The sequence below is a fragment of the Nomascus leucogenys genome, chromosome 6 (genome assembly GCF_006542625.1).
Source record: "Nomascus leucogenys isolate Asia chromosome 6, Asia_NLE_v1, whole genome shotgun sequence".
NCBI classification, from domain to species: domain Eukaryota; kingdom Metazoa; phylum Chordata; class Mammalia; order Primates; family Hylobatidae; genus Nomascus; species Nomascus leucogenys.
In genome coordinates, this window is record NC_044386.1 from 44,556,837 (window position 1) to 44,701,015 (window position 144,179).

Below are 144,179 nucleotides of genomic sequence, written 5' to 3' on the forward strand. Positions count from 1 at the left end.
CCAATCAGTCCAGTGACGATCAGTGTGTTGATGCAATTTTTAAGAAACCCAGAGTCCTTCTATATAATGTTGCTGCCATCCCCCAGCTTCTCAGAGTTTTCTGTATCTAGCTGACTGGTGTGTGAAAAACAAATAGGAACTATAAATTACTGGAAGTTTTAAGGTCAGGCTTGCATGGGAGGGTCACTGCTTCTGTTTACATTCCACCGTCCATAATTAGTTACACAGCCCAATATAAAAGGTAAGGAAGCTGGGAAATATAGGTTTCCTGGGTGCAAAGAGGAAAATAAAATGGTGAATATGTATCATTATCTCTGTCACACTTAACAATGATTTCAGTTGCAGGTAACAGAAAATTCAACTCAAATTGGCCTTGTGGGGGAGGAAAAACTTTTCTTCTACTTTTTGAGGTTCTATAATTGGGGGCCTGTGAATTAAACTGACAAAGGACAAGAGAAGACAGAAGTGTTGACTCCAGAGGGTGGTTAGAATTTGGGGCTTATAGACTGATATACTTCCCTGAAGGGGAGGGGGAGAAAAGCACTTATGGGAAAACAAATGACTTCTTAGAAGGGGAAGGAGCAGAAAGGACACTTATGGAAATGACTTTTGGGAAAGATAAATGGGCCCTTTGGAGAATAGATGGGAGGTATCATAGTTGTTTTGACAATGTCTGTTTAGATGTGGTGACATTCTCACAGTCTCTGACAGTGACTCAATCTTCCTTGGTTGCTCCCTGGAGGGAATTTATAACAATTGAGTTCTTTTGGGTTCTTTTGAAAGGCTCTGCTTTTAGGTAGGTAAGGGATTTCAGGAACATAAACATATTCAGCTCAAAATAATTTTTATGCCACCATGGCTTATTCTGGATCCCTTCAGCTTAAACAACAAAGGGAATTCATTAGCTCATAAACCAGAGAAGTCTAGAGGTAGTATGGGTTCCGGTGATGTTTTATTTGAAGGTTTATGATTCTCTCAGGGATTGGCTTCCTTTCCCTATGATTGATTCTCCCAGCCATTCCTCCTCCACGTGTTGGCTTTATTTTCAGTTGGCTCTACTTAGTAGCAAAGAAAAAAAAAAAAGAGGGAGAATCTAGCTCTTGCAGTATTTACATTTGAATGCTATACTATTCAGAGGAAAAAAAGAACTGCTCTATTCTCTGCAATAAAACAAAAATCCTAGGCTTCCCTCTGATTGGCCTCTGAAACAAAAACTAGTTCAAAGGGTGAGGGTAACTCTGATAACTTTTGGCCAGTTGGACAATTCTTGGACCTGCTGTGGGGTGTATTACGTCTGTCCAAATTGCATGGATGAACACAAAGTAATTGTGGATTGAAAGCTGGGAGATCACCCATATTCACTGCAATAATTCAGGTAAGGATGTGGAGCATAATCTCATTTAAGGAGAATGAGTACTGTGAGGATATCTATAGCAAGTGCGTAACATGTAAAACAGGCTGAGAATGTAAGTCAGAGAAGCTCGTAAAAAATGATGGGAAGGTTCAGACAGTAAGTCAGGAGAACCAAAAGAACGGCATTCTAGAGGCCAAGGGCGTATGATGTCAGAAGTTTAAAGGACGATGTCAAAATCATCCAAATAACTTCCTGTGTGCTGATTCTATTCTCATGAGTCATCTTTTGTAATTTGGCCTCTCATGTAAATGTTCCTTTGAATGAAAATATGTTAACCAGCTCTCTGGTCTCCATGGCTGTTGTGTTTTTCATGAACAATAACAAAAAATGATTTCAATTTTGGTTTACACATCAGTCTCAGTAAGTTTGGTTGGTATGAATCATCCTGCAGGATTCAAATTAGTTCTGGAGACTGGCAACATTGAGCTTTTGTCTCTACAAAGTGAGGACTAGACTCTAGAATACAGAGTGCAACCTTCTCTTTCATCCTGTTATAAATAAAAATAATAGGATGCCATCATTTTATTATTTTTACTTTTTCATAGGTTTTTGGGGAACAGGTAGTGTCTGGTTACATGAATACGTTCTTTAGTGGTGATTTCTGAGATTATGGTGCACCCATCACCCGAGCAGTATACACTCTACCCAATGCATAGTCTTTTATTCCTCACTCCCCTCCCATGTTCTCCCGAGTCCCCAAAGTCCACTGTATCATTACTATGTCTTTGCATCCTTACAACATAGTTCCCACTTATGAGAACACACAATGTTTGGTTTTCCATTCCTGAGTTACTTCACTTAGAACAATGGCCTCCAATTCCATCGAGGTTGCTGCGACTGCGATTATTTCATTCCTTTTTACGAGGATGCCATTATTTTGGACCAAACTCCTGCACTAAGCCCCAACAGACTAGACTAAAAATCAACATGGAGTTACCCAGGCTCACAAAACTGAAACTGAGTTGTTATGTGGCCTTCTGAGAAATCAGGAGAGAGATAACAGCCTAATTTCCCAAACAGGCCAGTTTAAACCTTCAATCCCCATGACAATGAAGTTCCCTGTTTTAAGTCGTTTTTGTTTGTTTTTGAGACAAGGTCTTGATCTGTTGCTCAGGCTGGACTGCAGTGGCAGGATCATGGCTCATTGCAGCCTTGAACTCCTGGACTGAAGGAATCCTCTTGCCTCAGCCTCCTCAGTAGCTGGGACTACAGGTACACACCACCACACCTGGCTGCTGTTGGTCTTACAATAGTAATCTGGAGTAACCTGGTATTAACCAATCAGTTTTCTTTCTATTATTCTGTCTCACTGCCCCACCTTACAAGGAAAGTAACTTTGAAATGACCAACTTGTTTTTTGTTGTTTCTTCTTTCTTCAGCCAATTTTCTGTCTATAAAGCCAACCACACCTGCTCCATTCATGGGAACACCTATTCTGTTTTATGGAATGAAGTGGTGCCTGAATCTAAAATTGCAATAAAGCCAACTGAGATCTTTAAATTTGTTGTAATTTCGCCTGACACTGTAGCATGCTTTGCTAACCTTTAGGGACATTTGAAAAACGATGTCTTAAGAATGTTCCAAGATTTTGGAATTTTTAAACTTTCCGTGTTTGCTGTTTTGACTATTTTCTGTCTTTCCCTGTAAAGTTTATTTTCAGGGCCAGCAGGAAAGGGAAAGCTGGGTAGATGATCCCAGGCCCATTTGGGAGTAGGATAGGTCATGGTTACCTCCAAGTACACAAGAGCTGTAGGAGTGATCCAGGTGGTCCTTGGGGAAGATTAATTTGGGGGCAGTAATCAATATGGAGACAAGAGTAATGATAAACACTTGAGAAAAACTGGGGAAAGCCGGATGAGAGAGAAGAAACTGAATTCAAATAGGAAGATGAATTAGCAGGATTCAGTGTTTGAACAGGGTGTCTGTTAAGGATCCCACCAGGCAAGATTTCAAGTCTTGGTCACTCACAAGCTGCACCAGTAATGCCATTGCTCTTGAGAAGACAATCAGTTTAGGAAACTTTACTTACAGATCAGAATACAACCTTTAGCAAGTAGTATCTTGGCAAGTGTTCTTGTAAATTCAAACTTTTAAAAATGCTATTACAGGTTAATACCCAGATGGCAGAGTTAGGAAATAGAGTGTGAAAGTTAATCATTCGAATTGGGTCACTCTTGTCATAGCCAACTAAAAGAGTGGAGAAGCCAGTGGTGGGGGAAGCCCTCAAGGCACATAACATTGCTCTAAAAATGGAATTCTCAGCAAGCCTGGCTGCTGAAACTGCCTGCTGTAACCTGAAACAGGTTTTATCTTCAGGTTTCAGCTTCTGAAAGAACCTGCTGCAGCTGTAGGGCAAGCTTTACCAACCCCCTTCCCTCACCAATCAGAACTAACCAGCTGCCCAAAACTTTACTAAATGTCAACGAACTTTCTAGAAAAATGGTAACTTTTTTTTAAATAAAACCCCCTAACTCCTCTTTGTTCTTGTGACATACCGAAGACCACCCTGTATGTGTAAATAACCTGAACTTGCAATTCCTGTGTCCCAAATAAAACGCTAAATGTACAGATTCGTCTCGGTATTTGACTTCGACAGGGGACGCAAGCAACACCACACATTTAAAACAGACTTGGTAAAATCAGCTCGTTATTTAAAGAAACGGACGATTCCTTTTTCTCTTCTGGTTTAGTCTTCGACCCGCAGGCCCAGCGCTTCTTTCGAACGGCGGCTCTATCCCGTGACCTTTTCACTTTCCAAGCCAACGAATTGGGGGTCGTTACACACGCGGAGGGTCCGGAACGCACGGCTCCTCGCCTGCAAATTCCGAGCACTCCGCATTGTCGGGCTTCCGCCCGGCCACACCAGCCAACAGCCCGCACCCACATGGGGGCAGGGCCCTGGCCCTCGCCCCCGACCGGCGCGTGGCGGGGCGCTTGGGTCTTCGAGGGCCCGCGACGCGGCGCACATGCTGGCGCCCGCCTCCCGCGTCGGCGAGAAGACAGGGAGCTCGGACACGGGGAGGCTGACCCGGAGCCTACCCATGAGGCAGCGCGCTGGCTGCACGAGAGCCCCCCCTTTCCACGGCTCGGCTGCCAGCTCCGCAATGGGAGCCGCCGCCGTCGCCGCAGTGTAGTTTCTCGTGCTCCTCCTTTTCCTCCTCCTCTTTCTCCTCCTCCTCAGGGCTCCAGTCAGGCCGATCCGCTCCGCTCACGGTAAGCGCCCCCCGCCCCCGCCCGCCCTGCGCTGCAGCAGGCAGAGGCCCTCCCGCGCGGCCTGCGCCGCCTCACTCCGGGGGCGCTGGACTGGGGGTCCTGAGGCCGGCGCGGGTCGTCGGGAGCGCCCAGAGCGCGGGGGAGGAGACCGGCTGCGCGGCGGCGGCCGGACCGCCATCTTGCGTCGGCCCAGGCGGGGGAGGAGGGATCCCGGCGCGACGCGGCGGCCGCCTCGGCTGCTGCAGGCCTGGGCCGCGCAGGCCGCCGCCTTCTGCTCCTCCGCCACCTCCCCTCCCAGGCCTGTGCGCCTGTTTGTCTCCAGCCTGGTGTTGGCTTTACTCTCTGGAGGCGACTCCCTTTGGTACATTTTGTGCCGATGTTTGGCCGAGACCCATGCTCTTCACACCACAGCCCACCCCCGTGTCTCTTCAGTCGTAGGAAAGGAGACCAAAGGGGATTCGGAAATGCAGGCACAGGGCCCCTCATTTTCCCCAGATGACCGGTCGTTCCACGTTTGCACCCTCATTTTTGTCAAAGACCTCCCCTGCTCTGCCATAGAATTCCCGTTACTGTCTACAGAAGAAGGGCCCTGAGGAGAAACGTGGAGTTGGAGACAGAATTTTCTGAGCTTTGCAAGGTTCACTTAGACGGAAAGAATGATCTCACTCTGAGGTTTTAGCTCCAGCGATGGAAGGAGTTCTTCCCAACTTATCTCAAGTTTTAACGCTTTTAAGGAGAAATCTGCCGGAGAGGAAAAACGTCAAGGTGAACCCGCTTCTGCAAGCGCGGGAGACCTTTGGCCAAAGGCCTTTGTTTGCGAAGATTTGTTTAAAAAAAAAAAAAATCTGTCATCTTAAATATTTGGCTTTATTGTTTTCAGGTTTGGACAGAATTTGTCTTTTTTAGTGCCATGAAACATAAAATGGAACGCTAGAAGGAGAGTTTTAAAGCACAAAAGCTGTCTCTTAGCATCTGTAAGGTGTCCTGCTTTGGGGGACTACTGTGCCAACTCCAGCTGTCTCCCCGCAGAAACTTAACCAGGGAAGGCACTGGTTTGCTTATACCATTGTTAGGGCTGTGTGCCTCTGATGTTTTAACATCACTACAAATACCGTTGTAATTGTGTCTTTCATTGGTAACCCCTGATTTGTATCTCTTAGCCCCTTTTGAAGTGGTCTGGGTTGCTGGAATCATTTTGCAGGCGAGGAAACAGAGCCTCAGGGAGAGGACTTTAATGAGGTCACTAACTAGGAAGAGCCAAGGCCAATTATATTAATAGAACCTTAGATCTTCTGACTCTTTCTCCGGTGCTCAACGCTAGTATATACCATTTTTGTGGGAATGAGGTAGATGAGAATAGGCAAGGAGGCTCACCTAAAGATTTTAAGAAATATTACTCAATTGCCCTTTCGTTGATATTTTTATATTTTACTTTTGAAATGCGGGTGTTATGTTGCCCAGGCTGGTCTCAGACTCCTGGGCTGAAGCTGACCTCTCACCTCAGCCTCCATAGCTGGGATTACAGGTGTGCACCATCTAGCCTGGCTTGTATATTTTTATTTTCTAGTTAATTTCTTAACTTTGCAACTTGTTATGTTATTTTTTTCGAAAATATTGGAAAGTTAAATAGCCGATTTGAACACCATACCTACCACCTAGTTTTAACGCTACCTTTTTGCCATATTTGCATTTTTCCACTTATCTCACATTCTGTTTTCTGAACATTTCAAAGTGCGTTACGGATATGACAGTTCAGCCCTAAATGCTGTATGTGTGTCAGTACGTATTTTGTGAGAGATCAAGGCCATTTTTCTGTGTAACAATACCGCAATCACACTTAAGAAAGTGAGGAATATTCCTTAAAATCTAACATGTGTAGTATGTATTCACATTTCCCCCCATTTCTTCAAAATTCCTTTTCAGTCTTTTTTTTTTTTTTTTTTTTTTTTTGAGATAGGTACTTGCTCTGTGTCCCAGGATGGAGTGCTGTGGAGCAGTCTTGGCTCACTGCATCCTTGACCTCCTTCCTGGGCTCAAGCCATCCTCCCACCTCAGCCTCCTGAGTAGCTGGGAATCAGGAGCACGCCACCACACTCAGCTAATTTTTGTATTTTTTGTAGAGATGGGGTTTTGCAGTGTTATCTAGGCTGGTCTCAAACTCCTGGGTTCAAGTGATCCACCTGCCTCGGCCTCCCAAAGTGCTGGGATTACAGATGTGAGCCACAGCACTGGGTCACATTGACTTTTGAAGAGACCAGGTCTGTAGTCTTACAGAATAACCCATATTCCATGTTTTAGTGATAGTTCCTCCTCATAGTGTTTAAATTTGTTCCCCCATCCTCTCTGTTTTCTCTAAACTTGGAATTGGGTCTAAAGGCTTGAATATATTCAGGTATAATATTTTTTTGACAGGAATACTTCATAAGCCATGCAGTATACTTCATTGCATACAGCATCCAAAGGCACATAAAGTAGGCTTGTCTTATTAATAATCCTAAATTTGATCTCTTTAGATAAGGTGGTGACAAGCTATCTTTCCATTGTAAGCATTTCTTTCTGCAATTAGCAAGTCATTTGTGATGTGATGTTTTGGCATTAGTAGTTGGTAGGAATGTACCTGCTGTAATCTGATAAACACAGTTGGGAGCAGTTGTTTGGGTATGGCTTTGGAAGTTAGGAAGGAGAAGTGGAGACAATTCTGGAGGAAATACTAACCCATCTACTTTAGGGAACTTGGAATGCTTCTGTGTGTTGGCATCAGAGCCTAGGGAGACTAGGAGAGAGGAGGCAGAAAGTAGATGTCAGAAAGACTTTGCCTTTGAAAGTTTGCTTAGGACCATTTTAGCCGTAGTAAGCTATGGTAAATAGAAAAGTTCTGAAGTAGTTTGATGTTGGAGGATTGCAAGTGCTTCAACTAGAACATCTGTCCAGTTAGGCTACTAATCCAGTCCTTTTTCTTTCCAGTGTTTTATTAATCAGCATTGGATCACTGAAATGGCAGTTTTCACAAATGAAAAGTCAACTGTAGTTTTAGGTGATAGGAAATTGGATATTTCTATTGACAACATATTTTGTTATTCCAAAAGCAAGTTTTGGAAGATGAAGAATACTTACGACATATTCACTAATTAAATATATAAATCCTGAATAGTTTTTTTCTTGCTTTAGAAAGGAATTAAAAACTGTTTGAATTTTCAGATTGCTTAAAATAGTGATTTAAATAATGACTTGATTTACTCAGTGCCTTGTATCAAAAATTGTATGTTTAGAATTTTGATTCATTTCTCCAAAGCAATTTTAAGGATTCTCTTAACCCTCAGTATACGAGGAAAAGTATACAATTATCACTATCGTCTGGGTCAAAAGGGACTGTTTTTTTTTTTGCATTTTAAGTTATTATGTATAATTTATAGGAGTAAAAATAAAGCATAATGTAAAACAACTTATTGGAGCTTTTAATAAGAATTTAAATATAGCAGATATCTTTGTATATACTTAGAAAAATAAAAAACAAAAAATCGATTTCATGCATTTAATTACATAACACCCCTACAACAAATATACATCACATTTGAACGCTTTGTGTAAACATTCTCATTATAACACACATTTTTTTCTTTTTGAATTTTTGTATCTATACAAAGATCTTCCTTTCTTCCCATTTTCAGATCTGTGCAGAAATCATTGTGGTTAGAGGGTAAGACAACATTCCCTTCCTATTTTCTGCAAGTTATTTTCCTAGTTGCATGAGGAATTTCTTCTTGGTAACTTAGAGTTTTGTAACTGAAGCTTTTCCCATACAGTGAAAGTATACTCTGAACTAAATCAGTCATAAGCCATCTTCAAGTCATTCTCTTCCAAGTATTGTTTCTGACCCACTTTTTCAGTGTATCACTCTTGTAGTCTTTTTGTAATACAGATCACTTCAGATTAATTTATACAAGGATTTTAAAATTCATTGATGGTTGAGAATGCATTGAACTGAGAAGAGTAGGTATAGTTTTCCTTAGGAAAATAAGAATCATGAAGTATATTTGAAATCCAGATTTTGTGCAGTTGACTTCTTTTGCTTTTCCATTTGTGAAAATTCACAGAAGTTCAATGCTGTTCTTCCTAACAGTGCCAACTAAGGAGAGTTTGATGCTGTATAATATTCAGCCAAGTCTAAATTTGTAAAAAATTTGTCACAAGTTATATGTCTGACAGAATTTTGAAATTTTTCTGTCATCTCGTATATATCAATCTTGATTCTACTTTCATGTCTTTTCCAAATCTCTGTGTAGATCTACATTGTCCAAGCTTATCATATTTCATTGTTACCTGTTGCTCAGATTTTCATTTCACATTTTTCACCTTTTGAAGGTATTTCCACCCGAAATGGGCAACATCATCTGAATGGAATTAACTATAGATTCTCCTTGAATTACGATAGGTTACATCCTTGATAAACCCACCATTAGTTGAAAGTATCATGAGTTGAAAATGCATTTAATACACCTAACATACTGAACATCATAGCTTGGCTTAGCCTACCTCAAATATGCACAGAACATTTACATTAGTCTACGGTTGGGCAACACCATCTAACTCAAATCTTATTTTTTAATAATAAAGTTGAATATCTCATGTAATTTATTGAGTACTGTACTGAAAGTGAAAAACAGAATGGTTGTATGAGTACTTGAAGTAATAAATGCACTTTCACACCATTATAAAGTTGAAAAATTGTTGTAAGTTGAACCATCTTAAGTTGGAGACTGTCTGTACTTGGCAACTTTCATATATGACCCTGGAACTATTTGTCTTATAAATACTGATTCTAAATTTCAAATGCTTCCCTAAAAGGTTCTTGCTTGTCATTCCTTCTGGGTTGTCTTTTTGCATGTACATCATCAAAATGCAATACTGGAAGAATTTTTGAAACCTTTGATGGTTCATAATTTTGTTGAACACAGGACAGCCATCTTCTTTGCTCCACAATTGCAAGATATTTTCAGTTTCAGATTTATAAACAACTAATTAGAATGATCCAATGAATTTTTTAAAATGTCTGTATTTTTTGTTTCCTTCCAGTCACCTTTGCATACACCTGCATTCAATACTTGTGCACTTAAGCGTTGTATCAAGGCCGGGTGTGGTGGCTTATGCCTATAATCCCAGCACTTTGGGAGGCCAAGGCAGGATTGCTTGAGCCTAGGAGTTTGAGACCAGCCTGGGCGACATAAGAAGACCTTGTCTCTACAAAAGATAAAAAATTAGCTGGGTGTAGTGGCGTGTGTCTGTGGTCCCAGATACTTGGGAGGCTGAGGTGGGAGGATCACTTGAGGTCTGGGTTGCAGTGAGCTGCGATTGTGTCACTGCACTCCTGCCTGGGTGACAGAGGGAGACCCTGTCTCTTAAAAAAAAATGTATGAAGTAAAATTTTAGCACGCACTTGTAAGGGATGAAAGACTGTCACGTTTTCTTTGAGCAGAACAGCATCGTCCATATTCTTAATGTAAAAATATTGTGTGATGAAGTTCTTCCCGCTGGATAAGAATGCCGTATTTCCTTTTTGTTTTTAGAAATACGTTGTTCTCTCATTGATTAAGTTTCAGGGAATTTATGTAAAGTAACTCATCCGAGGACTCAGTCTGAGATTTCCCTTATAAAGTCATTTTCACTCCCATCATTAAGAGTCTAAAGTGCTGCTGTCTATCTTTGTGTTAATCTTCTGGTTCATCTAATAGTTGTGAAATGTCTTCCTCTGTTAATTTTCTTCTCTTCCATTTTGGGCAGAAAATAAAGTCTGAGTTCTTAACTGTATTCGGTGAAAACTAAAAACAGATGAAGGGGATCAGAATATGCCACTTAAGCATGAGGATTATTTTGAGTTGAAGGCAATTGAGAGTCAATAGATGCTGGAAGAGTTCTGTGCCCTCCCCTTATTTGCCTAGTAGTAGCAGGGCATTAATTTCTTTTTTCTTTTTTCTTTTTTTTTTTTTTTTTTGAGACGGTGTCTTGCTCTTGTTGTCCAGGCTAGAGTGCAATGGCGTGATCTCGGGTCACTACAACCTCCACTTCCTGGGTTCAAGTGATTCTCCTGCCTCAGCCTCCCGAGTAGCTGGAACTACAGGCATGCGCCACCATGCCTGGCTAATTTTGTATTTTTAGTAGAGACGGGGTTTTGCCATGTTGGCCAGGCTGGTCTCCAACTAGGCTCGTCTCGAACTCCTGACCTCAGGTGACCCACCCACCTCGGCCTCCCAAAGTGCTGGGATTATAGGCATGAGCCACCACACCCAGCCAATTTCCTTCTTATAACAGGGAGGGAAGAGCAACTCTTTTCCCTTGAGATGGAGAGTCAAGGCAGAGATGAGTTTGTATAAACAAATTTTACTAAAATAACCGTTATTTTCCATTAGTTCTCCCATTTTTTCTAGTCACTTTCCCATGGTTTATTGTCCCTGAAATTCCAAGTTCCCTTTTTTGAGGGGGTTAAAATAGTATAAAAGCCTCTACGTCTAACCACTTGTTTGAGTTTCACTTCTTTTCTGTGAACTCCCGTGCATGTAAATATTAATAAAAATTGTATACTTCTTCTCTTGTGAATCTGTCTTTTCATAGCTTAATTCACAGGACATGAGATACTGAACCAAAGGTGATAGAGGAATTGTTTTGCCTCCCTGACATAGACTACAAAAATGTCTTCAGTTTTCCATACGTCTTTGAAAGTTGATGCAATATTTTTGCAAAACTATAAGAAAACTGGAAAATAAATGAGAAAAATTAAGGCTAATGCATTAGTCATGATTTATTTCACTGTTGTATTATTCTTTTAGGCAGTCCTATCTTCTTTTTTTTTTTTAGCATAGTTGGGATTAATTGATGAACAATGGTGAAATAATACCTAGAATGATGGAGTTAGCAAAATATTTCAAGATGTAGGAAAAATAAAGCCACTAACATCCCATAATGTATTTTAGATTGATAAAAGGATTCTGTTATAGACCCACATAATAATTATAAGATATGATGAGTTTTAATCTATTTTAAAGTAGTAAGTAAATTTTCCTTTTGTTTAAAGATCTCTGGGAAACAATGTGAATGATAAAATGTCAGTCTTTCTAAAAAGAACTGCTCAAGAAAGAAAGTAAAAAACGAAAATAGTTTCCTTTGGACTCTGATAGTATACTGGACTTTTAATGGTTAATTTGGACAGTTAGAGTTCCACCCCTCTCCAATACACAGATTAAACCTACCTGCCTCTTCTACTTCCATAATAGATTTTTTTTAGCCTGTTGTACTTTAATACATCTCTAATGAATACAGGCAGTACCTAGAAAGTTGTTCCTTGAGGTTTCTGTTCTAAAGTTTTTTTGTTGTTACCAGTTTTTTTTTTTTTTTTTAAACCTTTCTTCCAAGCTTTACCTTCAGAGACCTTTCATAATAAAAAATTGTTAATTGGAACCCTGGCACATCAGGTGTTGTATTTAGGCTTTTTGGTTAAATGGATTACACCAAAAAAGTATTTCATTTCAGTCATTTTCATTGCAAACATTCCTGTTTTTCTGGTTTTGTATAACAGGATGAAGATAAAGTAATTTTTGGGATGATGTATGCTTTGCTTCTTTGTGTTTGTAAACACAATACCTTAAACATAATTAATGTTCGATAAATACTTTTTCTTAGTTTTTTTTTTAATCTCCTGAATATTCCCCAACAGTTTAAAATTATTGCTTTACTTTTTGGATTGGTATGTAACTTACAAATTTTTGACCAGCTAGTATAGTAATTTAGCTTTCTTTTTTAAAAAGGGCTTTGACTTGTGTTTATCTAGTACAGTAGTTCTCTAAATGTGGTCTTGGGCTTGAGACACTTTGAAGGATTCTACTAGGTCCTCCCTTTACCACATACTTTTCCTGTGAAGCTGTATTTTCTTCAACAGAAGAGTGTAGTGCAACAGGTTGAATGCAGAAGGTCGTAAGAGAATCCAGCTGTCTTCATTAAGACGTATTAATGAGGTATGCAAAAATGTAGCAAAAATGTAAAACAATACCACTCTTCTCTAAATTTTTTGTTTTGAGAAATACACTTTTTTTGTAAAAATATATGTAATGCTTTCATTATTATCATCTTTAAGTAAATCAATACATACTGAAAAAAATTTCTCAGGTTTGGGGTTTGTGGACTCCCAGCCAAAGATTCCATCCTTAAAGGTTAGTCAACCACACATCTTTTTTTGATCAGGTTTGGGATATTTTTTTTTTTTTTTTTTTTTTTTTTTGAGATGGAGTCTCACTTTTTCACCCAGGCTGGAGTGCAGTGGCGCAATCTCTGCTCACTGCAAGCTCCGCCTCGCGGATTCACGCCATTCTCCTGCCTCAGCCTCTCCGAGTAGCTGGGACTACAGGCGCCCGCCATCACGCCCTGCTAATTTTTTGTATTTTTAGTAGAGACGGGGTTTCACTGTGGTCTCGATCTCCTGACCTCGTGATCCGCCCGCCTCGGCCTCCCAAAGTGCTGGGATTACAAGCGTGAGCCACCGCACCCGGCCGGGATTTTTTTTTTAACATTATTAACTGAATGCCTTTCAGTTGATATGCATTTTGACTAGGGCTAGTAACCAAAGCAAAGATGATCAGTCTATGAACTAATTTGCCCCTTGCTTGTAGGCTTCACTTCCGTGCGTTCCTTATTTTGTGGGTTACCTTGGGCAAATCTAAGAAGCTAAGCCTGGAGGGGCTTGAGAGAGGCCTGGGGTTTTTAGATATAATCCTAATCTCTGTTGTATCTCTTGCTTTGTTTTTTTACTTGCTCTGCTTTTCCTATTCAAGGTTTAAGATTATCTGACTCTCAACTATACAGGATTGCTGACTGCTGCTAGAAAGGCCCTCATAACCAAAATGTAGCATGGAAATAGCTTTCTTACGTTCCATGAGAAAAAATATAGATCTGACAACTTTATTGAATAGAAAAAGGTAAATAAGAAAATTGGCACTACTTAGGTGACACTACATTGTAGTGTCTGTTCATTTGAGAAGTTATATACAAGAGATGTCTTTCTATTCTTTGATTTCTTTTATTGTAGTGTTTTAGAGAGTATAAAGTATGTTCACAATTACCGTATTCCATCATCAGAACAAATACTTCTTTGCAAAAGGTGGTGTTATCATCCATCCTTTACAGATGAGGAAATCAAGTCTTAGAAAAAGTTCATTTTATTCATTGGAATAACACTGGGTGCCATATACTGTGTATTTATTTTATAAGATACGATGCCTTGGTTTTCCCTCACTTCACCGTCAGCCTTTTTATCTCAGAATTACGTTTCTCTTCCATTTGGGGTATACAATGCAGGTGAGCCTTACAGGCTGGCAGTGACAACAACTGTTAGAAGTGCTGGCTCCTTAGAGCATTTGACCTATTCTGCACCTCACTGCACCTGGAAGCTTTTAGCACTAAGATAACCTAACCCAGCTCTGCATAGGTTGATGGGAAGTTATTAAAGAATTTGGAATTGGTAAATGACAGAATGAAAGCATTATTTTAGTAAATTGTTAATTTGGGGGCTTCTTATTGAAGAGATGAAAGCAAAAATCCAGATGCTGAGAGACCAAGTACAGACAGTCCCCAGCTTAAGATGGTTCAACTTAAGTTTTTTTGACTTTATTGTGTGACAGCGATATACATTTAGTAGAAACTATACTTCACGTTTTGAATTTTGATCTTTTTCTGCGCTAATGATATGTGGTATGATACGATATTGTGATACTAGGCAGCAACAGCAAGCTGCAGCTACCAGTCAGCCACATCATCATGAGGGTAAACAACTGATAGCATACAGTATACTGTGTTGTCAGATGATTTTGCCCAACCGCAGGCTAATGTAAGGGTTCTGAGCACATTTAAGGTAAGTTTGACTAAGCTGTGATATTCGGTAGGTTAGGTTTATTGAATGCATTTTCAACTTATGATATTTTCAGCTTACGATGTGTTTAATCATTACCCCATCAGAAGCTGAAGAGCAACTATATAAAGTGAATCTTATAAAGTAAATCTGTTTCACTTTAGGTGTGAGGTTCTATGGGCCTGGCCAAGTATTGAGTGGATGGAGAGGCAAGGATGGTGTGGGAAATATTTTAAAGGAAGTCTATAGGATTGGGGAATTGACTAGATATAATTAAAAGAGGGAGACATTGAAAAAAACCTCCAGGGGTTCAAGATCAGAAGGATGGCAGTTTAGTAGAAAAAGGGAAATGCAAAAGTAAAACTAACTTTTATAATTTAAGGTAAGATTCATATAACATAATTTCACCATTTAAAAATATACAGTTCAGTGACATTTAGTACATTCATAGTGTTATACAACTGTCAACACTAATTCTATAATATTTTCAGCTCCTCAAAAGGAAACCTGTTACCCATTATTCTGAATATTAGATATAAATAGAATCAAACAGTGTGTGACTTCTTTCACTTTCTAGATTTCATGTTGCAGCATGTATCAGTACTTCATTTTAAAAAATTGCTAAATAATGCTACATTGTATTGATACACCACATTTTATTTATTAGTTGAACATTTGGGTTGTTTCTGCTTTTTTGGCTATTATGAATAATGCTGTAGAAATAATTTTTCAGGGGAAGATATGTTCAGTTTTGGAAATATAGTCATACCTTGTTTTAGTGTACTTCACTTGTTGTGGTTTGCAGATATTGCATTTTTACAAGTTGAAGGTTTGTGGCAACTCCATGTCGAGCAAGTCCATCACAGCCATTTTTCCAACGGCGTGAGCACTTCTTGTCTCTGTCACATTTTTGTAATTTTTGCAATATTTCAGACTTTAAATTATTATATTTGTTATGGTGATTTCTGATCAGTGATCTTTAATGTTACTATTGTAATTGTTTTGGGGCACCGCAAACTGCACTCATGTAAAATGGTAAACTTACATAATAATGTGTGTGTTTTGACTGCTCCACCAGCCAGCTCTTCCCTAGTTTCCTCTCCATGGGCTTCCTTATTCCCTGAGACATAGCAATATTGAAATTAGGCCAATTAATAACTTCATAATGGCCTGTAAGTGTTCAACTGTAAGGAAGATTTGCACATCCCTCACGTTAAATAAAAAGAACTAGAAATGATTAAGCTTAGTGAGGAAGGCGTGTTAAAAGCAGAGGTAGGCCAAATACTAGGCCTCTTGTCCCAAACAGTCAAGTTGTGATTGCAAAGGAAACATTCTTGAAGAAAGTCGAAAGTGCTACTCCATTGAACACATGAATGGTAAGAAAGTGGAACAGCATTATTGGTAAGATGGAGGAAGTTGTAATGGTCTGGCTAGAAGATCAAACCCACCACAACATTCCCTTAAGCCAAAGGCTTGAAGTCAAGACCCTACTCTCTCCAGTTCTATGAAGGCTGTGAGAGTGAAGATGCTGCAGAAGAAAAGCTTGAAGCTAACAGAGATGAGTTCATGAGGTTTAAGGAGAGACACTGTCTCCATAACATAAAAGTATAAGATGAAGCAGCAGGTACTGATGTAGAAGCTTCAGCAAGTTATCCAGGAGATCTACCTAAGATAATTTATGAAGGCGTCTACACTAAGCAATAGATTTTCTATATAGATTAAATAGACTTCTATTTATTGGAAGAAGATACCATCTAGGACTTTCATAGCTAGAAAGGAGAAGTCAATGCCTGGCTTTCAAATTTTGAAGGACAGGCTGACTCTCTGGTTAAGGGCTAATGAAGCTGGTGACTTTTAAGTTGAAGTCAGTACTCATTTACCATTGTGAAAATCCTAGGGCCCTTAAGAATTGTGCTAAATCTGCCAGGTGTGGTGGCTCATGCCTGTAATCGCAACACTTTGGGAGGTGGAGGTGGGTGGATCACTTGATGTCAGGAGCCAGGAGTTCGAGACCAGCCTGGCTAACATGGTGAAACCCCGTCTGTACTAAAAATATAAAAATTAGCCAGGCGTGGTGGCGCATGCCTGTAATCCCAGTTATTCGGGAGGCTGAGGCATGAGAATCACTTGAACCTGGGAGGCAGAAGTTGCCGTGAGTTTAGATGGTGCCACTGCACTCCAGGCTGGGCAACAGAGCAAGACGCTGCCCCCCCCCCGCAAAAAAAAAAGAATTATGCTAAATCTACTCTGCCTGTGCTTTAAAAATGGAACCACAAATCCTGGATGACAGCACATCTGGTTTACTGAACCAGATGTAAACCTGGTTTACAACGTGAATTACAGAAAATTTAAGCCTATTGTTGAAACCTACTGCTCAGAAAAAAATTTTCCTTTCAAAATATTACTGCTCATTGACGGTGCATCTAGTCACCCAAGAGCTCTGATGGAAGTGTACAAGAAAATTAATGTTGTTTTCATGTTTGCTAACACAACATCCATTCTGCTGCCCATGGGTCAAGGAGTCATTTCAACTTTCAATTCAAGTCTTATTATTTAAGAAATACATTTTGTAAGGCTATAACTGCTGTAGATTGTTTCCTCTGATGGATCTGGGTAAAGTGAATTGAAAACCTTCTGGAAAGGAGTCACCATTCTAGATCCAATTAAGATCATTTGTGACTGATGGAGGAGGTCAAAATATCAACATTAACAGAAGTTTGGAAGAAGTTGGTTCCAGCCCTCATGGATGACTTTGAGAGTTTCAAGGCTTCAGTGGAGGAAGTAACTGCAGATGTGGTGGGAGTAGCAAGAGAGCCGGGTTTAGAAGTGGAGCCTGAAGATGTGACTAAGTGCTGTAATCTCATTATAAAACTTGAATGAATGAGGAGTTGCTTCTTATGGATGAGTAAAGTAGTTTTTTTGAGATGGAAACTACTCCTGGTGAAGATGCTGTAAACATTGTTGAAATGACAGCAAAAGATTGAGAGTATTTACACCAGCTTAGTTGATAAAGCATCAGCAAGGATTGAGGGGGTTGACTCCAACAGGGAAAGAAGTTCTACTGTGGATCAAATGCTATCAAACAGCATCGTATGCTACCGAGAAACCTTTTGTAAAAGGAAAAGTCAATGGATGTGCCAAGCTTTATTGTCTTATTTTAAGAAATTGCCACAGCCACCCCAACCTTCAGCCAACCACTACCCCGATTAGTCAGCAGCCATCAATATGGAGGCAGGCCTTCCTACAGCAAAAAGATTATGACTCACTGAAGGCTCAAATGAGCTTTATCTTTTTTTTTTTGGCAATAAAGTAGTATTTATTAAGGTATATATGTTTTTTTTAGAGACAATGCTATTGTACATTTAGACTACACTATAGTTGTAAACCTAACTTTTATATTCACTGAGAAACCAAACAATGCATGTGACTTGCTTTATTGCAATATTCACTTTCTTGTGGTGTTCTGGAACAGAGCCCTCAATATCTCCGAGGTGTGCATGTACTGAATTTGAGGTGCGTTTAAATATCTAGATAGCAGTTTTCAGTAGTAAAAGAGGAAGGACTGGGACTTAGATGAGATGCCAGGGTGTCTTTCTCTGTCTATGTTCTTATAAATAAATAAATACCTGAGTTTGGGCATTTTATAAAGAAAAAAGGTTTATTTGGCTCATGGTTCTGCAAGTAGTGTGGTACCAGCATCTGCTTGGCTTCTGGTGAGGGCCTCAGGCTGCATCCACTCATGGCAAAAAACAAAGGGGCGTCTGTGTGGGTAGTGATTTGTAAGGTGAGAGAGAGGAAGCGAGAGAAAGAGGAGGGAGGTGCCAGGCTTTTTTTTTTTTTTTTTTTAACAACCATTTCTGGTGCGAACTAATAGACTGAGAACTCATTACCGTGAGGACAGCACCAAGCCATTTGTGAGGGATTTGTCTCTTCCACCCAAACACCTCTCATTACCCTACCTGCAACATTGGGGATCAAATTTCAACATGAGGTTTGAGAGACAAACATTCAGACTGTAGCAGAGGTGAATATTTTCTGATCTTATAGGCTGCTGTTGAGAATTGATAGCTGAGACTATGGGATTTATTAGATCTGCTGTTAGGGAATAGTTTATGTAGGACTGAGGTCTAAACTTTGTGGAAAACCTGTTTTTACATTATTTAAGGAGGAAGTGATCTGGAGAATCTCTAAAGAGGTAAAAAGGAGTAGGTGAGTACACAGGACTATTACTGTATAGAAAATTACTGAGCATGATATTTCAAGAAATGGGGCTAAAATAGCTGCAAGATAAACAAGGAAAATGCAAATGAAGAAAAGGTAATTTGATTTGGCTATTGGGAGGGTTTTTGGGATCTTGAGGTGGATACTTGCTTTTAGCAAAGCACTGTGGAGTAGATAATGCTGTAGCTGCCCTGCTGTGCTCAGCTCGGTTTTGACTGACAAAGTGGTTAGCAGTAACTAGAGCAAGTGATTTGCAACCTGGATCAGGTTTACAGGAGGTTTTAGTTGGATGAAGAGGAAGAGATTCCCTGTACCCTGTGTGAAAAAGTTTTCTTGCATATTAAAGCTTTTAATAACTATACTGATTTAGATTCATTGTAGATTTAAGCAGTCTGTTGAAGCATAGCCTTTCTATGTATTAATATTAAAAGAATTTTGCATTTACAAAAACGTTGAAATTCTAAAAAGTTGATTTATCATGATGCTATAATATTTGAGATGTTTGATCTGAATCTGTGTGAAGCAGTTGATTTCATTGGGAGTTTTGATTTAAGCCATCAAACATCTTTATTAAAATGAAATTAATTTAAGATTATTGGCTGTTACTTGTTTTTAAAGAATATACTTGTTTTGAATTAACTGAAGACTTCTGTTCTCAGTGTTGAGCTTCAGCCTAACTGCTTCATTCATTATATTGTACTTGAAGGGTCCTAGAAAATATTTGGATATAGCAGGTTGATTACCAAATATTTTATTGCTGATTCAAAAATGAAGTTTCATAATTCAGCATTTCTAATTAGATTTTTTTTTTTACTGAAATAATGAAAAATCTTCTGTATCTTTCAGTCTAGGCAGAAATTTACATACCTCCACTAGACAGAAATATTTACAGTGTTAGGGTTGGAACAGTTCTTGAAGGGATCTTGAAAGTGAACATTTTCAATCACATAATGTTTAAATTTTTCATATTTTTCTTTGGTGATCTTTCTCACCTAGAGTTCATCTTAGTTTTTGATATTTTAACTGTTAATTGTTTTGTTCTTATATTGAGATGAAGTCTGCCTCCTTGTAATTTGGTATTCCAAATATTCCAGTATTCCTGGTGGAGGCAAATAGTGTTGTGTCTGAAATATTCGGCCTTAGAAGTGCCTGGGTTTGAATCCTTGCTCCTCTACTAAGTTTTGTTACTTTGGGCAAGGTACTTACCCTGTATAACTAAATTTCCACAGCTATAAACAGGGGATGATGATAGTGTCTACCTCATAGGAGTTTTTGAGGATTAGATGAAATAATATATGCATTTAATGTTAGCTAATGTTAATGTATACTAATTACAATTATTTTATAATTATATATTTATCATTGTATAATTTATAATGGTGATAACAGTAGAATGTAAGGAATGAAGTAATGTTAAAGCTCAATACTAGCAATTCTCTAGTTTGTTCAAAACAAGTAAATATTACCGTTGTTGTTATTATTACTTGAGCCACACAAAGATCAAGTTACCTTCTTTCCTTCTTTCTTATGACAAACTTTAAAATCTCTGTAAATAGCTTTTACTTCTCCCACCCTATAGTCTCATGTTTTTTAGGTTAAATAACTTTAGTCCTTTCAACCTGACCTAGACAAAGCTCTAGTTCTGAATTCCTTGTAGTGGACATCTGTTATTTTTGCCACCCAGCATCTATTTACCCTTACTTGGTTTTCCTTTGGAAAACCATTCTTTCCTCCAATCTTTATTCTTGTGCTTTTTGATTAAGACTCTCCCTCTGGTACCAGGGAGAGCATGTGATGTAAGCCCAAACCTCTCACAATGCCTTAGCATTTTCTTAGTGATTGGCTTAGGGAAGGGCATGTAATTTTAGCCAAGCCAACCAACTCCAATCATAGCTGGGTCTCTTGTCATTGTCCTGGATTTCAATATTGAAGATTGTTAGACTGGAGCTGTTACAGTCATCCTCAATGGAGATCCTTTATGAGGATAGAATCAGTACAGAGGGAGGGAAGCCCAGGAATGGAGAAAGAAACCAGATTCACATGATACTGTTTGAATTATGCCTGTAGTTATTTCTACAAATGAGCCAACAAATATCCTTTTGCATAAGCCAGTTTGAGTTGGGTGTTTGTTACTTATAGTTGAAAGAATCATGGCCAATATGTAGTATTTCAGGTGGGGGTGTTGATTAGTATAGAATAGGGTAAAATGGTCTTCTCTCTGATTTAATACTCAAATTCTGTTATTTTGACACTGTGTCACAAATCTGATGTCAGTCCCCACTTAAAATCCCTCAGTGGTTTTTCATTGTTCTTAGGATAAGGACAGAATTTCTTAACACAGTCCATAGGTGCTTCGTTGTTTAACTCTTGTCTATCTCTATTGTCTTATCTCTTCCCATGTAACTCCTTGCTTTTTTTTTTTTTTTTCCAGTCACAAGTTTCTTTGCAGCTTTTCATATTTGCTGGCTTATCTTCTGCCATAGGTCTTTTGCACATTCAGTTCCTTCTTCATGGAATCCTCCCTTCCTTTTCCTGTTTGCCTAGTTAACTCCAACCCTTTCTTCAAATAACAACTCAATCATCGCTTTTTTTTTTTTTAGCAAAGCCAATTTTGATTATGCCGACTATAATTCCAGGTTCATAACCTTCATAGCACTTACCATTGTCATTTTACATCTCTTTGTGTGAGTGTTTGTCCCTATCTCTAGACCACAAGTTTCATGAGTGCAGTAACTGTGTATTAATTTTTGTTCGTTATTGTATTCCTACCTGACACACAGTACATGTTCAATCAGTACAGCTGTCCCTTAATATACATGAGGGATTGGTTCCAGGACCCCAGTGGATAGCAGAATTTGAGGATGCTCAAGTCCCTTATATATCATGGTGTAGTACTTGGATATAACCTGTACACATGCTGTCATATACTTTAAGTCATCTCGAGATTACTTATGATACCTGATACAAAGTAAATGCTATGCAAATAGTTGTTATATATTTTTTAAATTTGCATTTTTTATTGTTCTGTTGTTACTGTTTATTGGTTTTGTTTCTGAATATTTCAGTCCATGGTTGGTTGAATCTGTGGATGTGGAACCACGGATAGGGAGGGCCAGTTGTGCACTTCTGGAATAAATGAACTTTTGTTATATAGATCTTCTGGTACATCTTCGGCAGTACATCTTCAATTTATATTTTTGTTAATTTTTTTTTGGGCAAATACAAAACTCTTACTACCATTCATTCTCTTATTGAGATCTTTTAAAGCTTCATTCCATTTATTTATTTAATTAACATATTCCTTCATTTGTTTTTAGATCCAGGGACAGACTGGGTAAAGCCTCATTCTGCTAGTTTACATGTATTACACTCTCTACTCATGTATAAATTGAATCTGCACATAGTATAGCTTTTATTCAAATCATTGCTATAAATATTGCCCTTAGTTAAGTCATTCAAGGCATTAGAATATCCTTCTTATCCCTTAACCACAACTCTATCTTCAATCACTATTATCTGTTGCATCACACACACCAAACTCTAGTGAGTGGGATTGGGAATAGGGCAGGAGAGGGAATAGGATTCTTACTTTGTACTTTATATACACCGTATGTTTGAACCATTTTCAGTAAACATGTTTTTTTTTTTTAAAAAGTGCTAATGAAAACATTTTTACTTTAAGGATTAATGTATGTGTTTCTTCCATGATAGGGTATTTCCTAACCCCTGGCTAGTGTGATTGCTTTTATTCAAACTCCTAACCTAGAAACTCTTAACTTTTTGGTTCATAGGCTGTTATGAGAATTTGATGCACTGTCTTATCTTTCCAGAAATTGAGTATTCACAAAATTTTGCTAACTTTTTTATTTCTATGGTGCCCCCAACACCTTATCAAGAACCTCTGCTGTACCACTTTTAGTTTTTATAATTATAGCAACCATATTCTCTTTTATAAGATACTTATGTATTCATCATAATCCCCCTAATAGTTAACTTTTTGAGATAGGGTCCCTTTCATATCCTATGAAAAAAGTGTTGAGATCTGCATCTTGCATTAGAAAGAAAATAAGGATATTATTTTTCAAATTCTTAATCGTTAATATTATTAAGTATTTTATTGCCCTTTCAGAGTCTCGACTGAGCTCACTAACTTGGAGAATTGTTTTGGCTTTAAGGAATCCATCTGGATTTATCTTAATTTCAGAGAATTAACGTGCTAATTCTTTGATAAGTTACCTTCAGAGAATGAAGTTTTTTGTGTAAGTTAGGAGATGGGCAGGGAAAGCTGGCCTCATTGCTCTGTCTTTTTATTCTTGGAAAGAGCAGCCTCTTCCAGGACCTGGATTTTCCCTATTCTAGTCCTGATCGCCTTTGAAGGCCTCTTCTTTCAAGACTGAATTCCAACCTTCTCCCTTCTCTTTGCCTGTTCCCTGTTAAGATTCTCAAATATATAGTCTTTTAAAAATGACATTTGATATTTTTGGTTTGTTTTAAAAATAAAAACTATGGTATATCCATATATTCCCTTTTTAAAGATCTTTTCTTCCTTAGAGTGCTTACTATCGGGAGACAATATTCTTCATAAAAATTAGAATCTTCCAGAAATTGGGTGAGATTTATCTTCTAAAGTCTCTTAAGATTCTATAATCATCCACTATTTTGTCTACAGTGTTTTAGCTGCTGATCAGGTGTTTTTAGTAATAAAGTTTGTGTGGTCGGAATGTGCCCTTTTCAAGAATAAGACTGGTTTTTAACAGTAACAACTGGACTGATTCTGAAAAAGATACTTAGTTTTCTAACACTAAAACATTTGTAAGAAATACTTGAGGCACAAAAGGAAGTATTGATTTGAAATTTCGTCTGCTTAAAGGTTGTAAATAAAAAATATAGTAAGTTAATTTCTTTATAAAATTTCATAGCTAAATACCTAAATTTTATTAAATCATTTTAATCATAAGTCTCTCCTTTAGTTATATTACTGTTTATTGTTTATGATTTACATTTTCTATCACATAGATTTGTCTTACAGTGCCAAAGTAGATATCATCATTCACTGCTTTTCTAATCCTGTTACAGTAATTTCCAATTTTCCATAATGGAATCAACAGGCAGTGGATAGTAAGGGGATATACAACAGGAGTTTTAAAAATTACTCTTTTTACTCAAGAGATTTCATATGATTGTAAGGTGATGAACACTAAATAAAAATTAATTTTCGAATACTTTCTTGAGATAGTTGGAAGTGCTTGAAGGATCACAAAATCAGGGTTTGAAACATTAGATTGTTATTCATAGTTAAGAATTCACTTTGTATCCTTTAAGCTCTATTCATTTGAGACTGGAATTCTAAAATGATAGTCCTCCATTTCAGTATGCCATTAGTGTCATAAAGGCTAAAGAATTGCTTATAAAATGAAATAGAATATAAACAAAAGCTGATTTAAGTAGAATGACTTAAATGCCTGATTTCTTGGAAAATTTCTGAGAGTAAAAAAATGAAAGATCAAACTTTACTGAACCAATAAGCCAGTGTCATCTAAATGATTCCACTGAAAAACTCATTTTAAGTATATAAGTAAATTGTTAGTTTTTTTAGAGATAGAATATTATCTTGAGCTCACTTTATGAGTTAGTTGAACTTCGTTTTTATGTGCAATACTTATTTTGAGTATAAATTTTCACTATTTTAAATAGTTTTCTTTTTTATATCTGTTAAGTTGATCATATCTTGTTTTGGTGTTGCCAACTTCATGGTTAGTAATGCAATCCCCAATTAAAACATTTTATGGTGGGGAGACAAAAAGAAAGATTAACTTTATAATGTGATTTTTTGATTATTTCATTGATTATATATCTTGAATTTATGGGGTTGGGGGAGATGTAGAAGTTAACAATTTGGCCAGGCATGGTGTCTCACACCTGTAATGCCAGCACTTTGGGAGGCCAAGGCGGGCAGATCACTTGAGTTCAGGAGTTCGAGACCAGCCTGGCCAACATGGTGAAACCCCGTCTCTACCAAAAATACAAAATTAGTCAGGCGTGGTGGTGCACGCCTATAATCCCAGCTACTCGGGAGGCTGAGGCAGGAGAATCACTTGAACCTGGAAGGTGGAAGTTGCAGTGAGCTGAGATGGTGCCACTGCACTCCAGCCTGAGCAACAGAGCAAGACTCCACCTCAGAAAAAAAAAAAAAAAGCTAACCATTCACCATGTTCCTCATAATCACTTTTGTGTTTTAATTACCAGCTATTTATTTATGTATTTTTTAGAAAATAAAATACTAAGATACATGTAGAATGAGTGTTTTGTCTTTTCTTTTCTTTCTTTCTTTCTTTTTTTTTTTTTGGCATGAGGGTCTCACACTGTCACCGAGGCTGGAGTGCAGTGGCCCAGTCTCGGCTCACTGCAGCCTCGACCTCTTGTAGCTGGGACCAGGGGCATGTGCCACCACTCCCGGTAATTTTCTTGTATTTTTTGTGGAGATGGGGTTTTGCCATATTGCCCAGGCTGGTCTTGAACCTCTGAGCTCAAGCCATCCTCCAACCTTGGCCTCCCAAAGTGCTGGGATTATAGGCATGAGCCACCATGCCCAGCCTGAATGTTTTTTTCTTAATAGAAATGGTATAAAGATACCTTATCTAAATGTTAATTTTTATATGTTGGTACTTTTGAATTGGATACTTATTCTATTAGATTAGTAGTATATAATTTAACAGTGTGTTATGTTTATATGAGGGTTAAAATTTTTTTGGTGTATATTTTAGTTTAGAAATGCTTTTTTAAAAAGATGAAAATGTGGTAGGATAGATTTGACAGCCACAGTCTGGAAGATTTATTTATAAAGCTAAAATTTCATCATGAGAAATTTCACTGTAATGAAGGTCATGTACCACATAATGATGTTTAGGTCAAGGACAGACTGCATTATATAATATGGTGGTCCTGTAAGATTATAATGGACTGAAAAATTCCTATTACCTAGTGATTTGTGTTATAATTGCCTGCAGTATTCAGTACAGTAACATGCTATACAGGTTTATAGCCTAGGAGCAATAGGCTATACCGTATAGCTTGGATGTATAGTAGGCAATACCATCTAGGTTTGTGTAAGTACTATAGACTCTATGATGTTCTCACAACTACAAAATCATCTAATGATACATTTGTCAGAACTTATCCTGTTGTTAAGTGATGCATGACCATAAAACAAAATGATTTCTAAATGCTTAGCTGATAGCACGTAAATTCCAGTATAATAGAATTGAGATCAGTTCTTTTTTTTTTTGAGACTGAGTCTTGCTCTTTTGCCCAGACTGGAGTGCAGTGGCGCGATCTCAGCTCACTACTGCGACCTCTGCCTCCTGGTTAAAGCCATTATTCTTCAGCCTCCCGAGTAGCTGGGATTACAGGCATGCTCCACCGTGCCCGGCTAATTTTTTTATTTTTAGTAGAGTCCCGGTTTCACTATGTTGGCCAGGCTGTTCTTGAACTCCTGACCTCAAGTGATCCACCTGCCTCGGCCTCCCAAAGTGCTGGAATTACAGGCGTGAGCCACCATGCCTGGCCTAGAGTTCTTTAAAATGGGATTTATCTCAGAGTTAAAAATAGTTAAACATTATTGAGTGGTTTCTATGTGCCAGGCACTGAGATGTGTTTTACATGTATTATCTCATTTAATCTTCACTATAATCCAAAGACATAAGTCTATTTTTATTTTATATGTTTATGTAAATGGTAAGTGTATATATAAAAAGCAGTAAAGCAAGGCATTAGGTTAACTAACTTGTCCAACATCATATTGGTAATAAGTGATTCAGTCAGAATTTGAATTTGGCATTCATTCTTCACCGTGTTTTACTCTTCATGGTTACTAAATGTTTAAAGTATACAATAGATTTTGAGCTGAATTAAGCCAGAATCTTCCAGTTGAACTATAAGCCTGAGAGCTAGAATTGAAGATGACTTGGCAGAAAGTTGTGGCCATGCTGGTACTATGACTTGGTTCTCCTGGTTTCTAGTGCAATATTCTTTTTTTAAATGTGCAGATACTACAGTTGTAGTTTGTGAAATTGCTTAATTTTTTTCTTATCAGAAAGAGGACTATATCTAGTATATAGCACACCTGTGTCTGTAGTATGTGCTCTGTACTTGATCACATGCAGTATTAATATTATTTAACACAGCAGCATTACATCAGGTGATATCTATCAATGGATGAAAGTGAAAATTTCAGATAGTTAACACACTTAGACCCACATTTCCATTGATTTCTAATTTTTTTATAGAAAAAATATTTTAAGATATAGTTTAATTTTAGATAAAAACGGAAACCAAAAATTTATAAAATAGCAATTATTCATGTGGGCAGTATCTATAAATGAATGGAATTTATTTTAAGTCAGTTACTTGGAATTCATTTTTCCCCCATGCAAACAGTATATTAAATATGGGCATGTAATCTGTACCTGAGTTAGTAGTTGAAGTTAAGAGTCCTCTTTTTTTTTTTTTCCTGGCTATTTTATTTTATTTTTGAGAGACAGAGTCTCGCTCTCTTGCCCAGGCTGGAGTACAGTGGTGCAGTCTCAGCTCACTGCAACCTCCCTCTGCCTCTTGGGTTCCAGCGATTCTCCTGCCTCAGCTGCCCAAGTAGCTGGGACTTCAGGTTTGTGCCACCACGCCCAGCTAATTTTTGTATTTTTTAGTAGAGACCGGATTTGACTCTGTGTTGGCCAGGCTGGTCTCGAACTCCTGACCTCAGGTGATCTGCCCACCTTGGCCTCCCAAAGTGTTGGGATTACAGCCGTGAGCCACCACGCCCAACGTTTTCTGGCTGTCTTAAAGAGCCAACTCTGAGCTGAGGCCTTTGATGTCTTCGTTGAACATCTTTGTTGGATATATTCTCTGGCAGCAGATTTAGTATTTATTTATTTATTTATTTATTTTATTATACTTTAAGTTCTAGGGTACATGTGCACAACATGCAGGTTTGTTACATATGTATACGTGTGCTATATTGGTGTGCTGCACCCATTAACTCGTCATTTACATTAGGTATATCTCCTAATGCTATCCCTCCCCCCTACCCACGACAGGCCCCGGTGTGTGACGTTCCCCTTCCTGTGTCCAAGTGTTCTCATTGTTCAATTCCCATCTATGAGTGAGAACATGCGGTGTTTGTTTTTTTGTCCTTGCGATAGTTTGCTGAGAATGATGGATTCCAGCTTCATCCATGTCCCTACAAAGGACATGAACTCATCCTTTTTTATGGCTGCATAGTATTCCATGGTGTATATGTGCCACATTTTCTTTTTTTTTTTTTTTTTTTTTGAGACGGAGTCTCGCTGTGTCGCCCAGGCTGGAGTGCAGTGGCGTGATCTTGGCTCACTGCAAGCTCCGCCTCCTGGGTTCACGCCATTCTCCTGCCTCAGCCTCTCTGAGTAGCTGGGACTACAGGCGCCCACCACCACGCCCGGCTAATTTTTTTTGTATTTTTAGTAGAGATGGGGTTTCACTGTGGTCTCGATCTCCTGACCTCGTGATCCGCCCGCCTCGGCCCCCCAAAGTGCTGGGATTACAAGCGTGAGCCACCGCGCCCGGCCTACATTTTCTTAATTCAATCTATCATTGATGGACATTTGGGTTGGTTCCAAGTCTTTGCCATTGTGAATAGTGCTGCAATAAACATAGGTGTGCAGGTGTCTTTATAGCAACATGATTTATAATCCTTTGGGTATATACCCAGTAGTGGAAGGGCTGGGTCAAATTCTAGTACTAGATCCTTGAGGAATCGCCACACTGTCTTCCACAATGGTTGAACTAGTTTACAGTCCCACCAACAGTGTAAAAGTGTTCCTATTTCTCCACATCCTCTCCAGCATCTGTTGTTTCCTGACTTTTTAATGATCGCCATTCTAACTGGTGTGAGATGGTATCTCATTGTGGTTTTGACTTGCATTTCTCTGATGGCCAGTGATGATGAGCATTTTTTCATGTGTCTGTTGACTGCATAAATGTCTTCTTTTGAGAAGTGCCTGTTCATATCCTTCACCCACTTTTTGATGGGGTTTTGTTTTTTTTCTTGTAAATTTGTTTGAGTTCTTTGTAGATTCTGGATATTAGCCCTGTGTGAGATGAGTAGATTGCAAAAATTTTCTCCCATTCTGTAGGTTGCCTGTTCACTCTGATGGTAGTTTCTTTTACTGTGGAGAAGCTCCTTAGTTTAATTAGATCCCATTTGTCAATTTTGGCTTTTATTGCCGTTGCTTTTGGTGTTTTAGACATGAAGTCCTTGCCCACGCCTATGTCCTGAATGGTATTGCCTAGGTTTTCTTCTAGGGTTTTTATGGTTTTAGGTCTAACATTTAAGTCTTTCATCCATCTTGAATTAATTTTTGTATAAGGTGTAAGGAAGGGATCCAGTTTCAGCTGTCTACCTATGGCTAGCTAGTTTTCCCAGCACCATTTATTAAATAGGGAATCCTTTCCCCATTTCTTATTTTTGTCAGGTTTGCCAAAGATCAGATGGTTGTAGATGTGTGGTATTATTTCTGAGGGCTCTGTTCTGTTCCATTGAGCTATATCTCTGTTTTGGTACCAGTACCATGCTGTTTTTGTTACTGTAGCCTTGTAGTATAGTTTGAAGTCAGGTATCTTTCATAGAATTCTGTGCTTTACCGACAAAATTCTGAAGCCAATAGATACTTATATGATCACTTAAAAACATTATGTATGAGTCCACAGGATATGTAATTGTGAATCTTAAAAATATTCTGTGTTCCTGGTATTGGTAAGTCCTTAATGTGAAGCAAGAATTATCATGTATTTATCTGAAATAAGCATTATACTGTTGCTAGTGGGACAAGCTACAGCTATTCAAAAATTGAGTTAAAGAGATTTTTAATAGTACAACTTTAGAACTAGGGGATATTTAGTTAAGCACAAGATTCACTAGAGTCTCATTTGATAGTAACTCAGAATAACTGAATTAATAACAATAACTTCTGAAATTAAACTAATAATTTGTCCTTTGTGCTAATTCAGTTTACATAATTTGGAAATTGAAAAGTAGGAAAGCTTGCTTTTGTCAGCCTAAGGATAAAGAGGAAAGTGAAGATTGAATTAGTTATATATTCCAGTGTTTTAGATTTCCATTGTTTAATTGTTGACATTTTTTGCTTTATAACTCAGTTTTATAAAAGCTTGTTTATTTTGTAAAATTTATGCTATTGCGTGTGCATGGAAATTCAAAAAACAGATTCCCAGTTTGAATAAAGCAATTCAAATAGTTTTTTAAAAAATGTTTATTGTAACAGCATTTTTAAAGCCAAATAAATTATTGACATACTAGATTGTAAACTTCTGAAGTCTAGGAATGTGACTTACTCATTTTTGTTTTCCCCTGAGCTTAGCACATTACCTTGCATACAGAAGGGCATGAGTAGTTATTTTTTGAATGAATTAATCTATGATGAAATATTTCCAATGAATTTTCTGTTCCCTTTCAGTTGATAAAAAGCCAGAAAGATATAAACTAAAATTTGTTTAAAATTGTGTTTTCTTACAGAAATAATTACATGTATTTCTGAAATACAAAGAAAAGATAACAGTTAAAGATTAATGTCACTCAGCATTTGAAAAGTTAGATTTCCAAAAACAATACATTGTAAGGTGTTTACTCGTTTTTACTAAATACTTTAAAAAATTATTTGTAATTTACGAATCGTCACATTTCTTCAAGTATTAAGTGCCAAGTATAATCACCATTTATTTATTAAATTTGAGTTTATTCAGGAATGAACCAATTATGTAAAATGAACTATACGTGTATATCAGATATATCAAACATAATTGACCTCTGTATAGGAGAAAAGATTAAATATGTATACGTCTAATTGAATGAAGTCCACCCTAATAGTTGGTATCTTTATTTTATAGGAAGGAAAACAGAAATAACTTGCTGCCTTGTCTGGAGTCACATGGTGAGTTTAGAGGTTAACCTTACATCCAGTAATTTGTGAATCCCAAGTTTCATGTTTCAATATTTGGTGTTACTTAAAGTGACTCATTAAATTGACTGATATCATGTGTCAGTACTTAGGTGACAATTTACAGAAAGTCATCTCTGCAGCTTGATGGGCGACAACCCTTTTCAACCAAAAAGTAAGTGTTGCTGCCACGACTAATACTAGTATGTGTGGCTTTCGTATCACTTTACTTCAGAGAAAGGATGAAAGTTGGGAACATTTTTTAAAAAACAAAAATGCTTAAAATTGTTAAAGTAACAAATGTTCACATAAAAACAAGTAATATAAATAAAAAAGTAAGTAAAATAGAAGTGTTTTCCCCCATTATCAGAAGAAACTACTTTTACCAATTTGGTACATACAATCGTACATGTTTCTTCTGTACATAGACAAAAAATAAATTATTTCTAAAAAAGTTATAAAGCTATTATGTCTTAAATTTTTTTTTCTCAAAAATATATCCTGGGTATATTAACAATGGCAGTGCCCTGTTAAAAAGAAGGAAGACCTTTGTATACTATATGAGTTTGCTAGGGCTGCCATAACAAAGTACCACAGACTGGGTGGCTTTCACAATGGACATTTTTCTCATAATTCTTGAGGCTAGAAGTCCAAGATTGAGGTGTTGATAGGATTGATTTCTTCTGGGGGCCATATGGGAAGGGTTTGAGGCCTCTCTTCTTGACTTGTAGATGGCCATCTTCTGGTTTTGTTTTGTTTTGTTTTGTTTTTGAGACACATTCTCACTCTGTCACCCAGGCTGGAGTGCAGTGGCACGACCTCGGCTCATTGCAACCTCCTCCTCCTGGGCTCAAGTGATTCTCCCGCCTCAGCCTCCTGAGTAGCTGGGACTACAGGTACTCTCCACCACGCCTGGCTAATTTTTTTTCTATTTTTAGTAGAGACTGGGTTTCACTGTGTTGGCCGGGCTGGTATCGAACTCCTGACCTCAGGTGATCCACCTTCCTCAGCCTCCCAAAGTGTTGTGATTACAGGTGTGAGCCACTGTGCCTGTCCTCCATCTTCTCCTTACATCTTCATGTGATCTCCTTTCCTGCTTGTGTCTGTGTCCTAATCTCCTCTTCTATTAAGGACACCAGTCATACTAGATTAGGGCCCACCCTACTAACCTTATTTTAATTTAATTACTTCTGAGGACCCAGTCTCCAAATATAGTCACATTTTATGGTGGTGAGGGTTAGGTCTTAAACATATGAATTTTGAGAAAACACAGTTCAGCCTATACATATACCAACTGGATATATATGATACTTTTGTTATTACTATACAACAGGTCTCCCTACTTGTTTAAAATTTTGCATTTTCTGACTTCACCTAGTCCATAGATTATTATATGCCATGTGCCTACTGCCCCTCTAATGTATAGGGGGAAATGTATTCCTATATGACCTTGGACACATAAAATTAAGACACATGAAAAAATAGCAGTTTGAGATCATATATGTTAAATCTTGAATTGCATGATATTGATTATCAATGTAGTTCAGATTTTGAAGGAAAGTAAAATCTAATGGTTTACAAGAGGAAGGAGGGCCAGGGAATTAATATTTTGTTGAGTATCCACTTGATTTTAGGTGCTTTATGTGGCATTTTGATAGATATCATACTTGTGTTGTAGATGAGGAAAATAGGTTTCAAGTGACTTCTCTAGAGTCATATGATTAGAAACAGTGGAGTAAAGATTTGGATTATTCAATTTGATGCCAACTTTCTGCTCTCTTTGCTCCAGACTGGAGTGATATAGATTGTAAAGCTGAGAAGGAAAGATATTCTAGGTAGAAGAAGTGGTATAAATAATAGCTCTGAGACACACAATAAGGCTGGTATTTCAAGTATTTAAAAAACACAAATGCTAAGTTATGACTTACCAATGAAAATTAGTATTTTTAATTATTAGATTTGAAGAACTCTGTATAATTTGTGAAATAGTACAGTTTAGAGAAAAAAGTTTCATGATATTGATGGCATTTAGGAAAATGGGAAGGCCTTTTGTTTTGGTAGGTGGACTATAGTATAACATTAGACTAGAAAATGATTTGTGACATTCTTCCTGTGAGAAATATCTATTTTGCCCTTAACTGAATAAGCCTAATTAGTTTTCCATATTCTATTCTAGCATCTCTTCCCTGCTGTGTTCTGCGCCTGGCATTTTTTTTTTTTGACATACTCTCACTCTGTCACCCTGGCTGGAATGCAGTGGCGTGATCTCAGCTCACTGCAACCTCCACCTTCTAGATTCAAGCGATTCTCCTGACTCAGCCTCCCAAGGAGCTGGGATTACAGATGCGGGCCACCATGCCTGGCTAATTTTTTTCTATTTTTAGCAGAGATGGGGTTTCACCATGTTGGCCAGGCTGGTCTCAAACCCCTGACCTCAAGCAGTCTGTCTGTCTTGGCTTCCCAAAGTGCTGGGATTACAGGTGTGAGCCACTGCTCCCATCCTGCCTGGCATTCTTGAGTCTGGTTTAGTTTATCCAGTTTATCTCCCACCTGTTGCCTGTTATTCTTAGTTTATCTGCGTTTTGTGAATACATTTTTTAAAAAGACAATGGGTATAATCCTTTTTGTAGAGATAATCATATTCTATGTATATGACTGAAACTCACCTTCACTGAATTTGACTTCCAAATTTTCTGTCTAGTATAAATAACTACTGTCATTGATTATCTGTTTAGCTAAATTTTACTATTTAATATTTTAGAGAGTAAGCTCTGCATTTCTCACTGTTGTTACCACATACTGACTACAAATATCAATTCAGAAATTGCTATTAAGATTATTAAAGTACATCTTAAATTTAATGCTATGTATTACAAAAACGTTTTTATTTTTATTTTCAAAAATGAGGTTTACTTCTCTCCTTTTGAAAATTAGGTAATTCAAAAATGGCAGAACTGTTTATGGAATGTGAAGAAGAGGAGCTGGAACCATGGCAGAAGAAAGTAAAAGAAGTTGAGGATGACGATGATGATGAGCCAATCTTTGTTGGAGAGATATCAAGTTCAAAACCAGCAATTTCAAGTAAGCATTTACTTTTAGTGAAACCAAGCTTTATAAGGTATTATTTCTAACAAATCTTGTGAACTGTTTAATAGGTACTTGATGTTCATGTTCCACTGTAAAGATTTAGGTATCAGAGATTGGGTGGGAGGCCAGTAAGAACTTGAGAATCAGGATGGGGATGTGATTGGGGACTCGAGGAAGGAGGTAAGAGATTAAATATCAGATGTCAGAAAAGAGAAATGGACTGAGATTAGCTGGTGACCCTGGAGGTCTTCTGAGATTAGAAATCATAATTTTTAATGGAGTTAAGTTATTTATTTATTTATTTTGAGATAGGGTCTCACTGTGTCGCTAGGCTGGAGTGCAGTGGCGCAGTCACAGCTCACTGTAGCCTCAACCTCCTTGGCTCAAGTGATCCTCCCACCTCAGCTTCCCAAGTAGCTGGGACTACAGGCGTGTGTTACCATGCCTGGCTAATTTTTGTGTTTTTTATAGAGACGGTCTCACCATGCTGCCTAGGCTGCTCTCGAACTCCAGACCTCAAATGATCCACCTGCCTTGGACTCCCCAAGTGCTAAGATAACAGGTGTGAGTCACTGCACCTGGCCTTAAGTAACATATATATCTGTTTATTCTTTTTCATTTTTCTCAAACCCAGAAGAAGAGAAAATAAAACATTTGGAATGCTTTGCTTAAAATTTCAGAATATACTAAGTGAGTTTTTATTAGTCTCAAACGGGACTTCTCATATCCAGTCCTCATTGCAGTGTCATCTATACATGGCTACAAAATGTATAGGTGATGAATGATTGCACAGACTCTGGCCTGTGTACCAATAGAAGCTGCAGCTTCTGACCATATCCATCTTCCAGCAACTCCTTTTTATATTCATGAAAGAGAATGGCGCTGTCTACAGCCACTGTACTTGGATGATGTAGCATTTAGTACATTTAAATCCTTAAGGATTTTGGGCAGAACAACTTGGTACCTTTGTGGCTTATTAGCTTTGAATTAGATAATTGGGCTTGGCATTGTTATATTAACGTACAGATACTGATGACATTTGTTAAAATGTCCACTCAAAAATGTATGACAGTGCAGAGAAATAATGTACAAATTTCAGGGAGAAACAGAAAATAGATCCTTCTCCATTTTGTTTACTTGTTTGTTTGAAGCCAGGAGAATTTACCAAAGAATTTTATGTACCCAGTTTACTAGTGTGTGTGTCTGTGTGTGTGTGTTTACTTACCATGGTAGTGCTTAAAAGTGTGATTAAGAGACCAAAATTTTCTGAAAGCCTAGTTCTTGCTTCGCTTACCTCTAAACTTGGATTGGCACCTTTATTCAATTTTATCAGAGAGAGAGTAATTTCAGCAATCGAATTTTCAGTACTGTTTCCTGTGGCACATTGGTCACCTCTCATGGAATGCTAAGTGGAGTGCCACTTGGATTATAAAATGAATTAGGCATGATGGCATTGTTGGTGATAGTGGGACATAATATTCTATTAATTATTGTTTTATACTGAAATATTATATTGCAAAATTCAAACTCATTGAAAACATGACAGTTAAGATTCAAGTTGAATTTATACTGATTGTAGATTACTTTTCATGGTATTCAGGTAGAACATTGTACATTAGTTTTAAAATAATTCCATCATGAAGGGGATTGACCCCAATAGAATTTCTTTTCTACAGTGTTAAGGCGAATATTTTAAATGGTTTTATTGTTTTATTTGTAAGCCATAAAATACGTTAACATATGGAACATGAGTTAAATGTTTATATAAAACTGCAGGAAAGGAGGGCAAAAACTTGTGATCCATAGACTACACCCACCAAAAAGTGCTACAGCAATAGCTCTTTCATGGTTTGAGTAAATATTTAATCCTGAATTTCTGCGTGAAAACAGTTTCGAGTTCTTGCAGTAGATCTTTCTCTAATAAGACTGCTGTAGTGTTTAATTACAGAGCACTGCATTGACCTTATCAGAAAACAACCATATTTCTGTATGAACCATTATTTTATAGAATTACTTAATGGGATCTGGTTTCTTTCTACGGTGAGGAAGATAAAAGAAATTTTTATGAGATTTGGTGGGTTTTTTTTTTTTTTTGGTGCTTTTTACCTTTTTCTAACCAGCAATTTTAGGCAAATCCTCATGCTTCCAAACCTTAATTTGATAAGCTAGAAGGTACAGAGTTTACATGCATGCAAGAATGAGGAACTTTAAATTGATCCTCAAAGTCATGGCAGGCTCAGATTGACTTCTGGTGTAGTGGTAAATTTGAAACCTCTTAACTAATAAAATGCTATGATAAACTATTGGTTCACTTTAGTCTGCAATCTCTGATAGTTTTTCTTTTTAAACTCAAAACTAATAGTAGATAATCCAATGAGATTTTCTGTAATGAAACTTCAAGGCTTTTGGAGGAGTGAATGCAGTGCAGAGGTTGGGCAAGGATTTGATTTTGAGTCATAGGAACCTGACTGTATGTAACAGCCCTGTCATCATGCAAAGAAAGATACACATTTAAATTATAGGTTATATATAAATATGTTTTTGGAAAATTTTTATTAATTATGTGATGTTTCTTTGCAAGCACAATGTTTTGACTCACATGTAGTCAGATTTGTCATTCCCTCCTGGCTTTTGGATTTTGAGTTACAATGAGAAAGATTGTTCTTAGTCTGTAAAACAAAGGCTTGTTTCATTTGTTTCTTTAGTAGATAAAGACACATGTGTTTAAAATGAACTATATTCTTAAATCAGTGATTAGTTATATACTCCTTCCATAAATCTGTTTAAATGTTTTCAATTCATGATTTCTATTATCTTACGTATTTCATTCAAACAATGAATTCTAAAATAAATATAATCTTTTATAGATATTTTGAACAGAGTTAACCCCAGCTCATATTCAAGGGGACTAAAGAATGGTGCACTCAGTCGAGGTACAGTATTATTGTACTATTTTAATTTTAAAATGAAGTATTTTGACAAAATTGATTATGTACAAATAATTTCAATATATTGTGTTACTTTAAAATACAGGTATTACTGCTGCATTCAAGCCTACAAGTCAACACTACACGAATCCAACATCAAATCCAGTGCCTGCCTCACCAATAAATTTTCATCCTGAGTCTAGATCTTCAGATAGTTCTGTTATTGTTCAGCCTTTTTCTAAACCTGTAAGTGTTTCTAAAACTATACAGCCAGCTCAGGGATCCATTGGATGTTGTTTTGTATCAACAGTACCCAGTTAAAATTCTGGACTGTCATAAGTAGTCATCCAGTAGAAGCATAGTTAGCATCAGAAAATGTCACCATATTTTTGCTAGCTCAAGCAGTACCCCAAGTAATAACTGAAGGAGCTAACTACCCAACCTGTTAATAACAAGCAGTATGCCTAAACAGGTACAGTAATGAAAACTATGCTATCAAAATATGAATAAAATTATAATCAGTAATAAATATTGCATAATGACAAATATTTAAGATTGCAGACGGGGCCAGATATTCTTAATTGGGAAAACAGTCAAGTGACCATCATAGCTTTTTATTCTGAAAACATTCCTTCATAGTTCAGTTAGTTAAAAAAAAACAAACATTTTTTCCTATTACAAAAAACTCCCACTTTTTTTGTTACAAAAAGTAATAGAAAATGGTAATAGTTAACGTTCATTGAGCTGTTAATATGTATAAGGCTTTGTGCTAAATGCTGTAGGTGAATTCATTTTATTTAGTTCTTAAACATCCCCATGAAGTAAACACTATTATTATCCTTATTTTTTAGTTGGGGAAACTGAGGCTCATAGAGGTTGAAAGATTTATTCAAGATCCCAAAGCTGGCAGTTGATGGATCTGGAATTTCAATGCAGCCTAACTCATAGTTTATATGTATATGCACACATACATACATATATGTTGTATATAAATGTACAGTTTTTTAGACATGAAAGAATTGCCTTAGTTGAACAGTTCTCGGACTGTAGTTTGCAATCCCCTGGGTTTCCCCAAGACCCTTTCAGAGGTTTGAGGGTCAACAATGTTGTCATTATAATCAAAGACTGTTCTCCTTTTCCACTGTGTTGGCATTTGCACTGGTGATGCTAAAGTAATGGTGGGTAACCTGCTGGTGCCTTAGTGTGAATCAAGGTAGTGCCACCAAAGTGTACTTGTAGTTTCTGTATTAGTCACCTGCCGTGCACTCACAGTAAACTACATTACTCAACTATTACTCAGTTATACCCAATTTCCCTGATGAAGTATTAAAATGTTATTAGTTTTGTTCACTCTCTACACTTGAATGTGTGTTTTTTAAAATATTCTGTGTGATGACTTGGGTAGTATGCATAAAGTACCTCTGTGTCTGAAGTATGATGGTTGTCTTGAGGAAAAGCATTTGTATGATTGAATTGTGAGGTAAACTACCTGATTTTTTTTTGTTGTTACATGAAAGAATGACTGACAAACCATGGTGTGTTAGATACTTGTTTCTGTGTATCAATATTACCACAAACTTACACAGCTTAAAACAACATACACTCTTTATCTCATGGTCTCACAATTTCTTTGGGTCAGGAATCAGGTCATGGCTTAGGTGGGTTTTCTGCTTAAGGATCTCACAAGGCTGCATTCAAGATGTGGTCCCTGAAGTTGCAGTTTCATCTGAAATTCTGTTGGGGAAGTATTTGCTTCCAAGTTCACATGGTTGTCGGTAGCATTCAGTTCCTTAAGGGTTGTTGGACTGAGAATCTCAGTATCTGGTTGGCTTTTGGCTGGCTCCTTGCCAGGTAGGTCTTCCCAATAAGGCTGCTTGCTTCCTCAAAGCTAGCAGGTGAGAGTGAGTCCTTAGCAAGATGCCCTTACAGTCTTAGGTAACATAATCACTTACACAAAAATCATATATATCCTGTCACCTTTGTTGTATTCTATTGGTTAAAAGCAAGTCAGAGGTCCTGCCCACACTCAATGGGAGGGAATTACACAGGACATGAATACCAGGACCTGGGGATTATGGGTAATGACATTTACATGGAGGCCACTTTAGAGTCTGTCTGCCACACACACTTAGTCAATCTTGATTGTTTGGCAAACATTTCCTCAAACCTGTCACTTCAGCAGAAATAATTGATAGTAGTATTTCTTACCAATGGTAAAATTTGAACTTTCAAGCAAAAATTAGAATTTTGGAAAACTCATTTGCCACCGTGATCTTGGCAGCTTTTGAATACTTTAAGAGTTTTCTGATGGGTGGTGGTGTTCATAAATAATGATTTTTAAAATATTGTGTAATGAACTGTGTCACCATTTGGAAGACCTGTGTAATTCAGTGAAACCAGTATTTTCCACATAACTAGTATATATACTACAAAAGTATGCATGGGTAAAACACCCATTTAAAAGCTAAGATAGACCAATGATTTTAATGGAACGGGTGTTCTGGGATACGGCTTCAGATTTCACACTGCAACCTTTAAGAAAGTACCAACTGTTCAGTTTTGGTATAGTATCAAAGTAGTATATCCACAGTTAATTAAAACCCTATTAAAACACTCCCTTTTCCAGTTATATATTCCTATGAGGCAGATTTTAATAATATTCCTCAACCAAAACAACATGTCCTAGTAGACTGAAGGCAGAAGCAGATAAGAGACTAAAACAATTTTTGATTAAGCTAGATATTTAAGAGCTTTGCAAAGATGTGAAACAATGTCACTTTTCACTAGTTTTTTTTTTTTTTGCGTTTGCAAGTCATTTTTCATTAAAATGTTATTTATGTTAATCTGTAATGAGTTTATTTTAAAATGAATAAAATATTATAAAATATTCTCTGTTTTAATTTCTAATATGGAAAATATTGATAGATATAACCAATGTAAACAAAAAGTCTTTTTGGGTTCAACAATTTTAAAGTGCATAAGATGATTCTGAAGCCAAAGAGTTAGGGCACCACTGTCTCAGAAAAATAGTAGTAAATTTTCCTAAAAATGTATATTGTTTAAATAATAAGAACAATAAGGGAGACTGCTGAGTCTCTATCTTGAATCATCTAAGGCTCCACAGGCTATTTCTAATGTTTTAAAAAATGTAATAGACGGCTGGGCGGAGTGGCTCACGGCTGTAGTCCCAGCACTTTGGGAGGCCGAGGCAAGCGGATCACCTGAGGTCAGGGTAAACTTTAAGACCAGCCTGGCCAACAGGGCAAAACCCCGTCTCTACTAACAATACAAAAGTTAGCTGGGCGTGGTGGTGGGCACCTGTAATCCCAGCTACTTGGGAGGCTGAGGCAGGAGAATCACTTGAACCTGGGAGGCGGAAGTTGCAGTGAGCTAAGATCCTGCCACTGCACTCCAGCCTGGGTGACAGAGTGAGACTCCATCTCAAAAAAAAAAAAAAAAAAAGTAATAGGTGTTCCTGAAGGTATAGCTGGAAAGGTACCCAGAATGTAAAAATTCTTTGCTATTAGTTGGAATCAAATTAACTCAGTGGTTTCTTTTATGCTTATTATAAGCTGTTTGGCATTTGAGGAAAAAAAATAGAGAAAACATTATTTAATAGTTCGTTAGGTAAAAATCTTTCCAACATTTGACCGAGGATGGGGAAAAAAAAATAAAAGCAAGAGTTTGTACGTTTGGTGTTATAAGAGTTAGGAATTAGATTCTTTTCTGACTCAGAATGTTTTGGTCATAGTTTTTAAATCAAAGCACCTCAGTTGATGGTTCCCAGTACTTGGGTTCTTTTAAAAAATGAGAGGTTTTGACAGTTGGTCTGGGTGGAACCCAGAAATGATAGCTTCTTAAAAACTCTTCAAGTGTGATTCTACTGTGAAGTCAAAGTTAAGAATGACAGAGGAGTATTCTGGAATGAGTTGAGAATCCTGTTTAAGTGACTTTTCTCTGAATTTTGGAAGTCATTTTAATAAATTATAATTAGTAGTTTTTTATTTCATGTCATATTTTGTGTGTGTGTTTTTACTTTTTCATGGAATGTCGTATCTCAACATCGCTTTCAGGTTGGCAGGGATGGGATATATTATTATTACCCAGAAAGTCAATGTGATATAGCTTAAGTGCATGGGCTTTGTAATCAGTCAGACGTGGTTTCTATTTCCAGCTCCATCAGCAACAAGTGGGGCTGTACTGGGAGCCCTACTCGACCCCACCTAACCTTAGTTTACCTATTTATAAAATGGGGAATAATATTAGGTCTTTATTAGTGTTGTTGTGATAGCTGCTTGATATGATACATGTACCATGAAGAGCAAGTACATTTAAAACAAACAATTGTGATTATTATTTCAGTTTGAAAGGTGAGTAACTTGAAACTCAGAAGTAACTTTTGCATTTTTTCACAAATATTTGGAGAAAATGTTTACTTTGAAGTAAGATTATGTTTTATTACTATTAAATCATAGGGCTTTATAAAAAGAAAATACTACATGTTGAGGCCCAAATGCCTACATCTGCCTATTAGGCCTCAAATTCTAGGATTAGTTTGAGTTACATCAATAGCTTGTTTCTGTAACTTCTTAACAAACCCGTGTCAATAGAAAAGTTGGTAATAAAGCAAAATTCTTAAAACTTGAATATTCCTTAATTTATAATAATAAAACTTTTATGTTTCTCTTATGAAGTAATATGTATTTGGGGACAGAGTTTAGAAAAGTGAGAAGAGTTTATCAGGACCCTATAGTATATGCAAATACATATTTCTCTTTTTTCACTGAACATTCTACTTGGAACATTTCCTAAAAAAATGTTAATTTGGCCGGGTGCAGTGCCTCACACCTGTAATCCCAGCACTTTGGGAGGCTAAAGTGGGCAGATCATGAGGTCAAGAGATGGAGACCATCCTGGCCAACATGATGAAACCCTGTCTCTACTAAAAATACAAAAATTAGCTGGGCATGGTGGCGTGCACCTGTAGTCCTGGCTACTCGGGAGGCTGAGGCAGAATTGCTTGAACCCAGGAGGTGGAGGCTGCAGTGAGCCGAGATCATGCCACTGCACTCCAGCCTGGCGACAGAGTGAGACTCTGCCTCAAAAAAAAAAAAAAGTTAATTTTTGCACAATAGTTTATCAGTTTAATCATTTCTCCATTGTTAGACATACAGGTTATAATTGTTTTTCTGTTATAACTAATTTTCCCTTAAACATTTTTATTTCATTACCATAAATTCTTAAAAATGGAATAATTAGATCAAAGGGGGTGAACCGGCTGGGCACAGTGGCTCACGCCTGTAATCCCAGCACTTTGGGAGGCCAAGACAGGTGGATCACCTGAGGTCAGAAGTTCAAGACCAGCCTGACCAATATGATGAAACCCTGTCTCTACTAAAAATATGAAAATTAGCTGGGTGTGGTGGCATGAGCCTGTAGTCCCAGCTACTCAGGAGGCTGAGACAGGAGAATCAGTTGAACCCAGGAGGCAGAGGTTGCAGTGAGCAGAGATCAGGTCATTGCACTCCAGCCTGGGCAACAAAAGTGAAACTCCATTTCACACACACACAAAAAAAGGAAGTGAACCTTTTAATGCCTTCACTAACTACTGCCAAAGCTTTTATGCAGAAAAATTATGCTAAAATATAAGCTCTACTTTGCCAATAATGAATGTTATCATTGCTTTTTAATCCAAACTAATATTAGACACAGAAAAAATAGTACAAACAGTTCCCATATACCCCTTACCCAGTTTCCCTTTATGTTAACGTCTTATCACAACTGGGTAATTAACATTAACCCAACTATAGACCTTACTGGAATTTCATCAGTTTTCCCATTAATGTTCTTTTTCCTGCCCAGTATCCTATTCAGGATCCTACCTTGCAGTTATTTCTTTTCAATCTCCTCGTATTTTCTAGTTATTCATTCTTTCTTTGTCTTCCATGAACTTAACACTTTTAAGAGTAGTGGCTAATTAATTTATTATGTAGTAGATATTATGGTAACATGCCAATTCATTAGTTAAATGTTGCTGTTTTTATTTGCATTTCTTTGGCTAGTAATTTGGAAAAAAGGTATTTCGTATGTGTTGTTCATTAGTATTTGACTTCTGAATTATCTCAGTTTATGTCCTTTGCCCGTATTTTTCCTAAAGTGATAGTCATTTTTCCTTTAATTTTTAATCATTGTTAATCCGCTTGTTATATATTATGACATGTAGAATGGCCCAAAAGTCACTCTGAGAGCTTACTGTCCACAATTAGTATCTTTTAGAAGTATTAATAGTATTGGAGTATACTTGTGTGTGTGTGTGTATGTGTCATTATATTTAATGTATAATAATGTTGGAGTGTATGTCCCTAAATTATATTGACCATATTTTTCATAATTATGTACACCATATATGTATGCTCATATGTATTATAACTTTATACTGCTTTATACTTGACCCCATTATCATTCATCTCATACTTTTCACTCCTTTCTTCTTAAGATCTTCTTTTTAGTTTGGACCACCCTTTCTCCTGATAGAAGGGCTAAAACTTCCTTTGAGTCCGGAGGCCTCCAGGAGCAGGACAGCTGGCCCCAATTATTCCTATAAACAACTTCTGTTCTAAACCCTGTCTGCCTGGCATTCTTATTTGTTCACTCTACTGACCGGTTTGCTTTCATATTTGCCTGATAAGACGGAAGATTCCTGGCCTAGCATGGTTTTCTATGGGATGATGGAAAGTGTGTGGGGCCCATTTTTTTTCTTTCTGACGCATAGCTTATACATTTCTCCAATAAAGATGATTTCAAAATTCATATTATGTGATACATTCATCCTTAACACTGATGCACAGTACTGCAGATTGATTCCATTTGTTTGCCCTGATATCTCAGATGTGAGGTTTTTAGAGGCATAGAAGCTTTTAATTTTTTTGATCATGTAAATATGGTTTTTATTTTTCTCCTTGCTTTTGCCCAAAGATTTTGCTAAGTTCTATTATTTGCCCTTTAATGGGGATACTGAATCTTTAGAAGTCATCTAAAGTGTATCAATCTTATTGATATATAAGTTGATTTATGTTTCTTTTACCTTGAAGAAGTTGGACTAAGAATATGCCCCCCATTTTAGTTTTCTAGTCAGCAGTAAACCAGCTCTAAGTAATAGCTTGCTTTCAGTTTCAGTAGATGATAATTTTGGCAAAGTAGCAATTATCTTTGTGTTTTTAACTTATTAATAATTGAGTCATCAAAGGGTTTCCTTAGAATATTGGGCATACAATTAAGTTTACTTTTATAAATGTCTATGAAATAAAATTCTTATATAATTACATAAAATTACATAATATATAATATATAATTATATTGAAATAATTATAACTGTTGAATAAATGTATTATTTTTCCTTTGAACTATTTAACAGGGTTATATAACAAACTCATCACGAGTTGTGTCTAATAAGTCATCAGAGTTACTATTTGACTTGACCCAGGATACAGGATTATCACATTACCAAGGGGGACCAACACTTTCTATGGCAGGTTGGTTTTAGTATTTTTTTCATAAAGATTATAGAAAGAAACTTGATGAATATGCATATGAGATTGACTTCCTGTTTTGAAGCCCCTACCCTTATGTGAAGTTTTTCATATATTATAAGGTGGAACGTCACCAGTAGTTCTTGAATACCTTTCGTGGGTAATTTTCTGTAAAATCCTGTTTAATGACAGAATATTTTATTTCTTCCTATTAAGTAAGCTAACCAACTTTGAACTCATTCTCACTTGGAGCTAACCATAGCTGAGAAATATTAAAATAATTTCTGTGAGTTAGAGAACTTCTCAGGTAGCCTAAATACTCTGTTTAAAAAAGTATTAATTAGTTTCTATGGACACTAGTGTGAAAAATATATGGTTATAGTTGATTTCTTAATTAGTTTAATGTCTTTCTATTCTAATTGTTTCAGCGTGATAGTTCAATATGATTATAAAGTGCTATTATAAACTGCCAACAATAAATAGTGATTTGTACATAGTAAGTACTCATTAAATGTACATTGAAGGATTAGTGAACTTTCCCTGTTGAGGAACATTTAAAGTTCTTTGATTGTGTACTATAACAAAGTTCTTCATTAATCTAAAATAAATTAGTGTACTATAAAATAATTTTATCTAATTGAAAATTCCCTGTAATCAAGGCAGTTACTCTTGTATATTAGCAATTTGTATCTATTCAAATATTTGACTAAACAGACATATACATGATTTTTTGGAATTTTTAGATTTACTAACAAATCAGTGCAGAGAATTTACCAAACCCTCTCCCAGTTTTTTTAATAGTAATACTAACTTTTATTTATAAACTTAAACTGTTTTTCCATTTTTTTTATACTTGATTTGATATTCATCTCTCTGGGTGTCACATATTTAGTAACAATCTGGTTTGTGAAATAGGTAAAAACCGAAAGAAACAGGGAGAAAAAAATAGTTGTCTTAAGTCTGGTTTCATAAAGCATGTAGACTTTATTCATAGAAAAAGTCTAAATTCTTGAAACTTCTTGGGAATAAAGAGAAATAATGACTCCTATTCTTTCTGTAAGTGTTCTACTTCAGTGAGTGGGACTTTAGCCTGAGCAGTAAGGGGGATGATTTGATCCTCTATTCTTAAGATTTTTGTAGTCTCTATTAAGTTACCTAACCACTTTGGTTTTCTCATATTGTTAAAAGGGAGATTTTAATTTTTCTTGTAGAATGCATTCATTTTTCACATCTGGAACCATTCGTTTGGACATGTAACTTTAATTCTTGCTCTACTTAGGGATTTTTTATGCCCAAATCCAAGTGAAATGTGAGAATACATTATAAGCTTTAAAAGGCTTGACAACACAGTTATTCTGAATGATAATTATGAATGATATGTGCTACATGTTCAGTAACATGATTAACAGACTACCATCTAGGGAGATTATGGGGGTTTGGAGAAGACTGGATTTGAGCTAAATCTTGAATGAGAATAGGATTTTTACCAGCAGAGAGCGCTGTTGAGGGTAGGGAGCAGCACAAGCCAAACACAACAGAGAAATAAGTTAAAGCATCAATATTTAAAACAAATACAGTGATTTTATTTAATCTTGAGATTTCTTGTTTTCAAAATTCTTAAAGCAGTCTGTTTCTACTGTCCAGCCGCCTATATAATCAGATGCTTAATTCAGAATTCCAGCATTCATTGGTTTTTCAGGTAACTTAAACATCTCACAAGAATGTGAATGTGATTATACAGAATTTTTGCCATGTACCTACAGTATATCTATCAGTAATCGAGTATTTTGAAGATGGAAAAAAATCATTTTTATGTTATCTGAAAAGGATAAAACAGAGAAGCCAAGTAGTATAATACTCGTATTTTGCTGTAATGTTTGCCCGTATTAAAAAGCTGACAGGTTAATCTATTATTATATTTTCCCTCTCTGAGGTAAGTTAAATATAAAGTATTTTGTTAGTAATGATAATATCTGTAATTTATTACTGAGTGCTTTCTGTGTACCAAATGTTTTGTTGGGTGCCTTAAGTACATTGTCTTATCCTTAAAGCAGCTCTGTAAACTTATAACTTATTTTATAAAAAAGGAAACTGAGGCTTAGGGAAATTAAGCTAAGAATACATAACTAGAGACTGACAAGGTGTGGATTTGAACTTGTCTGACTTAAAAACCTGGAATACTTCTAATATAGTTACCTTACCATTTCTACTTTTAATGTACAATTGTGAGGATTAAAATATGATGTACAGTTTTAGAATCTCTTTTACAAAGTACAGTTGTATGTTATTTTCAAAAAAAGACTTTTCCGAGCCTTTTTATAGCCTGGATATCCTCATTTCTCTTGCAAATGCATTAAATAAAACTAAAATCCTTTAGCCTTAACAAAATGGTTTTCAAATGGGAAAGTATTTTTAGGAATGAAATCCTTATATAAAATGTTATGCAAAATTTAAATAAATAAAGCAAAAAAGAGTTTGTTTCTTAGACATGCTCAATATATTCTCTAAAACAAACCCATTTATTTCTGGGGAACATAGTGTGAAAATCATTATACTGCCATTATGTGTCCTTTCTTTTTTTTTTTTTTTTGAGACAGAGTCTGTCTCTGTCGCCCAGGCTGGAGTGTAGTGGCGCGATCTCGGCTCACTGCAAGCTCCGCCTCCCGGGTTCATGCCATTCTCCTGCCTCAGCCTCCCGAGTAGCTGGGACTACAGGTGCCTGTCACCACGCCAGGCTAATTTTTTGTATTTTAGTAGAGACGGGGTTTCACCATGTTTGCCAGGATGGTCTCGATCTCCTGACCTCGTGATCTGCCCGCCTCAGCCTCCCAAAGTGCTGGGATTACAGGCGTGAGCCACCGTGCCTGGCCTATGTGTTCTTTTATATAAATGAATGAAGTATTATCATTCAAGATTAGTTATTTCCACTTTGTACGTAGCGATAAATGGGTAATACCACTCAAAGCCATGAGTAGACCACTCTTACCCACTCTTCAGTTTGTTAGGTAGGAAAGAACTAAATTTCCATTAGACATTTTAAGTTGCTAAATTTAAAAAAGTATCTTAAGAGTATCTCTAAATTTTTGAAACAGGTAATTTTTTTTTACAAACTGTAGTGTACTCAATGCACTTAAGCATCTAAAGATAATTCATTTGTCAGAACTTATTCATAGTATACTTTTTTTTTTTGCTTGGAATATTGGTCTGGCTCCCTTTATGATAGCTATTTATATATTTCTCTATTTGAAGCCATATTTAGAATTTTGTTTCATAGAGGGATTATTTTTTAAATTATTTAAATATCTGTAGTCCATGATAAATATATGTGCAATTTCTTTACACCCTTGAGTTTGGATCATATCAAGTTTTATCATTATTGTCATGATATGATAATTCAATTATATTACCTTTAATTTAGCTCCAAAGTATTTTTACTCAGATGTAAATAATATTCTAATTTTTAAAAATATTTTTCTCACTATTTAAATTATTGTAGGTATGAGTGAAAGTTCATTTTTATCAAAACGTCCTTCTACTTCCGAAATAAATAATGTTAATCCAAAGAAGCCTAAGCCCAGCGAAAGTGTTTCTGGAGCAAATTCCTCAGCTGTATTACCTTCAGTTAAATCTCCTTCAGTGACTTCTTCCCAGGCTATGCTAGCAAAAGGTAAATATGAAATCTGGTACATAAAAAAAAGTTATAGTGTTTATACATACATTTTTGAAGTGGCTATAAATTTTAAAAGTATTATTAGTGGTTATTTACGGTTAAAAAATGATGAATTTTGAGTCATAAATGTTCTGAATTTACTTTAGGTGCAAATACCTCATCAAATCAATCTAAAAATGGAACACCTTTTCCAAGAGCTTGTCCAAAGTGCAACATTCATTTCAATCTTTTGGATCCTTTGAAAAATCACATGAAGGTAAAACTCTTTCAAAATTTAATTTGTTAAAAGTTTGCACATTTCTAAAAATACTGATGATTACAGTAATTAATGATTTGTCCAGAAATAATCTCATTGGTTTTTCCATTTAATTTAAATAAAAATTTACATTCATAATGATTATATAGATTCTCAAATTCCTTCTAAATCCTCAAATTTTAAAACTTAAATTTGTATATATCATAATGTATGCTTTTTGTATTTTAATTTTAAATAAAAATAATGTATTAATCTGATTATTTTATTTATTAGGTCATACTCTTCAAACTTCTTATAAAACAGGCATTTTATTACGTATTTACTTTTGCATATAACTTAAAAATTCTGTTACCTTATTTTTGTGTCCATGTTAACATGTACATGTCACATTACACAATGAAAATCCGAGTTTTACATTTTAATTTTTAACACTCAGGTATAAACTCCAAATGTTGAAGCATTTAATATGAAATAATTGTTTTAACTCAGTCCAGAATATAGTTCATATAATTGTGTAAATTAATTTGAGCTTTTTTTTTTTTTTTTTGAGACGGAGTCTTGCTCTGTCACCCATGCTAGAGTGCAGTGGCATGATCTCTGCTCACCGCAAGCTCCGCCTCCCGGGTTCACGCCATTCTCCTGCCTCAGCCTCCCAAGTAGCTGGGACTACAGGCACCCACCACCACACCTGGCTAATTTTTGTACTTTTAGGACAGACAGGGTTTCATCGTGTTAGCCAGGAAGGCCTCGATCTCCTGACCTCGTGATCCGCCTGCCTCAGCCTCCCAAAGTGCTGGGATTACAGAATTTGAGCTTTTTATTGGTATAAGAAGCCCCTGAATTTAGGTTTTAAGAAATGTTCAAAGTACTAATGAAGTATGAGATTTAGGTAAAACTTATTTTAGTAGATATTATAGTATCCTGCTGTGTTTGTGTAGAGATGGTCTGTACTCCCCTTGCATGCCCAGTATAAATGACAGGAAGGGAGAAAAGAGATCAGAAAAAAGGCAGTGTAGATTATATAAGGAAAAGAAGGAAGGAGAGGGGTGCAATGGCAAAGAAGTAACTTAGGAAAAGTTTTTGCCATTTCAGAGATCGACACATTTTTATTGAAATTCAGCATTTTACAAAAAAGGTAGAAAAAAATAAGGGAACTTAAAAAAATTATAAATACAGTCTTTTATTCATGTACAGAGCCATATTTGGTCTGTCCTTACTCTCAGAGTATTGCCCTGGATAACTGCACGTTGTGCTTTGGTCTTATAGGAGAATTATCCTGTAGAAGTACTTTCAGTTTTCCTCTTCTATGTAATGTTTTGATGAGAATTCTGATGTTTTTTGTGTTTTGCATTATAGATGAAGAAAACAAAGACTATGTTCTTTATCTGTTTAATTTGTTAAGCAGGTAACAATACAGTCACATGATTCAAAATTAAAAAGCCTACAATGATATATATGTGAAGAATCTTACCTCTGTGTCTTTTTTACCTGGTTCCTAGTATGACTCAAAGAAAATAATTTTTTATTAGTTTGTTTTGAATCCTCCCTGGGTTTCTTTCTAGATGTACAAGTAAACATGAGTGTTCTTATTTTCTATTTTGTACAGAAATTGTGGCATGTTATATATGTCTCTGCATCTGGAGAGAATGGCAACATTCTCCAAAATGTGGCTTTTATGTGTTACTTCATGGCTTGTAATTACTTATGGTAGAAACAACCAGAACTTCATAGAATTTTCATATTAATATAATAGAACACTATGACATTTTAAATAAGGAAAGTATCTCTGTCATTGTAAGAAATTGTATTTCTTACAACTGAACTAAGTTGAAGATAATATGAACAGTATATGTTTATATCATAAGGAAATCTTGAAAGAATAGTCTCCAAATCTAGGAAGGGAAAGTTTAAATCTGTGGGGACTTTTTATTTTCTAGTTGATATATTTTTATGTATCAGCTAAAGTTTTAATATTATAATAACTTTCATTTTGAAAAGAATGTGATTTTTACATTATTTGTGAATGATTTTTTGCCAACTAGCATATAATGTTTTCTTTCAATGGAAAAATATTTAAAATATCAAATATTCTACAATAATTAGAAAAAAATATCTGAGACCATGTGTCAGACACAGTACTAAGCTTTAAATACATTATTTCATTAATCCTTAGAAAATTCTTTGAGATTTTTTCTCATTGTTGTATAACCAATTAACTGGCGTAACTAGCTTTCAAAACTGTTTCTTTAATGGTAAAGCCCAAGCTTTCACAAATACTTTTTTTTGTAAAGTATAGGGGGTATTCAATATTACGTGGAAGCTTGAAAATAGGTATATTATTTCTCCTTTGGGGTATGGAATTTGATATTTATCAACCAAATATAGCTTATTAATTATATTTATATTTCTGTGTCTTCGCTTCCATTTAGTCCACTTGATCTGTTCTGGAGTGGGAAACACCACATTTCAATTCATAGCTTTCATTACCAGTATTTTCTTTCATATATTGCAATTTTGTTTCAAAGTTGTTGCTGTTGTTTGTGATATAGAAGAATCTAGCTTTTATAACTATATTGTGAGGCCGGGAGTCATGGCTCACACCTGTAATCCCAGCACTTTGGGAGGCCGAGGCCAGCAGATCACCTGAGGTTGGGAGTTCGAGACCAGCCTGGCCAACATGGTGAAACCCCATCTCTACTAAAAATACAAAAACTTAGCCAGGCACGGTGACACATGCCTGTAGTCCCAGCTACTTGGGAGGCTGAGGCGAGAGAATCACTTGAACCTGGGAGGCGGAGGTTGCAGTGAGCCGAGATGGCACCACTGCACTCCAGCCTGGGTGACAGAGTGAGATTGTCTCAAAAATAAAATAAAATAAAATAAAATAACTGTGTTGTGAATGTATCCTTTAGCATTTTAATAAAATATCGTTTTCTTGGTTTTAATGGTTAGTGCTTTTTAGCCCAAATTCTACTTTGATATTAGACTCACAACCCTTGTTATGGTTTCCATTTACCTGGTGTATTCTTTGTTTATTCTTTTATTTTCAACTCTTCTAAATTACTTTGTTTTAGGTGTGCCTTTTGCTTTTAGCAAAGTTGATTTTTCTTTTCTGATCCTATGTGAAAATCTCTTCTTTTAATAGTGGGTTTAGATTTACCAATATGATAGATTTATTTGGTCTTAGTTCTGTTAAAATTTTTCATTAATCCTTTCTTTCTCTCTTTTTTAAAAGCCTTTCACAACGTGGTTGCTTTATGTGTGTGTAGCTTGGGTTTCTAAGAGAGTTGTAGTTTTGTTCTCCTGATTATGTTTCTAATTTTAATGTATAACTCCACTAGTCTTCTATTCCTGTAGCAATTCTCTACTGTTCTTTTCTATGAGGAAGGATTAAAGTAGCATGAAACTTCCTGTTTTTAACCCACCCATCTTTCCCTTCCTTTTTGCTACTTAATTTTAGTCAATATTGTCTGAGTGTTTGTTTACCTTTGCTGTTAAAATGTCTATACCTATATTACTTTATTTGGTGGCTCTGATACTCCTTTATGAACTGTGAGTCAATCTATGAACTCTTGACCTTGTACTCTGTCCTTTTATCCTCTCCCAATTTTTATTTGTTCATTGTATTATTTTTCCATTGTCAGGTCATATGACATTACATTTGTGTTTGTTTTTTTTTTTTTTACCTTATGTCATATTTGTTTTGATCTTTTTCTACAGTAAATATACCCAGTGTTCATCATCAGTGTTTTCGTCATGGTTTATTTGGTTTTCTGTTTGGCTGAAGTTCATTCTGTAGTAATTTCATTTAGGAGGAGTCTGAAAACATCTTTCTGTGAGGTCGTTCATGTTCAAAGCAATTTGACTGTAGTCCATTCTGGAAAGACAGTTTGATCTAATATAAAGTAAATTGAATCCCACTATCAGGATTTTGTTGGTATAGCTCGTGTTTTCTAGTATTCAGTGTTGCTGTTGAGGAATCTGGGACAAGCTGAATTATTTTGCCTTTTATAAGTGTTTGATCTTTTTGTTTGGCTGTCTATAGCTTTTTGGTTGTCTACATTCTTAATGTTTTGAAGACTGATAATTTTATAATGATATAACTTGGTGTTGGGAATTTTGGGTGAGTCGTCTCTGGCATACAGCTTGTTCTTTCAACCTGTATGTTTAGATTTAACACAGTTTATTTGAATTGTATTTTTAAATATTTATTCCCATACAATTTCATCTCCAGTATGAATTGTTTTATCTTCTTTCCCTGGCATATGTCTTTTTTTTCTAATCCTTAATTTTTTTAAATGGACTTTTGTCCTACTAATATGTTTCCGTTATTTTATTTGCAATGTCTACTCACCACTGTATTCCTTCCTAATTTGTCTCCATGTCTCTCATTTTATTTTTTTCCTATACTTTCACCCTTAATTTTGCCACTCTTTTTTTTTCTCCTTCTAAATATCTTGTTGTCTTGGCATCTTTTCTTGCTTTGTGGTCTTCCAAATAGAGACAATTGCTTCATTATGTTTTTAAAATTTGTGGCTACTGTTTTCATCTGCATCTGCTCCATGGCAGCATATTTCTGATGTTTTTGTTAGAATTTTACATTTTTCTGTTATTTGCTTTCTTTTATTACATGGTATTTTTGTTTAGATGTGAGTGCCTATCATGTTTAACAAGTTGGATTTTCTTGGGCCAGCTGTTTTATACAAGTTCCTTTTAGGAGGAAGCATAGGTTGCCAGGATAGTCTCACAGCTTGCTAGCTGGTTTAAACAGCTTTTTGCTGGGCAGAAGCCTTCCTGCAATTGTGACTTGTGTGTCTGATTCTTTATGTAGCACTGCCTTTCTGTTTCTCTGTACTGAATCAGGTATGGGGTACTCCTGCTGCCATCCTTCTTGCCTCAGCTTCTGCACCTATTTTTGCAAACAGAGGATATACCCTTGTGATTCAGAATATGTGTTTCACCTTTAAGATGTATATTTTTACTGACCCTTTAAGATCTGTTACCACTGGGTCCCCTTTACTTCTCTGGTGTACTTCTAGCTAAATGCCATCTGCCTGATGTTGGCTGCTTTGAGTAGTGCTTTCGTGTATTATGGAGTCTGTGGATTTTATCTGACCCTCAGTTTCAATGATAAACCAATTTGTAGAATTTGGTTGTGTAGCTTTTGGATGACTCTCAGGAAGAAAAGAGGAAAATGTTGACTGATGTTGGATGTTCACATGAGAAGGCCTATTTAACTATAAAAATAGGATCTCACCTCCTTTGCTCTGAAAAACCCACCTAAATTTTTAGGGCACTAACAAAGCAACAGAACGTGGTCTGTGTACTGGGAGGAGTAAAGATAAGAATGATAGATATATGGTGCCTGATATTTGTCAAACTATAGTATGTGGCATTAAAGTACATATTTAATATTTGCAGAATGTTTAACCCACAAAAATAAGGGATAAATGAGGAGTTGCATTGAAGATCTATTAATAAAACTAAAAGGTACCAGGGCTGAATAAAAGATGACCAGTTGATATTGTACCATAGCTCAGCTATGCCCCTCCGTAGCTTACTCTATCCTCCTATAAAACCTTAAATCTAAGCTTGGTTCTCATCTCTTAAGGTGCTTATTTGTTTTTTGGATAAGCAAGGATACTTCGCTGTTCTCAATGACTAAATCCTTCACCCTAATTCACTATACGTTGTTGTCCATTTTTGGTTGTCAATGGTTTATTATTCAGCTGTTTTACAGAGATATGAAACATTGTTTAAAAGGTACTCTGTGAACAAAGTTTATATGTTTATTTTAAAAATCTGATCTTATCCTACTTTTCTGTTAAAAAAATAGAAAAACCGCAAGTAATTTATCATCTATTATGGGTATCATAATTTATAGGTGTTTTAGGGTAATCTTTAATGTTCATAGACTAACTTTGCAATGTAATTTGATAATTTTACGTTTGGGACAAGATTATCCACATTTCTAATTAAGGACACTATTCTATATTATATAATTTTTGTATATTTTAATTTTACCTCAACCAGGCTTTATGAAATTTTGTGTATCACTTGATAATTAAATATATACATCAAGGCATATAAACATTTCCTTTCTATACATCTTGACATGGACATGAGATGAATGATTTTTGGTTAAGGAACAAATTATTATTAAATATTTACATCTAAAAAGGTAAATTGCAAGGGTAAAGCTGTTAGAGCTATGGCCATGTCTTGGTTTTAGGTTTTCTCAAATCATTTTGAATTTTTACATTAAGATAATAGGTGTTTATTATTTGAATTTTTAGACTGTATGCACCACAAATTTTTGGTGACTATTTTTCTAGATATATTACAAGCATAGTTTTAATGGTCTGGCCTGAGGTGTAAACACACAATCACTTTTTGGTATGTGTTTTTTTTAAAGAATAAGTAAGGCTTGTATTTTTTTTTTTTTTTTCTCTTTCAGTATTGTTGTCCAGACATGATAAATAACTTTTTGGGACTGGCTAAAACAGAATTTTCAAGTACAGTAAATAAAAACACAACTATTGATTCAGAGAAAGGAAAATTGATCATGTTAGTTAATGACTTTTATTATGGAAAACATGAAGGAGATGTCCAGGAAGAACAGAAGACTCACACAACCTTTAAATGCTTCAGTTGCTTGAAAATTCTAAAAAATAACATTAGGTATGTAAATACTTGTTTTTATTTCTATTGAAAATTGAAATGCTGCAAATAAAAATGTTATACCTTTATTTTGTGTTTTCTATGCCATTCTAGGTAAGTTATTTTAACACTTTGTACTGAGAATAAAGGCAGATTCTCTTGTTGAAAAGCTTCTGTCCTTTCTTGTGTTGTGGATTTTGACTCTTGGATCCAGTTAGTTATATTTCTTTCACATAGCTTAAGAAAGGACTGTTTATTTTAACTTAAGACAAAATGAACTTCTTTTTTCTGCTTTAGTAGTGATTTTTGAATTTTTATTAGACATTTTTAATTTTCTAGTTGCCTTTGAATTTTATATTTCTTCACATTATGTGAAGAACCACTTTATGTTTGTTCAGGTTGAGCTCCTCCATACTAATCTATGTAATGCTCAAATTTTTCAATTTATATTTATAGTTTTTAGAACATTCATCTTGCAGGAAAAGTTATCAGTTTTAGAGATATTATCAGTTCTAGGAAACATGTCTGTTTTGATTTTAAAATTTAACACCTTTAGAAATTTGGGGATTTAATTCCCAGTGGAATATATGAATGCTTTAAATATTAGAAATTTGTACTTCATAATCGTTCAGTTGTAATCTTTGAAACTATTCTATATAAATTAGTAACAAAAGTAATAAGAAATTGAGTGATATTATTTGTTGATTATGTAGCCTGATACTTATATTAGATAAGGTTTTTTCCTATCACTTTACTATAAAAATTTTCAAATATTAAGCAAAGTTTTGAAAATTTCACATTGGACCCTTGTACACTTAACCACCTTGATTCTACCATTAACATTTTACTATACTTGCTTTATTATGTATCTCTTCTTCCTTCTTAGAACTATCTGATTTTTTGGTGCATTTCAAAGTAATCTGCATTGTGTTTGTGCATGTGTGTACAGCATATACATATATGTATGCCTTTTGTGTTTATTCTTGGTAACTGTCATCTGTAATTAGCATTTCAAAGCAGCTGTAGTTACTTCTGAGTTCAGCATTTATTTGTTTTCCTGTGAGTTCTTGGGTCCAAAAAGAAGCATATATAAAAATCCTGAAATACACTGTGATATACACCTATAACAGTTATTAATGGTTTCTTTATGATAGTGCGTTACAATTTTCACAGTTTTTTCACTTATTTTATATGAATTTTCTTATTTCTTTACCTCCTCGTATCAAGCTTTAAGGGCCATCAATAGCTAATGGTTGCAGTAGTTTAACAAAAGGGAAAGTGTATTTTGAGATAAAACGTTGAAGCAGTGTTGCAGTAGAACTCTACCACCTATTTCTGATGTCATGCCAACATCGGGAAATCATGTTAGCAAATATGGTAAAATGCAGAGCAATGTGGTTCATTGACTGAATTTCTTTTAGTGAAATATGAGGTTATGTTATTTCAGCAGTATTTTTTTGGCCTTTCCTTTAAGATTAGCCCATTTAATATCAAACATGAAAATTTGAGGCTGGGCATAGTGGTTCACGCCTGTAATCCCAGCACTTTGGGAGGCTGAGGTAGGACGATTGCTTTAGCAAAGGAGTTCGAGACCAGTCTGGGGAACACAGTGAAACCTCATCTCTACAAAAAATACAAAAGTTTGCCGGGCATGGTGACGCGCACCTGTAGTCCCAGCTACTTGTGGGGCTGAGGTGGGAGGATCGCTTGAGTCTGGGAGGTTGAGGCAGCAGTGAACTGTAATCGTGCGTCTGCACTCCAGCCTGGGCAACAGAACGAGATGGTCTCAAAATAAAAAGAAAATGAAAAATTCATTTTTTTGGTTATGTTTATGAAGACTAGCTACATATGTTTAGGCTTTCATAATATTTACAGATTTTAAGAAAATTGTATCTGATAATATCCAGGAATTGAGTATTTTTAAAAATACTGATCATTTATTAATGTAACCTTAATGGTAAACACCTCACAAACAAAGAAGTTAAATGTATTATATAATATTTTACTTCAACAGTAAGAACTGGGAAGGCAACTTGATTTTTATAGAGAATAATAAGAAATTGATAGCTCAACATTTCATTTCTGTTCTCTGCCATGTCAACATATTCGGGTATGGGGTTTCTTTCCTACATTGAGTGTCACTAAAAATAGTTAGATTTATCTTGTTCTGTGAGCATCCTTGCAAGAGGTTTTGCTGTTTCCCTCATTTCTGTTGGTTTGAGAAGTATGAGCTGATGGGAACTCATATAATAATTGGGAAAAAGCGAATTGGTTAAGGGAACATTTTATGTTAATAGACTTTAAGTGCGGAAAGCTGTGAGCTGAAAGTTTAATGGCTCATGATCTTTACTCTAAACGTAAATATTTAACCAAGGCCAAGATTTTCTGTAAGCATTTGTAGAGTTGTTGTTAAAACCAAAGGAGGAAAAGATATTTCAAGGTGTACCATAGCCCACTCTAAGGAGAAGTAGTGCTGTAAATTTGTGAAAAGAGGTACATATTATAATCTTCATGATGATTGCTATCTAGATTGATGACATTATCACTTAGTTTCAAGATAATTTCTTCTAGGGATTCAAAGTGAATAATTGTTAACAGTTGACCTAGTCTAAAAATTATTGTTTTTATTGAATAACTTTACTCTCAAATTCAGCAAAAAGCTTTAGTAAGCTCTTCTAAATGTATTACCATTTATATTGCTCCCTCTGCCATTGAAGGTCATAATTCCTGCTCATAGAAGCCTGTTAGGGAAGCTGAAGTAGCAGAATGTAAAACTGAAAAATGTATGTTGCCTACAAAGGGCACTGTCTGCAAGTTAAGATGAACAGTCTAACAGTAAACCAGTATCATTAAGTAAAACAAAAGGTTCTTGTAATTGTAGGCATCAAAACTGCTATTACATGCATTTAGAAACCAAGATACAAGTAAAAATACCAGCAATTTGTCATTGAAGCAGCTGGAATCTATTGTATATTTTCAAGGCCTTAAAAGATTTCCTCCTGACTCTGTAGCTGCCTTTGGTGATAGGGTTTCCTTTATTTTGGTATTTTATTTTAAAATGTAAATAGGATTTCAAGTATGGATCAGAAGCCTGCTCTTTTATCTAAAAAATTTTTTAAAATAATCTGAAATAATGATTAAGAGTTATATCAAATTGGTGATCTTTCAGATTAATTACATGAATGAATTATTTTGAAGCAAAGATAAAAAGATGTTTACTTAGCCACTTAAAGAAAGTGATTATTTTAAAGTGCATACTTTCCTAGGCAACTTTAAGACTTTTGAGAGTTTGAGTAATACATCTATATTTTTAAGATTTAGGTTCAGATTCTTGTTTGTGAGATTTCCTTTTTGTTTTTAAATCTCAAATTTTGCACCTGTTGACAACCATTTATAGGTTTATGAACCACATGAAACACCATTTGGAACTTGAGAAGCAGAGCAGTGAGAGCTGGGAAAACCATACCACCTGCCAGCACTGCTACCGTCAGTTTCCCACACCATTTCAGTTGCAGTGTCACATCGAAAGTACACATACGCCCCATGAATTTTCTAGTAAGTTACCAATACATTTAAATATTCCATATTATTGATTTTGATAATATAAATTGTGAGAAAACCTTAAGAAGCCTGTTAGAAAAATGAGAATAAGAAATAGACTTTGGAATTTGAGGGCAAAATTGAAAGGCCAAGTTTTAACTGTGATAAACTTTTAAATAAAATTAGTTACTAATATTGAAGTGCCTCTTGCAAATAATTCAGTATGGTAATTGCCTTGACATAAACTATGCATTATATGTTGGGGACTAAATTAGAAGCCTAGTATTGTAGTTTTAAAATATTAAATCATTGCTCTTCATTTAAACTTTAATAGGAAAAGGAACTACAGTCGTAGTTAAAAATCACAGGCCGGGTGCAGTGGCTCATGCCTGTAATCCCAGTCAGCACTTTGGGAGGCCAATGTGGGCAGATCCCTTGAGGCCAGGAGTTTGAGACCAGCCTGGCCAACATGGCAAAACCCCGTCTCTACTAAAAACACAAAAATTAGCCGGGCATGGTGGTGCATGCCTGTAATCCCAGCTCCTTGGGGAAGCTGAGGCAGGAGAATCACTTGAACCCGGGAAACGAGGTTGCAGTAAGCCGAGGTTGGGCCATTACACTCCAGCCTGGGTGACAGAGCAAGATACTGTCTCCAAAAAAAAAAAAGAAAAGAAAATTACAGATGTTGGAGCAAGATAGCTTGGTTTTAAATCCCAGATCTGCCTCTTAATATAGCTACAAGATTTTAGCCACGTTACTTAATACTTGAATAATGCGGATAATAGAAATACCTTTCTTACAGGATTGTTAATAGGAGTTGAGTTAATGTAGGTGAGGTAATGTGAGTGCTTAGATGTTCTTTGCACATAGTTAACAAGCTATTTAACTGTTCACAACTGTCCCTACTGCTACTGTTATTGTTATTGATATAGATGTATAAAAGTAATTTTTATATTAATATCTTAAATATTATAATACTGTTTCTCTCCCACATTTAGCTATTTGTAAAATCTGTGAATTGTCATTTGAAACAGAACATGTTCTTTTACAACATATGAAGGACAATCATAAACCTGGTGAAATGCCATATGTCTGCCAGGTACACATACATTTTATTGTTTTTTTTAAGTGTTTGGTTTGTTGTTTCGATTATAAAATTTAAGCCTATTAGACCAGCGGTCAGCAAACTTATGCATAACTTGGCATAACTTATGCATTATATGAGGGGTAGGCAGCAAGCTGCGTTTGGTCCACAGGCTTTGGTTTGCTTATCTCTGTACTGGACAAAGATAAGTCCTGTTGTATGCAGAAAAACAAACATATGGACTTACTGTGCTACATAGGGAAGAATGTAGTCATACAAGGGAAATACAAAGTGCTGTTAGATACAAAGAACCCTACCAAATGCTTTGGCAAAAGTATTTTTCCAAAGAAGAAGAATTTGAAGGAAGAGGAAATCAAGGAAAAGATAAATTGCCATTGCCATAAACCTGGAGGCCGTTAACAATCTAAAGGAGAATGCTGTTTCATGTAGCAGAAAAACATTTTATAGAGCAAGAGGTTCCAAAGCTTGAAACTTCAAGTCAAGACGGAAGGTGATAGATAAAAAGATCTGATAAAGAGAAGGAGATCTAGTTCTGTTTTGGGATGTATCCCTTAACTTTGAAAGCTACGTTTAATGTCTCAAAGATGGTCTTTTGGTGTTGCCTTAGTGAGATTGTTGGTTGCAAAGGCATCAGAGCTAGATTAGTAGTACATAATGTTCTCCTGACAAATTATCCATCATTGTTACTTTGTAATTGCTTATCAGTTTTAAATTTTCAAGTTAAACTAAGCCTTCTTTTCTGTTTTTAGGTTTGCAATTATAGATCATCATCATTTTCTGATGTAGAAACTCATTTTAGAACATCCCATGAAAACACTAAGAACTTGCTGTGCCCGTTTTGCCTCAAAGTTATTAAAATTGCAACACCATATATGCATCACTATATGAAGCATCAGGTGAGATTTACCAGTTCTTATTTATTATGTTGTCTTAGTGAAAAAACTGATTATGACTTGGAGAATCTTTAGATTTGTTCTGCAAGAGAAGCAGAGTTGTTCCAAATGACACTATTAATTTACACTTTATGTTGAATTGCTTGTGAAACTTCCACTTCTTTTCCTTACTTCTTTTCTGGTGATGGTGTGGGTCATAAATAATGAAAATTCTGAAAGATAGCTAGAAATAGGAAGCCGAGGATTGAGAGAAAAAGAAAAAGCGAGTGAATATACAAAAGATTGAATATTTCAGGGTCTAAAGGTAGATATGAGAATGATTTTGAAGGGAGTTATCAGGACAAAGGGAAAAATGACTTTGAACTGAGGAAGGAAAGATTGAGGATTTATAATCTTATTTTTCGTTTTGCTCTTCAAACTTTATTTCCACTTTCTAACCCCTTATCATTATGAGAAGACATGTTGTCATTGACTTGGAGTTGTCTTTTATAGTTGTGTGACCATGGGAATAATAATGACACTTACTGATCAATGTATGAACTCTGGCAGAGAACCATATTTAGATCATCACTTGTTCCCTGGATGGCTTCCACCAGTTTTGCTATATCATTTTGGAACTCAATATTAGTGCTTGTACCCCTCCCTTGAATTCTGATATTATGCTTATTGGCTCTTTTCCTGAAGCAATTAAACCATCTTTTATTTGGGCTAGAAATTTTGATGCAACACTAATCCTGTTCGTGAGTGCTTGAAAGAACAACAGTGCCTTTGCCAAAATTAGAAGCTGATGGATTTACTGAATCTGATCATGTAATCAAATTTTGCCAACTCACTACAAAGCTCAATACATTCTCTTATTATTGATTAAATTGACATGCCAATTTATTCAGCATTGGTGCTCACTTTGCTGTCATTTTCAGTTGTTAGTTAATCATGAAATTGACTTGCTGTTTTTAATTGGAGAAGATCATGAAAGTAGAAATTCCAGATCAATTTGGGATCACCTGTGTTGTGACTGGGATGCCACACATCCTTGAGAGTTTCTGGCAAGATCTATTCTAGGGTTTCCCCAACAGTGTTCCATCAGGTGTTAATAGATATTTTCCCCCAAATCATCACTGATCAATAAGTTTATTAAATGCCTTGATTTATAAAATCAAGCAGTTTTGTTTTTTTTTTTTTTTTTTTTTTTTTTTTTTTTTTTTTTGAACAAAAGAGATCTTTATTTCTCTGTCACATAAAATTCTGGACATAACTCAGGGCTGGTATAGGGACTGTAATCACCCACAGTGCTTCCAATTTCTTCTCCATCACAGACTCCTGTCCTCATAGTCCAAAGTGGCAGTCCAGTTATTTTTTTTTTTTTTTTTTTTTTTTTTTTTTTTTTATTATACTTTAGGGTTTTAGGGTACATGTGCACAATGTGCAGGTTTGTTACATATGTATCCATGTGCCATGTTGATTTCCTGCACCCATTAACTCGTCATTTAGCATTAGGTGTATCTCCTAATGCTGTCCCTCCCCCCTCCCCCCACCCCACAACAGTCCCTGGAGTGTGATGTTCCCCTTCCTGTGTCCATGAGTTCTCATTGTTCAATTCCCACCTATGAGTGAGAACATGCGGTGTTTGGTTTTTTGTCCTTGCGATAGTTTACTGAGAATGATGTTTTCCAGTTTCATCCATGTCCCTACAAAGGACACGAACTCATCATTTTTTATGGCTGCATAGTATTCCATGGTGTATATGTGCCACATTTTCTTAATCCAGTCTATCGTTGTTGGACATTTGGGTTGGTTCCAACTCTTTGCTATTGTGAATAGTGCCGCAATAAACATACGTGTGCATGTGTCTTTATAGCAGCATGATTTATAGTCCTTTGGGTATATACCCAGTAATGGGATGGCTGGGTCAAATGGTATTTCTAGTTCGAGATCCCTGAGGAATCGCCACACTGACTTCCACAATGGTTGAACTAGTTTACAGTCCCACCAACAGTGTAAAAGTGTTCCTATTTCTCCACGTCCTCTCCAGCACCTGTTGTTTCCTGATTTTTTAATGATGGCCATTCTAACTGGTGTGAGATGGTATCTCACTGTGGTTTTGATTTGCATTTCTCTGATGGCCAGTGATGATGAGCATTTCTTCATGTGTTTTCTGGCTGCATAAATGTCTTCTTTTGAGAAGTGTCTGTTCATGTCCTCTGCCCACTTTTTGATGGGGTTGTTTGTTTTTTTCTTGAAAATTTGTTTGAGTTCGTTATAGATTCTGGATATTAGCCCTTTGTCAGATGAGTAGGTTGCAAAAATTTTCTCCCATTCTGTAGGTTGCCTGTTCATTCTGATGATAGTTTCTTTTGCTGTGCAGAAGCTCTTTAGTTTAATGAGATCCCATTTGTCGATTTTGGCTTTTGTTGCCATTGCTTTTGGTGTTTTAGACATGAAGTCCTTGCCCACGCCTATGTCCTGAATGGTATTGCCTAGGTTTTCTTGTAGGATTTTAATGGTTTTAGGTCTAACATATAAGTCTTTAATCCATCTTGAATTAATTTTTGTATAAGGTGTAAGGAAGGGATCCAGTTTCAGCTTTCTACATATGGTTAGCCAGTTTTCCCAGCACCATTTATTAAATAGGGAATCCTTTCCCCATTTCTTATTTTTGTCAGGTTTGTCAAAGATCAGATAGTTGTAGCTATGTGGCATCATTTCTGAGGGCTCTGTTCTGTTCCATTGATCTATGTCTCTGTTGTGGTACCAGTACCATGCTGTTTTGGTTACTGTAGCCTTGTAGTATAGTTTAAAGTCAGGTAGCGTGATGCCTCCAGCTTTGTTCTTTTGGCTTAGGATTGACTTGGCGATGCGGGCTCTTTTTTGGTTCCATATGAACTTTAAAGTAGTTTTTTCCAATTCTGTGAAGAAAGTCATTGGTAGCTTGATGGGGATGGCAGACTGAAGGAAATAGAGACACAAAAAACCCTTCAAAAAATTAATGAATCCAGGAGCTGGTTTTTTGAAAAGATCAACAAAATTGATGGACCGCTAGCAAGACTAATAAAGAAGAAAAGAGAGAAGAATCAAATAGATGCAATAAAAAACGAAAAAGGGGATATCACCACCGATCCCACAGAAATACAATCTACCATCAGAGAATACTACAAACACCTCTATGCAAATAAACGAGAAAATCTAGAAGAAATGGATAAATTCCTCAACAAATACACCCTCCCAAGACTAAACCAGGAAGAAGTTGAATCTCTGAATAGACCAATAACAGGCTCTGAAATTGTGGCAATAATCAATAGCTTACCAACCAAAAAGAGTCCAGGACCTGATGGATTCACAGCCGAATTCTACCAGAGGTACAAGGAGGAACTGGTACCATTCCTTCTGAAACTATTCCAATCGATAGAAAAAGAGGGAATCCTCCCTAACACATTTTATGAAGCCAGCATCGTCCTGATACCAAAACCTGGCAGAGACATAACCAAAAAAGAGAATTTCAGACCAATATCCTTGATGAACATTGATGCAAAAATCCTCAATAAAATACTGGCAAACCGAATCCAGCAGCACATCAAAAAGCTTATCCACCATGATCAAGTGGGCTTCATCCCTGGGATGCAAGGCTGGTTCAACATACGCAAATCAATAAATGTAATCCAACATATAAACAGAACCAAAGACAAAAACCACATGATTATCTCAATAGATGCAGAAAAGGCCTTTGACAAAATTCAACAACCCTTCATGCTAAAAACTCTCAATAAATTAGGTATTGATGGGACGTATCTCAAAATAATAAGAGCTATCTACGACAAACCCACAGCCAATATCATACTGAATGGGCAAAAACTGGAAGCATTCCCTCTGAAAACTGGCACAAGACAGGGATGCCCTCTCTCACCGCTCCTGTTCAACATAGTGCTGGAAGTTCTGGCCAGAGCAATCAGGCAGGAGAAGGAAATAAAAGGTATTCAATTAGGAAAAGAGGAAGTCAAATTGTCCCTGTTTGCAGATGACATGATTGTATATCTAGAAAACCCCATTGTCTCAGCCCAAAATCTCCTTAAGCTGATTAGCAACTTCAGCGAAGTCTCAGGATACAAAATTAATGTACAAAAATCACAAGCATTCTTGTACACCAATAACAGACAAACAGAGAGCCAAATCATGAGTGAACTCCCATTCACAATTGCTTCAAAGAGAATAAAATACCTAGGAATCCAACTTACAAGGGATGTGAAGGACCTCTTCAAGGAGAACTACAAACCACTGCTCAATGAAATAAAAGAGGATACAAACAAATGGAAGAACATTCCATGCTCATGGGTTGGAAGAATCAATATCGTGAAAATGGCCATACTGCCCAAGGTAATTTATAGATTCAATGCCATCCCCATCAAGCTACCAATGACTTTCTTCACAGAATTGTTTTTTAAAACAGGACTTCTCAGAGCTTTTAATATGCCAATGGACATTGTAAATCTCCAAGAAAGGATATAGTATGTATCATTCCCCAAACTTATTTGACCATTGACTTCTTTATTTGCACAGTACCTATTAACATTTCTTGATGAACAGAGTTTGGGAAGCACTATTCTTGATACCCTGTATTTCATCTTTGGACTTTAATTTTGAAAGGGAGAATGAGGTATAAAGCAGTAGCTCTACTTCATGATGGGGCTTTTAAACATAGTCGTTCTCAGGTGCTTTGCCAAACTATAGAGGGAGATAGAGATGTGGGAAGAATAGTAACTATGGTAGAGATTTGGGGACCCGCTATGTGGGCTGTGTGATTTATAAGCAAGCTGTCATGCCCTGAGTTGTATGTTTTAACTTGCCATGGCTGCCAATTTTCTTTTTTGTTTGGAGTGCCTGGGAGGTAGATAGCCAGCAGTAAAGAGGGGGCAGTCTATTAATAAGGATCATGGGGCATCTTTGAAGGTATTTACAATTTGTGTAATTATTTACAAGACTGGAAAACCATAGCTGAGTGGGATTATAAACTTGTAGTTGAGATAACATTATTTCCAAAGTATTAGACAATCAGAATAGTTGACTCCATGCCTTATTTTATTGTCTTTGAAGAACTCAGTTGTAACTTTTTTAAAGATTATATTATTATGTCTTTAGTGATTTTAGAGTTAATAACCCAGTTTGTGTGACTTTTAAGAAATATTGATAGAAATTCCAGATGTGTTTAAATATGCTCATTAGAGCTTTAATAAAACAAGCAGTTAACATACACTAATTACTTACCTTATAGCAGCAGCTAGTACTTTACATGCATTTTCTTGTTTAATCCTCTCAACCACTAGATGTATATTATTATTTCAGTTTTATAGATGAGGAGACAGAGCTTTAGAGAAAGTAACTTGCCTAATGTCACATTGTCTAATAAAGGCAGAGTCAAAATTTGACTTCAGCATCCAAGCTTTTACTGCTCTACCAGAGTTGGATTTCACATTGGCATTAGGTCTAAAGGTAGAAATTACATATAGTAAGAATTACCTGTAAATCTCTCAAGTCTCCCAAACAATATAGTATACTTATAAAAAAATTTAATACAGATATTTATTTATTTATACTTGGAATAGATCACTGTTTCTTTTGTTGAACATAGTGTTATAAAAAAAAGTATAATCACCCTTAGTGCATTGAAATGCATGCATACATAAAAGAGATGTGTAAGACTTGAGTCCAACTGAGGAACTGGTAGATTAATGTATTCTACCTTAGGACTCTGGGCAAATGTTCATTGAATGAAAAGGCAGATATTTTGAACTAAATTGTACATGCTACTCATATGCGTTTTCTCTGTTAGTCTCTTGCTTTCTGCCTCACTATTCATTTAAGAAATATTTACTGAGTGCCTTAGTATGTGCCAGGGGCTGCTTTAGGTATCATATAGCAGTGAACAAAACCAAGTTTGTGCCCTCTGGAATTTACATCATAGTAGAGAAAGATAATACATTTGTGTATGTGTGTGTTAGAATCTATATGCTGGCAATAAGTACTGTGGAAGGAAAATGTGGAAGATGAGGAGTGCTAAAGATTGGGGAGGTAGTAGGAGTAGAGGAGTGTTCAAAAACGGATGTTGTGTAAAGAATGTTCAAACATGGCCCTCTCTGAAGGATATAAAGGAGTAAGCCATGTGAATTACCTCGGAGAGGTAACATTATACAGGCAGTGAAGTGAGTGTATACCTGGGATGCTCAAAGAATAGCAAGGAGGCCAGTGTGGCTGGAGCAGAGTAAATTAATAGGAGGAAGAATAATAGGAGATGAGGTTATAGCAATAGAATGCAGGCCAATTCATGTGGAGCTTTGTAAGCCACAGCCAAGACTTTGGAAAGCCACTAGACATTTTTAAGCATGTAAAAAGATGTGCCATGTTTTTATTACTGGCAGCTATGGAAAGAAAAGTCCATAGGGAAGAAAGGATATTAGGGGGAGGAGATAGAAAGTTTTTATAGTAGTCCAGGTAAGTGGCTTGGGCCAGTATGGTAGCAATGGTTGAACAAGGTAATGAGAAGTGGAAAGATTATGAATGGTTTTGAAGGTAGAGCTGACAGGTTTTACTAATGTGTTTGACAATAGATGTAAGAGAAAGAGATTAAATTTTTTGTCTTGAGCAGTTGCAAGAATGGAGTTTTCGTATACTGAGATATGGGGAAGACTGAATAAGGAACAGACTTTTTTTGTAGGAGGGGGACAGGGATATAGGAAGGAAATCTCGAGTTCAATTTTGTTCAGGTTGATTTGAGGAGCATATTAGACATCAAGCAGTAATGTTAAGTAGGCAGTTGGATAGATGGTATTTAAAAACCATGAAACTGGATGATATAACCTACTGAGTGGTTATAGATAGAGAAAAGACTTCTGGGAACTCAACTCTGGTGAACTTTTTACCTGCTCTATTGTTTTGGTATCTATTTTTTGTCTTTCTCTTCTTCCTTGAGCCACATATAAGTGAATTTGTTTAAATTGCCTGTACCTATGATGTAATCCAATGTATCACACTTGTAAAATAGTCTTAAGAGCCTAGGAGGTCAAGGCTGTAGTGAGCCAAGGCTGCACCACAGCATTCCAGCCTGGATGACAGAGTGAGACCTTCTGTTAAAAAAAAAAAGTCTTAAGATCCAGCTATTAATAGAATTGTAACACATATTTATATATTGCTTTGAATTTTATAAAGAACTTTCATTTATGAAGTGCTTGCTGTATGCCAGTAACTGTGCTAGGTACTTCCCTATATATTACTTCACTTGATTTTGATAAATAATTGGTTGTGAAAAAAAAAAAAACCACACAAACAAAACTTCAGGCCAATATCCTTGATGAACCTCGATGCAAAAATCTTCACCAAAATACTGGCAAACTGAATCCAGCAGCACATCAAAAAGTTTATTCACCATGATCAAGTAGGCTTTATCCCTAGGATGGAAGGTTGGTTCAACACATGCAAATCAATAAATGTGACTCATCACAAACAGAACTAAAGACAAAAATCGCATGATTATCTCAATAGATGCAGAAAAGGCTTTTGATAAAAGTCAATATCTCTTCATGTTAAAAATTCTCAATAAACTAGGTATTGAAGGAACATACCTCAAAATAATAAGAGCCATATGTGACAAACCCACAGCCAATATACTTAATGGGCAAAAGCTGGAAGCATTCCCCTTGAAAACCAGCACAAGACAAGGATGCCCTCTCTCACCACTCTTATTCAACATAGTATTGGAAGTTCTGGCCAGGGCAATCAGGCAAGAGAAAGAAATAATGCACATTCAAATAGGAAGAGAGGAAGTCAAACTATCTTTGTTTGCTGATGACATGATTCTATATCTAGAAACCCCATCATCTCAGCCCAAAAGCTTCTTAAGCTGATAAGCAACTTCAGCAAAGTCCCAAGATACAAAGTCAGTGTGCAAAAATCACTAGCTTTTCTATATACCAATAACAGGCAAGCCAAGAACCAAATCATGAATGAACTCCCCTTCACAATTGCCAGAAAAAGAATGAAATACCTAGGAATACAGTTAACAAGGGAAGTGAATGATCTCTGCAATGAGAACTGTTATACAAATCACTGCTCAAAGAAATCAGAGATGACACAAACAAATGGAAAAACATTCCATGCTCATGGATAGGAATAATCAATATCATGAAAATGGCCATACTGCCCAAAGTAATTTATAGATTCAGTGCTATTCCCATTAAACTACCATGGACATTCTTCACAGAACTAGGAAAAGCCATTTTAAAATTCATATGGAACCAAAAATAGCCCAAATAGCCAAGTCAATCCTAAGCAAAAAGAACAAAGCTGGAGGAATCACACTACCTGATTTCAAACTGTACTACAGGGCTATAGTAACCGAAACAACTTGGTACTGGAACAAGAACAGACACATAGAACAATGGAATAGAATAGAGAACCCAAAAATAAAACTGCACACCTACAACCATCTGATCTTTGACAAACCTGACAAAAACAAGCAATGGGGAAAGGATTCCCCTATTCAATAAATGGTCCTTGGGAAACTGGCTGGCCATAGGCAGAAAATTGAAACTGGACCCCTTCCTTACATCATATACCAAAATTAACCCAAGATGGATTAAAGACTTAAATGTAAAACCTTAAACTAGGTTTAGGCAATACCATTCGGGACATAGGCATAGGGAAAGATTTCATGATGAAGACACCAAAAGCAATGGCAACAAAAGCAAAAATTGACAAATGGGATCTAATTAAAGAGCTTCTGCACAGCAAAAGAAACTGTCAACAAAGTAAGCAGACAACTTACAGAATGGGAAAATTTTTGCAAACTATGCATCTGACAAAGGTCTAATATCTAGCATCTGTAAGGAATTTAAACAGATTTACAAGAAAGAAACCAACCCCATTAGAAAGCAGGCAAAGGATATGAACAGACACTTCTCAAAAGAAGACATACATGTGGCCAACAATGATATGAAAAAAAACTCAACATCACTGATCATTAGGGAATGCAAATCAAAACCACAGTGAGATACCATCTCACACCTGTCAGAATGGCTATTATTAAAAGATCAAAAAATAATAGATGCTGGCAAGGTTATGGAGCAAAGGAGTGCTTTTATACTGTTGCTGGAAGTGTAAATTAACCATTGTGGAAGACAGTGTGGCAATTCCTTGAAGACCTAGAGACAGAAATACCATTCCACTCAGCAGTCCCATTGCTGGGTATATACCCAAAAGAATATAAATTGTTCTGTTAGGACATATGCACACGTATGTTCTTTGTAGCACTATTCACAATAGCAAAGACATGCAATCAGCCTAGATGCCCATCAATGGTGGACTGGATGAAAATTGTGGTACATATACACCATGGAATACTATGCAGCCAAAAAAAGGAATGAGATCATGTCCTTTGCAGGGACATGGTTGGAGCTGGAGGCCATTATCCTTAGCAAACTAATGCAGGAACAGAAAAATACCATGTTTTCTCATTTATAAGTGGGAGCTAAATGATGAGAACACAAGACACATAGAGGGGAACAACACATACTTGGGCCTGCCAGAGGGCAGAGGGTGGGAGGAGAGAGAGGATCAGGAAAAATAACTAATGAATGCCTGGGTGATGAAATAATCTGTACAGAAAACCTCCGGGATACATGTTCACCCGTGTATCAAACCTGCACATCCTGCACATGTTCCCTGAGCTTAAAAGTTAATAAATAAATAAATAAACAAACAGTTGTATTTCAATGGACATAGTGATGTATCTGGCAGAGATACAGCTTTAGATTAGGCATTCCTTTATAATTATATGTTGTACAATTATGTGTGTGTGCATATGTATATATATGTGTAAAACAACATATAACTACAAAAGAGTGGTTTCTCTCAAACCACTATATATATATATATATACACACATATATATATACACACACACATATGTATATATATATATATACACACATATATGTATATATATATATACACACATATATATAGTGGTTTTAGAGAATATATTATATATAAAATATATATATATAAAAAATAGTGAGGGTAAAAATTGCAGTTGATAATCTGTAGTAGAAAGAACACTGGATCAGGGGTCTGGTGATGTCACTAACTAGCTATGGGGAAATGCCTTAGAATTTTTTTGAGTACCATTTCCCATCTGTAGAATAATGACAGGACTGGGTTTGAGGAGGGACTCAGTCAAGGGGTTCTCAATCAGTAAGTTCAGTTGTTCTGTTTTATGCCTCTTCATCCACATTGTCTGATGTAGTAGCTACTAGCCACATATGGCTTTTTAGGTTTAAATTAATTAAAATTAAACGGTATTAAAAATGTAGTTCCTTAGTCACAGTGGCCACGTTTCAGGTGCTCAATAACCACATGTGGCTAGTGGCTACTGTGTTGGACAGTACAGCTCTCGAATATTTCATTATAGGAGATATTATTGGACAGCATTGGTTTATATAACCATTTCTATAAAATAACCTTCTTTGAAATGTCTGGTTAGATTTATTTGGTTTTAGAGAGTTTAATTTATTTTACCAACTTTTCAACCAACTAGAAATAGCAAAAATTAGAAATAATTTACTTTTTCTAGGATAAAAACGTAGTACATCTCATTTTCAAAGTATGTGTTTACTTCAAGTTTATAATTGAAAGAGATTTCTCACCACAATTAATAGAAGTTTTATTAGAACCTATTGATAGAACTTACATGTACAGTTCCTACACAGTAGCGAACACTTTTGAAACCCAAATACTAATGTAATGACTTTTTAAAAATGAGGCATTTTATATTATTATGATAGGAGATGTTAAACCGCAAGTTTTTACATTATTTAGGTTTCATTAAAATTAAGTCAGCATTTTCAGGACACAGGATTTGTAGTTGTTGAAATTATTTTTCCCCCTTTTTCTGTTTTTTTTCTAAACAGAAAAAAGGAATACATCGTTGTACAAAATGCAGGCTGCAGTTTTTGACATGCAAGGAGAAAATGGATCATAAGACTCAACACCATCGAACATTTATAAAACCTAAACAACTAGAAGGATTACCTCCTGGAACAAAAGTGAGTTAAAATATATTGTATTTTAACATTTTGTATGATAATAGAAATTAACTCCTGCCCGGCTTTATGTATTGAATATATTTTTAAATGACTTCAGATTTTTGCTCAGACTTTAATTTTAGGTTTTAATTTTATGTGTAGAAGGAAAAACTTCTAACCATTGTTTTGAGTTCAGTGATAGCTGTTAGGTTAGAGTAGTAGTCCTTTCTAAAAAGTACAACTCAATTAACTTTTCCTGGGTCAGTGGGTTGTTTCAATATTTTATAGGCTATTTTTGAGCTTTCAGTTTAAAGTGTATATGTTGACTTTAGTTGCTAAACTATAAGATGCTTGAGATCAGGAATCATGTTTTATTTATCTTTGTGTCCCAGCATCTGGTACAGTGCCTTGAGTGCCATAGGTTCTCAGATGTTTGTTGCAGTTGTTATTACTGAGTTTACTCTGAGAAGCAAGTTCTACTGCTGGATAGCATTGTGTTTTAAGTGAGCAAACACATGTCTGACTGCATACTGATGATTGTAATTTACTTTTCCCTTTTTGCCTTATGTACATCTGTTTTCTCTGACTTCTTTATATACAGTCAGCTCTTGAATATTTGCTCCAGTGGAGGGAAACAGAGGCATGGATAATCCAAAGTGAATAATCCCCAAAACATTTATTTTTGGCTTTGGGTACTTTCCTTTGAATGTGGGTATGTCTGTTATTTGAATTAACTAAAACAATATAAAGCCATGCTCTGAAGACGTGATAGCAAGAGAAGCTATCCAGCATCCTTCCCTGCAATCCATTCATTCCATGTTGGGACTAGACATGCAGAACACTAATGTAAGCAGTGCAGTCCTCTCTCATTTTTTCCCTTATTAATAATAATAATATTAATGATAATGATACTAAATGTTTTTATAGCACCTTAGAATTAGACTTTCAGTGTACTTTTTCATACATTCTGTTGTCTAATTCATACCACAATCCACTGAGGTTAATAAGGCAGGTATTACCCCATGTTATAGATGTGAAGAAGCATAGAGAGGATAAGTTCCTCGTTCAAGGTCACATGGCTAGGAAGGCCTTTTGATTCCTGGTCCAGTGCCATTGTATGTTACCCAAGCACATGTATGTCATAGGACTTCCTTATTGACTGTTCCTCAAATACAGGAGGAGGGTGTAGTCAAATGATTAACCAGAATGTTGGTAGGCACTTGTGTTTTTCATTGTCAACCAACAGATAAAATTAAACATTTTCTCATTCTGAATACTAAATGATGAACTTTGTATTAGTTTACTTTAAGAAAATTCTAAATATTATTTAGCCCTCTATGCAATATAATAAATTGATGTAACTCCTCCCATAACATTTGTAAGCATAAATCTTGGACACTGAACTCCTGGAAAGGGGAGATCACATTTACTGTAGATCTGTTTCTTTTATAGTTGTTAAAGGATAATTTAGGCCTTTCTAGAATTATTTTTCAGGCTTGAGATTTAAATTTTGAGCTCTATGTTTGTGAATTTATTAAAGTTAAGTCAGGGCATAAAAATAGCTATGGAATGTGCTCTTTGTATATTCATATAATTTGTATTAACTCCTAATTATTCACTGATAACTGTGTTAACATATAACTGATATCAATACAAAAATGTAATATTACAACTTAATATCAAGTTTAATATCATTTAATAGTTTGAACATTTAGAATAAATGGGAGACTTACCTGATTATAGTTTATATATGCTTTTTTCAAAATTCTCGATTTTTAACTTTTTTGTACCATGATATTTTAATATTAATGTACTGATTAATCTCTTAAAACAAATCTTCTCTTTATTTTTGTAGGTTACTATTCGAGCTTCAGTTGGACCTCTGCAATCAGGAGCTTCACCTACACCTTCCATTAGCGCAAGTGCTTCTACCCTTCAGCTCTCACCTCCAAGGACTAAAAATATAACTGCTAAAAATCCTGCAAAATCTAATACAAGTAAACCTAATACAATCAAATCCAACGCAAGTAAACCTAATACAAGTAAGCCTAATGGAAGTAAATCTAAATACAAACCAAAAATCTCTAATATGCAAAAGAAACAAAGCACATTGGCTAGTAGCAATAAAAAAAGTAAAGTCAATACAGCATTGAGGAATTTAAGGTAATCTTTTATTCCTGATATACAATATAATTTAAACTTAAGTATAAAAACATATACTTTAGTTAACAGAGCATTAATAAGGCTCTTCCTTATTATTTTTGTTTTAAAATATATTTTTATTGTTTTTTTTTATGTCTCCCTAAGGTATCGTCGGGGCATTCACAAATGCATTGAGTGTTGTTCCGAAATAAAAGATTTTGCAAACCACTTTCCTACGTACGTCCACTGTAGTTTCTGCAGATACAACACTAGCTGTAGCAAAGCCTATGTAAATCATATGATGAGGTAAGATGAATTAAATGTGTAAATTGCCAATTAAAATTATAGTTCAGCAAGTTTCTGTTTTGAAAACAAAGTTATCCTATTAGAAGCCAGTTTTTCTCTTCAAGGAGCTAAAAGGATCTAACAATAAGGAACTTTTAGGATATTGCCTGGTCCTGTTTCTCAGCATAGTAACTAGAAATTATGGGACTAAAATTGTAAGAAAAATTAAGCTAATGAAATTAGAATAGGTTTGTTAGGGAAATAGTTTTTCTTTTTTATTTTTTTGAGATGGAGTCTTGCTCTGTTGCCCAGGCCGGAGTGCAGTGGTGTCATCTCAGCTCACTGAAGCCGCCGCCTCGCAGGTTCAAGCAATTCTCCCGCCTCAGCCTCCTGAGTAACTGGGACAACAGGTGTGAGCCACCATGCCTGGCTAATTTTTGGATTTTTAGTAGAGACAGGGTTTCACCATGTTGGCCAGGCTGGTCTCAAACTCCTGACCTCAAGTGATCTGCCCGCCTTGGCCTCCCAAAGTGCTGGGATTACAGGCATGAGCCATTGCATCCGGCTGGGAAATAGTTTTTCCATGGAACTTTTTATTGCCCCATTGGTGTTTCAATAATGGTTATTTTCCAACAGAATTTTAAATTTTTAAATATATTTACTAAATAAATACTTGTAATCTCATGAGCAGTATCCTCTTTAAAGCAGTCACTTTGAAAGACTTTAAGATTTTCAGTGGAATCTGTTTCTCTTTCTGTATTCCAACTGTCTTTTTATCCATCTGTCAGGCCATCTATACTTGCATCTATTCAGTGAAAATGAGACACCATTCCACCATGATGCCACTTTTGGAATTCTTTTTCATTAATTCATTCAACTTAGATTATTTGAGTACTTAGTATTTACACTATGTTAGGAAAAGCCTTCAGAGTCTGCATTATTTTCATTTTTCGATCTCATTACGGGAATACTTTATTCCTTCAGAATGGGTTTGTACTTTTTTTTAAGTAGGCAAAAGTTGTTTAAATATAAACCTGAGAGTTTGCTTATTCAAAGTAAGTTTGTTCAGTTTTTTTAAAATTAGAATTAATGTGTTATAAGTGACTTTCTTGCAGATTACACATGACTTCTCTGTTACTTGCTGGTCATTATCAACTACTGCTTTCAAGGATTCTCCTACCTTTCTTAGTGGCTTCAGCACTTCTCTCGGTTTTTCCATGTCTTCATGATTGGCCTGACCTCATGGTATCTTGCTTCTTTAGTGCCAGCATTTCACATCAACTTTTAAGTTCATGTACTGTCTTTTCTTTTCTTGAAACTACAGTACCATTTAAATGTCTTCCTATAAACTGTTCATTCCTGTTGGATTTGCATTACCCTATGATGTTCAGGGCTTTAACTCCTTTCTCCAGCCTGGTAGCACCCATCTAATTTTGTAGTCAGCCTTACTCTCAGGATCATCTGTTTTGATTGTGGCTTTTTGTCCTAGAATGCTTTACATCTTTAGTCGTGCTCACTTGGCAGAAAGGCCAAGGTAAGATTTGAACCTCTTCCCTTTTGAGCTTTCTCTGTGCTCACTTCTAGACTATCAAATGGTCCTTGATTTAATCAACTCTGATTTCAGAAACTTTAATTCTGATTAGGTCTTTTTTTTTAAAAAAAGGCCTCTTTATTTTTACCCGTAACATTTGTTTAATCCGTCTTCATTACCCTAAAGATTTTATTTTAGTTTCTCAGTTGTTAACTTGGCCTATTAATTAGTCAATTGTAGGTCATCCTTTTTATTTTTCCTAAAATTAACTCTTTTCAACCCCACATATTTTTCCTGTTACCTTCAATCAGATATTATTCTTAAAAATCTAACATGTCTCACTTCCCCATTAACTGTCCTTTCTCCCCCAGTTCACCATGACCATATTCGGTTAACTTGGACCTTCATCTCTTTCTCTCTTTATGGTTCCTTCTACTTACAAACATTTTCAGGTATCTAAAAAAATTTTTGGAAGAGGACAGTTTGTCCCAGCTGCCTGTTTTCCTTATTTCTTGTCTTCCTTTTTACCATTAACATTTGTAAAAAGTGTTTGCTACCAACTTTATTGTGATTCATTTCTTTACCTTTTGAGTATTGCCCCCACCTACCAACTAACATTCCTCTTTTAAAGATTATCTGTTATGAACATATCACCATATTTACTCACTGTTTTTCTTTCTTACTCATCTGTGACTTCCTTAGAGTATTTGACATTGTTGTCACTCACTTTTTAAAACTTAATTTGTTTAATGTTCCTGACAGCCATGTGAAATTAATTAATTTAAAAATTTTTATAGAGACTACTTCATATTTGTGGAGTACATGTGATATTTTGTTACAAGCATACAATATGTAATAAACCCAGGGATATCCATCACTTCCAATTTTATCATTTCTTCATTTCTTCTTCTTCTTCTTTTTTTTTTTTTTTGTGAGATGGGGTCTCACTCTGTCACCCTAGAGTGCCAGGTGGTACAGTCAAAGCTCACTGCAACCTCAAACTCCTGGGCTCAAGTGATCCTCCTGTGTTAGCCTCCTGAGTAGCTATATAGGTGTGTGCCACTATGCCCAGCTACATTTCTCATTTCTTTGTGATGGGAACATTCAATATATACTCTTCTATTTAGTTTGCAATATACAAGAAATTCTTGTTCATTGTCATCACACACAGCTCTTAGTGTCATATGGAACTAAAAGCTTCCATTGCCACTCTTAGGGTTTGGTAGGTCTTTTTGTCTTTTTCTTAACTTCGGTGGTACCCTTGCTTCCCTCATTGCATTAGGTGCATCCCACTGAATGGCGAACTCTTCTCTGCAGTGTTGATTCTTGTTAGAAGCTTGAGGTTTATATATACAGAAGCCTAATTTTCTCCAAAGCACGAGAACCTTTAATTGCTATCCTGTACTAACTCTGTAGCCTCTCAATTGGTCTTTTTCCCTTTGGTCTCATACCTGCCCCAATCCATCCCTGTAAGTTGGTTAATCTTCCACAGAGTATAGTTTCTTCCATATTAATTTTCTTTCTTTTTTCCTTTTTTTTTTTTTTTTTGAGAAAGGGTCTCACTCCAACCCAGGTTACAGCCTCGACCTTCTGGGTTCAGGTGATCCTCCCACCTCAGCATCTCGAGTAGCTGGGACTTACAGGCATGCACTAACATGCTCAGATAAATTTGGTTTTTTTTGGTAGAGATGGGAGTTTTTCCATTTTGCCCAGGCTGGTCATGGGCTCTTGGGCTCAAGTGATCTGCCTACTCTAGCCTCCTAAAGTGCAATGATTATAGCTGAGCCCCCCAGCTGCGCCTGGCCCCGTGTTTGTTTTCTACAGTGACTATTCTGTATTCCTTGTTAGTTCCCAGAATACCCTGTTCCTTCCTCTCAGTTTACCTTCTTTTTTCAAGTGTCTGATCACCACAACTTTCTTTGAATTGTGTACTATTCATCTATTTTGCCTTTTTTTTGAGACAGAGTCTTGCTCTGTTACCTGTCACCCAGGCTGGAGTGCAGTGGCGAGGTCTTGGCTCACTGCAACCTCCACCTCCCAGGTTCAAGCGATTCTCCTGCCTCAGCCTCCCGAGTAGCTGTGATTGCAGGTGCCGCCAACATGCCTGGCTAATTTCTGTATTTTTAGTAGAGATGGGGTTTCACCATGTTGTCCAGGCTGGTCTCAAACTCCTGACCTCAGGTGATCCACCCGCCTTGGCCTCCCAAAGTGCTGGATAACAGGCATGAGCCACCGCGTCTGGCCCTATTTTGCCTTTTATTGTATTTATTTGTGTTTGTATTATCTTCTTGAGAAGAAGGGGGTCTTTGTATTTATCATATCACCTAGCACATTACAAACTGCAGGTGATAGTCATTATTTGTTTTAATTATAAAAGGTCCTAAATAAAATCTCAGAAGAAGGTGTTCAAAAATCTTGAAGCAGCTGGAGTATTGTTGGAGTAAGATCCTTTCAAAGAAAAGCATCATTAAATGTGTAATTTTTAATTTTTTTAAGCAGCATTTTTTAGGTTCAGTTCTTTAAATTATTGTACCTTATTGGCTTATAGCTTTTAGGTAGTAATAGAAATTATCTGAAAAAAATGCACATAAATTGCTCTATAATGTTGCTATTATTCCTCAAAATGATGTATAAGAAGCATTTTTCTTTACATAAAAGAGAATTAAGTTAACATACATAAGCAGTATCTCTTTTTTGTAGCAGAGTTTTATTATTTCAACCAGGTTCATGTATTTTATTATGTACCTACTAGGAAGGTATTTAATACAATTTGCTAAGAAGTATGGCAAGCTGGGGGTGAAGAATCAAACAAGTCTGGATTTGAATCCAAACTTCACTGTATACGTGTGGAACTTTGAACAAGTTAACTTAATCTGACTCTCAGATTGCATTTCTTGAAAAGAAAGTTATTGTGATTATTAGAAAAACTGTATTAAAGCACTTAATAACAATTTGCACTTAAGAGATAGTCAAGTAATGATAGCTATTAATTTCTAAGTTGTCGTTATTAGGATTGGGGGAGTCCTTGATTGTAATTTTCATAATTTAGAAGGGGAAATAAATTTACCTAGCTTATTGTGATAAACAAATGACTATGAAAGTATGGAGGAGGTAAAGATGAAATCTGTAAACAAGAAATAAGGGAAGATTTTCTGTAAATTTCACTTAGGCTTTGAAGGATGATTTTTAAAATTTCCAAGGAAAAAGAAAGCTAGTATAAAAATTTGTTTCTTACACAGTAGGTAAGACAGAGTACTGAATTTTAAAAAGATCTGCTTGACTTCATTATAAATTTTACATAAATTTATTGACACTAAATGATAATCATAGGACTAGTTAGACTATTATGTCTTCTGCCTATAGTTTTCCCCCTTTTTTCCAGTTCATCCTTTCTTTTGCTGTAGGCAAATCTGGGCAGGTCATTCTTTGGCCTAAAATCCTTTCCTAACATTGATAGGATGAAGTTCAGATTTTCTGGAAAATATAACACCTTTCCATATCAAATTCCTAACTACTTTTCAACTCCTTCAACTCCTTTTATTCTGTTGAAAATCCTTCTGTATCTTCACAGTTACTTTTTGCTTTCCCTGGAAGTGAAGCAGTAAGAACCTTCTAACTGCAGTGAACTCCTAATTGTTAGCTGGCTTCTACCCCATCTGTCTGCAGCTTTCCTTCATGCAACCACAAACTCTGTATGTGTCACTATTGACTTTTATCCTGTGTTAATTATTTATGAATATGTATTCATTGATTTAGCAAATATTTATTGGGCATTCATTCTGTGCCGTCCCCTCTCTCCCCCAAACACTGCCCCCAACCAACCATAAACTCTAGGGCAGGCAGCTTGCCTTTGTTGTATGGTCAGCCTCCACTCTAATGTCTTAAAATTGTTAAGAAAATTGTTCCTTTTATGTTTCTTAGAAAGTAAGGTTGTTACTTACATGGTATCAAGATTATGAAGAAAATATGATTAGAGGAGGTTTTTGACCTCAGTTTTCTTGAGATATAATTTATACACAATAAAATTCACCTATTTTTAGAGAATTGCTTAATCAGTTTTGATAATTATATACTGTCAGCTAACCAGGTAAGGGATTTTTAAAAATTAGGTTTTAACATTATATTTTTACTATATTGTAATAAAAAACCTTTCTTAGATTTATTTCTATATTGCTATTACCTTTATGGAGAGCTAATAGGAAGAAGGGTAGTATTTTTTTTCCTTTTTATATGTGAGCTGTGAATTCACTTTTCCCTTCCTGTGATACACAAAACTGTAAGTATGGAATTAAATACAGAGAAATCAAACAGGTGGTAGAAATCCCTTTTTATAGATGAGAAACTCTAAAACAGAATTCAGGTAACTAAAAGTTTAAAATTATCAACATTATGATATGGTATAAGTTGTAGACAGATGTACAGGCTATCAAAAGACCCTATACTGTAATATTTTCTCTCCTCTTATATTTAATAGATAAATAAACCAAAAATAGTCTGCTTGTTTGAAGAGAAAGAATAAAGAGCTTTTAAATCTCATTTAAAAATAACTTATTTTGGTTCACATGTTTTAGTAATCAAACAAAATCTTGGACTTATTTCTCTGAGGAAATATAGTTGTGTATACAAGTTTTTGCATATAATTTCAGGGCTTCCCAACTTCCCAATGTACTCTTCTAACAAAACTGTGTTTTTGTGATACCATCTTAAATTTGTAAACTCTAATGGTAATTACTCCTAGGTTGAAGAAATGACTATTAGAAATCTGAGGATATTTTCTGGGGATTATAGCTAGTGACACATGCAGAGTCTGCGATTGCATGAAGGAAAGCTGCAGATAGATAGGTAGAAATATGTGTATATATATATTTTTTCCTTTTTTTTGCTATACATACATGCAGTGCTGGGGACAATTACCTTGTATCTGAGAGTAAGCATTGACCCAGGTGTGTTGGCTGCTGTTTCTTAAACTTTAGCATGTGTGTGAATCACTGAAAATGCTTCTTAAAGCAAATTCCTGAGCTCCTCTGCCCTTTGTAGGTTTGAGGGGTTGTCACGAGGGAGGGGGTTGTTGGTGGGGGAAGACTACATTTTGAAATACAGTAGTCCCCCTTATCCGCTGGGGTATATATTCCAAGACCCCCCAGTGAATGCCTGAAACTGTGGATAGTATTAAGCTCTATGTGTACTATACTTGTTTTTTCCTGTGCATACATATGTATAATAAAGGTTTATTTATAAATTACACACAGTAAGATAATTAACAACAATAGAACAATTATAATAACAATATACTGTAATAAAAATTATATGAATGTAGTCTGTCTCTCTTAAAATATCTGATTGTGCTGTATGTGGGTAACAGAAGCCACAGAAAGTGAAACGTGGATAACGGCAGTGAGGAGGGACAACTGTAAGCTGTTAGGTGATATTTACCCTCTTGGTCTAATACTGGCTTTCTAGTACAGGAAACTTTCCTTACTGGAATTAAAAGGGTATATAGAAGCTATTATCATGGGCTACAAAATTTGGTTAGTTTTCTTTTCTGTGCTTAGAGGAAACATTGTTTTAACTCATGAGTTCCTTTTTTTTTTTTTTTTTTAATTAGAAACCTCTACTAGAAAGCCAGGCTCGGTGGCCTCCCTCTGTAGTTTCAGCTACCCAGGAGACTGAGGCAGAAGGATCACTTGAGCCCAGGAGTTTGATTCCAGCTGGGCAACATAGTGAGATCCATCTCTTAAGAAGAAAAAAAAGTCTACTAGTAATTACAAGGAACACTGTAAATGTTTGAGTTTACAAATGGTAAACAGTGGCATTTAGCTCAACTTCTGTTTACTTCCCAGATCATTTGGATCCTACCCCACTCCCCCTACACAAACATGTTAAAATTGGAGAGTAATAAAAAAGAATTACTATTAACAACTATTCATATGATAGCATACATGTTATTAACAAATATTTAGAATTGTTTTCAACTCTTAGTAAATGAAAATATTTAATTTGATGCTCTTTACATTTTCTTAATTCTCAGTATTTCCTTTTTTAATATAATGGTAAGGTACAGTGCTAACCATCTACGAATATGCCTAGGAAAATAGTGTCATTAGAATATAATAGGTAAAATGGAATATTAGATAAAATATTGAATTAAATGGAAGTGACAGGCATTTTATTATTTATAATCTTTTATTAAAAACTAGAAATTTAAGTATGGACTTGAAATATAGTTATAAATTAATGTGACTTATTGTATAATAAAATTTTTACAATCTCTTTTGTTTCTCCAGCTTTCATAGTAACCGTCCAAGCAAAAGGTTTTGTATTTTTAAGAAGCATTCAGAAAATCTCAGGTAACTAGTTGATCTTTTTTTACTCTTTCTACTGAAAAATTGTAATGACTTAAATTTTTTTTAACACAACAGCTTTGTTGAGGTAGAATTAGCATACCATACAATTTATGTGTTTATAGGTTTTAGTATGTTCACAGAGTTCTGCAGCAATCACCAGTTAGTTTTGGTACATTTTTATCACTCCAGAAAGAAACCCTGTACCTGTTAGTGGTTATTCCCATTTCTCTCCAGCTCTCCCCATCCCTAAACAACAACTAGTGTACTTTCTGTCTGTGTAATATTTGCCCATTCTGGACATTTCATATAAAAAATGATACATGATGTGGTCCTCTGTGACTGGCTTCTTTCATTTAGCATATTTTCAAGATTCATCAATGTTGTAGCATGTATCAATATTTCATTGTTAAAAATTGCTGCATAATATTCCATTATAAAGATATATCATAGTTCATTTAGATTATGTTCATTTTGAGGCCCTTATGAATAATACTACTGTGAACATGTGTGTGCATGTTTTTGTATGGACATGTATTTTTATTTCTCTTTAGTATATACTTATGATTGGAATTGCTGGTTTGTTTGATAACTCCATGCTGAGCCTTTGAGGAACCACCAGACTGTTTTCCAAAGTAACTCCACTATTTTACATTCCCACCAGCAGTGTTTGAGGGTTCCAGTTTCTCCACATCTTTGCCAACACTTTTTATTATCTCTTTTTGATTATAGTCACCCTAATGGGTATAAAGTGGTATCTCATTGTGGTTTGCTATAACTTTTTTTAAACCTGATGTTAGGGTACCTAATTTGAAAATATAAATGATTGCTACTGGACATTAGAGAGTTGTGTTCATTGTATTCCTAGACCAGAAGTATGATTACTCATTGTTCTCTTGCTCAATTTATTTCAGTGGAAAGGTGGTGTCCAGAGGAAACCTTGATGCATTTGCATTGTAAAATGAGAACAAAAATAAGGCTCTCCAACAATATTTGAATATTAAAAAGATAGCTAAGCTATCTCATAAAGGAATGAACACTTTTTTAGTTTTGAAGTAAATTTCCTTTAACCACCGGAATTCTTGAAATCAGTATATGATTTTTATAATTCTTATATTTTCTTTTGAAAATAAAGAGAATTATACAATTTTACTATACAGAAAGAACTGTTGATAAAACTTTCTAAAGGCATTGATAGTTAGTTATCTTTGGTTATACGACACACTTAGAATCCACTGAGCACTATTGTTTCATATTCTTCTGATTTCTTGAACTTCCTTTGTTTATTTTATGTTGCCATTGCTCCTTGAAATGTCAATGTCTTTGTTCCACGAAGCTGATCTGTAGAGATAAGTTTAGCCAATACTTATTTTGATGCTTTGGATTAGTGGAAAATGTAGATGAGGGGATGGTATGTCTCAGGACCTTTGCATTTATTATTTCCTATGCCTAGTTTGCTTTCCCCCAGATATTGTATGGTTAGCTCTTTTGTCCCTTTTAGGCCTCTACTTTGATTGAGTGAGTCTTTCCTTGACTACGAAATTTAAAACTGTATCCTCTTCCCTTTGCTTTATCCCAGCATTCCTTATCTCCTTTTTATGTTTTACTTTTCTCTAGATCATCTAACATACTTTTATTTTGCTTGCTTATTGCCTGTGTTCTCTCACTACATTGTGTGTGGTTTGGTTTTTTTGTGTATGCCTGGCACACAGTAGGCTATTTGTTGAATAAATTAATGTATATATTGAAAATGATGTACATGGAAAATAGGTCCCATCTGTGATGTTAGACTAGTAGCTCACAGGGAGAGAAAATTTCATTCAATTTTTAAAATGTTAGTACTACTTTTAAAATATTTACTGAATCTAGGGAAATAATTAAGCTACATTAGACGTTACCTTTACTAAAAACAGTTACAAGAGTGAATATGATTTTATTGCATTCTAAGAATGAGAGTTTAATTCAATTTTTACCTCATTGTTGTCAAGCTCAGTTGTGTGTTTAGTTTCTCAATGAACTATGTGATTTTAAAGATCTGGGATGTTTTTTCACTAAACTTGGGTAGTCTCAAATTGAAAATTGTTCAATTTCTGTGAATGGAGCTTAGCATATTTATAATTCTATATGACAATGATTAATGTAATTACTCTTATTGAAATAGACTATTCATTCCATAACTATTTATTATGTATCTGTCTTGCACATAAAGTAGCAGGTCCTGTAAAGATGACAGTGATGAAGCAGTGTTGGAACCAGCCTTCAGGGAATGTACAGTACAGTTTATTGGGTGGGAGTTAAGGTGTGAACATAAATAACTATGAATTTTAATAAGTGCAATGAGAGTTATTTCAGAGAGGAAAAATATTACAGTTCTTATAGTGATCTGGATAGGTATTAGGCCTACTTGGCTTTAAAGGATGGGTATTGTTTCTACTGGTAGAACAGGCATGGGGCATTCTAGTTCAATAGACTAAATTTTTTTCAAGAGTTCTGTTTACAATTCAAATTACTTTAGGCAACTTAACATCATTTGTACATTTAACATAATTGATTTTCTTTTAAATAGCACTTCAAATGCTTGGTGTAACAAACTCCCAAGTGCTTAACTCTTATAAGAAATTAAACATATAGTGGCTAAGTTATCTGAAGCATTTTATTATTTTTACAGGCTTAATATTTTAAAACACCTTTCAGCTAAAAATGACACAAGTCTAAATGCATTTTAAATTAGAATCTTAATGTACTTTATGTCAAGTATATTCACATACTTCAAATAGCAAATGCTAAACAGTTAGATCCAGTGAGGACAAAAACTCTTCCTGTACTCAAAAATAAAGTATTGGTAACTAGGGAATTGTTTCCTAACCTCTTTAAAAATTTATAATAATTACACATTTCATTTAAGAACTACAGCACTCAGGCCGGGCGCGGTGGCTCATTACACCTGTAATCCCAGCACTGGGAGGCTGAGGCGGGCTGATCACAAGGTCAGGAGTTTGAGACCAGCCTGACCAACATGGTGAAACCCCGTCTCTACTAAAAATACAAAAATTAGCCAGGTGTGGTAGCATGAGCCTGCAGTCCAAGCTACTCAGGGGCTTGAGGCAGGAGAATCGCTTGAACCCAGGAGGTGGAGGTTGCAGTGAGCTGAGATCACGCCACTGCACTCTAGCCTGGGTGACAGAGTGAGACTCCCTAGTTCACAGTGCTGAGATGATGAGGAACTCAAATTTGCGGACTTTAGTATTTTATTAACTACTTTAGCTAGTTCAGTGTTAAGTAAGAATAATACCAACCTTGATGGTTGTAGTGACAATCAGATGAAATAATAAATGGGAAAACTCTTGACACATAATGTACGATCGATGGTGGCTGTAACATGATCTGTTTTTAAAGGCTTCCCATTTTTCTTCAGATTTTATCACCAACTGAATAAAACACCAGATTCTAAGTAAGCTCCATTCGAGCATAGACAGTGCTATTTTTTGTTCACCATTATATTCACAATACCTAGTAGTACAGTATATATAAAAATAGCTCCAGTAAATATCAAGTGAATGAATACGCTATCTTCACTTTGCAGATGTGTGGGAGGACAAATAGAATGTGACTTGCCTAAGTTACACAAGTTGGTTGTGGAGCCAAGACTGACTCTAGGTCTTCTGACTCCTAACTTTTAACAATTGGTATGACAGGTAAAAGTATAAAATAAATACTTTCTGTAAATAAATGGTAGCATAATTTGGACATGGCCATGTCATTTTCCAGAGAATAATTTCAGTTTATATCAAATTTATATAACAAAAAATGGGAAGTTATAGTTATGTATGGCACAAAAAGCAAATTGTGGAAAAATAATCATCAAACTTGTAAATGGATTTTCATAAAAGATAAAAATCTTTTTTTTAATGCTTTTTCTTTTTTAGGGGCATTACTCTAGTGTGCCTTAATTGTGATTTCCTAAGTGATGTTTCTGGCTTAGATAATATGGCTACACACTTAAGTCAACATAAAACTCATACTTGCCAAGTTGTGATGCAGAAAGGTACGTATATGTAACTGTGCTACTTTAGATTTTTGACTTTTGTTCCGGTATTTTTGGTCATCCACAATATGGTCTCTTTACTAAATCGGTATTCTCACTCATCATATTTCATATGCTGTTGTAAATGTAAAACTTTTCTTCTAATTTCAGTTTCTGTTTGTATCCCAACTTCTGAGCACCTTTCTGAGTAAGTTTAATTTTTATTCAGTGCATTTTACTTGGATGGATTTTAGCACTATTGCATTTTTAAATGTATCATTAATACAAATGAAAAGTATTAAAGTATTTTGTTGTTGTTTTTTTTTTAAAGCTGCTTGTTGAAATAGGTTCCTGCTCTATGGAGCTCGTGACCTGGTGCAAGACAAGTTGGAATTTCCTAAGTTCAAAGTTCTGAGATGTTTTCTTACACAAAGGCAGTTGAGCAGCCAAGTTCATGACACTAGCTCTCATTATTCAGCTCTTTTCAGCTTTCAAATGGGACTAGATTCTTATTCCACCTTATCTTTGTGTCAGGTTGACATATCTTAACATATTTTTTTTCTCCAGTTTGCGCTGTCTAAAAATAACGTTTGTTGCTATGGTCTTTTCTTTGCTTACAATAATTTTTGTTTTTCTCTGCTGTACTTGCCTTCAGAATAATAGATTCCAAATTATATGGCTGTTTGTCTTTTGTCTATTTGTCTGCTTTCTTAATTTCTTATACATCTTAAGTTTTAGGCCAGATAATTGTCTTTTTCCTCATTCGTTGTCTGTCATTGTGCTATTTTTCTTATTTTTCAGATGCAGAAGCAGCCCAGAGATTTCAAAAAATGTCCAGGGTATACCTGGACAGTGTCCCCCTTCGATGGACACAACTGATGCCTGTTCTCTCTTTCCAAGGAATGTGAATAATTTGACTGTGGGACCTGCTCTTAGGTTGTGGCCTCAAGAAATCAGATCTTGGGGAGACTCCCTTTCTACATGGCTGGCCTCCCATAAGGCTGATGTTGTTTGGCCAGAGATGGCTTTAAGGCCCACCAAATTGAGCATACTTCCCACTGGGGGCTTTGGCTTATGATCTTAAGCTTATGAGTCAATTATGACCAAGAAAAGCCCATCAAACCACTGCTTCAGCATCCAAGTTGAAGTTTAGTCATTTTGGCTGCTGCCTTTAAATCTTTCTCTAGCATGAATGCAGTCCAAGGAATATAAAAACTCTAGTTGTTAGGAAACCATGGCTACTTTCATATCCTTGGAACAACAGGTCTCCACAATTATGTTCTAAAATTGCAGTTATTTTTACTGACATATAAAATCTATTAACCAGTATTAATTCTGTAATTTTTCAACAATACCAATTCTTGCATTTTGATTTTTTAAAAATTAATAGCTTGGTTTTATGTTCTCAAAATTTATTAATGTCTATTTTATGATGTCTATTTTTATATTATATTATTTAAAATTTGTTTATTGTTTGTTTTAAGAACTCCAAGAGATTTCTTAGAATTCTCTACAGATTTTGTATAGCTGCCTATTTGTAGATTTTAAATTTGGCTGTTACTAAGCCCATTAAACATTATTAGATACTCTGTCCTATTGGGATTATTATTAATATTACTTTAATTGTGAGTTCTTAGGTGTAAAGAATTGGCAATACTACTTGCAGACCTTAAGAGCCAGTTTTAAAGTTACGTATTTGTGCGTCTAAGATGTAATGTCTACTTAGCCATTAATGTAGCTCCTTTGGGTAAAGGTAACATGTTAAAAAACATACATATGGTAACCAGTAATGCATGTATTTCTTTCCTTTATATATTTTAAATTTGTCATGTGTTTATTTTAGTTACATTGAATATAGATCTAAACACTTTTTATACTATTATCCTTTTAATAAAAATTATATTGTTTAAGTGCCTCAGGAATTATTTTATAATGAATAAGGAGTGTAGATTTTATCTTATAAATAGGAACATTGCTCTCATTGTTATATGGAAGCCTTGTTACTTGGCTGCAGACAGTGCTATATCTACTTAGTATACCTTGCATTTTTTTCTTGCAGCACAGTGAAAAGGTTACTATACTAGTTTCTTAAATTTTGAAGACTAGCAAAATGCCTTTTGTGATCTTAATAGCCATAAGGATAGGCAGGCCAGTTTAGATGACCAGTTAAAGCCAGTTTAGATGACCACATATTATATGATGTGTTTCTTGCAATTAATTATCAAAAGAGTTGAATCTAATAGTTCTGAATTTCCAAACTAATTTATATTTTAAGTGAAAGGTTTTCCAAAATCTCCACAAGTGGTTTGTTTCTTAGTAGTGGACTTAGTGATATACTAGTTTTTTTTTTTCCCTTTTTGTCTCTAGGAATTTTTGTTATCTACTCTCTCTACCCAGTTTTTAAAGGTTTATTCAGAAACAATAACTTTTTCCATTTTTAACATTAGTTCATTTACAGATATTCACCTTACCTTGGTCATAGGTCAAAAATAGGATAAACGCCATTGTTAATATAGTAATGTAGGAGTACAGTCAATCCTTCATATCCTTGGGTTTTATGTCTGCAGATTCAGCCAACCATGGGTTGAAAATATTTGGGGGGAAAAAACAATAACAAATAACAATACAACAATAAAAAATACAAATAAAAAACAATACAATATAACAACTATTTACATAGCATTTACATTGTATAAGTGATCTGAGCATCTGAGGATTTTGTTATTCCTGGTGGAGGTTTGGGGAGGTAGGGGCGACCTGTGGGGTGGGGGCAGGTTCTGTAACCAATCCCCTACCAATACCAGGGAACGACGGTACTGCTTTGTGGTCTTAACATAGACTTTTATTTTTTATAGTATGTATCAAATTCATTTTCTTAAAGTATGAACTCTTAAAGTTCTTTCACCAGTAAATTCATTTAAAAAAAAAAAGGTTCAAATAAAACACCTGGCAGTCAGTACAAAGTTTGCTTATTGTAAGCAATTAGTTGAATTTTCAGTTTGGTGCTAATGAGTTATAGCTTGAGTCTAACCCCTCCTTACCATCATTTTATTCTAGTAATTAAACTACAGAGGCTCAGATTCTTGCCCTATTTTTGTCACATTTTGGCAAAACACTTCGCCTCTTTGGGCATCATATATTTATTCAGCAAATATTTATTGAGCATCTACTTTGTGCCTGGCATTGTCCTAGTTGCTAGAAATATAGACTGTAATCTCTGCTCTTATGGAACTTACATTATATTTGTGAAAGACAATAAAAAGTAAATAAAACATATAATCTGTTAGATGATGATCAATACTATGGAGAAATCTGAATCAGAGAAGGGTGATAAAGGAGTATGGGGTAGGAGACGGAAGGCTGCCATTTTTAATTTAGTGAGGCCTCACTGAGAGATGACATTTGAGTGAAGACATGAAACAGGCAAAGTCAAACTCAGTCAAGAAATTGTTCTTTTCTGTTTCTCCCTTACCTCCATTTCTCCTGTCCTCTGTTTTCTTGTATATCTACCTGGATGGATGAATTATAACAAAGTAGAAGTAAAGGTTTGAGTTTTGTAAGTTTCTTTTTCTTGACAAAAAGTTGAGAATAGAATGATAATTTCCTCTAACAGATCTTGAGAGTGTAAGAATCTGTGGTAAATACATAATCACTCAAGCTTGCTAAACTAGGCTACTTAACTGGTTGCCTATTTGATTGTTGAATCAAATATCCTAAAAGCCACAATTTGAAGAGATTTTAAAAGTTGATTTAGTTATCTGAGTGACATCCATGTTTTTCTAAGCAAAGTACAATGGGAAAGACATTGACAGTCAAAATATTAGAGTTAAAGGACCCAGCTGCCTCACTAACTTTATTTAAGGTAAAGTTACTTCAGTTTCTTTTTCTGTGAAATCGAGTTGAAAATATCTTTCGTTTGAAGATGTTAGAAATATGTAAAATGTGTTTTACAGATGTTAATGTGTGTATTATGCTTTATTAAATCCCCCTAATTTAATGAGCTTTATACTTAGCACCAGTAGTAACTACATGGCTCATTCACAGTATGATATAGATAACCCTCCCATATATTCTTTGTCACTGAACATTGATACCCTACTTTTTATGTGTGCAAGATTCTGTGTCAGGTGTCGGAAACATGAATAAAACATGGTTTATAGCACCAAAGCAATTACAGAATAAAGGAATTAGAAATGTAGACACTGAATCCACATTTTTTATAAGGCCTATAGTCAGCTGATTTCATAATCAATTAAACCACTAATATCATGTATATATTGCATTATGGGATTTTTTTGTGAAATGCTGTATCAGAAGTGAATCTGGACCTATTCTCAAGGTGAAATATCACTTTATTCTGCCATTCTCAAACCAATAAGTCATTAATTATCTTTCATAAATGTAAGCAGTAAGTAAACTCTTAGGAACAGAATGGCAGCCTTTTTCTATAAATCTTATATTTTAAAATATTATTTCTGTTAAGAGATACTTACTGTCATTGAATCTGTGACCATTGAAGATATATGAGGGTTCATTCCATTATTTTCCTGTGAAATTTTGAACTTACTTGGAGGAATTATTGGCTCTGGTCATAATCCTAAATTATAACTCTGTAGCTCTTATGTGTTCAAAATTGTCGGGAGTCTTCATTTCATTTATTTAGCAAGATTAAAACAAACAAACAAACAAACTGATCTATTGAGTTCATTTTGGGCTTGTTTCCTTCTTTAAACTTTTGAAATGTGACCGGGATTGTAGACCCTAGATTCTCTCATCCTACCATAGACATTCATATCTCAAACCAATCTTTAGGAACTGTAAAATAGTTCTTCCTTTTCAAAATAGACTTAATATATTTGCTCCTGGTATGTAATTGCAAATCAATAGGTAGGACCTGTGCATCAAGATGTGGTGGTTTCTGGCAATTTGGACTTCTGCCTTTGATATCTGGTAAGCAGGGAGAATTTGAGAGACCCAGTGAGATGGAAAAATAAATGAAACTTCAGTGTAGTCTTTCATTTAGGACAAACTGTACCAATCTCTACCAGTGATTTTGAGGTTACGACCATTTTTTTCAGTCTCTGGTTCCTGAGGGTTGTTGCTTATAGATTATAAATTAAATATCCAGGGTATAATTCAATATTACCAACAAACCAAAATAATAAAATAGAGTCCTAGACTGTCATTAAAATCTTCTGCCTACATTGATGGTCTTATTTTTTTCTTCACATTTTTACACTTGAATATTTTGGTCTTTTTTATTTCTTGTCTCTCTGTCTTTACCTAGTTCTTTCTTCTGTCTATCTAAAATGATTTTTCTCCTCTTTGTTATAATAGCTTTAGATGGCCAAATCATACCCTGGTGTTCTAAGATTAGCAGATCGTTTCATACTAGAAAAAATAGAACTGGTCCTAAGGGGAATAGACCAGCAATCAAAATTAATGTCTGTTGGGTTGAGGGTGAGGTGGAAACATGGGAGTAGAGATATTTAGATGGTATACTAAATTTGTTGTATACTCTCAAGCAGATTCTGAGGAAGAAAATTGATTCTATACTCTACCCATACCCATGACAATAATAGCTAACATTTACTGAGCCCATACCGTGTGGCAGACACTCTTCTAAGTGTTTTGCATTTATTTACTCATTTAATTCTCACATATTTGTGAGATATGAGCTGTTACTGTCTGATTTTATGGATGATACAACTGAGATACAGATATGTTAAATAATTTGCCCAAGGTCGCACATACCTGTTAAGTGGAGAGCCTCAATTTAAATTCTGTCAGTCTGTCTTCAGAGGCTAAACTACTCAGTAGTATCCTCTATTGCTTCTCTGCTTCTGCTTGTAGTTCCAGGTGTACATCCTGCCTTGTTTGTGATTGGCCAAGAAACTGGATAGGACTAAGCTTCAGTGTTAAGGCCCTCTTTCTGCAGAAGGGTAGGCAGCAACTGACACAATCATAGGATTCGGACAGTAATCTAGCATACCAGTTTACTGTCCCAATCCTATGTTCTATTGCTCAAACTTCATAGAAATAGTGCCCTAATGATGTTTGGGCAATATACCATTTGAGCAAAGAATGGTATAAATTGGTCTTTTAGTAGGATTGATTTAGCAGTGATACTCAGCATGTTTTAGAGTGGAAAACATATAGAGGCAGAGAGATCAGTTAAGGTTTTCAGTTTTCCTGGCATGATCTTAAGGGAGCCTGGTTCACAGGAGAGGAATTGGCTTGAGGTAGTGCAGTGGAAATTTGAAGTAGAACCCACACATTTAATCCTCATTCTATTGCTTAATGGCTTTATAACTTTAGCATTTTTAGGCCTCACATTTTCTTATCTGCAAGATGGGGGTAGTTGAATAGTATAATCTCTTAGGACCCAAGTTTAATACACTGTAATGTTTCTGAAACTGAATTGTCAACAGTTTGAAAAATAACAAATTGTATTAAAAATGGAGGAGTCATTCTCTGGATGTTGATTTTGAAGTTATATGAAGAGAAGTGATGGTTGGTGGCCAGGTGTGGTGGCTTACACCTGTAATCCCAGCACTTTGGGAGGCCAAGACAGGTGGCTCACTTGTGCTCAAGAGTTCGAGACCAGCCTGTGCAACATGGTGAAACCCCATCTCTACAAAAAAGTATAAAAATTAGCCAAGTGTTTTGGTGTGACTGTAATCCCAGTTACTCAGGAGATGGAGATGAGAGGATCACTGGAGCCTGGGATGTGAAGGTTGCAGTGAGCCGTGATCGTACCACTGCACTCCAGCTTGGGCAACAGAGTGAGACCTTGTTTAAAAAATAAATAAATAAATAGAAGTTGTGGTTGGAATTGTATATAAGGATGAGATACACAAGAGGCAGGTCTCAGTGGTAAATATTTCCATATGAATGTTCTGTAAGCACCACAAATCCAATATGTCCAAAACTGAATTTATTTTTCCCTCAAAGAATGCTTTCTCCCTCCTCCGAATTCCGTATCATGAATAATCTCTTACCACCCAGGGCAGGCATTTGAGGGGGTCATATTTGTTCTCCACATTTACCTTATCTAGTGTATACTTACATTCTTTGGGTTTTAACTTGTTCTCATCTCCCTAAACCAACCTTTTCTCCATTGACACTGTTACTGTTTTAATTAACAAAGTCATTAACTGTCTCTTAACTGGACTCTCAGCTTGTCTTCTACCAATACAGACCTTTGTCTTTCTGATGCACAAATTTGGTCATACTTTCCTATTAGCATTAAAGTTCTTAGCATGAACACTTTAGCATGGCAATCAAGACCTTCCCGGAAGAGGCTCTTGTGTGTTTTCAGTTTCATCTTGGACTACTTTGCTTTGTACCTGACATTTCAGTGATATGAGACCACCAATTCTCATATTGTCATCTTGTTTCATACTTCTTTGCTTTTTCTCTGCCTTGGATCTCCTTACTCTGCTTTGGTAATTCCTGCTCTTTTTGCAAAACCAAGTTCACTGTAGTATCTTCACTGCTTCCTTGCCTCTTTCCCTTTCATAGTGGCTTAGTTCTCTGAACAAAGATGTCTTTTCTAAACCTTTTCATAATGTAAACATTTGCTTCATTGTGTTTCCTTCACAGTGAACTTGAGAGACAGTCTTTTTTAACTTTGGACTGGAACACTTAGTACAATCCCTGAAATATGTACAACCTGGTAAATGTTTTGCTCAGGCATCCTTTCCACATATAAATATATTGATAATTCTCAGAACAAATGATCAGAAATGGTAGAGTAGATGTTTTACTGTTATTTCTTAGTCTGATGATTACTATATTAAATTTAGTCCCTGAATGTCTCAGTGAATGGTCTTTTTATTTTATTTTGCTGTTTTTTGTTTGTTTGTTTTTTGTTTTTTTTGAGACAGGGTCTTGCTATTTTGCTCAAGCCAGAGGGCTGGAGTGCAGTGTGCAGTCATGGCTCACTGCAGCCTCAAAGTCCTGGGCTCAAGCAATTCTCCTGCCTCGGCCTCCTGAGACTGAGCTGGGACTCAGATATGTACAACCACACCTGGCTAATTTTTTAAAATTTTTTTTGTAGAGATGAGGTCTCACTATGTTGCCCAGGCTGGTCTCAAACTCCTGGTCTCAAGCGATCCTCCCATTTTGGCCTCCCAAAGCATTGGGATTACAGGCATGTGCCACAATGCCTGGGCTAAGTGGAAGGTCATGATTACTGGCTGACTTTACTACTGGTTGCTTTACAGCCTCTTTTCAACTTTTTTAGTATGCTTACAAATATTCTTAAAGATTACATTTCTAACATCAGCATTGAAATTTTTGGCTTTTAAATGTCATCAGAAAGAAAGAATGTGGCCTAGCTGAAATGAATCTGAGTATTTTCCCCCTTACAGTTCTTCCCCTCACCCCATGGTATGTTTATAGTGTGAATGAAACCTCAAAGGAACATACTACTATAAGTGAGCCAGAATGTTAAAATTTGTATGGATTGGCTGGGCACGGTGGCTCATGCCTGTAATCCCAGCACTTTGGAAGGCCGAGGTGGGTGGATCACCTGAGGTCAGGAGTTCGAGACCAGCCTGACCAATATGATGAAACCCCATGTCTACGAAAAATACAAAAATTAGCCAGGCATGGTGGCATGTGCCTGTAATCCCAGCTACTTGGAAGGCTGAGACAGGAGAATTGCTTGAACCTGGGAGGTGGAGGTTGCAGTGAGTCAAGATCATGCCATTGCACTCCAGCCTAGGCAACAGGAACGAAACTCTGCAAAACAAAACAAAAATTTTGTATGGATTGCTCCTAAGACCTGCAGAAAAATGCAAATAGGGTCATTTTAGTCTTCAGAGGGAAAAGCTCGTCCTGTAGAAATACATCAGAAAGATCTGTTTCAGCAGGTTTTCATAGAGGGGAAAAATTATTTACTTGCAATCTTGATCACTAATGAGGTTGAAATTGATCACCAGTCAGTCCTTCTGTTCTCTTTGCATTGAAATTTTAAATAGTGTTTACTATAAGTAGTACATTATGTTTTTCTATTAAAAATTATTGTAACATTCACAGGTGAAAAGTATAATTACCCAATGATGGGTCATTAGCTCAGAACTTTGAGCTTAGCAGATTTCACTGTCTTCTACCAAAGTAATTGAATGCCTAAAATAATGACTATTTCAGCAGGTACCTTTAGTAAATAAGAATTATAGGTAAGAAAATTTTTCTTTTCTAAAAGTGTTAATGATGTGTTAGTAGTATTAATCTTAAAGTATACTTTTGTGGTTCAAAATTTTAGTGTACATTTTAGTGATGCATTTTATAATTTAAAATTTACTGTGTGCTTTTCTAAATCTTTTTAAGATTTATTTTTCTAAATGTGTTCACTAGTTATTACGATTCTGTTCCTTAAAGAGAGTACTAATATAGTAAAAGGCACAAAACAAGATTGAAATCATAGGCCTCTTAATGCAAGTTGTTTCAATAACTTACTTTCTTCTCACCTACCAGTTTCTTGCCAGCACAATAAAGAGTAATAAAAACCTCTGTCACCAACCTCCATTGCAGAGATAGCAAGAGGACTGTATTTCCTCTGTTGAAATGCCAGCAATAATGAACATACTTAATGGGGCTCATTTTAATAGCTGCATACAATTAATTTATTATAATAGGCATATGCTAAAATGATTAGCATGGTAATATTTCTTTTAAAAAATATAAAAGATAACATTTACAATGATAAATGTTATTTCAAAACTTCATTCATTTGCTTTTTCATGCTTTTTGCTTTTTTAGACTAATGTTGCATGTTTTCTTACTACTTCGTAACTAATTTTATTCTTAAAACTTATTTTCCTTTATACTGCATTAAAGCAGTGAAGTTATACTGTATACTTGATGTGTTCTCATCTTTATAAGTATTCTGCACAATTAAATACTTGAGACAATTACAAAATATTTAACCCCCAAAATGACTGACATTTGTGTCTTTTGTCAATTTTTTGTGCAAGTTTTATTCATTTCAATTGGCTTAACAAGTTGGTTGTAAATTATTGTATTGCACTGCCAATATAGTGGTTTTACAAAGGACATAATCTATTTTATGTAGCAGTTTTGCCTAATAGCTAAAATACAGATAAGAAATTTCATACAGTTAATTATTAATATTTAACAAAGTATAAACATTTGTAGCCCTAATTTTTCAAATATTCCCTCAAAGGATGGATTAAGAAGGAGGGTTTTGCCAACTCTGTTTCATTGATTAGCCAGGAGAGTAACTTTTAGGATGGTTGACGTTTCCTATTAGATACCTTTTTTTTTGTCAATGAAATTTAAGATACTATAGTTGCTGCTTATGTTAAATATGTTATTCCTTAGGTATAGCTATTAAGCCTTCATAAAATTATGTATCACTTAACTCTTGATTAATGACATTTCAGATCAGGTAGGTACCCTACTTACACAGATTAAAATTGAGTTTAATGTATAATATCACAAATAATATTTAGTCATTTCTGCAGGTTCTAAAACAAAGGTCCTTTGGATAAGCTAGCTCTTAGATTAAATTGATTATTTTACAAGATTTTCTGGATGGCATATACCTTTGTTAATGTTTTAATAAGTTATAATTAATATTTTTAGAAATCAAGAAGTTTTAATATTTGAGCAGTACTTATGGAGGTTTTAAAGAGAATATATTCCTCAAAATTCTAATTACTTCTGTGATTTTACTGTCTCCAGAGTAAGTTAACTATAATATATATTTAAATGGCATTATCATGTTGAATTTCACAATAGATAAAATATTTATCTTTTTTCACTTTTTAAGTCCTGTAATCGTAAATACTGATGCATATTGCTTATATAAGCATATAACCTGCTTTTTTAATTTTTAAAGAGTAATTCTTGTTTTGAAACTGTTACACTAATGTGTATGTCTTTTATTTTAAATTGTACTTAGCAAAGAGAACATTTAAGTGCCCTTATTTTTAGAGAACAAGGAAATAAATGTCTTTATTGATTTAGCACATTTATCGAATCTACTATTTAGTCTCATACATTTAATTTTTACCTTAAAACATTTACAGAGGTCAATTTACTATTAAAGCATTAAATGTACATTAGTTTCGATCTACATTTTAATTATTTTAGGCTGGCAGAGAAAGAACTGTTTCATATTTTCCCATCGTACATATAAAATAAAATATTCAATACTTATCTTGTTTTCAAGATTGAAAAAAGAAGCTCCTACAAAGGAACAAGAACCTGTGTCTAAGGTAAAGTTTGTTTTACTTTATACCTTAAAGATTTACACATTTGAAAGTATTATTGGTATGATATAAAAATTTTTTTCAATTTCAGCATGCATATATCAACAATATTTGGGATGTGAGGAAGAAAAAAATTGAGATTTAAAATTTTTCATTACATATAAAAATATCTAGCCCTAAGTAAAATTTTAAGGTATTCTTGTTTTGGCAAAGACATCTTATATTTCACTTGCCTGTTATTTAGTTCAACTAGTGAGTAATGGAGATAAATTTATGAATTAAAAATCCCCAAATCAGTAAAACCTCAATCGTTTGGCACACTGGAAAAATTAATCTTTCCAGGTTTAATTTTCTGGGATATTTTAACTGTTAAAAGGTTAAACTAATTTTTAAAATAGAAATATTTTGAATGTATCTTAAATATGTTTTAAACAAGTACTCTGAATGCAAAACTCAGAATTATCATATAAATGTTATTTACCGGACAGTCTAATAGATGAGTGTAGAAACAGTTTTGCTCAACTACTTGCTTTCTTGATGTCAATTTATGTTGATATTACTTAATGATTGTTTGCCTCTTTTTGAATGTAATGAAGTGAGGTAGATTTGGCATTTATCTTTTGAATACTTTGTCTTGAATGGTGCATAATATAAGTGAAATCCAGGCAGAAGTATCAGCCTTCTTCCAAGCAGCTTTCTTTTGTACCATAGAAAGTTTTCTTTTGTTTAAAAAATTTTTAACTACAAATTTCTTTAACAGATGCAGGTTTTTAAATTTTTTAATCTATTTCTTCTTGAGGGAATTTTGGTAGTTTGTAGTTTTTTTGAGGAATGGGTTCGTTTTACCTAATATGTTGAACTCTAATCTTATGTATATTGAGAAAGTTGCTTATAGTATCCCTTATTGTCTTTATAATCTTTGGAATCTGCAGTGACATCCCCTCTCATTCATGATATTGACAATTTGTGTGTTTTTTCTATTCTTATTATATATTTTAATTTTAAACATGTTGTAAATACACAGAATGCAGTATTACAGTTTTTACTTTAGACAGTTTTTTTAGGGCAATTAAAAACTTTAAAATTAGCTTTATATTTATCTTTATTTTTACGATTTCCTATGCTCTTCATTTCTTTATGTAGTCTTCATTTCTGTTTATCACATTTACATTAAAAATTCTGGCCGGGGATATAATGGAGCAAATGTTTCAGGTTTATACAGGGGTATACAAGCCAATGTTTGCCCCCAAAATAATTATGCCAAATTTGTTCCTTGTTTAACTCATCATAATTTAACAGGAAAAAATGCCGCATTCTGTGAATTTAAATATGATCAACTTTTTTAGTATTGTACAAAGGATATATATTTTAGGGGTTAGGGGAATTCAGTGAGCAAATGGGATATTCTTGTCTGGTCTAAAAATGACATTATAATCACATATAGTTACCTTATGGGCATCAAGATAAATGCAGTTGAGACACTTTGCACACAAATTAAAGATGATTATCAAATATTAAAAGATATAATATCAAATGACAAATACATTATGCTGAAATTGAAAGCATATTGGTACAAATAGATTACAAAGTGTTATGCAGATTATCTGTATGGATATTTTGAGCCAAGTGGAAGAAGCTAAAGCTTTACAATCAGTAAACACGACTATATATAAAGCTACACACTTAATAAAGTGCCTATCCCTTTGCTTACAACAATTGAAGGTAATTTTGAAAGTGTATTTGATGAACATAAAACTTGAGCAAGAGATACGCATATTCTCAAATTTTAAAATAAATGAAAAAAGTAAACAAATGAGGAATGCATGAGTCACTGGATGAAGAGTATTGATAATTATGAGGGCAGTGCTTATTAAATAGAAATTAAGATTATAAATGCCCTAATTTCGTATTTTATATAGAGATATAAAAAATTCAGTGAAATGTTTTCAGATTTTGAATTTCTAAACTGGAGAAAAGTTGTTTTGTATAAATACATCTGATTTACAAAGATGAGCCACTAAGTTTGCACTTAAATATTCTGACGATTTAAATTCTATAGAAATTCTATATGAAATAGTTTAAAGCAGCATTTGATATCAGTAACATACAATCAAGTTTGTGTTTGGGTCTTCTAAACCTCTTAACATATTTTGCTTAGTGCAATCTTAAACAGATTTGGAAATGGTATTCAAAAATTTTAAACAATTCCAGCCACGGTGGAATCCTGCAAATGAAGCTTACTGTAAACTGAAGTTATAACATTTTTTTATGATTGTCACTTGTTCAAGAGAAATTGTTGTACATGACAGTTTGCTCATTTGAAAACAAAATAAGAAAAGAATTAGATTTGAAAATTTACTATTGATGCATTTGCTTCCATTAGCCAGGAGAATAAAATAATACTGTTTTTGGCATAAATAAAATCTTTAAGCTAATGTGAGTTTAATTCTCCTACTTTTCAATTTTTCAATTTTTTCTGACTAACATTCTAGAAAAAAAAATTTTTAATACACAAAAACATGCTGGGCACAATGGCACACACCTGTAATCCCATCACTTTGGAGACAGAGGTGGGAGGATTGCTTAAGTCCAGGAGTTAGAGACCAGCCTGGGAAACAAAGTGAGACCCTGTTGCTAAAAACAAAAAACAAAACAAAAACACAGCACACACAAAGCAAAACTTATAGGGGCCTCAGGCTGCAGTACGGCTTGGTATAGCACTGATTGCAGAATAGTTACATCAAAATTTTTGAGACTCTTATGCTGAGCCAGAAAGTACCCCATGATTTCTTTTCCTCTTCTATACCTTATGTTATTTTTCTGGAGTTAAAAATATGTATCTTTTTTACTCGTTTGTTTAGTTTTCTGTGCACCTAATGCTGTATTTTTTTCTAATGTTGCAATTTCTCTCTCTAATATTTGGAAATAGTTTTTCCAGTGTTCACACACATAAAAAAAAAAATTGTTGGGGAGTGAAGGGGTCTGAAGATCTCCTCCCAGACTCCCTGCCTCAACTTAAACTAGTTGCTCTCTAATCCTGTGCTTAGTTTTGTTGTGTCAAGATTATCCTTTGCCACTCTCTTGTATTGGATGTCCTGTTTGCTGAACCATGAATTACTCCTCATTTCTTGGCTTACTCATCATTTTGATGAATTGTGTCCTCTACTAGCTTCCTCAGAAGGTGTGCATCTTTTTTCAGTTCTTGCATATCTAAAAATATATTTATACGAGTGATAGTTTGGCTGAAGTACATAAAAACAACTCCCATGCAGTTTTTAAAATGTTGTTTTTACTATCATCTTATATCCAGTATTTGTATTAAGTCTAATGCATGTCTTGCTCCAGTTTCTTGGTATTTAGGTTACTTTTTTTCTTTTTGGAAACTTTGGTGATTATCTCTGTCACTGGTATTTTGAAATCGCATGATATGTTCACCCATCCTTTTTTCATTCATTACGTTAGGCATCTGACAAACCTTTGGAGTTTGGAGATTTCTGTTTGGGAGAAGTTTTCTTGTTTTATTTCTGTGGTAAATGCTCACTTTTATTTTCTATGTTCTCTTTTTTTTAAGAAACTCCTGTTGTTCTGACATTGAGCCTCCTGCATCAACTCCTTTTTTTTTTTTTTTTTAGCTCATTTAATTGTATGTTTTTCTCTTGCTGGCCTTTCATCTTTTTGTTTTTTTGTTTCAGTCTTTTTAAATAATTTTCTAAACTTAATTACTTATTTTAGTTGCCATATTTGTAATTTTGAAGAGCTCTGTAACTTTTTATTTGTTCTTTAGTTCTCTTTTTTACAGTTTTTGTTACTGTTTAATGGATATAATAACATATATCTCTTTGGAGATATTAAATATTTCATATATACTTTTTTCTTTTGTTCCCAGCAATGTATCTGATGTCTCCAAGCCCCTTTCTTACTCCTTTTTGTTTATTTTGGTATTTTTCATGTTAAGGTATATCTTTTGTTATGTGGTGATCCTTACCCGCCCATACATAATTAAAGAATGAGGCTAAAATAATCATTGAAAACCGTATGTATTTGAATGGGGACAGGGCTATCTTGCATAGCCATTCAGGTTGAACACCGCAGAACTCCTGCGGATACTATTTAAATATATCCTTTGTAGTCTCAAAAATCACTAATGTTTACCATATTAGAAATTGAAATAATGATATTTAAAAACTATTGTCAAAAATAAAAATAATAAATATATGTTAACATAAATAACATTTTTTCTGAAAAATAACTATCTTCCAAAACAACAGAAATTTACTGAGAAAGAATGGCTTGATTTTACACTTTTGCATATTTCTTTAATGTCAAGCTTAGTAGAAAAAATTGGATTCTCGTGTTTCTGAATCCAATCTGTTGTGATACATTCTTCTGGTTGAAATGTATGAAGAATACCCAGCCTCACCCAGTACTTTAATAATCTTTTCCAATAATTGAGATTATTCTCCTTTGATACTACACCAAAAGTGGAAGTTTTCTTGCTTGTTGCACTGTGGAATCTAACTCTGTATCACTGACTTTTTTTGCTTTGTTACATCAAAATCTGTTTGTCTGTTTTATATTTTCAATGGATCTTTTATCCATGCATAATTTTGTAATATCATGCATTGGTCATTTGGAACATATTGGCTCCCTAAGTGCCCTGGATCTTCCAAATGTTGAAATATTTCATTATATAATATCAAGCACTCACAGTAAATATTAGCATTAATCTAATCAGTGGTGGGTAGGAGTTTTTGCTTGATTTTATTACTGGAAACGAATACTGTCAGTTGTTTTCCTTGATATGACAGGCTCAATTTGTTAATTTTTCAAAAAGAAAAAGTCTACTGAAACTCAGGTCTAAATATTCATAGTTTGGCAGTCATTCTTTAAAATAAAAATGATGTTCTATGAAAAAAATGTGGTTAAGTACAACTCACAACTCAATCACAGACCCAAATATTTTCACTAGGCAATAGTTGTGTCTTATGCATACTTTCTTTGCATTTTGTCACACAAAATATTAAAAAGATATGAGCTCAAAGATTGAGATTTAATAAAAATATTTTTGAATTTGTCTTGGTGTGGTGTGAAGAATACAATGTGTATGGTGGTGAATAATACAATGACTACTAGTACAGGTTGGGTTTGGTGCTACTGCCTTGATTTATATTAATTTGCCACCATTTTTACACACTACTGTTTTTATGCCATGAGTTGTGACTTCAGATGCCTCCTGAAAGTGGCTTGGATTCCCCAGATGTCCATATATCATACTTTGGGAACGGATGATATGAATTAGAATGTGTTGCCCTCTGGATTTGTGCACTGTACAGTGTGCACAGTCTGCATAAAAATTGCATAGACTTCAGTGTGGGAAAATTAGGTGCTGAACTGACTGATTCTTTGTTGAGGAGGATGGTCTCGACATCATTATGGAGAGGCCAGGTATGGTGGCTCATGCCTGTAATCCCAACACTTTGGCAAGCTAATGCAGGAGGATCCCTTGAGGCTAGGAGTTTGAGACCAGCCTGGGCAACACTGGAGACTTCGTCTCTACAAAAAAAAATGTTTTAACTAGCCAGTCATGGTGCGCACATACTGTGTAGTCTTAGCTACTCAGGAGACTGAAGTGGGAGGATTGCTTGAGCTCAGGAGTTCGAGGTTGCAGTTGAGCTATGATCGTGCCACTACATTCCGGCCTTGGTGACAGAGTGAGATCTTGTCTCTTAAAAAAAAAGAAAAATCATTCTGGAAAATTTTTTCTTTGGGGTTGATCATTTTCTCCAGAGAGAAATCTAGCTTCTAGCTGAGGGTACTAGGTTGGGGAGTGAGTTCCCTGGCTGTTAGCATTCTGGAAGCCAGGCAGGGAGAGGGATTGTTAAGTACGTGGACTTTTACTAAAACTTTGTTTTTTCAGTATCTCATGCCTGCCTTTTGCTTTTCCTGGTGTTCGTAAGTCTAGACTATCTCCACTTCAGAAAGTTAACTTTTAGGCTGGGCATGGTGGCTCACTCCTGTAATCCCAGCACTTTGGGAGGCCGAGGTGGGCAGATCATTTGAGGTCAGGAATTCACAACCAGACTGACAAACATGGTGAAACCCCGTCTCTACTAAAAATAAAAAAAAAATTAGCTGGGCATGGTCGAACATGCCTGTAATCCCAGCACTTTGGGAGGCCGAGGTGGGTGGATCACCTGAGGTCAGTAGTTTGAGACCAGCCTGGCTAACATGGTGAAACCCTGTCTCTACTAAAAATACAAAAATTAGTCGGGCATGGTGGTGGGTACCTGTAATCCCAGCTACTCGGTGGGCTGAGACAGGAGAATCGCTTGAACCTGGGAGGTGGAGGTTGTAGTGAGCTGAGATCATACCACTGCACTCCATCCTAGGTGACAGAACAAGACTCTGTCAAAAAAAAAAGGAAGGAAGGAAGTTTTTAGCCTCTTTGGTAAGGGAAGGGATAGGTGCCTGTTGGGTAAGTTGCGAGGAAGGAGCATTTAGATTTCCCAGCAATGCTTTATTTTTACTTTTTATGTACTAAATAGTAGACTGACCACCTGCAAATACCAGGTGTTTTTGGTTCTCTGGGCAAATTGATCTCTTCTCCTTGCACTCCTCCACTGCAGACATTCATTGTAACTTCCTCCATACTGCTAAATCAGTAACCACTCTTCCAATGACTTTCCTATTTCTAAAAATTTGGTGAAATCTGTTTAGCAATTAGTATACTTTGGTGTTTTCTTCATCTTTATAAGTAAAAATATTTTATTTCTTTGCCCTTGTTTTAGCAGGGTTTTGAGACGGTGAGTAGATAAGTGTGTGTGATTAATACACCATTATCAATTTTACAGGCTTGAGTCGATCTACCATAGTGGTTAAGAGGTAGATATAGATTTGAATCTTTACTACTTATTGTGGTGTTGCCTTGGTTCTTTACCAGTTATTGTGGTATTGCCTTGGGTTCCCACTCAGTCTTATTTCTCATGTATTAAAATAGTGTTAATAAAATCTAATATGTAGATTAAATGAGATAGTGAACGTAAAGTTCTTAGTATACTGCTTCATGCGTCATATGTACTCCATAGCTGGTAATTGTTACAAGCTGTTAGATTGGCCTATGGCTGACTGAGGTTTTACACTTTTATTTCTTCCCTGTAAAACATTTGAAATAAGTAGAATATTTCTTACTTTGTGTACTGTTTCATGTTTCTGGTTTGACAGTAGAAGGGTTACCGTGACTCAGTATGAAATCATAAATTCAGAAATGTTTTATCTAAATATCTGTGCTTAATATATTTATATAAAATACTATGGATGCGTCTTGTTATTCAAATTCAAGTTGTGTTTTACCAGTTTTCTATTTAAGTAATTGTAATTATGATCCACATTTGAAATAGAGGTTACGAAAAGCAGATATTGACATGAGTGGGTAACTGCTTTTTTACCTTGTATCAGAAACTTTTGGTACACTGAAACTTATATAGGTTTAAAAACATTTTTAAAACCTGCATATAATTATGGAGTATTCTGATTATATTTTATATTTAATAAATTATTTTTCTATTTCTTTCTTATATTAAGTTGCACACTTGTTTCTTTTATCCAGAAAGTTTAGTATAATAAAAATTTTTCTTTAAGATTAACTGTGAATGTAAAAGAAAAGTATTATTAATTATTTCAGAAAATTGCAAGACCTAACATGGCTGAAAGAGAAACAGAAACATCAAATTCTGAAAGGTAAATATAAGGAAAAACTGAATTTCATAAAATTCAAGTATACGAAATAACACTTGAGCTGCATTATTTCACAGTTAACTGGCAAAGGACTATTTAAATTTTTGTATATAGTGCTATTTTCTGTAATGGCTTTTAATTAAAGTAAAACTTAAAAACTTTAATCCAAGAAAAATATTCTCTATATCCTTCGTTTTTAAATCTTTTAAACATATAGAGTATATTTTATGTTGTTAAATTTTTAAAAAACTACTTACTAGCAAGTAAAATGTTGGCAGACTTCCTTTGCCCCAATTAAATGAAAACACTTACAGGATGCTCTATGTTACTGGACAGGGACAGTTATTGCAAATAGGTCATCTTAAGATTTTTTAAAGTATTTTCAAAAAACTATAAGACTACTTACGTGGTAGGATCACAGTAGTTTCAAGATTCAGGGATTGGCTTTTAAAATTTTCATACTTTGGTAGAATGTTAAAGAACACAAGGTGTTTCACAGTCTTTTAGCAGAAGAGAATCTGAACATCCCAATTAGAACTTTATTCCAAAGAAGGGTAATTTTATTTTGTCTTTTAAGTAATTTCACCCATTTATATCTGTATGCTGTATATTTTACTGTAGGTTGCCTGTTAGTCTGTTGAGATTAATCTTTTATCCCTAAAAGTAAGTTATGGATTAAGTTCCTATGAAGATGTTTCTTATACTTTAATAGTACAGTTATCTCGCCCTTTCTTCACCTTGAATTTTTTGTAAGTTCTCGGGGGAATGTTAACAAAAAATCAACTACAGAGTTAGAAAACACAGACTAGTCATCTCTGTATTATTTAACATTTTCTGTAAATTGTAGTTAGTCCATTATGATCTGAACAAAAATAGGAATTATACAAATTTGAAATGAGGAAAAAAAAATAATTTTTTCCATATGTAGTTGACCGGTTAAGATCCAAAAAATGAGTTAAGTGATTGAAATTAATGAGAGTATTGATTAAAGTAGCCTGGTGTAAAAATCAGAATCTTTCTAATCTACCGCTAACATGATTACAAAATATAGTGGACAAACTCGATCATAATGTAACAAAACTGGTACAAATAATTGATCACAGCCAGTTACAGAGTTCTTTGTTCCTTCTCCACTCCCACTGTTTCGCTTGACTAGCCTTAAAAATATCTACATCTATATATAGAGAGAAAATGGGCAGGATCCAAATGAAGAAAAGCAAAATTTTACCATGATAAAAAATAATATATTAACTGCATGATAGACTATTTTACAAATTAAATTATGAATTTAATAAACATGGGATTTGTTTCGGAAACTGACAAACATAAAAAAAGATTTATATTTTTCTCTTTATTAATACCATAATGTATTTAATCATTCCTTTGTTGTTGGATAACATATTAGGTTTTTGGCTGGGCGCTGTGGCTCATGCCTGTAATCCCAGCACTTTGGGAGGCCGAGCCGGGTGGATCACGAGGTCAGGAGTTCGAGACCAGCCTGACCAACATGGTGAAACCCCGTCTCTACTAAAAATACAAAAATTAGCCAGGCTTGGTGGCACGTGCCTGTAATCCCAGCTACTCGGGAGGCTGAGGCAGGAGAATCACTTGAACCCGGGAGGCAGAGGTTGCAGTGAGCCGAGATGGCGCCACTGTGCCACTGCACTCCAGCCTGGGCGACACAGCGAGACTGTCTCAAAAGAAAAAAAAAGATAAAAAGATATTAGATTTTTTGTATTCACTATTTTAAACGTTGTTTTAATGAGCATCCTTGATAAATATCTTTTACATTTTTAAAGTATGAAATTTATGGGGAAGAGTTATAGATTGTAGGTGATTTGTTTAGTTCTAAAGTATATTGTTAATAATTGTTAGAACTGGGTGCTACTGGTTTAGGAGTCGTCTAAAGACAAATTACTAGAACAAAACAAATAGCAGAGAAATAGCCTTTTATAAATAATAATTTAGTAAATAATAAATTACCTTTTGGAAATGTTGCTAGGATATTTGTGCAATTCATTGGGAATACGTCTAAATGTCAGATAGACTAAACGTAAGAAATAAGATATATGTAATCATTAAATGTATTTTCATAAAATAAGCATCCTTAGATCTAGATAATGGACTGGTGATCTTCTTAGAAATCTTGTTTCTCATATTTTGTGATTCACTAGATAGTTTCTGTTAACACATCAGGGCCAGAATAAACACACAGAAGCCCACATATATATATGTGTACAAACATGCACACACACTTAGATGTGTATGTATGTTATATATTTACATACAGTTTTTCAGGCATGTGTTTATTTTTTTAAAATTAGGCTATTAAAAATTAGAGAAATATGTTTGAATGCTTGTCTGATTTTATGTATGGAAAGACATTCTAAACATAAGAAGCTATTTAAATCATAAAGGAGACTGGGCATGGTGGCTCACACCTGTAATCCCAGCACTTTGGGAGCCAAGGCAAGAGGATTGCTTGAGCCCAGGAGACCAGCCTGGGCAACATGGCAAGACCTTGTCTCTATGAAAAATTAAAAAAATAGCTGGGCTTGGTGGTGTGCGCCTATATTCCTAGCTACTGGGGAGGCTGAGGTGAGAGGATCGCTTGAGCCCAGGAGGTCAAAGCTGCAGTGAGACATTTGCACCACTGTGTTCCTGTCTGGGTGACAGAGTAAGACCCTCTCTCAAAAAAAAAAAAATCATAAAAAAAATATATATTTTTTTCCAAATATATATTTTTTATTTTAGGTACTTTTACAAGTTAATAAAAATACTTAAATTTAAACTAGAAACAGGCAAGAGATATGAACAGATGAAAAGAGTGACAGCCGGGACTAAAACTAGTTGATAGACATCTTTTAGTATGTGATTCCAGAGTTTCTCAGAATCTCGCCTAAGAAAATGGCCTCCTTCTAAATTTTACTGCCATAGCAAGGATTGGGAACTTGGACTTGTTTTCCTTTTTGGTGGGCAAATGTACCTTGACTTTTTATTTTTTAGAGCATGTCTTTATTTTGATAGTGTTCAAAAACATTGCTTCATGAAGAAATACATAATCCATGACTTTATTTTTCAGTACACAAGATAAAGCTGCTTCTTCAGAAGAAAAAAATGGATGTAATGCAAATTCATTTGAAGTGTCATCAACAACAAAAAGTGAAGAAAGTATAACAGTTTCAGATAAGGAAAATGAAACCTGTCTTGCAGACCAGGAAACTGGCTCAAAAAACATCTTCAGTTGTGATTCAAATATTGGTGCAGATAAAGTGGAAAAGAAAAAACAAATACAACACGTTTGTCAGGAAATGGAGTTGAAGATGTGCCAAAGTTCAGAAAACATAATCTTATCTGATCAGATTAAAGATCACAACTCCAGTGAAGCCAGATTTTCTTCAAGGAATATTAAGGATTTGCGATTAACATCAGATAATGTAAGCATTGATCAGTTTTTGAGAAAAAGAGATGAACCTGAATCTGTTAGTTCTGATGTTAGCGAGCAAGGCAGTATTCATTTGGAACCTCTGACTCCATCCGAGGTACTTGAGTATGAAGCCACAGAGATTCTTCAGAAAGGTAGTGGTGATCCTTCAGCCAAGACTGATGAAGTAGTGTCTGATCAAACAGATAACATTCCTGGAGGAAATAACCCTAGCACAACAGAGGCAACAGTAGACCTGGAAGATGAAAAAGAAAGAAGTTGAAATTAGTCATTTTAAGTTTCAGTGTACCAACGATAAGGGCATTTGGAACAGTGCTATCAGGTGAGCTCAGTGGTGCTGCTGTAGGTTCAGAAATGGAAATATGTAAGGGAGGTCACACATACACTTTACCTGTATGTTCAACCTATGTTATCAAACAAATCAATTCACCAATAATAGCATGTTTAGTAGGGATTCCCAAAAAGTTTTTAAAAACACGAACAGGATTTTAATGATAGTTAAATTTGCAGTGCAAAGGCCTCATTTAATGGTTTTCAAGGAAATGAGATTTGGTTGCTGACATGAATTGATGATATTAGTAATATTTATAAAGCCTTTCAAACTTCCATCAATCCTAAGCTAAAAATCCTTATTACCTATATATCCTTTTCAGTTAACTGAGAGAAAGGGATTTGGAAACCATGTACTTTTGGGAGTAATTGATTTAAAACAATGGCTGATTAACATTGTTAATGCAGGCTTTATTTTTGAGGATGATGCTGGTAAATGGAGCATGCTTAGAGTACTAAATTGATCTAATGAGAATTTGGATGAACATAAACTTAATTTTGGATTTAATATAACATTCCAGTCAGACGCATGTAAACAGAATATTTGAATCTTTGTACCTCCATACAAGTGTTAGCCTGCCAGGCTGTAAGCTTACCTTAATTAAACTTTCAGTGAAAGTGGAATTATTAAGATATAAATTTATATTTGTGCTTTTTGTCAGTGTGTAAGCTGTGTAGAAATTCTTTGATGTATTAGTTGTATTAATGTAAAGTAGAAACCTATTGTTGAAACTCCTGTAGCTATTATGCTTTTAATATTGTTTTAATGATCTTCTTTAGAAATAGGCCCATAAAAATGGTCTGGAAGCCAAACCAAAGTATGGTATAATGTAGATATTGTAAAGCAGTAAACCGAAAACATGTCCTGGCATGTATTCAGCCATGTTTAAGTGACTTTTCTGTAATTGTAAAATAAAAACTTCAAATGGGACCTAAAACAGTGATGTAAAAGAACTGGTTTTGGAAATTTAGCCTAATTTATCTATAAGATGGCTGCTAAATTGATTTTTCAGTTTTTTTATCATCTAGAATATAATAGATATAGAAATGGATAATATGAAGAACAGTAGTTTGCTTTGAAATACTAATAAACTTTTATTTAAAATGCTTCATTTTTACTTCTTAAAATGTGCTTTGAATTCTTAAATTTTGTTTCACTGAATGTTCAATGTTTTAAATGGCGATTAAAACTCTGCTGTATATAGTAGTTTTTGAGTAAATATTTGCAATAAAAATCTGTCCCCGAGTAATTCTGTTTTTCCAATCACTGCTTGATTCAGATTACCTTTGGTGCCTTTAGAAATTATATACTTGTTCAAGAAATTTAATATCAGTGTTAGTGGTGAGGATTCCATTCTACATTCCTTAACTGCTGATACATTATTTTAAATTAGGACTTAAAGTACAGGGGACAATATTGCTAATATTTATGAGAATAGATTTGCTTTATAAATTCTTTTACTTCAAGAGAAATAGAATTTAATATTATACTTTTCTATCTGCTCAACAATTTAAAGAGGCTAAATAGGCAAAATATATTATGAATTATTTTGAGTATTTTGGGGAGGAGAGCTAATATTTTTATCTTTCCTGCTCCCAAGAAAAGATAGGGAGAGAGGGAGCCATTAGCTGTCATCCTTCACCTTGTTAAAATGTAATTCTGTATCATGGAAGATTTTTGGAATAATATAAACCTTAGAAGAGCAGGGTGTAGGAAAAACGCCTGTCTCTATAAGGACCATTTTGTGAGTCTCATTCAGTCTGTTGCCACATTATCACATTATGCTACAAAACCCTAGAGCACTATGCCAAGTCTCTAAGTGACACCATAATCCCCTTGGAGCTTTGCTACGTCAGCCCCCATACACCTTTCGAGTAGTGGTATTCAAAGTAGCAGATCAATGAACTGTTTGTACCTATATACTATGAGAAAAGAAACCTATACTGGACTGTAAGTGCTTCATTGAGAAAGTCTGGCAATGAAAAAAAAAATAGCTGAATTAATTGTACTTGGTATCATAGCTGGTTTACATTCTCTCTCAATCTCCTTATCTCCAATCAGGAACAACCAATTCAGGTATGCAAACCAAACCTTTGGTAGCAGTGCTTTAGAGCAGTGGTTAGGAAACTTTCTCTACAGGGCCAGACAGTAAAAATTGTGGGCCATGTAGTACAATTACCCAACTCTGCCTCGTATCATGAAAGCCACTGTAGATGATACGTAAATTATGAACCTGTTTGTGTTCCAGTAAAACTTCATTTACAAAAATAGGATGTTGGCTGGATTTGGCCCATGGACTATAGTTTGCCTACTCCTGCTTTGTAGTGCTTAAACTCCTTTGATAAGAATATAAAAGCCAGTGGAGGGTGGAGCCAAGATGGCCGAATAGGAACAGCTCCGGTCTCCAGCTCCCAGCCCCAGCGACACAGAAGACGGATGATTTCTGCATTTCTGCTTGAGGTACCGGTTTCATCTCACTAGGGAGTGCCTAACAGTGGGTACAGGACAGTCGGTGAAGCGCACTGTGCGCGAGCCGAAGCAGGCGAGGCATTGCCTCACTCGGGAAGCGCAAGGGGTCAGGGAGTTCCCTTTCCTAGTCAAAGAAAGGGGAAACAGACGGCACCTGGAATATCGGGTCAGTCCCATCCTAATACTGCACTTTTCCAACGGGCCTGGAAAACGGCACACTAGGAGATTGTGTCCCGCACCTGGCTCGGAGGGTCCTATGCCCACGGAGTCTCGCTGATTGCTAGCACAGCAGTCTGAGATCAAGCTGCAAGGCGGCAGCGAGGCTGGGGGAGGGGCGCCCGCCATTGCCCAGGCTTGCTTAGGTAAACAAAGCAGCCAGGAAGCTCGAACTGGGTGGAGCCCACCACAGCTCAAGGAGGCCTGCCTGCCTCTGTAGGCTCCACCTCTGGGGGCAGGGCACAGACAAAAACTCAGCAAGAAACTCTGTCACAGACTTAAATGTCCCTGTCTGACTGACAGCTTTGAAGAGAGTAGTGGTTCTCCCAGCACGCAGCTGGAGATCTGAGAACGGACAGACTGCCTCCTAAAGTGGGTCCCTCACCCCTGAGCAGCCTAACTGGGAGGCACCGCCCCAGTAGGGACAGACTGACACCTCATTCAGCCGGGTACTCCTCTGAGACAAAACTTTCAGAGGAACTATCAGACAGCTGAATTTGTGGTCTCCCGAAAATCCGCTGTTCTGCAGCCACCGCTGCTGACACCCAGCCAAACAGGGTCTGGAGTGGACCTCTAGTAAACTCCAACAGACCTGCAGCTGAGGGTCCTGTCTGGTAGAAGGAAAACTAACAAACAGAAAGGACATCCACAGCAAAAACCCATCTGTACATCACCATCATCAAAGACAAAAAGTAGATAAAACCAGAAAGATGGGGAAAAAACAGAACACAAAAACTGGAAACTCTAAAAAACAGAGCACCTCTCCTCCTCCAAAGGAACGCAGTTCCTCACCAGCAACAGAACAAAGCTCGATGGAGGATGACTTTGACGAGTTGAGAGAAGAAGGCTTCAGACGATCAAACTACTCTGAGCTACGGGAGGAAATTCAAAACAATAGCAAAGAAGTTAAAAACTTTGAAAAAAAAATTAGAAGAATGGATAACTAGAATAACCAATGGAGAGAAGGGCTTAAAGGAGCTGATGGAGCTGAAAGCCAAGTTTCGAGAACTACGCGAAGATTGCAGAAGCCTCAGTAGCAGATGCGATCAACTGGAAGAAAGGGTATCGCTGATGGAAGATGAAATGAATGAAATGAAGAGAGAAGGGAAGTTTAGGGAAAAAAGAATAAAAAGAAATGAACAAAGCCTCCAAGAAATTTGGGACTATGTGAAAAGACCAAACCTATGTCTGATTGGTGTACCTGAAAATGATGGGGAGAATGGAACCAAGTTGGAAAACACTCTGCAAGATATTATCCAGGAGAACTTCCCCAATCTAGCAAAGCAGGCCAGCATTCAGATTCAGGAAAGACAGAGAACGCCACAAAGATACTCCTCGAGAAGAGCAACTCCAAGACACATAATTGTCAGATTCACCAAAGTTGAAATGAAGGAAAAAATGTTAAGGGCAGCCAGAGAGAAAGGTCGGGTTACCCACAAAGGGAAGCCCATCAGACTAACAGCTGATCTCTCAGCAGAAACTCTACAAGCTAGAAGAGAGTGGGGGCCGATATTCAACATTCTTAAAGAAAAGAATTTTCAACCCAGAATTTCCTATCCCGCCAAACTAAGCTTCATAAGTGAAGGAGAAATAAAATACTTTACAGACAAGCAAATGCTGAGTGATTTTGTCACCACCAGGCCTGCCCTAAAAGAGCTCCTGAAGGAAGCACTAAACATGGAAAGGAACAACCGGTACCAGCCACTGCAAAAACACGCCAAATTGTAAAGACCATCGAGGCTAGGAAGAAACTATAGCAACTAACGAGCAAAATAACCAACTAACATCATAATGACAGGATCAGATTCACACATAACAATATTAACGTTTAATGTAAATGGGCTAAATGCTCCAATCAAAAGACACAGACTGGCAAACTGGATAAGGAGTCAGGACCCATCAGTGTGCTGTATTCAGGAAACCCATCTCACGTGCAGAGACACACATAGACTCAAAATAAAGGGATGGAGGAAGATCTATCAAGCAACTGGAAAACAAAAAAAGGCAGGGGTTGCAATCCTAGTCTCTGATAAAATAGACTTTAAACCAACAAAGATCAAAAGAGACAAAGAAGGCCATTACATAATGGTAAAGGGATCAATTCAACAAGAAGAGCTAACTATCCTAAATATATATGCACCCAACACAGGAGCACCCAGATTCATAAAGCAAGTCCTCAGTGACCTACAAAGGGACTTAAACTCCCACACAATAATAATGGGAGATTTTAACACCCCACTGTCAACATTAGACAGATCAATGAGACAGAAAGTTAACAAGGATATCCAGGAATTGAACTCAGCTCTACATAAAGTGAACCTAATAGACATCTACAGAACTCTCCACCCCAGGTCAACAGAATATACATTTTTTTCAGCACCACACCACACCTATTCCAAAATTGACCACATAGTTGGAAGTAAAGCTCTCCTCAGCAAATGTAAAAGAACAGAAATTATAACAAACTGTCTTTCAGACCACAGTGCAATCAAACCAGAACTCAGGATTAAGAAACTCACTCAGAACCGCTCAACTACATGGAAACTGAACAACCTGCTCCTGAATGACTATTGGGTACATAATGAAATGAAGGCAGAAATAAAGATGTTCTTTGAAACCAACGAGAACAAAGACACAACATACCAGAATCTCTGGGACACGTTCAAAGCAGTGTGTAGAGGGAAATTTATAGCACTAAATGCCCACAAGAGAAAGCAGGAAAGATCCAAAATTGACACCCTAACATCACAATTAAAAGAACTAGAAAAGCAAGAGCAAACACATTCAAAAGCTAGCAGAAGGCTAGAAATAACTAAAATCAGAGCAGAACTGAAGGAAATAGAGACACAAATAACCCTTCAAAAAATTAATGAATCCAGGAGCTGGTTTTTTGAAAAGATCAACAAAATTGATGGACCGCTAGCAAGACTAATAAAGAAGAAAAGAGAGAAGAATCAAATAGATGCAATAAAAAACGAAAAAGGGGATATCACCACTGATCCCACAGAAATACAATCTACCATCAGAGAATACTACAAACACCTCTATGCAAATAAACTAGAAAATCTAGAAGAAATGGATAAATTCCTCGACAAATACACCCTCCCAAGACTAAACCAGGAAGAAGTTGAATCTCTGAATAGACCAATAACAGGTTCTGAAATTGTGGCAACAATCAATAGCTTACCAACCAAAAAGAGTCCAGGACCTGATGGATTCACAGCTGAATTCTACCAGAGGTACAAGGAGGAACTGGTACCATTCCTTCTGAAACTATTCCAATCGATAGAAAAAGAGGGAATCCTCCCTAACACATTTTACGAAGCCAGCATCGTCCTGATACCAAAGCCTGGCAGAGACATAACCAAAAAAGAGAATTTCAGACCAATATCCTTGATGAACATTGATGCAAAAATCCTCAATAAAATACTGGCAAACTGAATCCAGCAGCACATCAAAAAGCTTATCCACCATAATCGAGTGGGCTTCATCCCTGGGATGCAAGGCTGGTTCAACATACGCAAATCAATAAATGTAATCCAGCATATAAACAGAACCAAAGACAAAAACCACATGATTATCTCAATAGATGCAGAAAAGGCCTTTGACAAAATTCAACAACCCTTCATGCTAAAAACTCTCAATAAATTAGGTATTGATGGGACGTATCTCAAAATAATAAGAGCTATCTACGACAAACCCACAGCCAATATCATACTGAATGGGCAAAAACTGGAAGCATTCCCTCTGAAAACTGGCACAAGACAGGGATGCCCTCTCTCACCGCTCCTGTTCAACATAGTGCTGGAAGTTCTGGCCAGAGCAATCAGGCAGGAGAAGGAAATAAAGGGTATTCAATTAGGAAAAGAGGAAGTCAAATTGTCCCTGTTTGCAGATGACATGATTGTATATCTAGAAAACCCCATTGTCTCAGCCCAAAACCTCCTTAAGCTGATTAGCAACTTCAGCAAAGTCTCAGGATACAAAATCAAGTACAAAAATCACAAGCATTCTTGTACACCAATAACAGACAAACAGAGAGCCAAATCATGAGTGAACTCCCATTCACAATTGCTTCAAAGAGAATAAAATACCTAGGAATCCAACTTACAAGGGATGTGAAGGACCTCTTCAAGGAGAACTACAAACCACTGCTCAATGAAATAAAAGAGGATACAAACAAATGGAAGAACATTCCATGCTCATGGGTTGGAAGAATCAATATCGTGAAAATGGCCATACTGCCCAAGGTAATTTATAGATTCAATGCCATCCCCATCAAGCTACCAATGACTTTCTTCACAGAATTGGAGAAAACTACTTTAAAGTTCATATGGAACCAAAAAAGAGCCCGCATCGCCAAGTCAATCCTAAGCCAAAAGAACAAAGCTGGAGGCATCATGCTACCTGACTTTAAACTATACTAGAAGGCTACAGTAACCAAAACAGCATGATACTGGTACCACAACAGAGACATAGATCAATGGAACAGAACAGAGCCCTCAGAAATGATGCCACATGTCTACAACTATCTGATCTTTGACAAACCTGACAAAAACAAGCAATGGGGAAAGGATTCCCTATTTAATAAATGGTGCTGGGAAAACTGGCTAGCCATATGTAGAAAGCTGAAACTGGATCCCTTCCTTACACCTTATACAAAAATTAATTCAAGATGGATTAAAGACTTATATGTTAGACCTAAAACCATTAAAATCCTACAAGAAAACCTAGGCAATACCATTCAGGACATAGGCATGGGCAAGGACTTCATGTCTAAAACACCAAAAGCAATGGCAACAAAAGGCAAAATTGACAAATGGGATCTCATTAAACTAAAGAGCTTCTGCACAGCAAAAGAAACTACCATCAGAGTGAACAGGCAACCTACAGAATGGGAAAAAATTTTTGCAACCTACTCATCTGACAAAGGGCTAATATCCAGAATCTACAATGAACTCAAACAAATTTACAAGAAAAAAACAAACAACCCCATCAAAAAGTGGGCGAAGGACATGAACAGACACTTCTCAAAAGAAGACATTTATGCAGCCGAAAAACACATGAAGAAATGCTCATCATCACTGGCCATCAGAGAAATGCAAATCAAAACCACAGTGAGATACCATCTCACACCAGTTAGAATGGCCATCATTAAAAAATCAGGAAACAACAGGTGCTGGAGAGGACGTGGAGAAATAGGAACACTTTTACACTGTTGGTGGGACTGTAAACTAGTTCAACCATTGTGGAAGTCAGTGTGGCGATTCCTCAGGGATCTCGAACTAGAAATACCATTTGACCCAGCCATCCCATTACTGGGTATATACCCAAAGGACTATAAATCATGCTGCTATAAAGACACATGCACACGTATGTTTATTGCGGCACTATTCACGATAGCAAAGAGTTGGAACCAACCCAAATGTCCAACAACGATAGACTGGATTAAGAAAATGTGGCACATATACACCATGGAATACTATGCAGCCATAAAAAAATGATGAGTTCGTGTCCTTTGTAGGGACATGGATGAAACTGGAAAACATCATTCTCAGTAAACTATCACAAGGACAAAAAACCAAACACCGCATGTTCTCACTCATAGGTGGGAATTGAACAATGAGAACTCATGGACACAGGAAGGGGAACATCACACTCCGGGGACTGTTGTGGGGTGGGGGGAGGGGGGAGGGACAGCATTAGGAGATACACCTAATGCTAAATGATGAGTTAATGGGTGCAGGAAATCAACATGGCACATGGATACATATGTAACAAACCTGCACATTGTGCACATGTACCCTAAAACCCTAAAGTATAATAAAAAAATAAAAAAAATAAAAAAAATAAAAAAAATAAAGAAAAAAAGAATATAAAAGCCAGTGATGCACTCTAGTGACTGCCTAAGAACTATCAAGACACCTTAGTATGTTATAGTTCCCTGTTAAAACAACAGGATTATGATGGATTATAAGTGCAGTTTAATAACATCAAGAATCATATTTATTTTGTAGGATGCACTGTTAATTTATATTGAAAATCTGAATACCATATTTATTTGTTATTTCTTCCCCTTTCCATCTCTTCAGTGTTTTAAGGAAGAAACTATAAATTATTTTCACCCCATGATTTTTAAAGAACTATTCTAAACATTGGTTAAACTAACAAGATGTGAGTTGCTTTATTTTGGTTAGAAGTAAAAAGATAAGGCAACGAAATATCTGGGCAATTATTTGCCTAGGGTTACAAAGCCTAGATTTGAACCCAGTTTGATCTGATTCTGAAGTTATTGTTTTTCCATTACATCTAGTTACTATCATTTATATTAAACATTTCCTTTTAAAATATTTCTTTTTTTGCAAATAATCCTCCTATGGATGGTACTAATTGTAATTATAACATCTTCAAGAAATGAGATATGTTGGGTGAAATTACTTTTATAGTTAGCTCTAGCTAACTTTTAATTGCTTGTTAAATGCATATGGAATCAAAGACTTCTTAACCTAAAGAAAGAGGGGACTTTTCCTCAAGAGAAGGAGTTGTGAATCATTTTTATTAATAGGCAAGATAGTATATCATGTAAAGATATACTTTATAAAATAATTATTGAAGTTTTAACATCATTACATTTTTGTACGCTTCTGTTACGTCATTGTTTGACTTCATGGTTGACAAGACTACTCTTTGTACTAACTCTATTGAAATAGGAAGTTTGTATGCACTAGAAGAGGATTGCAAGTGTTTTATTTTTACTAGACTATTATAACACTAGGACTTGTTTACTCAGCTAAGAAGTGAAACACTTGATTTACCTATTTCTAAACTTAAGAGGAAAAACAATTATCTTTTAAGTACAGTTATGTGCCACATAATGACGTACCCCATGTATGATGGTGGTCCAATAAGATTATAATGAAGCTGAAAAATTACTCTTGCCTGGTGATATCTTGATGATGCTGACCCCATGTAGGCCTAGGCTAATGTGTGTGTGTCTTAGTTTTTTTAAAAAAAGTTTAAGAAGTAAAAAAAAATTTGTTTAATAGTAAAAAAAGGTTATAGAATAGGATATAAAGAAAGAAAGTATTTTTGTACAGCTGTAAAATGTTTGTGTTGTTAGCGAAATGTTACTACAAAAGAGTCAAGTAAAAGGCTGGGGATAGTGGCTCACACTTGTGGTCCTAGCACTTTGGGAGGTCGAGATGGGCAGATCGCTTAAGCCCAGGAATGTGAGACCAGCCAGGAAAATGTGGTGAAACTGCGTTTCTGCAAAAATAATAATAAAAAAAATTAGTTAGGCATGGTAGCACTTGCCTGTGGTCCCAGCTATCCAGGAGGCTGAGGTGGGAGGATCACTTGAGCCTGGGAGTTCAAGGCTGCAGTGAGCCATGATCAAGCCACTGTACTCCAGCCTGAAGGAGAGAGCAAGACCCTGTGTCAGGAGTCAAGTAAAAAAATTTTAAATATATAAAGTAAAAAAGTTATTGTATGCTAGGGTTTATTATTGAAGAAAAACATTTTTAAATTTAGCCCCAGTGTACAATATTGATAAAGTCTACAGTTGTGTACGGTGATGACCTAGGCCTTCACAGTCACCATTCACTGACTCATCCAGAGCAACTTCCAGACCTGCAAGCTCCATTGATATTAAGAACTCAAAGGTGTACAATTTTTATCTTTATACTATGTTTTTACTGTACATTTTCTATGTTTAGATACACAAACACCATCGTGTTATACTTGCTTACAGTATTTAGTACAGTAACCTGCCCAGGTTCGCAAACTGGGAGAAATAGACTATGCCATATAGCCTAGGTGTATAGTAGGCAATACCATCTAGGTTTGTGTAAGACCACTCTATGACGTTCTCACAACGCTGAAATCGCCTAACAATGCACTTCTCAGAATAGATCCCTATCATTAAGCGATGCATAACTATTTTTTTGACTGATGCACATCTGCAGATCAATGTAGACAAAATGAATAGATTTTTGAAAGCCATGACGATATTTAATTTTCAACTTAAAATCTTCAAATTAAAAGATACACTCAGATCATTCGTGAGGAACTAAACACATCTGTAGCAACAACTATAACATCTTTAAGAAATGAGATATGTTGGGTGAAATTACTTTTATAGTTAGCTCTAGCTAACTTTTAATTGCTTGTTAAAAGTACTGTAAAATTGCCTTCATTTTTAAAAAATATATTACACATAATTTGGTCTTCATTGATGGCACAGTGTGCCATTATTATGAAGATTATTGGGCCACACTTTACGGGAAGCTGTAGCTGCAGAAGTTAATGGCTTGAAATATAGTTGATCACAGAAGTTACCTTGGATTTTGGTTTCTGGAAAATGCCCCAGGTACATCTAGGATCATTAGACTTTACCAAAAACAGAATTGAAAAATTGACTGTATTGCTGATCCACTCCAACATCTTTTTTAAAATGACTTTTCTCCCCTAAATATTAAAGTAAAGCATGCTGTTTGTGGAGATTTGGAGAAGTATAAAGTATGGTTTTAAACTTTCTTTTTTTTTTTGACATGGAGTTTTTGCCCTTGTTGCCCAGGCTGGAGTGCAATGGCGTGATCTCGGCTCACCACAACCTCCACCTCCCGGGTTCAAGCAATTCTCCTGCCTCAGCCTCCCGAGTAGCTGGGATTACAGGCATGTGCCACCACGCCTGGCTAATTTTGTAGTTTTAGTAGAGACGGGGTTTCTCTATGCTGGTCAGGCTGGTCTCAAACTCCCAACCTCAGGTGATCCGCCTGCCTCGGCTTCCCAAAGTGCTGGGATTACAGGCATGAGCCACCGTGCCGGGCCAGTTTTAAACATTTAAAATATTTCATCTTTATCCGGTGCCTTAAAAACATTTTTTTTTCTTGAGATGGAGTCTCACTCTGCTACCCAGGCTGGGGTGCAGTGGTGCAATCTCAGCTCACTGCAACCTCTGCCCCTCAGGTTCAAGCAATTCTCATGTTTCAGCCTCCCAAGTAGCTGGGATTACAGGTGCCTGCCACCACACCTGGCTAATTTTTGTATTTTTGGTAGAGACGGGGGTTTTGCCATGTTGGCCACGCTGGTTTTAAACTCGTGATCTCAAGTGATCCACCTGCCTCGCTCTCCCAAAGTGCTGGGATTACAGGCATGAGCCACCACACCCGGCCCCCGCTTCCTTAAAAAAATTTTGATTCTCTATGTTAGGGGTTAGCAGTTGACCACCTATTTTTATAAACAAAATATTAGAACAGCCATACCATTTAGTTATATATTATCTCTTGTTACTTTTGCACTACAACAGCACAGTTACATAAGACAGAGACCGTATAGCTCACAAGCCTAAGTTATGTACAATCTGGCCCTTTAAGAAAAAGTTTGCCAGCCCTTACTTTATATTTTCATATAGTCCATTTCATACCTTTATAACCATTCTTTAATTTTCATTATTGTAAACATTACAGTGGAACTTAGTTTGTAAATTTGGTCCACATTTCTTACTATTTCCTGTTCTAGAATTACAAGTTTGCAATTTTTTGAAGATTATTCAGTTTTTTAATTTAAACATATATATTTTTTAAGAGACTCTCTTTGTTGCCCAGGCTGGAGTTCAGTGGCATGATCTTGGCTCACTGCAACTTCTGCCTCCCAGGTTATAGCAATGCTGCCTCAGCCTCCCACGTAGCTGGGACTACAGGCGCACGCTGCCATGCCTCGCTAATTGTATTTTAGTAGAGATGGGGTTTCATTGTGTTGCCCAGGCTGGTCTCGAACTCCTGAGCTCTGGCAATCCCCCCACCTTGGCCTCCCAAAGTGCTAGGATTACAGGCGTGAGCCACCGCACCCGGCCTTTCTTTTCTTTTTTTTTTTTTTTTTTGAGACAGAGTTTCACTCTTGTCGTCCAGGCTGGAGTGCAATGGCACGATCTTGGCTCACTGCAACCTCTGCCTCCCGGGTTCAAGCAATTCTCCTGTCTCAGCCTCCTGAGTAGCTGGGATTACAGGTGCCCACCACCACACCTGGCTAATTTTTGTGTTTTTTAGTAGAGACGGGGTTTCACCGTGTTGGCCAGGCTGGTCCTGAACTCCTGACCTCAGGTAATGCACCCGCCTTGGGCTTCCAAAGTGCTAGGATTATAGGCGTGAGCCACCACGCCCAGCCAAAATATCCATTATTATACTAACATACTCTTTATGGAAAAATAGTAAAACAATACTTAAGTTTGTAAGGTAAAAATGGAAAATTCTCTAACCACAATACTAGTGGAAAGCTTCTTGTCCTGGCATAAACTTCTAAGACTTGATGTTTTCATCTAGATTTTTTTTTCTTCAACTCTTCAAAGTCAGTTTTATTTATTAATTTTTAAAAACCTAATGTGATTTTCATTCCTACGTTTCACCAAATATTTGTAGTGTGTGTGGCCATGTAACTAGTTCCTGGCCAGTGCGTTGTGAGTGAAAGTGGCTTCTGGTTTGGAGCATATAATTGTTGATGTGAAACTCTTTAGAATTTTTTTTTCCTTTGTCGTAGTGCCATGTCATATTTGAGATGGTGATTGCACCATCAGGCTGGGTTACTGAGGGACTACTATGAACAGAGCCTCCCTGTTTATTCAGATGGGCACATGAGAGAGAATGAGTATTTTTGGTTTAAGCCTCTATAGTTAGGGAATTTTTGTTTCTGCAACATTACCTGGCCTATCTTGATCAATACAGTCATGAATCCTGGAAGTGGAGTGCTACCATGAAAAAAAAAATCAAACTTAAACTATTACAGTGGCTTAGGTGACAGATGGTGTGGCTACATGAGGTGATCCATATTCTGATGTGCAAGATTTGGTAAACTATCGCCTGTAATACTTGGAAGACATATAATATTCTTAATAAACTTGTATCTCTATCAGAAGACTTCGGATAACAGAATGTTAACAGCATGTTTTGATTACTGTATTAGCTGCATTTGACAAGATTTTTTTTTTTTAGACGAAGTCTCACTCTGTCACTCAGGCTGGAGTGCAGTGGCGTGATCTGGGCTCACTGCAACCTCTGCCTCCTGGGTTCAGGTGATTCTCCTGCCCCAGCCTCCTGAGTAGCTGGTACTACAGGTATCCATCACCATGCCCAGCTAATTTTTTTTTTTTTTTTGTATTTTTAGTAGCAATGGGGTTTCACCATGTTGGCCAGGCTGGTCTCAAACTCCTGACCTCAGGTGATCCACCCATCTCAGCCTCCCAAAGTGCTGGGATTACAGGCGTGAGCCACCACGCCCGGCCTAAAACTTTTAACTAAATTAAAGAGAGGTCCCATAGTGTTTCTATATGAGAACTCCTAACAGCATATTTTGGGAAATTTATATATTTTCTGAATTTCAAGACAAATCAGTCAAGAAATTGTTGAGACAGAGAAAAGTATCTCTCCTGTTAGAATTAAAGCTTAGTAATCAACTTAGGGCCATTATCCTTTGAAGGAATTCATTGAAGTCAAGCTCAAAAGCAAGAGCCGGGAATGCTGACATGTGGAGTTCAAGGTTAAGATCAACATTTCCCGGAACCAGAACAGGAGCACTTAGAAGGAAAGCGGTCACAGTCGAATCACTTGGTCTTACTTGTAGCCATTGCCATGTTGTAAGTATGTGTTCATGCCCCATCTGCTGCTGAGGGTTAGTCATTCTTGTAAATATAATAAATATCCATAGGTTTATGTAGATAGTATACTTTATACGAATCCTATCAATGGTGTTCCAAGAAATAGCACAATGTAGGAGCAAAATAAGCCCTTAAATTGGCAATTTTGACAGTGCTTCTGTGTAATGCTTTAACCTTGCCAAGAGATCCAAATGTTACGTATTTCAAACACTACCAAATCAATTTGTTGGCACTTCCCAGTGTTCTACTGTTCTTTGCAAATACTTTAACAAGAAATGCAAAGAAAAGGAGATGTGAATGTTATGGAACATTTTAAAAAGAAATCAGAAATGGATCTAAACTCTAAATTAGCAAAAGCAGTATCAGTCTCAACAGCAAGATCAAAATCAGGGCAGACAAAATACTTTCATCGTTAAAAAAAGTAAGAGGCCAGTCATGGTTTTTGAACTTGACTCATATCAATGCCAAATAAAAGAAATTTTTATATCTGAAACATTCGTAACCAAATAAAGATAAAGACTATTGTGTAGGGCAATTAATCCTTTATGTGCTTTAAATTTTTCTTTTGGGAATAACTTTTAAACAAATATTTGTAGTCTTCCAGTTTTTAAAATGATTTTTTATTTCACATTTATGTTACTGTTTCCTTCATTTATGTTGTCAATATATCAGGTAGAAATAATGATATTAAAATATATCATCTTGTCACAGTATATTGGCTCATAGTAATAAACCACATTTTAATTTTTTTAGCAAAAAATTTCTGAAACATTTAGTATACTACAGAAAAATTATTCCATATTTATTAAGGTTACTCACAATTATTTAAAAATACATTAAGTATAATGTTATGAAAACTACAGAATGCTGATTCTGTATAATTTAGGAATTCCTGAGAATTTTCAGAAATTTTGATTCCTCATTCTCACATCCCAAGTATTAGTATGTCAGGAATTGGGAAATACTAATGACCAATATGTCTTTTCAGTTAGACAAAATGGCTTAGGAAGCAGGTACTAAAGGGTCAGACTTCCACCAATGCCTGATGGTTTCAAGGTACTCCAGTCATGTGTAGGGAGGAGCTGGGGGAGACCTATCTTTAAAAATTGTGGTATGCCTCTTGGCTCACTGCTGACTCGAATCATATAAACAAAAAACAAACTTTTTGAGAGAATTGTACCGTTAAAGGAACCATGGGCCTGGATTAAAAGTTTATGACTGTTTGAGACCCGTGGGCCCCCAACTTTCTATAGGAAGCAGCAGAGTAAGAAAGCTTCTTGGGCCCCAAATAGGACATATTCCTTAATGTCTGCCTCAAATGTGGCCAAGAAAGATAAAGGTAAGAGATAGGACCTCCTGGATGATAGGATCAAGAGCCTTGGACACCAATAAATTGGGGATCACCTCCCGAGGAACAGAATCAGGCTTGAATCAGGAATTTGTGCACCCCCATTGTAGAGGAAATCGTAGCAGAGAATTGCTTTGGCCCACTAACTGCTTTTATGTCTCCCATCTTTCCCTTTCTGAATAGGAGTGTTTATTACAGTTTTTCTATCTCTTTTTCAATCTTGTATGTGTAGGGTATGAACAACTTTTTAGTTCACTGATTAACAGATCAAGAGGAGACTAGGGCACACCATCTACTGATTTAGAGACTAGAAGGAGATAGTGGATTTTGAGTTTGATGCCATCGACGCCAATAGGACTTTTGGTGCCACTTTTGATGCCTTTGATGGCAACGGGACTTTGGAGTTATATCTCTTTAGAAGAGATAATGTTTTGGCTGTAGTCATAGGGCTATCTGCCATATAATAGTGGTTCTCCCTAGAGAACCAGACACAGCAGGATTACACTTTCCTCATGGTTGAGTGGGACCATCTGTCTGGTTCTGGATTGTGACCTGTGGGCAAATACGACATGTCACTTCTAAACTGAAGCGTTAAATTACTGATTTGAGACCCTCAAGATTTTTGTCTCTCCTCTGATTTGTTTGCTGGTGATGTTTGAGATGGCTGCTCTGTCATCTGAGTTACTATAATGAACAGAAAAATCACTGGACTTTTAGAATGAATGAGAACATTGTCAACAGATTCAAATGTTTATAGCTGCGATTTCAAGAACTTTTGTTTTGAGATTATATGCAGACAAGTTTAGTTTATTTTTCTAGTGAATTGAACCTTATTTTTTTATGGTGAATTCAGCCTTAGATTGATAGCAGATTAAGTCTATCAGTCAGGATAGGTTAGAATGACGTTGTTATAATCCTCCAAATCTCAATAACTAAAAGCAATAAAAATTTATTTCTCATTCATTCTAAAATTTTTCATGCCAGTGCCTAAGGACCCATCTCAGATTTTCTAACCTTTTTGATCTATCTCAGCAGTTCCTATCTTTTACTAATGCAAGCTATCCTCTGGCATAGTAATTTTACCAATAGTCCCTGTAGAGGTTTTTCAAAAATCATCTTATTGCATAACTTTAAAAATAGTTTTAGGACTTTCACTTCTCGCCAATTTGGAGTAATAAGGACTGGATTTACCCTCCCACCTGAAACAAAAAACAACATGAAACAATGGTGTTGAAGTTAGTAACAGCAGGAATGAAGGACAGTGATCCATGAGAGACAGAAAACAAATGACGTGAGCTCTACGATTACCTCAGCTTACTGCTTTGAGTTTCTGAGTCATAGCACAGGAAGTAGGAACTGAGGCAAAGTCAAGAGAGACCTTGAGTTGAGGAGGAAGAACTGAGGGCCCAGAGAGACTCAGGAAGTGAGAGTTCTTAGGACCAACTTACAGAGAAGAGAGAGCTGCATGGAGAGATTTGCAGTATTCAGCAGAGTACTATGTTGTGTGTCAGGAAACTACCAAAGGCTGGGAAAAGAACAATCAGAGGTGTAGGAGGAACAATGCTTGGCACTTTAAACAGGACGAGAAACAGTGCATTCCCACTAGCCAGAATGGAAACCTTATAATTTATGGGGCATGTGTGGAGAACTCAAGAAGGTTTGCCTCAGCAGTATGGGAATAATTAACTCTAGACTGAGTACTGCCCTGTACCCAACAAACAAATGATAAAAACAAATCTGCAAAGGTCAAGTAATTTTTAAGTAAATGTACTGTGTCCCAGAATAAAACTCAAGGTATACAGAAATATAAAAATATTGAATATCCACAAAGGTAAAATTAACCATATCTGGCATCCAATCAAAGATTAGCAGGCCTACACAGAGGCAGGAAAACATGACCATAATGAGGAAAATCGCCAGTCAGGATGAACAGATATCAGAATTAGCAGGGGGGAACATTAGAATAATTAATATAACTGCTGTATCTTCCAAAAGTTAAGAAGTTGGCCAGGCACAGTGGCTCACACCTGTAATCCCAGCACTTTGGGAAGCCAATGAGGGAGGATCACTTGAGCCCAGGAGTTCAAGACCAGCCTGCCCACCATGGTGAGACCCCATCACTCCAAAAAAAAAAAAAAAAAAAAAAAGAAAAAAAAGAAAAACCCTGGCTTGGTGGTGTGCACCTGTGGTCTCAGCTATTTGGGAGGCTGAGGTGGGGGGATTGCTTGAGCCTGAGAGGTCAAGGTTGCAGTGAGCCATGATCATACTGCCACATTCCAGGTTGGCTGATAGAGTAAGACCCTGTCTCCAAAAACAAAAAAAAAAGTTAAGAAATTATTTTTAGAAGACCCAAATTGAACTTTCAGGGATGAGAACTACAATGTCTGGGATAAAAATTATGCTGATGAGATTAATGACAGATTAGATATAGCAGAAGAAAAGATCAGTGAATTTGAAGACATAGAAATAGAAATTATCCAAGATAAAACAGAGAGGAAAAAAGAAATTTAAAAATTTATTTAAAAAAGGAAAAGAAAATAGCATCAGTGGACACCTTCAAGAATTATAATATTTTCCAAACCTGAAAACGATCAACTCACAGATCCAAGAAGCTCAGTGAACCCCAAGCACAAGATACATGAAGAAAACTACACAAAGGCAACATAAATTTCTCAAAACAAGTAATAAAATCTTAAAAGCAATCAGATAAAAAAAGACATGTACATTTTGAGGAAAAAAGATAAGGATGTCATCAGATTTCCTTAGAAGTACTGAGAGAAAAAAACTGTTAACCTAGAATTGTATGCCCAGCAAAAATGTCTTTCAAAAACAAAGGTGCAGTTACTCGGGAAGCTGAGGTGGGATGGTTGCTTAAAGCAATCAGTTTGAAGCTGTAAAGAGCTATGATCATGTCTGTGGAGAGCCACTGCACTCCAGGGTGGGCAACATAGCAATACCTTGCCCCTTAAAAAAACTTTTTTTTTTTAATTAAAAAAAAGACAAATACTTTTTCAGAATTTTTCAGCACAGACCTGCACTACAAGAAATGACAAAAGAAGCCCTGTGGACAGAAGGTATATATCTGAGAACAAATTATTTACCTGTATTTAAATTTTCTATGGCCTTACAGATTTTTCTTTCTCCCTTGATCTATCAGTTACTGAGAGAAATGTTTTAAAATTCCTCATTGTGGTGGTAGATTTGTCCATTTATACCTGTGATTTCATGAACTTTTGTTTTAATTTGAGATTATATTATATGCAGACAAGTCATTTTTCTGGTGAATTGAGCCTTATTAATAGTGACCATGCATAACGTTTATTTTGTTTGAGACAGCCATACAAGCTTTCTTTGGTTAGTATTTGCATGATATATATTTTCCACTATTATACTTTCAACCTTTCTGTAGTATATACATACATTTTAAAAACACAGTCAGATAATCTTGGTCTTTTAATTACAGTATTTAGTCCACTATGTTTATGGTAATGATAAATTGTAAATATTCTGTTTATTCTGCATTCTATTTTTATTTTCTTTCTTGCTCTCTTCTGAAATATCACCTTTCTCATCTTATTTTAATATTCTACTGGTTTTGGAGTTATATACAGACAGTACTCGACTTATGATGGTTTGACTTAGTATTTTTCAACTTTGCAGTGGTGCAAAAAAATACACACTCAGCAGAAGCCATACTTGTGAGTACCCATACAACCATTCTGTTTTTCATTTTCAATACAGTATTCAATAAATTACATGAGATATTTAACACTTTATTATAAAACAAATGTTAGATGATTTTTCCCAACTTTAGGCTCATATAAGCATTTTGAGCATGTTTAAAGTAGGCTAAGCTAAGCTATGATGTTCAGTAGGTTAGGTATATTAAATGCATTTTCAAATTATGATATTTTAAACTTTCAATGGGTCTATTATGACACAACCCCATCATAAGTCCAGGAGCATCTGTACTTTATACTTTTTTTTAAAAATTTTATTTTAATCTTTTAGTGGGTACTCTCCAGGAATTTACACCATGTATCCTAAATTTATTAAAGTCTGTAGTCAATCATATTTACCCTTTTCCCAAACAGGAACCCAAAAATACTTAAATTCCACTTGAGACCATATACTCCTTTCTAAAAGGTAGCCTCTGCTACTCAGTTCTAGCCCAAGACTGCCCATCAAAAATGCAGGCTCAGAATGGGATATTACATCTTTGGATTTTTAAGTGTTGTCCAGAAATGTGAGAGCAAAATAAAAATATGTCGACAGTTCACCAGTTATAAGCCTCTTTTAGGCCTAAGAAAGAGAATATTTCATGATGGCTTTACTCAGCAGTGGTTGCTACTGTTATCTTACAGAAAGCCTCACTGTACTCCTTGTCACCTGTGCTTTCTCCCCTGTTAAATAAGAGAAGTAAAAACTTGTAATAGCCTCAGCTTGCCTCTTCAGAAAATTATACCATGTGTCCTTAACTTATTAATGTCTAAAGTTAATTATTTTTAACCTCATCCCAAACAAGGAGGTATAAACGCTTCAATTCCAATCTCCCATGGAGGAGTAGATGTCCCTTCTGAGGTGGCAGCGGTGAGTCAGTTTCAGTCCACTACTGACAACCAGGAATGTAAGCCCAGTACTTGGTAGAAAATCTCCTGTTTTGTTTTGCCTTTGACTTGTTCAATATGTTGTTGGCCAAACAAATTGTTTGCAAACCAGAAATGGCTGGCAAGCAGCCAGTTTTTAGCCTTTGCTAGGAACACGTAGAGTTAATTATGATATCCATCTATTTGCTGATTCATTCATTCAGTGAATGTTTGTTGAGTCCCTACAACTGTCCTACAATTGTGCTTTAATCCTTTGTTTTGTTTTAACTACTTGATGAAGAGTGCCCCCAAATGCTTGACAGAACTAATTCTCTTTAGAGGAACCTGCCTTCATTCCAGGACTTAAAGAATTTCCCATGAGGAAAATTAGCATATCACAGTCAGGTTCTCTCAGATTTACCATAATATTTACCATTTTCTTGTTCCCCACCTCTTAAATTTCATTTCTTCTATCTGGGTTGACTCTCCTGCCTGAAGTACATCCTTTGTAATGTTTTTCAGTGGGAGTTTTCAGATTGCAGATTTTCAGCCTTTGCTTGTTTGAAAATGTCTTTAAGTCCTCATCATGGAAAGAAATTTTCTGAATATAGAACTGTGCATTGAACAGTAATTTTCTTTCAGCATATCGAAATACCATTTATTTTCTTCTCACTTCTATATCGATTACTAAGAAGACAGCTGTCCATCTAATTGTGCTTCTTTCTCTCAGGCTACGTTTAAGATCTTTTGGTCTTCTGTGTTCTGTAGATGCATAATGATATGTTTAGGTATGGATTTCTGTTTATTATTCTGTTTGACTTATTAAAGGTTTTGAATCTGTGAAATAGTGACTTTTTGGAACATTCCCACTATCTATTCAAATATTGTTTCTGCTCCATTCTTTTTAAAACTAGGTTCATGTTAGACTTTTTTACTGTATCCCCTATGACTCTTAACATTTTTTTCTTATTCACTCTGGGATATATTCTGCATAACTTAATTGTTTTGATATGCTCTCTTTATATTGAATCTGCTGTTAACTGTATCCATAAAATTTTAAATTTTTCAGTTATTACATTTTACACTGTAGACGTTCTCTTTTTTTCTTCAACTCTACTTGTAATTTGCTCATTTTCAAGCTTGTCTTTTATTTATTAAAGCATATTAAGCAAAATTATTTTATGTCTGAATATTCCAGTGTCTAAACTTTTCTCAGGTCTGATTCTGCTATCTGTGGTTTCTGTTTGTTCTAACCTGTGGGGTCTTATTTCCTTAATGTTTGGTGATTTGTATTGTGTCCTAATGTCTTAATTGTCCTCACATGGTAATTCTTAGAGGCCTGGAATAAAGAAAGTTTCCTCTTAAGAGGATTAGATTGTGTCAAGCATCTGAAGATCTGGAGGCACTATTAGTCCACTACCACTTTACAGTTATTATTGGAGGTTTTGGAGACTACAAAACTGATATAAAATTAGGCTGCAAACCTGCTTGAAGACCAGATTGTGAATACAGATTATCAGGAGAAATCCTTCCTATCTCCAGCGTGCTTAAGTTGGAGACAGATAATTTGTCTTACAGTCCTAATGGTTGTGTTAGCAGAAAGAGGGCCTTGAGTGTAAGTTGTCCAGGTTTTTGGCATTTTGAACAAAGAATTAGACAAAACCCACAAAGTAACAAAAGAATGAAACACAGGAATTAAGTATCAAAAGCAGGAATTTATTACAGAAAGCACTTCACAGGGTGGGAGTGGGCTCAAACAAGCGGCTGATGGGCCCCGTTACAAAGTTTTCCGGGTTTTAAGTACTCCTGTTGAGGTTCCTACTGTTACCTCTTATCTGGATGAAGGATTTGGTTTGTGGCTAAAGTCTGAGGTGAATGGGTGCCCCGTGCAGATGAAGGGATGGTCCCTGCTTGGCCCCAAGGCTAATCCAAGGCACTCTCCCTTTCCATCTGAGACATGGTGGAAGGGGAGGGTGGCAGGGACAGTAGCCTTTGATCCTTTGTTACTCAGGTGGTTGTAGGGAGATGGAGTTTTTCCTTTTGGTTTAGCTTTAGGAAGTTGGCCTGAATTGGCCTTAGATTCCCTGCCTCCAGACCCAGGTGTTTTCTCTCTTAGAAAGTTAGCATAAATTGACCTCAGATTCCGTCCCTCCAAATCTTGGTGTTTTTCATTGGTTCAGCACGAAATGGCCTTCAGTTCCCTGCCTCCAGACCCTATTCTCCTGCCTCAGTTGGGGAAATGTGTAAGTATTTCTAATTCACCCTTATACTAAAGGGTAGATCTTTGTGGTTTCAGCATTGTGTGAAGTTCTCCTCATAGATATAAACTGTATTTTCCATCTTCTGTTGACAAGGCTGTGAAAACCCATGCTCAGGTCCATCCAGCTAAGCAAACGTTCTCAAGGAAGAAGTCATCTCTCTGGATTCTGCCTTCAATTAGTTTTTCTCCAGAGTGTTTTTTCTCTCTCTTTCCAGATTAAAGACCTATTTAGGAAAACTTTAGAATATTTTTGGTTATTTTCAGTGGATTTTTTTTCTTGTCTCTCCTTAATAATTTTTATTGGGTGGTTTGGCGTTTTCATCTGCAGATTCATTTTAAGTGGTATTTTTTTTCCTTTGCCTCTTTCTGTGCTCCCCCTTTCCTGTCTAGCAGTTCTGTGGTTTCTCCCCTCTAGTTGTCTAGGACTCTACTCCAAAATTATGCCTCAGTGGCTAGAAACTCCTGCCTCAAAGTGGCAGCTGGCTCAGCATCTGAAGCAGTATGCAGCTTTGCTCAGATTTCTGTGCAGTTTTCTCCTCTGCCACTCCCAACCATGAAGTTATACAGGTTTAAATAAGCAGTAACCTCAGGCAGTGATCACAGCTGTTTTCACACAGAGAGCCCAGCTGTATCATGGTTCTATGCCACATACATAGTGCTTTTGTTACATCAAAGGAGTAAAAACTCCCAGTGGCCCCTGGCTGCTTCCTGGACCTAGACATCTGCAGGGCTGCAGCTTTAGCCCCACCTTCCTACGTTGCTGCCTTCTGTTTCTGACCCAAAGAAATGCTTATTTTGTATCTGAGCATGCATGAATCTGTCTTTTTCTTGTTAATTGAATCTATAATTCACATTTGTAGAGCAGGAGGAGAGTTCAGAGTGTTGAATTTACAGCACTCTTGACCTAAATTGTCCCCTTCACACATTTTTCTCAGTTTATTTTGTTGTCCTTTTTCTAGTTGCTTCATTTGGATGCTTAGTTCCTTTTGAATTATTCTTATTTTCTAAAAATGAGTTTGAGGTGAATATTTTGTGTAGCTAACATTTCCTAACCATTTGCTATATGGCAGGCACCAAACTAAAGTACTTTACATTGATTGTTTGCTGTAATCTTCCCAAAAGCGTTATGAAGTAGAAACTGTTAGTATCTTAGTTTATAAATAAGAAAATTGAGATATACAGTGAATAACAAATTAGTTAAGTGTAACCAAACAGGTAGTCTGACTCTCAAAAGCCTGGGGTCTTGACTAGGATTAGACATGTACCTATCACAACCAGTTAAGTGATGCATACATATATATAAAGAAAGACTTAATAGACGTTTTTCATTTCTCAGTTTCCTTCCTCCTACCCAATATAGCTAAAGTGCAATGTATTTTTTGTTTGTTTTTTGTTTTATGTGACAGAGTCTTGCTCTGTTGCCCAGGCTGGAGTGCAGTGGTGTGATCTTGGCTCACTGCAACCTCCGCCTCCCGGGTTCAAATGATTCTGCTGCCTCAGCCTCCTGAGTAGCTGGGATTACAGGAGCCTGCCACCACGCCCAGCTAATTTTTGTATTTTTAGTAGAGATGGGGTTTTACTGTGTTGCCCAGGCTGCTCTCAAACTCCTGACCTCAGGTGATCCGCCCGCCTCGGCCTCCCAAAATGTTGGGATTACAGGCGTGAGCCACGGCACCCAGCCAGTGCACCACATTTTGAACTGTTACTCAATTATCTATTCAAAAATAAATTTAAATGAAATACCTATTTTAAGCTACTAAATTTGTAGGAATTTGTCATGCAGCACAGAAAAATACAAAGTGTTTCTGATTTTTAGCTATTACAAGCTGCTTTGAACATCGCATACAAGTCTGTGTATGGACATAAGCTTTGATTTACCTTCGGTAAATAGGAATAGGATGACTGGGTGGCGTGGTAAGTATGCTTTTAATTCTTTAGGAAACTGCTAAACTGTTTTCCGAAGGGGATTTTTGTTATATTCTCATCAGCATTGTATGAGAGTTCCAGTTGTTTCCAAATTGTCACTAACACTTGGTATGGTCAGTCTCTTTAATTTTGTCCATTCTAACGGGTGCATAGTGGTAAATCAGAGAATATGCTTTCCATAATTTTAACCTTTGACATATATTAAGATTGTCTTTAGGGCTGAGTATATGGCCAGTTTTGGTAAATGTTTTATATGCACTTGAAGCAAATATATATTCTATAGGTGTTGGGTACAACATTCTACATATGTCTGGTAGGTCAATTTTCTTAATTTTGTTATTCAAAACTTTTATATCCTAACTGATTTTGTTTGACTACTTGTTCTATCAATTACTGGATAATGTGAGTTAAAATCTTCTACTCTGAATTCGTTTCTTTTTTCTGGTCTTCAGTTTTTGCTATATTTCAGCCACTGATAGTTTTTCTTTTTGAGAATATCACATAAATGAAATTGTTACAGGAAAGGCATCCTGATCCAGACCCCAATGGAGAGTTCTTGGATCTCATGCAAGAAAGAATTCAGGGCAAATCCACAGTGCAAGGCAAAAGCAAGTTTATTAAGAAAGTAAAGTGGTTAAAGTACAGCTACTCCATAGACAGAGTAGGGCATTCCCGAAAGTAAGAGGAGGAACGCGTCCACCCTATGTACAATATTTGTTTATATATAGGATAAAAAAAATCACTGGGAGATGTGCTCTGCTACAAGAGTTCGTGATAAAGGATTAATTTTCTTAATTACTGTATTTTACAATAATCGATATTACCATTAAAGCAAAACTAGGAATGCTTCTCTTCTCAAGATAGCAGGATATCAGGACACTCCCAAGTCTAGATCTGTTTAGTAATCATTATCAATCTGTTCCCTTAACCATAAACATCTAGAGGCTAGGAATACCTTACTCTCTGGGAATGCAGCCCAGCAAGTCCCAGCCTCAGTTTCCCAGCCCTCACTCAAGATGGAGTCACCCTGGTTCGAACGCCTCTGACAGACTGACACATTATGTAACACTTTGAGACTTTGATTCAGCATAAGGTCCATGAGATTCGTACAAGTTGTTGTACGTATCAATAGTTCATTCCTTTTTATTACTGAGTAGTAATCCATTCTATAAATAATATGTTTAATCATTCACCATTAAAGGACATATGAGTTGTTTCCTGTTTGATTATGAATAGAGTTGGTATAAACATTCATGTACAATTTTTATGTGACCATATGTCTTAATTTCTGTTGTAAATACCCAGGAGTAGGATTGCTGGGTCAAATGGTAAGTGTATGTTTAACTTACAAGAAACCAGCAAGCTGTTTTCCAGAGTAGCTGCACAATTTGCATATTCACTTTTTACTTGGAATCAATATTTTACTTCAACTGGAATGTAGAAGCCTCACCCACGTATGCTCTTTTATCCTCCATGCTTTACATTATAGTTGTCGTATATATTACATTTATATTCATTAAAAGCCCATTAGATAATGTTACGAGTTTTGCTTTCAGCCATCAAATATATTTTAAAGAACTCAAGAGGAGAATAGTCTACTATAGTTACTTAGGTAGCCACCATTTTCGTTGCTCATCCTTTATGCATAATATAACAAGTTTTCTTCAGGTATTATTTCCTTTTGGCTGAAGACATTTCTTTATAATTATTTTAGGGCAGATCTGATGACAACAAATTATCTTAGTTTTCCTTTTTCTAATGATGTCTATTTCATCTTAATTCTTAAATAATTTTAATAGTCTATAGAATTTTAGGTGGGCAGATTTTTTTCTTTGTTTCTGCACTTTAAAAAATGTGCCGTTTCATTTGAGTCTTTCTGGTTTCTGGTGATAAATCAGTAGTCATGTGAATCAATGTTCTTTTCTATAATAAGGCATTGTTTTTCTTTGGCTACCTTCAAATTTTTTCTTTGTCTTTAGTTTTCAGCAATTTGATTATGGTGTTGTCAAAGTCAAATAAAATGATAGAGATGAAACTCCAAAGAAAATGTTTTATTTGGAAAAACAGAATCACAATTCAGGGCATATCCATAGACCAGGGTGGTCTTCGGTATCTTCAAAGAGCAGAGAAAAGGTTGGGGGTTTTATTAGAGAAATGTTATGTATTGTTTTGTAAGAAAACTCATTGGCATTAGGAAAGTTTTTGGGAGCTCATAAGCTCTGATTGGTGAGTAATGATGGGTAGGTAAAACTAGGCTTAAAGTCATGGCAGTTCATCTTAGCAGCTACTAGTTAAAAATAGTCTTAAGGTTGTAGCAGATCATTTTGGCAATTGGCTTAGGAGACAATCCCTGGGCAGGCACTTGTGCCCCGAGTGCTTTTCTTTTCTTCCCCTGGGCTCTTGACTCTAGTTTAAATGGGCATGATAACCCCAATTCATATAATCAATTCTTACAGTGTTTGGTTGTGGATTTGTTTGGGATTTTTCCTGTTTGAGATTCACTGAACTTCTTGAATCTGTAGGTTTATATCTTTTGCAAAATATGGGAGGAGTTTTTTGCTGTTATTTATCCTCCCCCTTTTTATTGTGGTAAAAAACACAGAAAATAAAATTTACCACTTTGACATTTTTAGTGTATAATTCAGTGGCATTTAGTATATAAACAATGTTATGCAACCATCACCACTATTTTGAGAAATTTTTCATCATCCCAAACAGAAATTTTTCATCATCCCAAACCACTGAGCGATAACTCCCCACCCATTGAGCGATAACTCCCCATTCCCCCTGCCCCTAGTACCTGGTAATTTCAATTCTATTAATCCTTTCTGTCTTTATGACTTTGTGTATTCTAGATACCTTATATAAGTGGAATCATAAAATATGTGTTTGTCTTCATGTCTGAATTATTTCACTTACCATAAATTTTTCAACTTCATGTTGTAGCATGTATCAGAATTCATTCTTTTTTGTGGTTGAGTGATATTCCATTTTACATATATATCAAATTTTGTGCATTCTGTTTGTCCATCTTTTGATGGACACTTTAGTTGTTTCTACCTGTTGGCTATTGGGAATAATGGTGCCAGGAATATTTGTGTACAAGTATCTGAGCCCCAGTTTTCCATTTTTGGGGGTACATATTGAGCAGTGGAATTGTTGAGTCATATGGTAATTCTATATTTAACATTTTGAGGAGCTGCCAAACTTCCCATAGTGGCTGCACCATTTTACCTTCCTACCAGCAATTTACAAGGGTTCTATCTTGGGTGAGCGATGACTATCTGGGCTGGTGGCACAGAGGTAAAAGAATTTGCCAAGACAGTTGTAGGTAAAGAAAGGCAGATTGGTTAAAGAAAGTATAAAAGTACGTTGCCAGGGAGCTATGGGTGCAATCAGCAGAAGAGTAGATGACTGCAAGAAAACAAGGAAATAAGAACAAGAGTGGTTCTTATGCTGAAGAGTGCTACAGGCCATACTGATAATGCTAAGGTTGCAGTGAGCTAACTTGCAGGTGTCTGATGATAGTTGGACCCAGGAGGGCAATGTGTACTGGACCATGAAGAAAGGCAGACTTGAAGCTTATCTGCTTTGTCTTTTTGCTTTGCCTTGGTCCAGTCAGCCTGACTCCTTTTCCCTAATTAGGAATCCACAGGTTCCAATTCCTCCACATCCTTGCCAACACATGTTAATTTCAGGAATTCTGGGAGTAGCCATTCTAGTGGATGTGAAATGATATTAGCCATTATTCCTTTCTCCTCTTTGTCAGTCTCTGATAACACAAACATTAGACCTTTGGTACTGTCCCACAGGCTCCTTAGGTTCTTTTTTAAGAGATATTTTCTCTGTTTTCAGATCAGGTAATTTCTATTAACCTATCTTCGAATTCACTGACTTTTTTTTGTCATCTCCATTCTGCTATTAAGACTATCTAGTGAGATTTTTAAAAAAAATTTAGTGATTATATGTTTTTTTCAATTCCAAAATTTTCATTTGATTCTTTATGTCTTCAGTTTCTTTGCTGAGACTTTATATCTTTTTATTCATTTTAAGAGTGTATGTCCTTACTTCCTGGAGCACCTTTATACTAATAATAGCTGCTTTAGCATTTTGGTCAGATAATTCCAACATCTGTGTCAAATCAGCATTGGTGTGTGTTGAACATCTTTTTCTCATGTGAGCTCAGATTCGCCTAGTTCTTCATATACTAAGTAGTTTTGGATTGTATCCTGGAAATTTCAAATATTATGTTAAGGGACTCTGGGTTTATTTAAATCCTATGGAGAATGTTGATGTATTTGTTTTAGTAGGCAATTGACCTTATTGGGTTCTGGCTGCAAATTCCAACCAGCTTCTGTGGGTTGTGGTTTCAATGTCAGTTTAATTTTCAAAGCCTTCAGTTTTATTCAAATTTGTCACACATGTATGCTGCTCAGTGGCCATTCTGAAACCTGGCATGTGGTTTATCTCTGAGTTTAGTTCAGTCTTTGGTATGTTGTTTATGATCAGAACCACACATGCATCCCTCAGAAGTGATACCAGAAATTCATAAACGGCATTATCTGGTAATTTTCCAAATATTCTCCCTTTAGATATTTTCCCCAGTAACTTCCAGTCCCTTAAGCCTCTTTTTTGATCTTCCATCTGTAATACTGTGGCTTTATTTACCCCCCACTCTGCCCTACATTTCCCATGTCTGCACTCATATCCAGGGATAAGTGGAGGGAAGTTAGAATTTAAAAAGCAATGGTGTTCACCTCACTCTCTTGAGACTATAGCACCTCTGGAAAGTAACCCTCTCCCTTTCAGAATTTTGGTGCTCCTGTAGCTACCAGGAGATCTCTATCTTCTTCTTTGATCCTGAGTAGAGGGCTTCTCTGGAAACTTTCTCTAGCCATACCAATACCTATCTCCACATTATAGATTGCCTTAAATCCACACTGGGAAATACTAAAGGGGGTGAAAAGGGTCTATTCACTACCAGTTAGGTCTACTCCACTTCAAATTTTGTTGTTCTTCAGTCTTCATACTATTATCTTGTCTTCACAGTCCTTCCACATTGTTATATGCATTCTGTCCAGGTTTTATAGCCGCATCCAGTGGGAGAGTCAAAGTGGAGTGTGCTTACTCCATCTTATCCAGAACTGCAACTCTTAAAATAATTTTATAATTAACATCAATAGTAAGGGAGACTATGCATAAAACAAATAAACAAAACCTAACAAATTTGACATGTAAGCACTCTCACTGCCAGGCCAACATGTTGTTTAAAACTGTCCATAGAAATTGAATCTAAGTAAAATTTCAGGTAGAAGCAAACTTTATATTTCTACCAAACCAAGAGCAAGTCAAGAATGCCTTCCATGTTACTCTGGCTTCTTATTTTCAGGATGCAGAAAAGCTGCTCTGGCTAGCTTAAGAAAAATAGCTGCTCTGGCTAGCTTAAGAAAAATAGCTGCTCTGGCTAGCTTAAGAAAAATAGCTGCTCTGGCTAGCTTAAGAAAAATAACTTACTAATCAAGTATTATAAGAAGGTATTAATAACTTACTAATCAAGTAAATCAAGTACATAAATAACTTATTAATCAAGTATTATAAGAAGACACAAATACCTAAATCAGAAATGAAAGTGGGGACACAACTATTGACCTTTCAGAAGTAAAAAGGATTATAAGAGAATACTCTAAACAATTGTATGCCTGAAAAAAGATAACCTTGATGACATGGACACATTTCTAGCAACAAATTACCAAGACTGACTCAAGAAGAAATAGAAAATCTGAATATAAGTATAACAAGTAAAGAGAGTGAAACATTAATCAAAAACTTCCCAATGAAGGTAAGTCCAGGGTCAGACGGCTTCATCAGTGAATTGTTCCAAACATTTAAAGAAGAATTAGCACCAATCCTCAATTTTCCAAAAAATAGAAGAGAACACTTCCTAACTTATTTTTGATGCCAGCATTACCCTGATACCAAAATCAGATAAAGACCTCACAAGAAAAGAAAGTTACAGAGCAATATCCCTAAGTAATATAGATGTAAAAATTCTTAACAAAATATTAGCAAGCCAAATCCAACAACATATTAAAAGATTATATACCATGACCAAATAGGATTTATCCAAGGAATCTAAGGGTGTTTTGACATGAGAAAATCAATGTAATATACCATATTAATGGAATGTAAAAACACCACATGATCATCTCAGTTGATGCAAAAAAAATACTTGACAAAATCCAACACTTTTTCATGATAAAAACTCAGAAAACTCACTTTGGGAGGCTGAGGCGGGCAGATCACGTGGTCAGGAGATCAAGACCATCCTGGCTAACATGTTGAAACCCCGTCTCTACTAAAAATACAAAAAATTAGCCAGGCATGGTGGCGGGTGCCTGTAGTCCCAGCTACTTGGGAGGCTGAGGCAGGAGAATGGTGTAAACCCGGGAGGCGGAGCTTGCAATGAGCCAAGATCGTGCCACTGCACCTCCAACCTAGGCAACAGAACAAGACTCTATCTCAAAAAAAAAAAAAAAAAAAAAAAACCTCAGAAAACTAGGAATGAAAGGGAACTTCCTCACCATGAGAAAGGGCAATTATGAAAAACTCGTAGCAGAAATCATACTCAGTGGTGCAAGACTAAAAGCCTTTTCCCCAAGATCAGGAACAAGACAAACATGCCTGCTTTCACCGCAGCTATTTGACATTGTATTGGAAGTTTTAGCCAAAACAGATGGATGGATGGATGGATGGATAGATGAAAGATAAAATGGCATCCAGATTAAAAAGGAAAAAGTAAAACTATTCGCAGATGATATGATCTTATATGTAGAAAATCCCAAATAATCCACAAGAAAGCTACTAGAGCTAATAAATTCAGTAATTTGTAAGATACAAGATCAACATGCGAAAACCATTTGAGTTTCTGTATACCACCAATGAATAATCCAAAAAGGAAACCAAGAAAATAATTGATATGGTTTGGCTCTGTGTGCCCACCCAAATCTCATGTTGAATTGTAATGCCAAATGTTGGAGGTGGGGCCTGGTGGGAGGTGATTGGATGACAGAGATGGTTTGTAATGGTTTAGCATCATTCCCGTAGTGCTGTCTCATGATAGAGTTCTCACAAGATCTGATTGTTTAAAAGTGTTTAGCACCTCCATCTGCTTGCGCTCTTCTTCCTGTTCCAGCCATGTAGGATGTTCGTCCTTCCCCTTCACCTTCCACCACGATTGTAAGTTTCCTGAGGCCTCCCAAGCCAAGCTTCTGTACAGCCTGTGAAACTGTGAGTCAATTAAACCTCTTTTCTTTGTAAATTACTTACTCTCAGGTAGTTCTTTATAGCAATGTGAAAACAGACTAATACAACAAACAATCTACTTACAATAGATCTGAAAATAAAATACCTGGGAATAAATTTAACCAAGAGGTGAAAGACCTGGACACTGAAAACTACAAAAAATTGCTGACAGAAGTTGAAGAGGAACTAATTAAATGGTAAGACATACTGAGTCTATGGATTAGAAGACTTACTATTGTTAAGATGGCAATACCCAACACAATCTACAGATTCAGTGCTATCCCTATCAAACTCCAATAGCCTTTCTTTTTTCAGGAATGGAAAAGCCAATATTCAAACTTGTATAGAATTGTAAGGGGCCCCAAATAGCCAAAACAGAATAATGAAGTTGGAGGGCAAACACTTCTTGATTTCAAAACTTACTACAAAGCTACAGTAATCAAAACAGTGTGGTGCTGGCACAAGAATAGACATGTGAATGTACTTAATACCACCGAATTGTACACTGAAAATTGTTAAGAGTAAATTTTATGTTACATATATATATAGCAACGAAAAAATGAAAAAAATCTGCCATACCTATAGGTTTATTTCTGGATTCTCAGTTCTATTCTATTTATCTATATGTCTATTCTTGACAGTTCATCTCCAGAATTCTTGCATCTAGTAAAACTGAGACTCTATACCCATTAAGTAATAACTGTACTTTGCCCACTTTCCCTATCCCCTGGCAATCACAATTCTATTTTCTACCTGTTTAATTTTGACTATTCTAATACCTCATAAAAGTGGAATAATGTAGTATTTGTCTTTTTTGTGACTGGCTTATTTCACTTAGCATAATGTCCTCAAGGTTTATTCATGTTGTAGTATATGTCACAATATACTTCCTTTTCAAAGCTGAATAATGCTCCATTTTGTATATCCATTCATCTGTCGATGGACACTTGGGTTGTTTCCATATTTTAGCTATTGTGAATAATGCTGCTATGAACTTGAGTGTACAGATATCTGTTCAAGACCCTGGTTTTAATTTTTGCGTGTAAGAAACAGTCAAACTTTATAAAAATAAACCCAGTACTCTTGCTATAGTCTAGAAAGAGGAATTGCTGTGGTTAGGATCCAGGCTTCCCAATTTTAAGCCTTTAAGGGTTAAAACTAGGACAACTATTAACCTAGAACATCCTAACACATAATAGGCATTCAATGAAGGGCTGATTGAATAACTTAACTTGAGAAAGGCAATAGGATAGGCTGAAAGTAGCAGCTTGATGATGAATGTTCTGGCTTTCAGAAGCATGGTTACTGATGCCAAGTTGTTATTGATAGATTAGGATGAATTTAAAACCTAATTCTGGAGGCTACCTTATACCACTAGCAGAAAACAATCAGTCCTTTCCTAGGATAGATGGTGGGAACCTTTACCCACTAAAACATTATTGTCAGACTAAACACAAGGCTTCTAAAACTACTTCCAGATTACAACATCAATAAATAAAAAGATATGAATTTGTTTCTGGATTCAACCAACAATTAAACTTCTGTAGTAGTTAAACACACTGTTTCTGGCACTTGATCTTATCCTAAATGCCAAAAATGTTTTCAGGATGAGGAAGATGAAGCAGCATAAGTTTAAAACTTGGTTTTGGTTGTTATTATTAAAGCCAATTTATGGGCAGTGCTTTTCTAGAAAAATAAAAACTTTTTTAATCTCAGAACTTTGTTACTTTACTTCACTTCACTTCACTACACTAATGTGTCAAGTAAGTATACTGGACCATATCAACATTTCTTGAAGTATATACCACACCTTGGTTCTAAGGCATGCAAACAGAAATTCTGTGTAAATAAGAATTACCTGGAAAATAAATAAATATCATTACATCTGGATTAGGCAACAATAGGTGAGTTTCTGTATTTCAGAATTTCTCAGCATGAATCTACAACTGGGATGTATAGTATATGTCTTCCTATAAGGTTAGTTGTTGACTTTTTATTTTTGAGAAAGATTTCTCAAGAGTAGAGCTCCTCAAAACAAATTTTGATAAATACTATTCTGGACGATTAGCATTTTTAGGAGCTGGGAAACTATGGCCCATGGACCAAATCTATATGCTGCCTGTTTTTGTACAGGCTGCAAGCTAAGAGGAGTTTTTACATTTTTTAATGATTTAGAAAAAACAGTATATCTTATGACACCTGAAAATTACATAAAATTTAAATTTCAGTGATGAATGCAAATTTATTAGCATACAACCATGCTCATTTGCTCACATATTGCCTGTGGCTGCTTTTACACTACAATGGTAGAGTTGAGTAGTTGCAACAGAAATCATATGTGTCACTCTTATTAATTCACACTGCTGCTGAGTGCACTATAAGTCACAGTAATGTAGTTATAACTGGGTAGAATTCCAAGTGTTCCACCATACCACAATATTTTTTTTTTGTTGCTAGTCTTACCAATCATGTCAAAACAAAGGAAGGGAATAGTAGACTCTAAATGTCGTGTTTTAAAGATGCAGTGAAGTGTGGATTATTTTGCTGTCAAATTAGATGGCAAAGTGTTGTATTTATCATGGAATAACATTAAAGCTGTGCTACAAGAATATAGTATACATCTGCTTGCCAGACTAAACACTTATCATGATATTCCCAACTCTCAGGAATACAATGGTCAGAAAAATTTAAAAATGTAAAACAATATTTTATTATAACATAAATTGTTTACAAAGAAACAGTGAAGGAGACTCAACCAAAGTGAGTTTCCAAGTGGCTAATTTGTGAGTCACATGAAGAAAGCCATTTACATTGGTAGGTTAATTAGATTGTTTGATTGCAAGAGAGAAAAAAATGTGTCTAGAGAAAATTATTTAAGACTATTAGGCTTATGGTGAGAACAGTTACTTGAAGAGAAGAAACATCAGTAACCAACTAAAGAATAAGGCAAAGGATTTCAAGTTGTTTCCCTTGACTGGATGAGTCCACAGATCATATTGCTACTGATCATTTGTTTATTCCTAAAGGCAATGCCAAATTTGAGGTGAAATAAGTATTAGACTCTTTATATAGAGAAACTACGGGTGAGATTTATTTTCTGAGAAGTTGGGAAAACATTAATTCAGTAAAATCTGAAGTGGAATCTACTAAGATATGTTATAATCGATGGTGGTAAAAACATCTGGAGCAGGCAAAGGCTTTGGTTGACAAATTTATAAAGGTTGTGAAAGTGTAAGTTGATTAAAGCCTTGTTTTTTCATTGAATTACTCATCCGTAGGTATTTTGAGGAAAATATTTGAATCTATCATGTGATATTGAACCGGTAGAACAGCAATGAACTTCATTTGCTCTTGTGGACTTCATTACTTCCAAGAATTTTTGTCTGAAGTATAGATTGAATACTTAGATTTTCCCCATCAAACAGTAGTTTTATGGCTTAGCAGTGGTAAAGTTTTACTGTGATTTTTTGAGCTCAGGGCTGATAATGCTTTTTTTCTGAACAATAAGAATCACCTCAACCAGTATATCAAACACTGAATGGCTTTAGAAATTACCTTTTGCAGCAAACTTGATAGTTGTTTAATAAATTCTACCCAAAATTACAAAGCAAAACAATGCTTAGGATGTGAAACTTATACTGAATTAAAGTCATTTTGAAAATTAATTTTTGAATCATAAAAAATGACAAGTAGCTTTATGTACTTCCCATGCTAGCAAAAAATAAAACAAGAAACAAGATCTTCAATACTATACAATTTGCAGTAGATATATTTTCCAAACTCAAACTACCTTTCCAGTAGAGTTTTTGGGACTTTGATGCAAGTGCAAAGGGAATTTCCATATTTTAAAATTAATTTAACAGTGAAATTGAGGAGCTTCCACCTAACCCTTTAA

At 35.9% G+C, this 144,179-nt stretch overlaps 1 protein-coding gene across 3 annotated transcripts; it reads left to right on the forward strand.

Annotated features, from left to right (window-relative positions):
- Positions 1 to 3,999: 3,999 nt before the first annotated feature.
- On the forward strand, positions 4,000 to 109,775 carry ZNF280D (zinc finger protein 280D). Of its 3 annotated transcripts, none has more exons than XM_003266965.2 (22): positions 4,000 to 4,627; positions 30,672 to 30,715; positions 30,828 to 30,896; positions 33,656 to 33,802; positions 36,676 to 36,741; positions 36,842 to 36,981; positions 44,150 to 44,267; positions 47,761 to 47,931; positions 48,081 to 48,190; positions 54,648 to 54,871; positions 58,248 to 58,405; positions 59,389 to 59,489; positions 60,245 to 60,391; positions 71,341 to 71,475; positions 73,310 to 73,617; positions 73,762 to 73,902; positions 81,697 to 81,759; positions 85,680 to 85,798; positions 85,949 to 85,985; positions 96,981 to 97,026; positions 104,702 to 104,757; positions 107,837 to 109,775. In XM_003266965.2, exons 3-22 carry the CDS (start codon positions 30,869 to 30,871, stop codon positions 108,459 to 108,461), a joined length of 2,940 nt encoding a protein of 979 aa, XP_003267013.1. In that variant the 5' UTR covers positions 4,000 to 4,627; positions 30,672 to 30,715; positions 30,828 to 30,868; the 3' UTR covers positions 108,462 to 109,775. The 3 variants fall into 3 exon arrangements, with proteins under 3 accessions (XP_003267013.1, XP_012363013.1, XP_030669909.1); XM_012507559.1 differs by having other exon boundaries at positions 30,835 to 30,896; XM_030814049.1 differs by lacking the exons at positions 96,981 to 97,026; positions 104,702 to 104,757; positions 107,837 to 109,775 and adding an exon at positions 86,579 to 87,687 and having other exon boundaries at positions 4,447 to 4,627.
- Positions 109,776 to 144,179: the final 34,404 nt, after the last annotated feature.

Excerpts from the sequence above, each read along its gene's own strand:
- ZNF280D (XM_003266965.2), top strand. The coding sequence starts at position 30,869 with ATGGGCGACAACCCTTTTCAACCAAAAA. Across the intron at positions 44,268-47,760 it reads ACCAACACTTTCTATGGCAG|GTATGAGTGAAAGTTCATTT; the intron begins GTTGGTTTTAGT and ends AAATTATTGTAG. Across the intron at positions 47,932-48,080 it reads CCAGGCTATGCTAGCAAAAG|GTGCAAATACCTCATCAAAT; the intron begins GTAAATATGAAA and ends AATTTACTTTAG.